The sequence below is a fragment of the Mixophyes fleayi genome, chromosome 5, assembly GCF_038048845.1.
Source record: "Mixophyes fleayi isolate aMixFle1 chromosome 5, aMixFle1.hap1, whole genome shotgun sequence".
NCBI lineage: Eukaryota > Metazoa > Chordata > Amphibia > Anura > Limnodynastidae > Mixophyes > Mixophyes fleayi.
In genome coordinates, this window is record NC_134406.1 from 101,990,769 (window position 1) to 102,134,947 (window position 144,179).

General features: G+C 39.0%; 1 protein-coding gene and 1 long non-coding RNA gene across 12 annotated transcripts; one reads left to right on the forward strand and one right to left on the reverse strand.

The window, feature by feature from the left end:
• Nucleotides 1-23,647: 23,647 nt before the first annotated feature.
• On the reverse strand, nucleotides 23,648-32,611 carry LOC142157717 (uncharacterized). Its single transcript, XR_012692583.1, has 3 exons — nucleotides 32,550-32,611; nucleotides 31,276-31,414; nucleotides 23,648-23,957 (listed from the first exon to the last, which is right to left on the reverse strand). It is a non-coding gene; the product is annotated as an uncharacterized LOC142157717 (long non-coding RNA).
• Nucleotides 32,612-43,724: 11,113 nt separating this feature from the next.
• On the forward strand, nucleotides 43,725-100,880 carry LRRFIP2 (LRR binding FLII interacting protein 2). 11 transcript variants are annotated; one of them, XM_075212615.1, is made up of 30 exons: nucleotides 43,726-43,840; nucleotides 49,085-49,230; nucleotides 60,313-60,399; nucleotides 63,535-63,585; nucleotides 67,908-67,961; nucleotides 68,051-68,095; nucleotides 70,903-70,971; nucleotides 71,708-71,758; nucleotides 74,626-74,667; nucleotides 76,148-76,210; nucleotides 77,351-77,425; nucleotides 78,067-78,114; nucleotides 79,068-79,112; nucleotides 79,856-79,903; nucleotides 80,007-80,063; nucleotides 80,911-80,973; nucleotides 81,327-81,434; nucleotides 82,408-82,452; nucleotides 84,895-85,023; nucleotides 87,120-87,191; nucleotides 89,327-89,497; nucleotides 89,835-89,927; nucleotides 90,176-90,268; nucleotides 92,901-93,002; nucleotides 93,587-93,719; nucleotides 95,607-95,656; nucleotides 95,898-96,018; nucleotides 96,883-96,962; nucleotides 97,876-97,980; nucleotides 99,714-100,880. In XM_075212615.1, exons 2-30 carry the CDS (start codon nucleotides 49,141-49,143, stop codon nucleotides 99,822-99,824), a joined length of 2,301 nt encoding a protein of 766 aa, XP_075068716.1. In that variant the 5' UTR covers nucleotides 43,726-43,840; nucleotides 49,085-49,140; the 3' UTR covers nucleotides 99,825-100,880. The 11 variants fall into 11 exon arrangements, with proteins under 11 accessions (XP_075068717.1, XP_075068716.1, XP_075068718.1 ...); XM_075212616.1 differs by lacking the exon at nucleotides 87,120-87,191 and having other exon boundaries at nucleotides 43,725-43,840; XM_075212617.1 differs by lacking the exon at nucleotides 81,327-81,434.
• Nucleotides 100,881-144,179: the final 43,299 nt, after the last annotated feature.

Below are 144,179 nucleotides of genomic sequence, written 5' to 3' on the forward strand. Positions count from 1 at the left end.
TGTCCGTTTTGTGTAATCCAAGGAGCGCTGATTAGAAGTTGGTGACAAGAAAGAAAAATTGTTTTTTTTTGTTGTCATTGTACGATTGTACGTCATTTTGCTGCAAATCTCCTTCTCTGCTTTTCTATTGTTCTGCAAGTCACTTCAGTATTCTTCTTCTTCTTTTTTGTTTTATTTCCCGTTCTTTACATTTCAAACTGTCAGTATTTCATTATTTTCTTATAAAGAGATACAAAATATAAAGACACTGTCCCAAAAGTGCAATATATTCGAGTTATTATCTCACCCACGGGACATTTTTGAAGGACAGAATTAGGGGTACACACACTACACTGACATAGTCATGAAGTTAGCTAAAGGTTTTGTTTTTATGTTTATAGAAGCTGCTGATTTTAAGTATGAGTTTTGGTGTGGAAATATGATTTGTTTTATAGATTGCATGTGGTATCTGCCCTCCTAAGTACTGCCTAAACTACATATGTCTCCTGAACAAAGTGTACAAAGTGTGCCTTTAGATGCACAAAGGGTGGAAGGAGGTGGACAGTAGACTAGTTGAAGGTGAAATTAGATAGATATACAGATATGCATTTCTGTGTGGAACATTTGATTAAGATTTTTGACAGACGACTTTACATAAGTGAAACCCTTTAAAAAATGTAAAGTTTTCATGTGTTAATATTTTTCAGTTAGATAGACATGTACTGTATATTGTTATAATTGACGAAGGTGCTATAAAAATTGACCCATTTGCCCTTCTTACTTAGCCAGGTAGCTGAACTTGTGGGATCAAAAATGGCATCTGAGTTGGCAGAGGGTAAATCAATTGATATACATTGGTTTTCAGTATTTTTCTAGGATAGGGAGCGACATTGAGGTGACTGAGGAATTTTTTATGACAACAACACTACATGACTGGAACACTCACATTACATAAAGGACTTTTGACAGTAACACAGTTAACAACTGAAGTAGCTGTTATTTAAGTTAAAGCTTACACACATGACTTTAATAACAGGGCGGACATAGCTGTCAAGTGGGCAGCAGGTGTTAACATGACAACCGACAAATCAATGTTTTGTTTTTAAATAGTAAACCCACATGAATTAGTTAATATATGAGATTTGTGTTACCTGAGGAAAAAGCTATCTGGAAGGTGAAGGGATGTGGTCAGGAGTCCTCTGGACCCTGGAGAGATGGACATAATAGGCCTGTGGCTCCAAAGGTGTATCTTCCAGGCCTAGCTGAAGCAGCACATGGTCTGACTCAGCTGGGTAAAGAAGGTATGTGCAAGCTGGTAAGAGCATACTGGTATGCATCAGACGTCTCTTTTCAAGCTAGTAGGAATGTAATGTCCTGCCATACTTGATTGAGAGAAAATGTCAGGAAGACAATACTAATAGAGCCATCCTATACCCCCCTACAGATGGACTTTTCTCCAGGTAAAACAAATCAACTTCATCCAATTGCCACCCTGCAGGATTCTCAAGTATGTACTGGTGTACTGCTTATATACAGTTGGTGTTACATTGAAAACAATAGAGATGATTTGGCATGTTTCCATAGGTTCAGGCTTCAGGACAGTCCAGTATAATGCAGTTCATAGGTTAGTTCAAACGATGCGCTCCAAGGGTGGAGGTCAGCTCTCCAACAACTGCATACTAATCTTCCCGCCGAAAGCTTGTTCAAACTGGTCTATTTACATTACACACACAATACCATTCTGATCATTTATTCCCTATAATCCATATCTTGCATACGCAAGGTGCGATCTCTTAGGCGATTAAACCGGATATCTGAGAATAAATAGGGCATTAGAATGATACCTGATGTTTCCTGTATCCTGAACCTTTGATCTCAATAAAGTGCTTTTAACATTATTATATTTAACTATAAACTCTATTACATTTGATTATAAACGACTGTGTGTTGGAACTATTTTTAAGATGAACTATTTACAAGTGAATGTGTCAGTGTAATTGTATTTGTCCGTTATTTATCGTGCAATTGCGTTATAACACGTGGCGTACTGATCGCAATCGTACGGTAAAACACTATTAATCAATATGGTTCACTTCATCCAATTATTTGACTTCGACACCTTAATAATAAATGAATGTGATTTGAAACTTTATTAAATGTGACCTATTTACAAATGTAGGTGTTTTTGCTATTTAAACCAAAATTTATTTATTTAGAGCGACTTCATCCAATTATTCGACTTCGCCACACCAAAACTGTGTAACATATGGGCAGAGCCACTGCCCAGCTAGCAGTAGCGCAATGGAAAAATCTTCTAACAGTGAGAAACCATCAGGACCCTTGCTGATCCAACCTTTATTTCAAGACTCACTAAAGGTCTTACCTGTCCATTTAGAAGTCTCATACACCATCAGAGCATGCAAGGGTCACTAGATAAATCACACCACTATTCTGGAATGGAGCAGTTGAATTCCTGCCACAGAATTAGAGTTTCTCATAACACCTGATCGCCAATGCCTGAGAGGAATCTGGTGCCTGCTGGACTTGTGCTGTGAACTCTGGATTTTAGCAGTGCAGTCTCTATACACTAGCTACAGCAGAGCCCTATGGGGGCCTAGGCAACATGCTAACTGGGCCCTAGGGAGAAGCCTTGGTTGCCTAATGGATGAACAGCCACGTACCTGACTACTCTAGGTGTGAAAACTGCTGGTAACAGGGCAAAAGAATAGATGGACCTTTTTTGACCAGAATGTCTGTTTCAATTGAAGATGTCGCCTTTTAGGTCCCAGCAACTTTACAAAGATTGATGGACAAAATAATAAGACCATTCAGACACTAGTCTGCCATCTACATAGATTATGTTATTGTTCAAAGTTCAGAATGGCAGTCACATTTACCTAGGGTCAGATTCTATTTCGGAGGCAAGATGGACAACCAAACCTAAAAAGTGCTCTATAATAAGTGTATACTTGTTTTTGCTACCACAGCTGCCCTTTTTCCAGAGTTATTTTGAAATCTGAAGCAGAACAGGCTTTTAAAGTATCTAAAATTAATGATTGATTACCTCCTGAGCTTCAATCACAGAGTTTCTAATGGTCCAATTCCCCACTCCACTCTGTTCTTCCCGCTCAGCCCTCTTGAAACAAAATGATAAAAGGTCAATGCTCCTTCACGGTGCACATGCAATAGAAATTTAACAGAGAGGGACATCAACACCTTCGTGGCTTGATTCAAGCAGGTCAGAAGGGAAGAGGAGAGTAGAGTGTGACATGGATTATTAGGCCCATTGAGAACAGCAGCAAATCTGGCAAACTGAATGCATAAGGTAAACATTCATTTTTCTCATCTCCACACAAAAATACTTTTTCTTAGTTTTGGCTGAAGTTATCCTTTGTGTGTCTTTCTTTTTTTTTGTTTTCTATCATGATTACCCTTCTCTTCTGCTCTCTATGATTTTTACCTTCCACTCAATTTTTACCTTCTAAATAGTCCACTAACTCATTTTGTATACAATCAAAATTTGTATAGTAATATACATTTTAGTTTTGTTTTTTACTTTTGTTGTTTAAAGAGATGACTTTAATATTGTTTGAACCTTACACTAGATGTTACTATTTTACAACATACATAACTGTACTCTTCATAATAGAATGGTGGTTACTGTCCCGCTGTATGTACCTCAAAGTGTCTGTGGGTTTCCTATAGGTTAAAGTTTGTATACTGTTCTCATTTAACATATAATGTCTTGACTTTTGAGATCAGTAGGTCTAGTGTCAATTTTTTAGATGTGACTGTATATGTGTCGAAGTCGTATAATTGGATGAACGAAAGTATATTGATTAATATTGTGGCATACGGCGATCGCAAGGTAAAATACGCACGTACACACTCGCATTACAACATTTAGTTATTCATATAATTCATATTCATATTGGTACCGTTACACAGTAATTTTTGAGCAGATAGTATTTAGTTTATTATTAGTTTATATAATATGATTATATGTACACTTCAGTGTTATTTAAGGTTCAGGTTATAGGAAAGATGTCATGTCTAGTATCATATTAAGCCCCTATTCATCAGCAGCTGTGCGGTTCATTCGGCGAAGAGATAGCACATTGCATACTCAAGTTATTGTTGTTAGGGAATAAACCTTTAATATGATGCTGACTGTAAAATGCTAATGGACTGATTGTAATTGGAGTTTTGGCGGGAAGAACAGAGCTCATCCCCTGGAGAGATGACCCCCACCTTTGGATTCCTTAGATTGAACCAGCCTATGACCTGTTTACCCTGGACCCATCTGAAGTAGTATGTGGTATTTTATGTAGCATATGGTACAGTTTTATAAGTAATATACGGTATTCTAATTAGTATATGGTGCGGTGTTGTTTTAAGTAGTGTGCGGCATTTTGAGTAGCATGCAGTGTTATTGTAAGTAGTATGTGGTATTTTATGTAGCATACGGTGTTGTTATAAGTAATATACGGTATTTTAAGAAGTATATGGTGTGGTTTTATGGTAGTATGTGGTATTTCGAGTAGCATACGGTGTATTGAAGAAGTTGAATAAGTAGTATGTAAGGTATACGGTGAAAACAGATTTTGTCCGCAGTGATATTTCTATGTTAGGAGGTGTGTGGGCGTAGCCTGTGAAACCGTCCACGGATAAAAATCTCTAGTGGGTTCTGTTTGAAAGGAGAACAGGTAAAAAGTCTTTTTGCGTAGCATTGAGAAATAGGTTGTTTTCACAATGGATGTGAAGCAAACGCTAGAGATAGTTTATGTTGTGCTGCCTAATGAATGGGCGGTTAGTTCGGCAAGGTATGTTATGCATAATAAATATGGTGCACACGCAACGGCATATTGCGACAAGTGGGTCAAGATTCAGGATGAGCGGGCTCGGATTTACTAAATCAGAACAGCCCCGAACAGTTCGGATCCGAGCCCGATCCGAGCACTGTTCAGGTATTCCCGCCGATTAGCAAAACTCAAAACGAGGCTATGACTCTTAATCCCGCCGTCAGATCTCGCGATACTCGGATTCTTTAAATTCCCCGCTTGCCGCCGCCATCTTCACTCGGGCATTGATCAGGGAAGCGGGAGGTTGTGTTTTGTTAGTGGTGTCCTCTGTCCTGGTCATTCCTGTGGTTCTGTCCTGGTTAGTGCAGTGGTGCTGTGTCCTGTGCTCTGTCCTGCTGAGTCCAGTGGTGCTTTGTCCTTTGCTCTCTCCTGCTGAGACCAGTGGTGCTTTGTCCTGTGCTCTGTCCAGCTGAGTCCAGTGGTGCTGTGTCCTGTGCTCTGTCCTGCTGAGTCCAGTGGTGCTGTGTCCTGTGCTCTGTCCTGCTGAGTCCAGTGTTGCTGTGTCCTGTGCTCTGTCCTGCTAAGTCCATTGGTACTGCTATATATCAACGTTCACTGTTCCTGCAGTCTAAAAAAATTGGTACTGCAATCTAATACGTTCACTGTTCCTGCAGTATAAAAAAATTTGTACTGCAATATATAACTACGTTCACTGTTCCTGCAGTATAAAGGAATTTGTACTGCAATATATAACTACGTTTACTGTTCCTGCAGTATAGAATTAGTACTGCAATATATAACTACGTTCACTGTTCCTGCAGTATAAAGGAATTTGTACTGCAATATATAACTACGTTCACTGTTCCTGCAGTATAAAATAATTAGTACTGCAATATATAACTACGTTCACTGTTCCTGCAGTATAAAGGAATTTCTACTGCAATATATAACTACGTTCACTGTTCCTGCAGTATAAAATAATTAGAACTACAATATATAACTACGTTCACTGTTCCTGCAGTATAAAGAAATTTCTACTGCAATATATAAGTACATTCACTGTTCCTGCAGTATAAAAAAATTTGTACTGCAATATATAACTATGTTCACTCTTCCTGCAGTATAAAGGAATTTCTATTGCAATATATAACAACGTTCACTGTTGCTGCAGTATAAAAGAAATAGTACTGCAATATATAACTACGTTCACTGTTCCTGCAGTATAAAGGAATTTCTACTGCAATATATAACTACGTTCACTGTTCCTGCAGTATAAAGGAATTTGTACTGCAATATATAACTACGTTCACTGTTCCTGCAGTATAAAGGAATTTGTACTGCAATACATAACTACGTTCACTGTTCCTGCAGTATGAAGGAATTTGTACTGCAATACATAACTACGTTCACTGTTCCTGCAGTATAAAGGAATTTGTACTGCAATACATAACTACGTTCACTGTTCCTGCAGTATAAAGGAATTTGTACTGCAATACATAACTGCGTTCACTGTTCCTGCAGTATAAAGGAATTTATACTGCAATACATAACTACGTTCACTGTTCCTGCAGTATAAAGGAATTTGTACTGCAATACATAACTACGTTCACTGTTCCTGCAGTATAAAGGAATTTGTACTGCAATACATAACTACGTTCACTGTTCCTGCAGTATAAAATAATTAGTACTGCAATATATAACTACGTTCACTGTTCCTGCAGTATAAACTAATTTGTACTGCAATATATAACTACGTTCACTGTTCCTGCAGTATAAAAAAATTGGTACTGCTGTATAACTCCAGTCCAGTGGTACTGTCCTGTGCCGCATATAATTTTTAAAGCCTTTGCCGGGTGTGTGTGGTTTAGGGGTACGCTGTCTTGTGCTGCATATAATGGAGTACAAAAATTTGGAGGATAAAGTAGGGAAAGATCAAGAACCACTTCCTCCTAATGCCTAAGCTGCTGCCACTAGTCATGACATAGACAGTGAAATGCCATCAACGTCGTCTGCCAAGGCCGATGCCCAATCTCCTAGTAGGGGGCATGTAAAATTCAAAAAGCCAAAGTTAACTACAATTAGCAAAAAAAGAAAATTAAAATCATCTGAGGAGAAACGTAAACTTGCCAATATGCCATTTACGACACGGAGTGTCAAGGAACGGCTTAGGCCCTGGCCCGTGTTCATGACTAGTGGTTCAGCTTCACCCAAGGATCTAAGTCCTCCTCCTCCACCCCCTCTAAAAAATTTAAGAGAGTTAAGCTGTCATCAGCAACACAGCAAACAACTATGCCTTCTAAAGAGATGGCATCACAAATCCCCAAGGCGAGTCCAAGGGTGTTGGTGGTTGCGAAGCCTGACCTTCCCATCACCTTACGGGAAGAGGTGGCTCCTTCCACCATTTGCAGCACGCCCTCTGCATATGCTGGAAGGATCACCCACAGTGCAGTTACAGATTTGGCTAATGAAGGTGTCAATGTTGTACACCGTGAGGAGGATATTGATGTAGCTGGCGCTGAGGAGGAACTTGACGAGGAGGATGCTGATGTGGTTATCTTAAATGAGGCACCAGGGGGGGAAACAGTTGTTGTCCATGGGATGAAAAAGCACATCGTCATGCCTGGCCAGAAGACCAAGAAATCCACCTCTTCGGTCTGGAATTATTTCTATCCCAATCCGGACAACAAATGTATTACCATATGTAGCTTATGTAAAGCTCAAATAAGCAGGAGTAAGGATCTTGGCCACCTAGGGACATCCTCCCTTATACGTCACCTGAAGAACCTTCATAATTCAGTGTTTACTTCAGGAACTGTGGATAGGACCGTCAGCAGTCCAGGGACACCTAAATCCCTTGGTCCTGTTGTATCCACACCAGCAACACCCTCCTCGTCAATTTCCTCCTCAATCTCGATTGGAGATAGTCCTGCAGGCCATGTCACCGGAATGACTGAGTCCTCTTCAATCTGGGATTCTTCCGGAGGATCCTGCAGCGCTACGCCTACTACTGCCGCTGCTGCTGTTGCTGCTGGTAGTCGGTCATCTTCCCAGAGGGGAAGTCGTAAGACCGCTACGTCTTTCACTAAGCAATTGACCGTACAACAGTCGTTTGCCATGAGCACGAAGTACGACAGCAGTCATCCTATGGCAAAGCGGATAACTGTGTCCTTAACAGCTATGTTGGTGTTAGACGTGCGTCCAGTGTCCGCCATCAGTGGAGTGGGATTTAGACGGTTGATGGAGGTATTGTGTCCCCGATAACAAATCCCGTCGAGATTCCACTTCACTAGGCAGGCGATACCCGGGATGTACAGAGAAGTACGAAAAAGTGTCCTCAGTGCTCTGAAAAATGTGGTTGTACCCACTGTCCACTTAACCACTGACATGTGGACAAGTGGTTCAGGGCAAACTAAGGACTATATGACTGTGACAGCCCACTGGGTAGATGCATGCCTTCCGCAGCAACAGCAACAGCAGCATCAGTAGCAGCATCTCCAAAACGCCTGCTCGTTCCAAGGCAGGCAACGTTGTGTATCACCGGTTTTAGTAAGAGGCACAACGCTGACAACCTCTTAGAGAAACTGAGGGAAATAATCTCGCAGTGGCTTACCCCACTTACACTCTCTTGGGGATTTGTGGTGTCGGACAACGCCAGTAACATTGTGCGGGCATTACATATGGGCAATTTCCAGCACGTGCCATGTTTTGCCCACACAATAAATTTGGTGGTGCAGCATTACCTGAAAAGTGACAGGGGTGTGCAGGATATGCTTGCGGTGGCCCGCAAAATTGCTGCACACTTTCAGAATTCTGCCACTGCCTACCGCAGACTCGAGCAACATCAGAAAAGCCTGAACCTGCCCTGCCATCACCTCAAACAAGAGGTTGTGATGCGCTGGAACTCCACCCTCTATATGCTGCAGAGGATGGAGGAGCAGCAAAAGGCCATTCAAGCCTACACAGCCACCTACGACATAGGCAAAGGAGTGGGGATGCGCCTGAGTCAAGCGCAGTGGAGACTGATTTCCGTGTTGTGCAAGGTTCTCCAGCCGTTTGAACTTGCCACACGAGAAGTCAGTTCCGACACTGCCAGCTTGAGTCAGGTGATTCCCCTGATCAGGCTGTTGCAGAAGCAGCTGGAGAAAGTGAGTGAAGTGCTGGTAAACCATTGCGATTCCACAAAGCATGTAGCTCTTGTGGATGAAGCCCTTCGTACGCTTTGCCAGGATCCGAGGGTGGTCACTCTTTTAAAGTCAGAGGAATACATTCTGGTCACCGTGCTCGATCCTCGGTTTAAAGCTTATGTTGTGTCTCTGTTTCCGGCGGACACAAGTCTACAGCGGTGCAAAGACCTGCTGGTCAGGAAATTGTCCCCTGAAGAGGACTGTGATATGCCAACAGCTCCTCCTTCATTTTCTTCCACACCTGTGGCTGCGAGGAAACAGCTGAGATTTCATAAACGACCTGCTGGCGGGGATGCAGAGAACATCTGGTCCGGACTGAAGGACCTGCCAACCATTGCTGACATGTCTACTGTCGCTGCATTGGTGTAGGATTACTTTGCTGGCACCATCCAAGTAGACATGTCAGAAAGTCCTTATTTTTACTGGCAGGAAAAAAAGGCAGTTTGGAAGCCCCTGTACAAACTGGCTCTATTTTACCCGAATTGTCCCCCCCTCCAGTGTGTACTCCGAAAGAGTTTTTAGTGCAGTGGGGAACCTGGTCAGTGAGCGGCGAAGGAGGTTGCTTCCGCAAAATGTTGAGAAGATGATGTTCATAAAAATGAATTATCAATTCTTCAATCAAGACCAGCACTGGCCTCCAGAGACTACAGAGGGACCTGTGATTGTGGAGTCCAGCGAGGACGAATTGATAATGTGTGAGGATGAGGAAGTACACACTGAAGGGGGCGAGGAATCAGAGGATGAGGATGAGGACGACATCTTGCCTCAGTAGAGCCAGTTTTTTACTTTGTACAGGGAGAGATGAATTGCTTTTTTTGCGTGGGGGCCCAAACAAACCAATCATTTCAGCCACAGTAGTTTGGTAGGCCCTGTTGCTGAAATGATTGGTTTGTTAAAGTGTGCATGTCCTTTTTCCGCAACATAAGGGTGGGTGGGAGGGCCCAAGGACAATTCCATCTTGCACCTCTTTTTTTTCTTTGCCAGCTCGTTTTGTGGGTGTCCAAACAAACCAATCATTTCAGCCACAGTTTTGTAGGCCCTGTCGCTGAAATGATTGGTTTGTTAAAGTGCGCATGTCCTATTTCACCAACATAAGGGTGGGTGGGAGGGCCCAAGGACAATTCCATCTTGCACCTCTTTTGTTGGCATTATGTGCTCATTGGGGCCTAGTTTTTCAAACTGCCATCCTGTCTGCCACTGCAGTGCCACTCCTAGATGGGCCAGGTGTTTGTGCCGCCCACTTGTGTCGCTTAGCTTAGTCATCCAGCTACCTCGGTGCAACCTTTTGGCCTAAAAACAATATTGTGAGGTGTGAGGTGTTCAGAATAGTATGGAAATGAGTGGAAATGAATGTTATTGTGGTTAATAATAGCGTAGGAGTAAAAAAATCCAAAAATCTGGATTTTAGCACTTTTTATGCTTTTTTAAAAAAAAATCAGAACCCAAAACCCAAAATCCGAATCAAAACCTTGAGTGGGGTGTTTTGGCAAAACCCATTCAAACCCAAAACCTCAAGGTAATCAGAACCCAAAACACGAAAAGTGGCCGGTGCATACCCCTAGTCAAGATGACCAAGGATTGTGAGAGACCTTTCGGAGGTGTTAAATAATTTAAAAGAAAAGGTATGGTTGATTAGATCAACAGAAGTGAGAACTAGACATGATGATTGTTTAAAGTTGTGGCAAATGGAAGGCAACACGTGGCAGAGCAGCGAATGCACAGCGGAAGTAAGTGTGGCGAAAAGCGCGTGCACAGCGGAAATGAGCGTACCGGAAGTGTGCGTTCCGGAAGTGTGCGTTGCAAAGCGTGGAGAACTGAGCGCAAGCACGCCCCCGACAAATTCGGTCGGGGCGGAGAGTACAGCCAATACCAAAAATGTAAAAACTGTAACTAGTAACTTGTATGTTGTTTTAAGTAATGTTAAAAGTAATGTTTCAGGACAAAGAAAAGGAACGATCCCACCAGCAGGGGCAGCGGCTGAAAGTGGTGAGAATAATGTAAAGGTTAACACAGGGGGAGACATCCATTGTACTGCAGCAGCAATTTCAGCAACTAGTTCAGAACATAGTGATTTGGTAGGCTTACATCCTGTTCGCACAACAGCAGTTCCCAATGGGAAGGTGGACAAGGATGGTGAAGTTCCCTTAAAACAAGTAGCAAAACATGATCCATGGACTAGGTCTGAAATGTTTTTAATTATGTCTGATTTCCCTGATTCTAGAAAAGATGTGGCCAAGAGTCAGAAATGTATTAGACATTTAGGTAATGCACATGAGCCTACTAATAAAGATTGGCGAATGGTGCTTAGAGCCTGTCTTCCTCTCGATATTGATATACAAAAGTTCATTAAGGATTGTATGTTGTAGGAGGATAAATCCTTAACCGAGGATGATAATCAGGACAATATTAGACGTATAATCACACATTTGGCTATATATTTTCCAGTGATAGTGGACTGGAGTAAAATTTTTACTATCAATCAAAAGGACAGTGAAAATGCAGCAGACTATTTTTGCAGGGCTCTAATAGTGATGGCCAAGTATACTGGGGTATCAGACATAAAGGATAATGTACACTACAGGGAGGTTGCTGTTACAGTTCTAATGGATGGCCTCAGGAAAAACTTGAAAAGAACGGTGCAAACTTCATTACCAAACTGGAAAGGAATCACTGTAAGTGCTCTCAGGGAGTCAGCTATAGGACATGATAGAAGTATAAATAAACAGAAAGAGACACTAAGTGATAGGGTAATGATTGTAAGTATCCCCGCACTAGAAGGACTGCACACACGACCACCAGCATACAACCTACATAAAAAGAAACATAAAATAATCAAGTGTTTCAACTGTAACGAAGAAGGACATTTCATGAGAGGTTGTAAAAAAAAAAAAGACACAATACACATAGGGGTGGGTCATGTAGATATCATCCAAGGAGGAATTCACATAGACTAGAAGACTCACACCTGCCCGCACATGTTATAGCAGCAAATGCTGCGCGGGAAAGCGATAGTCAACGCTAGGAGTCAGGTCACACCTATAGTCCAACAACCAGGTGTGGTAAATGTTAAACTGTGGTAAGTATTAGTGAGCAAGTTACTGATTTAAAAGGTAATCTTTGTTGATTTTGCTTGTTTGTTTTATGTTGTCACATGCTTGCTTTCCTAATCGCTGGCCGATGGTAAAGAATGAAAATGTTTGTTTCGTTTGTTGTTTAAAGATAACTATCTTGTTTTTTTTCTTCTCACAGATAAGGGTACACAGAAGAAATATAGACTTAGTGTTTAAAGGGGTGGTATAGAGAAATAGCAAGATTACTCTTGAAAGACTAATTAACAATGGATCATTGGAACACTCTTTGTTTTAGGCTGCAGTGACTCATGATAATTTGTTGGGTTGAGAATCATTATCCAAAAATGAAGTATGTACATACTTTGCTCCAAAATATCGTTTTATGTATCTCAGATGAGTCACCAAGAGTTAATTTTTTACATTTCTCTGTCATAAGTCAGAAAGTCCGTTGAAAAGTTATGTAGTTAATGTGATACCGAGTACATAATGAACAAAGGACGGACGACACTGGATTGATTTAAGACCCCCTAGTCAAGTATGGGGAGGGGTCATAATTTAGCAAATAGCTAAGGGTATTAGTGGAATAAATACAGCCATTTTCCCATAGAGTCCAATCCAGCTGTCATGTTTGCTGTAAAATCTCCCTTTCTGCATGTCTATTTGTTTTTCAAACCCTTGTATTCAAAGCTTTGTATTCCTATTATTCATTGCTTTCTTATTTCTCATGCTAGTATCTCTCTATCTTTCTCTCTCTCTCTCTCTCTCTCTGCTCTTGTATAGATACGAAAAGACATAGACACAGTCTCATTAATGGGGCTAAAATTTTTTTTTACATAAGACAAACTCAGGGATATACACACTAGATTGACATGAGTTACAGAAACAGTCAGGGGTTTGGTGTTATGTGTATAGAAGCTGCTACTGTTAAGCAGAAAGTTTTGTGTGAAAAGAAAATGATTCATGTTTTTATTTAGAATGCATATCTGCTTTTTGCCTCCTGTACAAAGTGTGCCTTTATATTTATGCACAAAGGGTGGAGAGATTCCTAGAAGTAAGGCACACAGATATGCATCTCTGTGTAGAACATTGGAGTAGGATTTTTGCCACAAGATGTGAAACCCTAGAAAATGAAGAATTTTCGTGTTTTATATTTTTTACTGTTAAACTGACATGTACTGGATACTGTTATATTTGAAGAAAGTGTTATAGAAATAGACCCGTCTTTCTCACTTAGTCAAGTAGCTGAATGTGAGGTACTGAGAATGGCATGTGAGTTGGCAGAGGGAAAATCGATTGATATACATTGGCCTTCAGCATTTTTCTAGTCTAGGGGGTGATGTTGAGTTGACTGAAAAATCTTTTTTTATAGCAATACCAGCACATGAGTAGGACACTACATAGAGGACTTTACACAGTGACACAGTTACCAACTGAAGTAGCTGCTAGTAAAGTCCACACTTACACACACGACCATACATGGCTGTCACACCAGGGCAAACATAGCTGTCAAATAGACAGCAGGGTTTTATGTGACAGCTAACAAATCTATGTTTTGTTTTGTTATTCGTTGTATTGTTTTAGTTTTAAAATGTGAACACACACACACACACACGTGCACGCATACACATATTGGTTAATATATGAAGATTTGGGTTACCTAAAGAATTTCCCCAAGTAAAACAAATCCACGTCATCCAATTACCACCATGCAGGATCCTCAAGTATACACTGGTGTACCAATGAAATATGTCTGGGTAAAGGTATTGAAATGTGTCTAATGTATTACTGTGTCATACTCAAAGCTTTTGTTATTCAATGTGATAGCCCTAGAGTTATAATAGGTGATAGGGGTATTCATGTTATTGATAATAGATGTATAATGTATGAGTAGTGGTAACAAATCACATACTTTCAATTAGCCACAAACCAGTGTGAACATAAAGTAACGGTACTAGGTAGAACGAATTGAATAGAATGAGAGTTGGAACTTGATTGAAGTGTCTGATAGCTCTGGCCACTAGTCCTTCCCACTATCAAAATTACTCCTAGGCAGCCTCTTAACCTGTCAGTTTTTGGGATGTTCTTGACCCCCCTTGAGATGAGATTGTAACTGAGAGGCTAGCTTAGACCTTGAGAGGAGGTAAATGGCGAGACAGCAACCAAGAACGTCCAAAACACTGTTTCCTGAAAAGTCACACTAACTGTCAGGATGTTGGATTGGGAGAGTAAGTAGTGGAACAGCAAGTTCTTAGGCTCAGGTTATTTGACAGACAGGTACCAAGTGTAAGCTACCAGCACCAAAAGTAGCAGAGACACTGGTACCCATTCCACCCACTGCAGAGGAGCCAACACTCAGAGAAGGGTCCAAGGGCACTCATGAATCTGTTCTGGAAGGCCTCGAATGCAGTTAATAGCACCTGAGCCAAAGGCTAAGACAGTTGTCCAGCAGGAAGTTGTAGTTTTTCCTGTTCTGTGTTTCTCTCATTTCATTCTCTTCTCAGGACGGTCAATTCTTTTAATTATTAGCAGGTGACAGAGGCTGGTTCAGATAATGATATTGAGGAGTTGGGGATGAAGGAGAAGTTAGTAGCATAATCGGTCCAGCAAATCACTCTATTCAATTCATGGGTAAAGGAAAATTTGGAAACCTTGGAGCTTGGAGAAAGTGAGAGGGGCTATTGTCTGAGTAGCATTACGTCCGTAAGTATGTTGACCCCATAGTTAAAAAAAAAAAAGAGGTACACCCAGCGATGCCAGTCCAGTAATATTCGGACTTGAGCAGGCATCCTTGAGAATGATTATCATTCTTGGGTGGGTAAGGTCTTAGACCAAACATAGTGCTGGGCGTGCTTTCATGTGCCTCAGTAATTATATCAAGTAGGATTAGTTCTCTTTCCACTAAATATACTTGAGGTACCCGAATTATGGGTGGGAGGCCACAAGGGGAAAAGTACAACACCTAGGTCCCTTAGTCTGGAGTCTCACAATAGTTTACAAGCTGATCACTGTTTCATGTACAAAGAAACCTGAGTATTGGGAGACTGGGAAGAACGAACAGACAATAGCCCGCCCATAAGTGTTAATGAAAAGAACTGATGACATTATTAGAAGTGTATATAGTAACGCAAGCTGAATGAGATTGTATATGACATTATTGATAGACATAGGATGATGCTATTGATGAACATGAAGTGTTTAAATGTATTCTGAGCTTAAGGACATGCGTTGGACAGATGAACCTGTTAAACTTGAAGAACTGTAGTAGAGTATTCTGTATAGCTGATACATGTTCTATTGTACTCTGTACCTTTCCAAATAATGTATTACTTATTTTATTGCATGAAGGGCATACAAAAGGTTATCTCCAAGCTCCAGATATGTACGGTCTATAGTAAAAGAAGAAGTCGTTTTGAGGATTAAGACTCTCTCTTATGATAACTTGTTTAGATCTACAAACAGCGTGGTCATACCCCAAGGGGGACTTGCATTACATAGCAATGAAACGTGGTACTGAGATCCTGCATATAACATCTTTAAGGTGATAGTTTATTATACTATCAAAGGGTGGAACTGTCGAAGTCGTATAATTGGATGAACGAAAGTATATTGGTTAATATTGTTTTATTGGTTGATTGCACTCAGTATGCCATGCTACACGTGGCATACGTCGATCGCAAGGTAAAATACGCACGTACACACTCGCATTACAACATTTAGTTATTTATATAATTCATATTCATATTGGTTCCGTTACACAGTAATTTATGAGCAGATAGTATTTAGTTTATTATTAGTTTATATAATATGATTATATGTACACTTCAGTGTTATTTAAGGTTCAGGTTATAGGAAAAGTGTCATGTCTAGTATCGTATTAAACCCCTATTCATCAGCAGCTGTCCGGTTTATTCGGCGAAGAGATAGCACATTGCATACTCAAGTTATTGTTGTTAGGGAATAAACCTTTAATATGATGCTGACTGTAAAATGCTAATGGACTGATTGTAATTGGAGTTTTGGCGGGAAGAACAGAGCTCATCCCCTGGAGAGATGACCCCCACCTTTGGATTCCTTAGATTGAATCAGCCTATGACCTGTTTACCCTGGACCCATCTGAAGTCTGGACCTATAGAAGCAAGCCACGTCATCTCTATTGTTCACTCTGTAACACTGAATGTATATATAATCATAGCTGCACCCCCACTAGCCTCAGTCTACTCTGATCACAGTATTCTAAACAGATATACTGTCCACTGGGACCCGTGGAAGCGCAGCGAAGCGCATGCAAAGCGCATGCAAAGCGAGCGCGGTATGTATGTATCTTTTGGTATTGGCTGTACTGTACTGTATCATAATATAATAATGTATTGAACTGTTGACTATTTACATCTGCTAAAATAAATCACTATGTGCGTTAGAAACTCAATACAATCGCTTGGGCAATGCTTATTTGAAAAACGATAAAATTACTTTAATATATGCTAATGACTACTTCTACTTAATTAAACCGGATACCATGGACTATTTAAATCGGGACGTTAGACATAGGATGTTATGCCTTGAGGAAGACCCAGGTAACACAGGGTTGAAACGCGTTGGATGGAGACCCGGAATAACGAGTGCCCAGGTGTAATCGCTGATCCATTCGAGCTGCAGCTGTTCCATCTTAGACAGGCGCCTTGCACTTGGACATTTGGTACGGGTGCTATTGTTATTAACTGCAGTGAATTGTATTCACAAATTGTTTTTATTGTTGTTATTGAGAATTAAATTATGTATGAAAGTAATGCACAAGATTGGTTGCTTTATTGCTTCTTTTCATGATCACATAACGGATCGGAGTTGGAAGGGGAACGTGCCTATCATATGGGAAAGAGAACAGGATTTATCTTTACAAGTGTGTTTTGGAGCTTCCATATGTAAGCATATACCCAAAGGGGCAGAATATAAGGAAGAACCACGGGTGCTTATTTGGAATTGGCTGTTTTCAACATCAGTTACTGAGAATCACTTTATATTATACAGTGGTGGTGGACTCTTTTCTTATCTGATGTCAAACGTTATTATGCCATATGTTTTTTTAATTTGTGTCTTTTATGGATTCATGCATTTCACATATTGATGTGATTGAGAGAGAATATCCCTCCAAGAATTAGGGGTCATCTACATAATCCTCTGACTGGACAAAAACGGGGGCGCAAGTGTATGTACCATTTTGTTTGTTTTAAGATTTATGTAAATGATAATGTTACACGTGTGTATTCAATACTGTGTTATGTCTTGAGTTAGCTGTTTACACAAGGATTCTACAGAGACAATTTATATAGATGTATTGAAAATTATTCCTGTTCAGACAGGTGTTTCTGATCTATGTATTAATAGCTAAAAAAAGAAGTGTAAATAGACAGATGAAAGAGGCATTCATCTTATATATTTGTATTGAATGATTGCCCATCATAAACCGGTTCTAAACCAAAACACAGGTCTTTGTAATGGGTGTTTACTAAAGTGTGTTCTCTCTAGTTAGGTTGTTTTACGGATGATATTGTAGTTAAAAAAAATATTCACCACGATGGGTGCTACAGAATATCAACACAATATCGCCTTGATAAAGACCTAGCGATTCAAACGCGTTGGTGGCTGTGTGCACTTCAACTGACATCTGCCTTTCCTATCTGCAGCATCCTTTGGGCCCTTTAGGATAATGCTAAAAAATGTGTATATCCATAAGTTCTGATAACATAGAAATATAAAATGTGACATCAGATAGAACCGCTTGGCCCATCTAGTCTGCCCAATTTTTAACCTATTGTAACCTCAAACGCTATTTGATCCTTTAATATTTCTAAGGATTTCCTTATGTCTATCCCAGGCATGTTTAAGTTTCTCTACTGTATTAGCCTCAATCACCTCTGATGGCAGGCTATTCCTGTGAAGTAGTTTTTCCTCAAATTCTCTCTAAACCTACTACCAATCAGTGCATGTCCTCGTATTCTAATATTTCTCTTTCTTTGAAGAATGTTTCCTTCCTGTATCTCGTCAAACCCCTTGATATACTTAAAGTTTCTATTATGTCCCTTCATTCCTTTATCTGCTCCAAACTAGACTGTCTACCGGGTATAGTCATAAGCTTGTAGAACAGGTGGGAGAGGTCTTCGCCTTTAGCAGCCGCCTTTCCCGTAGAGCTTGATGTGCTCACAGGTATTCAGATGCCCCCAGGTCTTATGCTTTGCGTAGTACAAGCTTATAGTTTAAACCGTAGCGCGGCAAGGAAATGGCAGCAAGAGGCAAACAAAGTCAGGGACAGGCCAAGGTCAAAGGACACAGGTAGTCAGCGAAGTGGAGTCCAGGCAAAAGGTCAGGTCTGGCAGAAAGACAGGATATCCGAGTCACAGGCACGAGTCAGGGTCACAGCAAGGTCAAGCCAGAGGTAAGCAATACAGGAACACAGAACACTCAGCAGGACAGCAGCCAGGAAACTGAACGCTATAAACGGCAGGGAGGCTAAGCCGTTCCTGCCTTAAATACAGATAATGACCAATTAAGAGCAAGCTCCATAAACTAACAATGAGCCCCAGCTAATAAATGTAAACTATGCATGCACACGAGCAACAGCTTGCCGGGTCGCAGCGCTAATTACATTAATTATTTGCACCCGCGCACAGCTGTGTTTGCCTGCCGGGAAGCAACAGGGGCTGAAGAAGCATCCGACCGTTGTCCTGGCAACGGCCGGGTAAAGGCGGAATTGACATGGGCACTAAAAAGAAGCGAGCCGCTGCTTTACTACGAGCCGCTGCGGCATATACATATTAAGATCTTTTAGTCTTTTCAGGTAAGTTTTGTGATGTAGGCCATGCACCACTTTAGCTGCCCTTCTTTGTACAGTCTCTAATGTATTTATATCCTTCTGGAGATATGGTCTCCAGAATTGAACACAGTATTCTAGTTGAGGCCGTACCAATGACCTATACAGTATTAAAGTAATTTCATCGTTTTCCAATAAGCATTGTCTATGCGATTTGTGTGGTTCCAAAGCACAAGCAATTTATTTAGCAAACGCAAAAGTATAACAGTTCAAACAAATAAGTACAGTACAGCCGATACATGATACATATGCTGCACCTGCTGCTCCCAGCTGGATCCAGCTAGACAGTCTTTCAGTCCTGAAGACTGTGGTCAGAGTGACTGACTAGCTGATTCCAGGGTGCAGTATATATACATTTAGTGTTACAGTAAATACAATACAGTTGACTTGGCAAGTTTGGGTTCAGGCTTCAGGAAGGTCCAGTGTAATCCATAGGTCAGTTCAAACAACCCCCTCCAAGGGTGGGGGTCAGCTCTCCAGATGATGAATACTAATGTTCCCGTCAAGAACTAGTTTAAACTGGTCTATTAGCATTACACAGACAATATCATTCTAATCATTTATTCCCTATCATCCATATTTAGCATACACAAGGAGCAATCCTTTCAGTGAACGAACCGGACGTCTGCGAATAAATAGGGGATTAGACTGATACCAGACATGACATGTTTCCTATGACCTGAACCTTAGATCTCACTAATGTGTATATATAACCTTATAATATTTAACTATAAACCAAATAACATCTGCTCATAAACAACTGTGGATTGTAACGATTATAAAAATTAACTATATACAAGTGAATGTGTAAGTGCGAGGGTATGCATGCGTTATTTATCGTGCGATTGCCTCATAACACGTGGCGTACTGATCGCAATCACACTGTAAAACAAATTGAATCAATATACTTTCTTTCATCCAATTATACGACTTTGACAGCTCCACCCTTTGATACTACACATAACTATCACCTCAAAGATTTTATTGCAGCATCTAAGTAGTACGTTTCATTGTTTTGTAATGTATGTCCCCCTTTGTGTATGACCACTCTGTCTGTAGATCTCAGACAGGTTACCATAAAAGAGACAATACAGGTAACTTGGCAAGTTTCCATAGGTTCAGGCTTCAGGAAGGTACAGTGTAATGCAGTCCATAGGTCAGTTCAAACAACCCCCTCCAAGGGTGGGTGTCAGCTTTCCAAGGGTGGGGGTCAGCTCTCCAGATGATGAATACTAATGTTCCCGTCAAGAACTAGTTTAAACTGGTCTATTAGCATTAAACAGACAATATCATTCTAATCATTTATTCCCTATCATCCATATCTAGCATACGCAAGGAGCAATCCTTTCGGCGAATGAACCGGACGTCTGCAAATAAATAGGGGATTACAATGGTACCAGACATGACATGTTTCCTATGACCTGAACCTTAGATCTTACTAACGTATATATATAACCTTATAATATTTAACTATAAACTAAATAAATAACATCTGCTCATAAACAACTGTGGATTGTAACTATTATAAAAATGAACTATATACAAGTGAATGTGCAAGTGTATGCGTGCGTTATTTATCGTGCGATTGCATCATAACATGTGGCGTACTGATTGCAATCGCACTGTAAAACAATATTAATCAATATACTTTCTTTCATCCAATTATACGACTTTGACAACAGTCAGGGGTGTAGGAACCAAGGGATCAGTTGCCTCCCCCATGATTTCTGTTGGGTGGGTAAAGACTGTGTTTTGCTCCCCCCATGAACTTCTACACAAAAGCCTTCATGCTACTTTCTGAAGACATGATATCTGTTCTAAACTTGTGAAACTTTTTTAAATTATAGATGGTCTTAGTATAACTACCAAATGTTCTTTAATATAGATTGCCTTAGTATAGATTTAATACAGATGTTTTTTTTAAATAAACAAATCAAAGTGTTGCGTTCATAAACATTTAATAAATAACCTGTATTGATGATGCACAACTATTTACTTTTAACCTGAATTTCGTACAGTGCATCTAGTAACAAACATGAGATATAGAAATTCAAATTTATAGTACATACCATAACCAGTGAGGCAGCAACTATAGATTTAAAAATACTCCCAATCAAATGAGATTAGGCTGTCAACAAAATCTGAATAAAAACTAGGTTAATGACTATGAAAAATGTACATTTTTAGGATGAATAATTTAATTTATCTACCTTTCTAACAGCTATTGTAATAACTGATAGTTAATATTAATAAAATATTTATTTAATAATGTATAAGTACATTTTTAGCCAACCCCTGAAACACTGGCAAAAATTAACATAGGATTGGTAGTCTTTGTATATCTACAGTCAGTGTTACAACTGTCGTAAAGCAAGATAAAGCGTCATTTTGATTTACTACACTATATACTTTTTTTTCTCCATTCTTTTTACATGTTCTGAGGTTTCTGCCTGGATCGAAGTCCATAGTAGACATCTAGACTGATTTATGAATACACATTGATATTCCTCCTACTCATGTGTTATTAGTTAAGATTGTGTTGATATTGTGTAGTACCCATTGAAGTGAATAACTTTTTTTTTCCAGTTTTACATGTTGTACTGTGGGGCATAGTGATAGCTCTCTCATTCAAATTGTAGGCTGCCACACAAAGTGGAGCGTTCTTGGTTGTAAAAATATTTTTGTTGTTAAGATATCTTGTGTGATATAACAGTAAGAAAAGTGTTACATAAACCTGCAATGAAGTCATTAAAACATTGAAATATATTCACATTTGTAGTCACCTTTTAATTGTAATCTCCCTAAAGCTGCAGTGAAACAGAGGTCTTTACTTTTCAATTCCATTTTTATAAATAAATGAAAAAACAAAGATTAATTTCTGTCTCAGTTAACTGGAACTTTGACGTTTCTATTTTCTGTATGAATAAACTTTTATAGCAGCTTTTTAAAACCCTTGGGGAAAAATTTATTAAGCTGCAGGTTTGAGAAAGTGGAGATGTTGCCAATAGTAACTAATTTGATTCTGTCCGTCATTTTGTAGAATGTACTAAATAAATGATAACTAGAATCTGATTGGCTGCTATAGGCAACATCTCCATTTTTTTCAAACCAACAGCTTGATACATTTTTTTTGAATCAAACATTTTTATTAGTTTTTTTTAACATAGAAAAATAAAACATAACAAACAGCAAAACAAGCATGGACGCATTGATAAATGATGTAGTTCCACATAAGATTACACATGGAAAATATGTAAACATCAGCTTTTAAATCCACTTCAGAAAAGTTACTTCAACAACATACAATTGAATCTTCACAATATATACCTAACTGAATATACCAGGATGCAATATGTCATGAAACATGTAGTATAGAATATATAATATAATGTGCTGTCTATATCTCCCAACTTAATGGTACATAAGGGTTTTAATAGTGTATATCCTGAACCTTAACAAGAGGGTATGACCATACCAGAAAACTGATAAAACTATATTGTATGCTTGTATTTGTGTTGACTGGACCCCTGCACCTCAGCCAACAGATCCCCATTGGCAGTTTATATTGGGCAAAGTCCTCTACCAGCAAGCCGACCACATAGCTCGATTTCGCTCACCTTGACCATACCTTATAGTATTTGGGCATATTATCACGGGACTGATAAGTAAATCGTTCATCACTCACTGCAGCATTTACTAAAGCCAACCAGGTACCGAAGTCAGGTCCCTCCTGCGCAATTCACCTTTTAGCTATTGCAACTTTAGCTATAGCGAATAAACTAGTGACATATCTAGTCGCTGACCACCCCAGCAGCAGATTAACACGTAAACCAAATATACATGTCTTAGGATATAATAATGGTATTTCTATACCTGTATTTTGGATACAATTCACTACTCACAACTAAAAATCCCCCAACACAGGGCAGCTCCAGAGTAGGTGACAGAAATCAGCGGAGCATTCTCCACATTTTGGGCAGTTGGAGTCAGTTCTAGCACCCATCCGAAGCAACCTGCAGGGGGAGTAGTACACTCTATGTAAAATGTACATCTGGACCTGCCTGTATTTAGTACATGACATAGCCTCGCGAGCACTAGCAATTATCTAAGTCCAGTCCTCATCGCCAGGGGTCCCAAATCCAGCTCCCAATTCTGCCTCAATATCGACAGATTGTCCGGAAGCAAGTAATGAAACTATATTAGTATATAAATGTACTTAAAGTACTGTGTTTCCAAAAACATTTGGAGGGCCACCACTGGAAATATTGCATTTGTTGCAAATATTTGCAATTTTGCATCCACTTGTAATTGCCCTCACTGAACGGGGCAAACAAACTACTTCACACGTACCCAAATTAATTGGGACAGGTTTGTTACTTTATCAACCTTAGATAAATACATGTTTGGAGTTAAACATTAATTACAAGTGTAAATTATGTAGAAATAAAAACTTAAATGATATATCTTTATTTTTAACTCATTCCAACATTTCTGATAATAGATTGTAGTAAATGTGTTTAATGTGTAGCCAGCTTCTTTGTTAATAAGAAGGAACATACTAGTAGGTTAATTGGCTGCTACTAAATTGACTCTAGTCTCTGTGTGTGTGTGTGTGTATGTTATGGCATTTAGACTGTAAACTCCAATGGGGCAGGGACTGATGTGAGTTAGTTCTCTGTACTGTGCTGCAGAAGCAGTGGTGCTATTTAAATAGCTCATGATGATGGCTATCAAGTAGTAGCGATGGTCTGCAGGCACAGGTAGCACAGAGGTCCAGGTAAGCTGGGAAGCTTGTGAGCTGGATACCAGACAAGTGAGATGATCAGTGAGTGAATAAAGATCAGAGCGCAGCAGTTACCCTGAGAAACCAGGCACAGCAAAGATTACTGGAAGAGGCAGTTTGTTAAAGGCCAGAGATAGGTGAGCATGCTCTGGATCAAACGATGAAAGCTTAACTGTTTGTAGGCAGGATCAGTGGAACACAACAGCATCTAGGGATGAGATGCAGAACTGCAGCCAGGAGGCAGATGGTGGCAGTTTTGTGGAAAAAAATTCACTAAAAAATAAAAGAAATAAAGTTGTTTAAAGTTGCATCTGCTTGGTTTATTGAACATAGATTATATTAATGAATTAATCTAATGAAGTGAAATAATTGAAATTAATGAATGTCAGTGAGTGAAATGATTAATGTAAGGTATTAGTCTGCATTCACAGTACACAATACACAGATAAGGATTTAATTGTAAAAAATACTTATTTACTATTGAGGCAGTCGCAGAACATACAAATTGTACAGTGCAGAGACAATAAATATTAACATATCAAGGTGTTACTAGTCTTAAAAAACAAACAAACATTTATTTTCCAAATGGGGTTATGACAGTACACAAGAAATATGCACTGTTAAACATACTTACCTACTTTCTTCAGCTCTCTTCCGGGAGCCAGCCAGTGGAGGTGGGCGTGAGGGGACGGGGCGGCCAAAATCGCGTCATTTTGGCTCAGCCCCTGTGACGTCACGACGCAAACAGCGTCATTTGACAGCGGGGGGCGGGGCCAAACGCTGCGATTCACCGGGAATCGCAGCGTTTGGGATCTAATTCTACCCACTTCACTAGGAAGTGGGGCACTTCCTAGTGAAGTGGGCAGAATTCGGGAGATTGCCACACTCACCCGGGAGTCCGGGAGACTCTCGCAAAATGCGGGAGTCTCCCGGACATTCCGGGAGAGTTGGCAAGTATGCGGTTAAATGTAACATTATTGAATTCATGGAGAGTAAGATGTAAGGGGTCCTTTTTTAGTTGTGAACAGTCTTAATCCAGAAATGTGGCATATACCGCATTCTACTTTCTAAAACTGGCGTACTTTTTAAATTAGTTGTAAGTGTGTCTGATGTACGACTGACATAAACCCTGCACATATGCTAATGTTTGTATCTTGAATTCCTTGCCAATGTGTACGGCGATAACCACAGGCACTGAATTCACACTCACAATACACCCATTTTACCTGTAAACCTGAGTTTGTTACTTTACTAACTTACTAAGCAGTAAGGATCAATTATTTAAAATAAGGGCCTAAATCACACAACTTTATTAAAAAATAAATGTTAAAAAGTGAAGTAATATCTTCCTACTTTATTACAAACAGCTGAAGCCTCTACCACATTTTTAGGACAGCATCCTGATATAAGTTGACATACACCAAAACCAGTGACTACAGTTGTTTGAGCTGTTGTGACATCACTAGCCCTACGTCTGTGAATGGTATATGTATGTATTGCATTCACTAATACATACAAACCCTGTCAATCATTCTTTCTTTGTACAGTTAGAGAAGCACCTCCCCCTAAGATGGCAAATTACTTCAGAGGAATAAAACATGATTAAAACCACAAAACTCTGCCGTGACGGATAGTTGATATGGCAAATTGTCAATACTCAGAAAGCACTGTAGACTCGAGATGTACTGAAAACCATTAACTGGTATTTACGCCACTGAACTAGGAGGTGCAGAGTCTAACATACCCTTGGCGTTCACCAGGGACCCCCGTAAGGAGGTTTGGGTTAGCTGCAACGGGTATGCAGGTCGCAGTCCTCCAAGACAGTTACCAGTGTAGTTATAGAGAACAGTCAGGACGGCCCAGGTCAAACCAATAAGGAGGAGACGGTACCGAAGGGAGATCCACAGAAAAGTCAGAAAGGCCGAAGTCACAATGATAAGGCAGACAGCGAAATCCAGGAGAATGGACGACAAGCCGGGGTCACAACAGAAGGCAATAATGGGCACAATCCAGAAGAGTAGTCAGAGGAAACCGGGTCAAACCAAATCGGAGCAGGAACATACAAACAATGCTGGAGACAGGAGACCTGATACTCTGGCACTCTAATGGTGCCAGAGCAGAGTTTAAATAGAGGCTAGAGGAAGTGGGCGGTCAGACACGTTAACCGCCAAGACCCAAAGCGTCCTAGCAACGGGGTGCACTACCACGCATGCGCCCGACGGCCGGCGACGCTGTGCACCTGCTGCCTAGCAACTGGATGCCCCCGGCCAGAACTGCAAGGTGACCGTTCCTGCTCCACGGAAGAACAGCGGGGACAGCACGTGACACAAATCAAACAAAAAAAATAATAATACAGAGTAATAGAAAAAGACAAATAGACATAAGAGGTTGACAAAGTAGTTACAGTCATGGGACAAAGGATATAAAGGGCCTTGCCCATGAGAACTTGCCCAGAGAGAGTAGTATCAGGAGGGAGTAGAAGAGGCGATAGTGAAGAGTTGCGTTTTAAGAGAGCTCTTGGAAGACTGAAGGTTGGAGGAGAGTAAAGAAACTGTACCACTATCCAGGATTTGAATTAAAAAGTACTCTATAATACAACATCAGAAAAGATTAAATACCCTTACCTAAATTACACATATTAGACAGACAAGAATTTTTCAAAAAGTATAAAAGCAAAATCATATCTCAAGAGAAAAGTTTAAATTCATATAAAAGACAATTGGATCTTGAAAAGTGACAGAATTCTCCATGTCAAGATTCACAGCCACCCAAAAATAGCATCAAGTTTAGGCTTACTGTATTAGAGGCCCTTTGTGTCAGATACCCACATGGCAATTCCAGCAAACTGACTGGCTGACAGAACAAAATAAAGATTTTTATAGACGTCACGCATGTAAAAAAGTAAAAGTAGTAGTAAATGTCACATCTGTTACACCCACAGTGACAGGTCAAACTTAAAAGCACAAATACATAATTTATGTTATCCAATATAACATATAAACATATATAGGCAGCCCAAAGAGGCTGCTTTAAAAAAAAAAAAAAAGAAGAGAGTAGATGAACATATCCATTGTTAGATGAAAGAACTGGTCAGTAATGTATTTCTCAGTAGTTACAAAGGAACTTTCTGGATTCAAACAAACATTAGTAGAGGTGCAAAGTATAACATGGGGTAGGTATTTACCAGGAGACCCAGAAAGAAGGTATGGACTTGCCTGCTATCCCTCTTGCATGTTAGGAAGCTCTGAACAGGTATTGTACATGACTGGCAGGTGGAAGGAATCAAACGTGAGTGATATGAAATACACAAGATAGCAAATAGTCTAAAGTCACTGTCAAGGATGCAATGACCAGAAACACAGAAAGGCTGAGGGATGGATTATCCAGGGAAGGGCTGAAGAGATCAATGAGTCAAACAATCATGGACTTGACTTAATCTTCTGACACCATTTTTCTAAAAATGGTGCCTTAAATACTATGGAGGCAGCATCCAAAGAGTGCTACTGCGCCATCATTGTGACATCGGTGGCACCAGAGGTAGAGATCCACCACCCCTTCAGAAACAGAGGAAGGAACGTGTCGGACCCAGGTATGTGAGATGCAGACCCCAGCATTTGCCAACATTACAGAACCTCAGCAACCAATAAACATTTTGGAATACAAGGCTAAAGCAGACAGGAATGAGGTGGAAAACTGTTCTGACACTTCTTTCACATGCAAGAACTGTGTTCAGACACATCCTTGCCCTCAACCACTGCTACAGAAGCAGCTAGATCTCCTTCACCTTAAGGACCTACTATTGTTACCATGAAATTATCATGTCATGTGACTACTCTGGTAACGTAGTCAAATCCCAAGGAAAAAGAAAAGCAAAAGAAGTATATGTTGAGGCACTCTGGGATGTTATGTTCTGTTGTCATATTAAAAACATTACTTTATTGATAAAGATTAAAAATTATTTATTTTTATAGTTTCATACAAATAGCGAAAATAAAAACAGATTGTGAATATATAGTGATTATTGTGTGAATAAAATTGCAGACCCAGCTGCAATAGTTTTGTTATCTCACAGAACTTTTATTCATAAACACCTTCATTTGTGTATTCACCTTCAAAACAGATGTCACTATGCAGTTTGAAATAATAATTGTCTGTTAATTTCCTAATGATAATTATGTCTAATCACAGGTCACTTATTGCCTATATCATTAGGTAGTTCACTTAGAATAGCTAGAATTTATTCACATTAATTTATTTATGCTAATTTAGCCACAGTATATAAACAATCAAATACTGTCAGCTGTCCAGTGAGTAACTAGTTTTTGATCATAAGATAGTTCCATGTGTATATTGCAACACGTCATTTAGATAGTATTTGCTTCAGAGCAAATGGTATGTTGTTTAGCCATATAATGAGAGGCACTTGTGTATTGCTGACTGCCTATTCAAAGCTATCTGTAGCCATGAATCGCTGTTAGAGGGTGCATTGGTAACAGGGTTATCTAACCAGAGCAAGCAATCATTCTATAAATATATGACAGTTCAGGAGATATACAAAGCGAACGCTATCGCGTTTCGTTTGTATGCTTTCTCATGGCAAAATAAAAAAGCATTCTTTTAATGTAAAATTATTGATAACATTGCCATTCTGTCCGATCTCTTCTTTAACAAACTGTGATGCAATGCAAACAGGAAACGAATAACTGAGCCTTGTGTTGGTAATTATACAGATATAGCACGTTGAAGGCAAGGCCGATCATGTTACAGATATTTTTCACCTTGATAAAAAAAGAGTCTGAGGATCGAAACGCGTTGTTTTTTTACCCTCTATGGTGTTTTGGACTGCTATCCACTTTGAAGGAGGACTATTTTAGCACAAAGGCACCTTTGGACAAGATTTATTTGTAAAGCTGGACATTCTCTACATTCTGGTAGGCAGCCATTTGATAACAGATAGAGGTGTTTTCTTTTATTGTATGTTAATATTGTATGTTTTTTATGTTGTTTTTATCCGATTAAATGCTTTTTGGAGATAATGTTATATGTGCCATCTATATATTTTTTTACCACTGCTACATCGATGTGATTATGTCTAATTGAATGCATGTAAACATCTACTGTTGAGTAAGCATATATACAAAGGGGTGATTCACATCCAGAAGAATTGCTGTGCTCCACATGTGGTGCTTAAAATAGTGTACTTATTGTTGTACACATCATTTCCCTAAGGGGATTATTCTGACATATGGTGGTAGCATAAGTAATAGAATGGTTCTGTCTGAATGTCAAACTTTATTATACTATATGTACCTTTTCCTCTTACTTATTACATATATGGACCTCTCTGTTTGACATCTCTAGTTCACTGATATAAGGGATCATTTGTGAAGCAAAAAAGGATTTGAGACTTTTTGTGGTATTTGAATGAACACTTATTCCATTGTATTTGATGTCCGTGTCTACCAATAGTTGTAAATATATTGATTACATATATGCTGATTGATTCTATAAGACAAGAACCTAGCACCAATATAATCCATCTTTTTTTCTATATGAGACTGCAGTATGCATTATGCTATTTTGTTGGGTACAAGGCTGTAATATTGAGCATGCAGCAATGCTCTTTACATTGCTTTAACGATGAGCACAGAACTGCGTTGGGCTTTAGGATATTATGCCAAGTATGGGGTTTGTATTTGGTGGGCAGGGGTGTGCTATGGACAGTATTACCTTTTTGCAATAATCTGAATGCTTAGCATATACTATTTTTATGCATTGCACAATAAATGTAACCTTCATCAAACAATGCATGTTATATAATATTTCTGACACCATTTTCATTGTACCACACATATCGTCTACTTTTTCAATATACTCTGCTTCCTAGCATGTACGTTTCAAAAAAATATTCTTCTCAGTACCTATAAATGTATTAAGCTTATTTCAGAAATGATTATCTGACTAAATTTACCTGGGCTCAGATAATTATATTATGTAAAATGTTTGTTTAAATATACAATAAAATAATTCAATCCAGGTTATTTCATTTATACAGTCAGTGCTAAATTTAGAAGTGAACCAACATTTCCTGGCTAAAATGGGCACGATGACATACGTGGCCTAAATTATTACCCCCAGTATGGTACTGTGACACACTAGACTGTAAATTCATAGTTAGAGTATTGTGACGAACAAGACTGTCGCCTCAATATATTATTTTACTGCCTCACACAGGACATTATTATAATTATCTTAGATTTGTAAGGCGCCACAGTGTTCCGCAGTGCTATACACTAGGGAAAACAGGACATACATAAAACAGAAACATACATAAAACAAGGACATACAAGACAGATAAAATAAATACAAACATGAAAACATATGGAGGACTCTGCTCATTAGAGAGCTTACATTCTAAATGGAAGAGGGAACAGCTGAAACAAATTACATTACTGTGGCACAATGATCTCTCATTAAGCACATTGTTGTTTGATATTCTATCATCTATGTAGGCCATTATGATACACTGTCACCCTTAACAAATTAATTAAAATATTGGTGAAGATCTCACTCACCAAAACAATGTTTGCACATTGTAGGAAACCCTATAAACACAAAGCACTCCGTAATACACACAATTACATAAACACTAAAAAACAAACATAATTATCACCCTAACATAGGAACAGGTGTACTTTCACACGTAAGCAGGGCCGGCGCGTGACACTGTATAACACATGCACCAACAGATGGTGGTATAACAATAAATGTGACAGAGAGATGCTTTTTTCTTTATTTCTCAGTATCTATGACAGGCTTGTCCCAGAACAACCCACTAGTTACAGACACTACTATTGCTGCAATCCATTGCCTCATATAAACCGTTTAGAGAACAGGCAGCATGTTCTCTGATTAGGTTCCGATTGTGGTGTGTTCCGGCAAAGAGATGCCATACAGTAGACAAGAGTCTGCTGCTAAGTGGTTAGAAAGCTGCCAATATGTTCCTGTGAAGGAGAAGGAGAGAAGACGTGAGTGCCAAGAGAAAAGGCACCAGCTGAATGGGAGAAAGCGAAAGTTTGAGGGGCTCGGATAGAAAAAGCTGAGTTATGAAAAGAGAGCTTGGGGACGCAGGACAGAGTACTGAATGGAGAAGCAAATAAGAGACAGGAAACGAAAGAAAGGAGACAAAATGAACGCACTGAGGAGACAAAAAAAGTGCTGGGGGGCTAAGGAAAGTAAGAACAAGAAGATATAGGAGTGGGGCTTGTACAGTGTTAGAAACAAGATAGACAGTTGAAAACAGAGCTTGGAGTTTGCTGTAGAAAAGAGAAAGCAAAGGAAAGAAAAGTACTTTTGGTGTTTATATTTAAATGAACTGAACTTCCCTAAGCGTTCCATACAGAAGAACAGGGTCCAGCCCGTCAACACTTAAGAGTTCAACTGCACTAAAATTATACAGTTACCACAATGAATAAAGTGTTGAAACTGGTGCATACAATATTGTACTGAGCAAACAAAATATAAATAATATTCTTGCAATGTCCTTATTATGATGTTCTATATGGACTCAGTTCTATTATCCAAGACTCACTTTGAATAAACTATTGTTATTTTCTCAGGCTCCTTAATATGTGTGGTAGAAGACTCCTGTCAGTTGTTTATCCATGTCTGGGAAGCTTCAGTAATCTTATTTGGAAAATTCTCTTGTAGACTTTTCCTTTAAATAGTTCCTCAAAAGAAAAAGAGACACAAATCATGGGCATCAGTAAAATGCTCAAATACACACACACGTTTGTTTGTTTTTTGGTGTTTTCCATAAAATAAAAATATGCACTTCCACATAATACTTATAACATAAATTTATAAAACACCAAACAATCTGTTTTGGTGTTTTCCCACAACAGAGAGAAGAAATTGTAAGTTCTCATTTCTGTGTTTTCCCTTTTATGTTGTTGTTTACATAACATTACTGTATGCCTTCTTTTTCTTCTATTTCTGTGCATTAAGAATTGTATTTTCTCATATTGAAAATTATTTAATAAGTTTCTATTTTCGTGTTCTTATTGAAACTTAAGTATGTAAGCTCTTACAAGCAGGGCACTCTTTCCTTCTGTCTCTATATCATTTTTTTCTCTTCCAACGTCACTGTACTTGCTATGCTTGGAGCTATTGGAGTCTTGGTTTTATTCGTTTTTGTTCTGTACTGTTTTACCCTGTATGGTCTACTGCTTGTATTCTGTACAGCACTGCGCTGCGGTAATCTTGTGGCTCCATATAAATAAAGGATGATAATAATAACTCATGGTCAGACAGACTGACTATTTTGAAATCACTACTTAGCTGTAATACAGGGTATTTTTGGGGTTAATGATTATTCTGGGTGATATAAAGTTTAACTGTAATGGGACATACTTTGTGAGGGTATTCTGAGTGATGGGAGTAACCTAGGACTTCCTCACGGTGTGGTCTGTGACACTAAATCCTGGTAGTGGAAATTTTGTAATTAATAGTAAATGTCGGATAATTTAAGGGGATTTAATCATTACACAGACCAGGTGGATTTGCTGTGATTAACCCTTTGTCACACACTTCAAGCTGGCTCTGGTGAGTCCTGGTTTGTAACAATTTATTAGGTTATATATTATATTATTTAATATAATTTGTAATAGACCACAAAAAATATGCCAAATAAAAGAGGATGGTTGCGGCAATGTTGTATTTTATAGCAGTGGTATCTGTCTTGTGTATACATTATTGTAATGTTTCAATTTCACTGCCCTTTCAATTGGCATCAAACATTCTTCAAATCTCTAATATCCACCCAGTCTTCTAACCCACGTCGCCTCCTTGCCACCTTCAACTCACTTCTCTGACCACCTGTACCTCCTCCCCCTTTCTTCCTCACGGCTCATGATTTTTCCACCTACTTCAAAGAAAAAAGAAAAAGAAAAAAATCAACACTATTCAACAAGATATTTCCTCATGCCAAATTCAACATACTCCATCCACTCTACCCACCTTCACCTTCTCTCCCCAATTCATCCTTAATTAATTCTGTCCAGTAACTGAAGAGTGTCTCTACAGTCACTTCATCATCTCACCCTACAACCTGTCCCTTCAACCCTGTTCCCTCCCAACTTCTCCCCTGCATGCCCACCTCTACCTCTTCAACCTGTCTCTCTCCACTGGCAAATTTCCATCCGCCTCTAAACATGCGCTCATCTCACCAATTCTAAAGAAACCATCTCTTGATCCGGCCTCTCTCTCCAACTATCGCCCTATTTCTCTCCTCCCCTTTGCCTCCAAAGCGATTAGTGTACAAACGCCTGTCTCACTTTCTCTCCTCTCACTCCATTCTCGACTCTCTGCAAGCAGGCATGTCACTGAAACTGCTCTCACAAAAGTGATCGATGATCTACTTACTGCAAAGTCTAAGGTTAATTTCTCCATACTCATTTTCCTAGACCTCTCTGCTGCTTTTGACACTGTTGATCACCCTCTTCTCCTACACACCCTTCACTCCATTGGCCTTTGTGACTCAGTTCTTCCCAGGTTCACTTTATACCTTTTGAACGGCTCCTTTAGTGTTTCTACCTCACACCCTCCCCTCCACTCTCACTATCTGTTGAGGTCCCACAAGGCTTGGACTTTTACTTTTTTTCATTGTACACATCTTCTCTTGGGGCACTAATTCGCTCATTCGGCCTCCAGTACCACTTCTATACTGATGACACCCAAATCTATACTTCTTCCCCTAACGTCTCTCCTTCTGAACTCTCTTGTGTAACCAACTGTCTTTCTCCACATTAATGTCCCAACGCTACATAAAGCTCAACATATCCAAAACAGAGCTTATTATCTTCCCTCCTGCCAAAACCACCACCTCCTCTCAAATCTCCCTCACTCTTGATAACACCACAATTTCTTCAGTCTCCCAAGCCCACTGCCTTGGTGTCACAATTGACTCCGCCTTCTGCTTTATTTCTCACATCCAGTCTCTCTCCCAGTCCTGTCAACTCCACCTTAAAAACATTGCCAGAATATGCCCTTTGCTTACTCAATATGCTACCAAAACTCTTATCCATTCTCTCATCATCTCCCACCTTGACTACTGCAACCTTCTGCTATCTGGCATTTTCCGGCACCCATATATCCACACTTCAATCCATCCTAAATGCTGCTGCAAGACTGATCTTACTCTCTCACTGCTCCACATCTGCAGCACCACTTTGCTAAGCCCTACACGGTCTCCATGTCCTCCAGAATTCAATTCAAATGACTCACCCTTACCTACAAAGCCCTCAACACCATCACCACTTCATACATCTCAAATCAAAATACTCTTCTTACCGCTCCCTTAGATCTACCTCTGACTTACGCCTTGTCTCGTCTCTGGTAACCACCTCTCACTCATGCCTACAAAACCAAGACTTCTCCTGTGCTTCTCCCCACTTATTGAATTCCCTACCGTGCCCAATCAGTCTTCCCCACAGCCTTCAAATCTTTAGACATTCTCTAAAAACCTCTTTTTTAAGGCTTACCATATCCCTTATGATATTATTTACATTAATACACCCTCACAGCTGTCCCAATCTCCAATCTAAGCCACACCAGCTCCCCTTGTTTCAGCTGTGCCCTCTTCCACTTCAGCTGTGCCCTCAATGCCCTTCTGGCATTTGCACTTCTGGCAGAAGGGCCGATGGTCAGATGCACCATGCACTGACAGCCTGTCAGTGACAGGCTTCCTGGTGGCTGGCTCCTCTCCAGGAACCAGCCACCAGATCACATGTGCAGCGCTGCACTGTCAAATCAGGTCAGAGGAGCGGACAACAGAAGAAGAAAGCAGAAAACAGCAAGAAGAGAAAAGAAGATGAAAAGGGAAATACACTAAAACGGGGTGGGGGGGGGAAGAAAAAGGATGCCACATAGAAAATGGGAAAGGGGGGGAAGAGAGTATGCCACAAAGTGGGTGGGGGGGGGGCAGAGAGAGGATGCCACACAGGAGGGGGGGGCAGAGTGATGATGCCACACGGGGAGCAGAGAGAGGATGCCACAAATGGGGGGGGGAGAAAAGAAAGGATGCCACACAGGGGAGGGGGAGAGGAGAGATGATGCCACACATGTGGGGGGGGGCAGAGTGATGATGCCACACAGGGGGGGCAGAGAGAGGATGCCACACAAGAAGGGGGGCAGAGAGAGGATGCCACATAGGAGGGGGGAGAGAAGAGACAGGATGCCACACAGGGGGGGAGAGACAGGATGCCACACAGGGGGGGAGAGAAAGGATGCCACACGGGGGGGATGCTGTGTATTCCATAATTATTCCTACTGGATATTTATATAAACTCACAGTTTACGCAAATATAATTTAGTGTTGTTAATATCATCATCATTTATTTATATAGCGTCACTGATTCTGCAGCGCTGTACAGAGAACTCATTCACATCAGTCCCTGCCCCATTGGAACTTACAGTCTAAATTCCCTAACACACACACTTACAGACAGACAGACAGAGAGATGTTAACTATGTCGCATATGATTTGGGGCACAGCTGTATGGTATATTACTTTGGGGCACTACTGTATGGCATAATATGACTTGGGGCACAACTGTATGGTATAATATGATTTGGGGGCACTATTGTGGCATAATATCAACTGGGGGCAGTATTGTGGTATAATATCATTTGGGGGCACTATTGTGGCATAATATGATTTAGGGGCTATTAATTGAAAGTGGGGCTGTTTTGGAAAAAAATAACATCTGTTTATTAAATGTGAATAGGAATTACTTAATGCCAGTGATGGTTGTGGGAAATAGGTATATTTCTTAAACATAAATGCTATTTAATTTGTTGCTGGGGTTGTTTGGAGGGAGGTAAATAGGTTTATTTATTAAAAGTGAATACTAGTAGGGGCGTGGCCTGGTGGAAAATGGAGTAGGGTGCTTGCATCGGGGCTCCTCAGCCTTAATATCCGGCGTAACTATCCTCCTGTGGTACTGGCTGCTTTAACCTACCTGGTCCTGTGTGGGAACCCCTTCTGTACTCTCCGGTCCAAGTTCAGGCTCTGGTCGCGGTTCAGGGAGGCTGTGCTTGGCGCTCACCCCCTGGAGTTGTACTGTGGCTGGAGTCGCGCGCGCAGGAAGGAGCTGTGAATTCATTCCTCCGGCGGTGCTTGGTCTTCGGATCCGAGGTGATTAAAAATCTGCCAGTCCATTAGGGAGGCTGTTAGGTGGCGAGAGGTTGCCTGTCTGCTGCTGGAGGGGTCTCTGAGTCCTGAAGTTCCCGCCGTGGAACGGGCTGTGGCACCATCTTGTGAAGTAGATGTGAGCAGACAGCAGGCAGGAATACAGTTGCATACCACGCAAGCTGTAACCACTATAATATTATTACCTGGAATTTGTTTGAAATGGAATACATCCTGTGCCATTCAGGTTCTGGCTGGACTGTATGTATTTAAAGGTCCCTTCACTGAAGGGATTATATTTTTTCTTGAGTCCTACAATCTCTGGCTGTGAATATCACTTTAAGCTGCTTGTATATCATCTAGTAGTGCAGCTATCAAAGTCCTTACATAGAGGGTGTCATTATGGGCAAACACTCCGCGGGCACCACTGCGGCTGGCAGATTGGAGAAATATGCCCGTTCTAACCCTGCTGCGGCTTCGGAAGGAACTCCTGCACCTGAACTGCAGGTACCTCAGTCTTCCAAAGATTCAGATCTCCCTGTTGATTCTACTCTTCAGGAGGTCCTGAAGGCTATCGCTGCCTCTGAAAAGAAGGTAATGGATAAAATTGGAGAGGTGCAGGTGGATTTGTCATTGATGCGGCAGGATTTTCAGAAAATTCGTGAGCGGGTGGCGGAGACGGAGGCCTGCATCTCCGTACTAGAGGATACTACAGTTCCTTTACCTGATCCAGACATTCGGAGGAGAGGAGTTCACGGCCCAGTTTGCGGTGGAGAGAGTGCATCGGATTCCGACTCAGAGGCCGCCTGGTGCGCAGCCACACACATTCAGTGTTAAAGTGCTACATTATAAGGATCGAGATGCTATTCTGCGACTGGCTCGGACAAAGGACCCCTTAATGTATCAAAACCAAAGAGTGGCTGTATTTCCTGACTTCTCGGTGGATGTACAAAAGAGCAGAGCTCAATTTATACAGGTGAAACATTGCCTTCGTGAAATGCAATTGCCGTATGCTATGCTTTTCCCAGCTAGATTGCGTGTGGTTGCAGATGGAACTACCCTTTTCTTTGGATCGCCGTCGGAGGCAACTCACTGGTTGGATAGGAGAGCTCCCAGAGGTCCTCGTCCAGATTGAAGATGCTTCTGGTGACGTATTGACTTCTGGACTGAAATGATGCTGTTAAAAATTGTATGCCTCCGACAGTTATAATGTTTGAGAGATAAGCTCCGTAGATGCATATCACTTTGATTTATGTTTATACATACTGAAATGCTTTGATTAATATAGAAGTTACTGAATGTTTACGAAGGTGTCAATTATAAGGTGATATTTCTGTGGAATTTTTTTTTGGGGATCTTATATTTGGTGCTAGTGGATCAGGTGGATGTGGGATACTGGAGGAGTAGTAGGGTAAAGTTATGGGCTGGGGGGCTTCCCTTGCTTAAAGGGTCGCGATCTCCCTCTCCTTTTTTCGGTGCATACTGGTATTTCCATAAGTACGTGGAGATAGTTGTGTGCGCTGTTTAAGGGGATGCGGGATAGTTATAGGGGATCCAGGTATGTCTAAGTTGGGGGTGGATATATGGGGAGGGGGTTTGTTTGAATAGGGTAGGGAGGGGTAGGTTTTTTCAATACAGTGACAGGTGTGGTACTTTATCTCTATGCAAATACTTTCAGATGATGAGATTGACTATTTTGGTATATGCTAATGTGGTTGACTGGTGGCTGGGTGTCTGCTTGGGCTGGAGGGGGTTGATTTCTATGCAGAAATGGCTTATGTGTATTCCCTTGTGTTATGGCGACTGGGAAGATGAATAGGGGGTCTATTAAAATCCTGACTTGGAATGTTCATGGTCTAAATGATAAAATTAAACGGTCTTTGGTCATATCCCAATTAAAAAAGTATGAGGCGGATGTTATATGTCTAACTGAAACCCATTTAGTGGGAGGTAAAGTGTTGGCCCTTAAGAAACCGTGGGTTGGATGGGCATATCATGCTACTCATACGGGTCATTCTAGGGGGGTATCTCTCCTTATACGTAAGAAAGTAAACTTTATTTTGGAAATGGTGGAATCGGACCCATTAGGTAGATATGTTTTTTGTAAGGGGCATTTTTGATTCTAAGCGTATAAACTTACTGTCAGTTTATATTCACCCCCCTTACAGTGGTGAGGTTCTAAAAAAGTGCAGTGATATTATCTCTCTCTCTCTCCTGATACTCCTGTGATTTGCTGTGGGGATTTCAATAACGTGTTGGACTCTAATGTTGATAGGTGGAGGGAGGTGGGGGATACTACACATGTCAAAAAATCGAAATTTGCTGATCTGGTGGAAGATATGGGTTTGGTGGATGTGTGGCGTCTGAGGCATCCGGTAGAGGTCTGTTTCTCCTGTTATTCCACTTCATATAATGCTTTCTCCCGAATTGATTTAGGACTTGTATCAAAGGAGTTACTGCCGGCTGTCTCGTATGCTGCTTATTTACCAAGGGTGATTTCAGATCATTCTCCATTGGTGTTAACAGTTAAACTTAATGTTTCTCGAGGACAAGCATTTTGGAGGCTTAACCCCTTTTGGTTGACATTATTGGAGGATGGAAATACTTTAGAATTCCAGTGGGAAGAGTACTTTGCTACCAATGTGGACACGGGAGCCCCGCCTCTCGTCTGGGATTCATTCAAGGCTTTTTTAAGAGGTTCCTTAATTAGAAGTATTGACTGTTTCAAAAGAGAGTCTAGATTGAGAGGTGATAGATTGGAAAAAGAGGTTGTGCGGTTGGAGGAGGTGTATCTCTCTAGTGTGGCTTCTGACAGGATGGCTTGGTTAGCGGTACAGAGAGAATGGTCGGATTATTTGTTAGATAAATCAAGGCATAAGTTGTTATTTGCTAAGCATACTCAATACTTTGAAGCGGATAAATGTGGTAGGTTTTTAGCGTATTTAGCTAGGTCAGAAAGGGCGGCGGCTGTAGTGGCGGGGATTACTGATACTTCGGGTGTTGTCCATACCTTGACTGAAGAGATCAGTGATGTTTTCTATGTGTATTTCAAAGATGCTTATGCGTCAAGAGCTGAGTACTCAGATTTTGATTTAGACACGTATCTAGCGGCTATTTCCTTGCCTGAATTACGCACAGATAGTAGAGAAAGTTTGGACCTGTCAATCATTGATGAGGAGATTGTAGCTGCGATATCCTCGTTTCCAAATGGTAGGGCTCCGGGCATAGATGGGATACCCATAGAGTTGTATAAGAAGCATTTGGGGTTCTTTGTGCCTCGCTTGCAAGATATGTTTACAAGTTTTAGAGATCAGGGGTGTGTATCTCCGTCTATGTCTGAAGCCCTTATAGTCCTTATCCTTAAAACGCGAAAAAATCCCTTGTTTCCAGAATCATACAGACCTATATCGTTACTGGCAATGGATATTAAGATTTTGGCAAAAATTTTGGCCACACGTTTGAACCGAGTGATTAGTGAGATTGTGCATCCTGACCAAACTGGTTTTATGCCGGGAAAATCTACAGCTATAAATCTACGTAGGCTTTTTTGTCATCTGCAGATGCCCCACCCTGCGGAGAAGGAGGCGGTGGTGGTGTCGTTAGATGCTGCTAGGGCCTTTGACTCTGTAGAGTGGAGGTACTTGTGGGCGGTGCTGTTGAAATTCGGGTTTGGACTGGTTTTTATTCAGTGGGTTCGACTGCTGTACTCCTGCCCTACAGCTAGAGTCTGTGTAAATGGCTTCGTGTCCAGTTTGTTATGGGCAGAGGTAACAGACAGGGGTGCCCTCTGTCCCCCAATCTGTTTGCCCTGGCCATAGAGCCATTGGCATGTGTGGTTAGAATGCAGTCAGATATTACTGGATTGAGGATGGGCTGCAGAACGGACAAGATTGCCCTTTATGCAGATGATATGCTGCTTTTTTTGTCATATCCTAGTAAATCGTTGCCAATCTTACTCCGTGTGGTCTCGGTGTTCAGTAGGTACTCGGGGCTTTTGATCAACTGGGATAAATCCAGTGTAACTCCGATTAAGGGTACTTGCCCTACGGGTCAAGTTTTGCAGACTCCTCTTAAATGGACCCCGGTATTTAAACATCTTGGTATCTGGATTTCTAGTGATATGGGACAAAATTTCCAGCGTAATGTCCAGCCTCAGATTGACTATCTTAAGAGCCGAATCGGGTTATGGAAGCAACTGCCATTAACAGTCACAGGTAGAATTAATCTGGTCAAAATGATAATTCAACCAAAGTTTCTGTATGTTTTGCAGCAGTCACCGATATATATCCCTCATAGTATATTTCGTTACATTGAACGTCTCATGGCTTCTTTGGTGTGGATGGGCAAGAGAGCAAGAGTTAAGCTTACCACTTTATATCGTTCTCGAGGGTCGGGGAGCTTGGCTTTGTCGAATCTGCGGCTTTATTATTTTGCCTCCCAACTGACACATATTGAGGCATGGTTCCGGTCGCGGTTGGGTGTAGATTTGCATGATTTTCTAGTCTCTGAGACAGGTTCTAAACATACACGGGTGCAGTTTCTTTTGGCTGGTAAAAAGGTTGGGGGGAACCCCCCTTTATTAGTACAGGCCATGAAGGTCTGGCGCTTGTCATCCCAGATTGGGGGTGGATTAGGCTTGGATCCGTGCACTCCACTCTGGGATAATTTGGACTTTGGAGAGTTGATTAGGATGGAGGGAGCTGGAGCTTGGCGAATCTACAATATAATACATATTGGACAACTGTATGAGAATGGGATATTATATTCATTTGAGCAACTTCAGGGATTACATGAGCTACCTAGGGGTTACTTTTATAGATATTTGCAGTTAAGACATGCTCTTGCTTCGCAGTTTTGGGGAGCTGCCCCGAGCTTTAATGTAGATTCTTTGAGGGTGCAACTGTCAAGGTTGGGCCAAAGGCGGCAAATTTCATTTTTGTATTCAATATTGGTGGAAGGATCTGGTGTGGGGGGCTTTCCGGAGCTGCCATGCAGGTGGGAGGGTGATCTGGGGCGAATTAGTGACAAGGCATGGGATATGGTGTTGTGTAGCCCGAAAGAGGTCACTGCATCAGTCAAATTTCGCCAGGTCGTTTTTTCTGTTGCACAGAGCGTATCTTACCCCTCTTCTGTGTCCTAAGTGTGGGAGTGAGAAAGGGGACTTTTGGCATATGATCTGGGAGTGTCCATTGGTCTCATGTTTTTGGGGAGAGGTGGAGGACTGTAAAAGATTGGAGGTGAGAGTAGTTGCCTTGACCCCAAAACTTTGTATATTTGGTTTAGGCTTGAACAAAAAAACTTGTAGACTTATTAGACTGCTCATCAATACGTTACTTATGTTGGCAAAAGTGGTCATAGCTAGGAAATGGATGGCACATGAAGGCCCGACTTTGAGTAGCTGGATTGACCTTGTTAATGATAGTCGGCCATGAAAGGTTCATGTACACCAGCAGGAACCTAGTGGATAAATATGAAAGAATATGGTACAGGTGGAGGATATCCCCATATGTCACAGAAGGATTGAGGGAGGTGGAGCTCTCCTAATGTAATGCTCGGGGCAGACATCCAGCCGCCTACTCTGTTATTAAGGTCAACGATTATTCTTTGTATTATTAAAATTGTGTTATTATTTCATTGTACCCTGAAAATTTTGGAAGATGTCCATACCTTGGTTTGAAAATCTGGATGTCAATCCATTTTTTTTTTATCTTATTATGTATGAATACTTGACACTACCTGTATCACTGTGTGGGTTATAGTTGTTGATTTAGCCTATTGTTATGGGCCTATTTTGATGTTAAAAGTGTAAAGAAAAGATAAAAAAAAGAAATAAAATTTCACCTGATTTAAAAAAAAAGAAAAAAAAGTGAATACTAGTATTTTAATGTTTAGGTTGGAGGGAGGCCTAATTATAAAACATGGGTTGCATTGATTAAACACCAGGGCTGGTTGGAGTGTTCTAAATTACATGTACCCATTTTTTTTTCCATTTGAGGATCTAGACAAGCAGCAACTAAAGACACCAGCAGCCACAGGTGGTGAAAGTGACAAGAACAGGTAGGAGAGAGCAGGACTGTCTGCCAACTGTCCTGAATCTGGTGGGGAAGTCCCGAATTTAGGTGACTGTCTCGTTTAGTGAGATGTGGTCCGACTACAAGGACAGTTTGGAGGCAGGGCCCTCTTAACAACATTTTGGGCCCCCGGGCAAAGCAAGGCACCTCCGTCGTGCTCCGCAATGGATGCCGGGCGGGCGTGATGACGTCACGCCTGACATGCACTGCAAGCGCCGCACGGAGAAGGAGACCAGGGAGGGAGCCGGATCGCCAGCTGGCCGCAAGGTAAGCATTTTCTTCTTTTTTTTTTCAGGTTTTTTTTTTTGAGCTGCCTCTGACGGGCCCCCTGGGCTGCAGGGCCCCTGGGCACCTGCCCATTGTGCCCAATGGGAAAGACGGCCCTGTTGGGAGGTATGTCCCACTTCACACTGTACTGCTTGTGAAGGCAGAGCTGCGTGCAACTAACAGTAGTGCACACAGTATTGCCTGTGTATTTTTCTAAAATGATAAACATGTTACATAATAGGGTCCCCCTGTCTTAAATACCCCGTGCTCCCCGAGCGATAATCCAGCTCTGGTTAGCAGGAGGAAGCGGATAGCTGCTCCTAGACCCTGGATAGGACACAGCCTGCAGAGCAAGCCGAGGAGCTCCAAGTCTCACAAGATTTGGTAATCTTGTGAGACTAAGAGCTTCCCTGCTCACTCTACAGAAATTTCCCACCCTGATGGATGTTAGCAGCACCAGAAGCATAGATAAATACAGTGGGCTGGGGGTGTCATAATGTGCCTGGGGGGATGGCTGCGCAGCAGCACACGGGTTCTTTCCTACTAGACGTAAGGTGGACCTGTGTACTTTAAATGCCAGGCCTGATTTTTAGTCCCAGTCCGGCCCTGCCCACAATTATGTGATGGGTTAACCCTTATAAATAACTGTAAGTTCTCTATGTTCAATACAATAAATATATATATATATATATATATATATATATATATATATATATATATGTGATGAATGCAAACATGCCCCATGCATGTTGTGCCCTCTGTTCAGACTAAAACTAACTAGCGCCTCCACTGTAAGCTGAAGTAAAATTCAAAATTCACCTGATCTAGTTATTTTATGTGCTGCAATAACTTGAATTTTGGGGAAATATGCACTGCAAGTTAGACAGTTCTGCTGGAAAAAATGGGACTGTCCCAGGAAAATAGGAACACGTGTATGGTACATGAAAATTAGCACCCACTCTACCACCCCCTTGCATTCACACTGCAAAATCAATTTTCATTTACAACAGGGCATGAAGGTTTCAGGACAGAATACAATTAATTGTAACACTGGACAATGTCTAGCAGAGAACTGACACACGACATGAAAGTGTCAACCAAATAGTCTGAAAACTCCATGGGCTGCTACTACCACAAACTGGACAGTAATCAGTGGTGAACTAAAGGTAAACCATAAGCGTTGGCCACACTAAGAAGAATATATCACTGTAGCAAAAGTTCTCAAATGTCTCTCCAAACCACTTCTAATTCCTGACATCATGCTGCGGAAATAGTGGCGCTATATAAATAGCTGATGATGGTCATTGTACAGACTCACATTATGTTATAGTTAAAGTGACCCATAAATAACTTCACCATTGTCAGTAACACCAACTCATACTCCAGGACTCACGGGACGCTAGGCAGCGAGAGCTACGGCTGCGCTGAGCGATGACCCAGCCTCTTACTCGCTATTGGTCAGCGTGTGACAAGTCTCGCCCGGCCACCCCCATCGCCCTGCTCTGACGTCACGGTACGGCAGGCTGTGGCCGTCGGGATGCGCATGCGTCGGGCACGTCACCGGCCGGACGTTGAACGAGAAACCTCGAGAGAGAAGTGGCACCGGGGTGACACTGAGGGGTACAGAGGTAGGTCTGTCACTTTGTATCTCTTACATGTGCCGGGAGATTATGTTGCTGTTGAAACCAGCACCTCTAGGACATGGAGCCGGATAACATACTTATACGCTGCTCTGTAAATAGCATATTTTGTGGATAGACAAGGAAGCACAATGGAGTGTCTCTGACAGCCTATCGGCAGTGCTTGCTGCTGTACTCCGCTTTATCCATGTCACACAGTATAGGGCAGAATGTGGGCTATTACACAACAAACACATGAGAACTCACTGTCACACTACTAGCATAGTACTGCCATGTCCAAGTATATAGCACTGTGACACTCACCCAGTCTAGTATTGTGAGATACAAGACCATCATCTCTAGTATAGTATTGTATACACTGGACTATGACCCCAAATATAGCAGTGTGAGTCACAAGCCTATCACTTTGTATTGTAATATTTTGACACACTGGGCTGTCATGTCCCAATATAATTCTGTGACCCACTGCACTGTAAATCTCAGTAGTACTGTGACACACTGTGCTATCATTCCCCCAGTGTAGCACAAGGCTATTAAGCATCTTCCCACCCTCTAGTATGCCACTCATACAAAGTCGGGCAACAGAAACCAAAGTCTCAGTTAAAGGTATTTTATATTATTATTGTTATTTCTATTTTTTTGTCCTTAATAAGGAGTTGAAAAAGGTCACACCTAGTTTTATAGTTCCTAAATGTGATTTTCATTTTTCTACATTAGTAGCAGATTATTTGGAAACTGCACAAAGTTGGGATAACTTTGGTGATGCAATTCCAGTGTTAGATACACTGCCATCATCATTACACAGATCCTGCAGCACCATACAGCCAAGGGTACAAGAATGCAGTAAATAAAATATGGATGTAGCTAGGGTAATAATAATAATAAACACAAGGTCATGGATGAGCACAATTAAGCATAATAATAAGTACAAGAATGTGAATACCAATCATAGTTAATACAGGGATAAAATAAAAAATCTGTGTAAATCATAACAGGAACATGAAATAGGTCAACAGAGGACAAGTATAGAGAGCACAATACTTGTGAGCGCTTACAATCTATGGCAATGTAGCATTAAAGTACAGTGCAACAAGTGTGAGATGAAAATGGCAAACTATACAAGCTGAGAAAAATTATCTAAGACTTTTAAATGCAAAGTGATGTTTATTGTTCCCTACATCAGTGCTGTCCAATTACCAGTTCTGAAGTATCTAATCTATACCCAAAAAGTACAAAAATAATGATCCAAGTTTAGAAATACTAGCCGAGCACAGCGTTGACACACGGAAATTAGGAGGAAATGCTCTCCTTCTGTCACACAACAGTTCTACCAACTTCTGTTTGTCAACATGGGTGCTATATCGCTTTTATGAATGCTACTGCTTTCTATTTGGAATAGTGCAGCACACATGAACTACTTTTATTCACAATGCATTTGGTGTTTTACAGACGCACTGAAAACACAATGGCAGTGATAACCACTTTACTGTTCCACAGAACTGTCCTATGTCTGTTACAGTTTTATATGGGTTACTTCTGTATCATATGCAATGCCTTTACCAACCCAAGCAATGGTTTGAGTGACACTTACTGGGGTATGGCTTAGTATAACCAGGGCAGGAGGGTGTTCTGTTGCTTTACCAACACAGTATATTCCACCAAATACTCACACTAGGCTAAAAACTTACAATTCTGCACGTATAAATAATTTATAACAAAGATTCTGTACCTTAGTTTAATTTACACTCATTCAAAATTGTAGACAAGAAAGCAGATTTATATGTGCACATCGTTGTGGACATAGTTGATAACATTTGCATGCAGTCTCTTGGTCATGTGCATCTGACAGGGTAATAGGACACTACAACATTTAAAATAGCATATATAGTCATGAGCATAATAAATTCACTGTGGATGAAATAAAAAAAAAAATAGGTATTGAATTTCATCCGATATAAAAAACAAAATAAGTTGTACTATGCAGTTGTTCTTACATATAGAATAAGAGCACATACTGAGAATTACATTCAGTATGCAGAACAAAATAAATATGGTATTACTATTCAGACATCCATACAGGGTAAGTTTTCATAAATGCCCTCCATTGTGGCTTGTATATACAAAATTGGTTTAGGGTATAGGAGTTTGCAGTCTAGCAACCACTGTAGGACAAGTACTGTTAATGTCCCCAATTTATACATTCTTCAGCATTTGTTTAATTTCAGGATGTTACAATTTGTTGCCCTGGCCTTTTTAAAGCACATATATTTTTCACATATTTGCATGCATCATATTTGTTTTGTACAGTGATAGTGTAGATGTAAGTTGAAATTTGAGAGCATGTATGTGTAATATGTATACACATGCAAATGGAAATTAAAACTTTATGACTAAAATATTATTTACTAACATTAGCCAGTGGTGCACATCTGCATGTCAGTAAGCAGTTGCCTTTTATCGATCTTGTGCAAATTAGATAATGAAAGCAAATATATAGTTACTTTGGTCTTTGTACACATTTGCACCTTTGAGTAGTGTTATCTCACTCACTGCTATGTACTAATCCTGTTATATTTGTGACACTTGTGTAATGTTTCACAAAGTTCATTTGTCTCATAAAGTGATGATCATATATCTAAAACGTTGTGATTTTTTTTTAGTGGTAATATTTATATAGAAATACAGTGTGCTAATCATCAAAGTAATGTGTAAAGATTCCATAGAATCACAGTCCAATAAAAAGGTTCTTATATTGCATGGTTTTGCAGCTATTAATTTTTGCACTCAACTATTCACTGTTGTTATTCACCAAGATGTATATATTCAGTCTTCACTCCAGAAAATGTTGCCAGCCAGGTGACATTAAGAAGTAGCCTGGTGGGGTCACTTGTAAAACTTTGCAATAATATTGAAACATTTTGGAGGTCATTGCCCACACCTGCCAGGACTGGTGGTCAGTGGTCTAATTCACACTGCTGGCTGTAGTGCTCACATAGTGCCTGTGGTAATAGGACTCTGTTGGGCTCCAAGAGCCGGATGGCAAGTAAAAACAGCCAGGTGGTGCATCCAGGAAATAGGTGAGGGGAGAATACTGATATTTTGTCGTTAAACTCCCTTTTAAATAGCCTGAACTCCACAGGAAAGAAAAAATAAAAACAGGGAGAGCTACCATATTGTAGAAAGCTCACATTTTAGTTTATTAAAAAAAAAACTGTCTGCTTACCTTTATTAAGAGGTATTTATCAAAATAAATAAAGTGAAGTTTCTACACCATGGCAGCTCCACCTGTTTTTGTTTTAGACTACAAAGTGTGTCTAAATCTTAAATTGATATTTTAAATTATGTGATCTTATAGCCAGTTATTAATGATATATCACAGACTGAGCTGCTGCCTCTCAACACATTTTTGGCAGATATGGAAGTACAAAAATACTTGTTTCCTTGATTTTGTAAAACAAAATCATTCAATGCATTTCAGTGAATACTCAGTTGGTAAGCTTTCACCAATATACTTTAAAAATGCCCATACTCATATTAACTTCCTTATCCCTCTACCCATTAGTACAGATAACAAAGTATACTGTAAGTTAATAATGCACTTCTCAACTTCTTTTTCTTACAATTCCTCCCTAAAATATTTTAGATTTTATACAATTTCCTAACATCATCACACTACTTGCATAACATTTTGAGGCATTTTCCTGCATTCCCAGTATATCTCTAGTACTGCCTTTCCCTGGTATATTACTGACAAGCTGGCTATATTTGACTTCTGCATAACTTTAAACATGTTAATTTTAGCATTGGAGCTCCTCAATTTAACCTGTTACAAGTGGAAATCCATATTCATGGTCTCTCGATTGTGCTAATGGCAGGGGTGCACACTGTAATTTGGAGCTAGTAAATCTAGGACGCAGCAAGATCTTTTAAGGAGCCAGGACAGATGTGAGTTATTTTGTAAGCTATTCCTTTTTATGTCAAAGTTAGATGCCAGTACTAATTCTTAGGTCTATTTGCCATCTGGCTCCTTGGATTTGTCCAACCCCAGCTAATTGCAATAAGTAGCTAACTTTTTAGTGAAGTTTTGCAAAAAATTGTAAATTCAAAGAAATTTAGAAACACCAGGTTTTTTTTTAAAGAAAATGTATAACCTTTATAAATAATCTAAATTCTCTCTATTATATCTTTACTTAATATTTGTTTGGGTGGAGTTTAAAGATTACATCTGCCTTCCCACTAACATGGGAGTATAAGGGTGATGTAGTACACAGTTGCATAGATCTTAGTAATAGGTTTGTAATCACTTAGGCAAAATAAATGCGCTGTGTAGACTGTATTTAATGACCAATGATGTCATTGCTAGTTTCAGGAGGAATATCTAACATGCTGCCCTTTGCTTTTTGGGCTTATAAATCTATATCAGACTGTTTTTTTTAGTATTTGACTTATTTGCAGGAAGGGAAGGAAATACTGCTTCATACTTGTTTCTTAAGCCTGAATTTGAAAGTCGGGGTAAAAGCACTTTTTTTTTCCCCCCATCATCCATGTGTGCAAATATGATTGATTTGATCTATCAATGGAAAGTAGCCACTCCATACGTGGAGCATTCATTTCTGGGTACATTATTTGCACGACAACTTTTTGAGTCAATGCTTTGCTCACCCCTCTAGAGGTATATTTACTTAAGGAATGTAGTAAGAAAATACCCTAGGGACAAATGTGCACATACCTGTATCATGTTTTGTCTGCCCATTGGGCAAAACATTGACTCAAAGGGCTTTGAAATAGTTTTAGATTCTCAGTGCTCCACAAGTCAAGTGATTATTTGTCCATAGAGCTTTGCCTAAAACTGTTCCTAAATGTATTTGTTTCCATGAGGCTGTGTTTAGTTAGAAAAGGCAATTGGATGGATTAATATCTTTATTGGACAACATCTTGTAAAAACATTTTAAATTAGCTTTATAACCTTCATGTCTGTCACAATTATTTCCTGTAGCAATGAATTATAGAAAATACCCATGAATATTAGGCACACACAGTATTGTTTTGGATGCACTGCTTACACAGCTTTTGGAATTTCATGTTTAAACAGAATGCTATAATTTTAGACAACATATAGTAATATTTGTGCTGCGTTCAGTGCCATAATTCTACATTTAATATAGCTTTATTTATAATACTCTATCATTATGTTATTTGCAAATTTGTAATCTGTTTTTGTTTTTATTGCAGGCTGGCTGCTGTGATTTTGGCAAGAGGGATCAGATAATTTCAATAGGATTTAAAAAATGGGGACTCCTGGATCTGGAAGGAAACGTACACAAATTAAAGACAGATTCTCTGCTGAAGATGAAGCCCTGAGTCATATAGCAAGAGAGGTTGGATTTAATACTGATTTGACTTTTTTTGTTATATACCACAAATAGTATTCTTTTCATTTAGCTTCTTGCCGTTTGAGTATTAAATTATTTTTATGTCCAATACATATATCTGCACATGTCTGTAAAGGAACACTGCATGAAAAAAATATCTTGCCAAAGTGAATTTAAAGATCTTAATATGTATAGTTTGGCGCACAGACGGGAACAGGAGGACATAATAGAAACTTTCAAATATACTAGTGGTTTTAACAAGGTACAGGAGGGAAACAGTATTCAGAGAGGAGAAATATTAGAACACAAGGACATGCACTGAAACAGGGAGTAGTAGATTATGGGGAAATTTGAGGAAAAACTACTTCACAGAAAGGGTAGTGGATAAGTGGAATAGCCTCCCATCAGATGTGATAGTGGCTAATACAGTAGAGCAATTTAAACATGCTTGGGGATAGCTATAAGGATATCTTTACAAAGAACTAAGGTTCAATAGGGTTTGAGGTTACCATAGGTTAAAAATTTGACAGAATAGATGGGCCAAGTGGTTCTTATCTACCGTCAAATTATATGTTTCTAAAGTGAAGCAACTCCAATTTTTAATAAAAGGGGTTATTCTGAAGAGTTCAGTGACTTCAAGCGTGGAACTGTGATAGGATGCCACCTTTGCAACAAGGTGGTTCATAAAATTTCTTCCCTGCTGGATATTCCTCAGTCAACTGTAAGGATATTATTAGAAAGTGGAAGTGTTTAGGAAAAACAGCAACTCTGCCATGAAGCGGAAGACCATGTAAAATCACAGAGCAGGGTCAACGACTGTTAAGGTGCATGGTGCGTAAAAGTCACCAACGCTCTGCTGTTTCCATAGCTGAAGAATTCCGAGCTTCCACTGGCATTAATGTAAGTACAAAAACTGGGTGGCGGGAGCTTAATGGAATGGGTTTCCATGGTAGAGCAACTGTATGCAAGCCTCACATCACCAAGACAAATGCCAAGCACCGGATGGAGTGGTGTAAAGCACACCGGCAGTGGAAACGTGTTCTGTGGGGTGACGAATAAAGCGTCTATGTTTGGCAGTCAGATGGGCAAGTCTGGGTTTGGCAGATGCTGGGAGAACTTTACCTGCCTGACTGCATTATGCCAACTGTCAAGTTTGGTGGAGGAGGGATAATGGTATGGGGCTGTTTTTCAGGGTAGGCCCCTTATCTCCAGTGAAGGGCAATCTTATTGCTTCAGCATACCAAGTTATTTTGGACAGTAATATGCTTCTAACTTTGTGGCAACAGTTTGGGGAAGGCGCAAAGTGCACAAAGCAAGGACTGCAAAGAAATGGTTTAATGTGGAAGAACTTGACTGGCCCGCACAGAGCCCTGACCTCCACTCCATCGAACACCTTTGGGATGAATTAGAACGGAGATTGCAAGCCAGGCCTTCTCGTTTAACATCAGTGTCCGACCTCCTAAATGCTTTACAGAATGCATGGGCACAAATTCCCACAGAAACACTCCCAGCATCATGTGGAAAGCCTTCCAAGAAGAGTGGAAGCTGTTATCGCTGCAAAAGGGGGACCAACTGCATACTAAAGTATATGTATTTGAATACAGTGTCATTACAGGCCCTGTTGGTGTAATAGTCAAGTGTCTGAATACTTTTGTCCATATAGTGTATATATAAATGTCAATAGTGGCAATCCATCATATCTAATTTCAGTTAGAAATTGATTGGTTGTTTGGACATTACAGTATTTTGCATTAACACTAGTTTTCATGTCCCTCAGTGAATTCCAGGCAGACCGTTACCTTCAATTGTGAAATTAATCTCGAAAACATGTATTTCTAAAACCAATGCTTGTTCTTGATGTAGGCATGTAATTCCATTGAGAACTTAACTAACCATGTCCATTATTATTGGCTAGCAACAGTGACCAGGAAATATATTACTATGGTCAAAGCCTGATTTCATTCTGACCCACTTCTGCTTTGTGCATTTTATAATGCACATTATAGGCAATCATTTATTGAAAAACAACTCTGCAGCCTTTAAGTTGACATACATAATTATGGCACACCTGTCTTGTTTGGAGATCTATCTATATGTATTTATATTGATAGAGGAGATATGTTTTATTTTTATATATATATATATATATATATATATATATATATATATATATAAACATATTATAGAATAGGGATAACATATTATAGAATAGAGAGAGAGAGATATAGGGGGGTATTCAATTGTCCGCGGGTTCGAACGCGGAAAAACTATTACCGTTAATATGGTAATTTACTCGCTGGATTTCAGGGATCTGCGAGCTGAAATCCAGCGAGTAAATTACCGTATTAACGTTTTTTCCCGCGCAGGATTACCGTAATAATGGTAATCCTGAGCAGACCGCGGGATTTTCGGCAATCCCGCGGACAATTGAATATGCCCCATAGAATAATTAGGTAGATATCTATATCTTCTCTCCAGAATAAGATCATAAACAGGGTTTAAAGAATATTTTAGATTCAGGATCAGTTGGCAGTTATACTACTTACTCAATTCTACATTTACAACAGGAATAGAAAAACCGCAAGATATTCCACTTTCAGACTGCCTACATAAGGTCAGGTCAATTACAAAGCACAAAACATCAACAGAAATAGACAGCTGCCTTGATCATATAAACTCCTTACTAATAAAAAGCACAGTAGGAAACCAGAAAGGCAAAGCAAATGGCATGTACAAACAAATTAAAGGCAAGTAAAGGTGAGCAACTCTTTTAAACCTCCCTCTGGAACTCATTCCCATATACTAAATAACAGTACTGCAGTGTAACCTGAAGCCCTTGACTACTGGTGGCACCGAGTAGGCTGTGTTCTCTTACCTTCCCCATTAAATTATTATTCGTTAGTCTATCTAAAGACTACATCTTCTATTCTCTTTCAACACTCAATTAACAGGACTACATAAAAAACTAATTCCAGTACTATTCCCGCTAAGAAAACCAGTTTGCACCATAAAAGACTGCTGCTTCTGGTGTCTTCAAGCCCTACTTTCTTTTTTACAGTAAGTAATGTGCAATTTTAAGAATACCTATGGACATAAAGGTGCTTTGTAGTAAGCTCAGTTACAAGACCTGCTCTTTTCCTCATGGGCCTCCCGAGTGCATAGATGGCAGCGTTTGCTGAGTAGCAAATGTGGGGTGGAGTTGGAAGGAGGAAGGTTGTTCCGTGCAAAGTATGGGATAGGCGCACAAGTGTGCTTATTTTTATGAAGCAATTGGAAAAAGATTTATGATCATGCAGTGAGACTATTGAAGATCAGTCTAGTCCTATATGTTGAATGGTACTCATTCTGTGCAGAGAAGAATATTTATGTGTTCACTTTACCCTACTTAAAATAAAGCTTTAAACAATCAAAAGTGCCACATATAATAAAGACCGTCCTGATGTCCCCTCACTCTTATCAAGTAAGCCATAAATTAGGTTAAACAATTGTTATTGATGTCTTTAAAATTTTATGAAGAAAAATGACATAATAAATTAGGTTAAACCAAGCAGTGTCCAGTTAGAAAAATAAACCTTTAGGGAGCAATGAGTGGCTGGTGTGGTTTTAAGGGACTTATAGGGCAAATTCAGTTGTCTGCAATGTTCCTAAGATATTATTATAAAAAGTAATGCAGTTTTTTGCTCTCACCTCTATGGGGTGTGAGCAAAAATCAGTTTTACTTCAGCTCAAGGTGTCTCGCGGCCATTCCAGAGGCACCAAGCGCAGATTTTTTTATTAATTGAATCTGCCCCATACAGAGGATGTTTGGAAGGTGGGTTATAAATCGGGATAGTACATTGAAATTATACTCCATTATTTTTGAAAACAAAATGACCTAAGTTATTTTGCACATGGATCCATACTTATTTGCTTATTTGCATGAATTTATATGAATTAGACCTGCCTGCACGGTGAAGATAAAATGAAATATCCTGCATTGACTCTAATGGTAGTTAACACTCAGCAGCCAGACTATACTTTTAAGTTTTTTTTACATGCACCATTAAATAGACCAGCAAACATGAAAGTATCAAGCGCTTAATTTAGCTCTATAAACATATATTATTTAAATGATACCCCATACATACTGCACCAAAAACCTAGGTTTTTGCCAGGGCAAGATGACCCGGGTCGTGGTGTAGTATGAATGGTCCCAGATCTAATTCCCGGGTCTTTTGGTGGGGTAATTTCCGGGTCTGCCCCGGGAAACCTGCACTATGAATGGTGCGACCCGGGTTTTTCAACCCGGGTCTCACCAGACACAATTTAATGTTAAAAAAAACAAACAAACAAAAAAAATCACAAGAGGAGCCAATCATGGAGACCCCGGGCAGACCCGTGTTCAGTATGAACGCGGTCTACCCAGGATTTTGATTCCGGGGGAGGCTCTGCCCCCCTCTAACTCCCGGCAATATCCCGGGTTCATATACCCGGGATATTGCTTGGGCGACAGTATGAATGCAGTATGAGATATGTTTCAGAATAATGTATCATTAAAGACACTTAAATATCTTTATTGCATTGTGTTTTCTCCTCGATGCAATTATGGAGTAAATCTATTGTTAGATTTCTGGTTGTAGATGTGCACTTGTTCCTTGAAGCACTGTACTTTATCTTCTCAGCACGATTACCATGCCCATATAAAACTGCATAGATATATTGTTTACAATTAAAAGCAGGTTCGCAACACTGTTCCTTTACATACCTTAATGACATTCACTAAGGTTTAACAGCAGTACGGTCCTGAAATGTGTGACAGCAAGAGTGCCCTGCATTTTTCTTTTTCCTCCACCCCCACCTCCCCCTCGTGTTATTTTTTTTTTTCCTAGACAAATCTAAGTCCCTATCCCATCTGATTGTTGATTAGATGCACTCTCTAGCAGTGTACCAATTACTGCGAAGAATCCATCTTCCCCCACTGTCACATAATAGCTTTCTGTACTAGTGATATCAAACTGCTAACATATGATGGCGACGGTGAGGGCTGGACGTAAGCAGAGCACTGCATACGCCAAAGTGCCTGGAGATGGAGACCTTACAATAAGTAGTACCTTCTGCTGGTAGGCGTATCTAACCAATGATGGAACAATGAAACAATGTACAAGTTGTATTAGCATTTTGCCAAATGTGTCCAGCTTTTACAAGGTGTATTCATATTAAATGTACATTGAGGAATCTTTTCTAGAAGAGTCTTCTGTTCACTGCGCTGTGAGAACTCCAGGCAGTAAGAGGGAAACTTTTTTATAACCTGCAGGTAAAGCAAGAAGAAACAGTAAGGGACTGATCTTTGTTTTGTAAATTGTCAGCACTGAGGCAGAGGTTCATTTCCAACCAGGATCTATCTTTGTGGACTTTATATGTTCTCCCCAGGTGCTCTGGTTTCCTCCCACAGTCCAAAAAAACATAGTGGTAGGATCCTAGTATGTGTTTGTGTGGTAGAGAATTTAGAGTGTATGCCACATGGGCAGAGACTAATGAATGATTAAATATTCCTTGTGCACAGTGTCTTATTATGGTGGCACTATATAAATGATGATAATAATAAGACATGTAATTGTGGTTAATTACTAATATGGATGCAAACTTGCACAGAGCAGTAATCTATCACAACCAATCAGTCTAGCACAGAAAGTTTGTTTTCTTCTTTTTGCTAGAAATGTATAACTGTTTCACCAGCCAGACAGGGCTAAACTTAATACATTTTAGGATGAGCAAATGTTTTACTAATTTTCAGGATGATTTGCATTGTCATTAAGTTTGATGGGACTCTATCATTTATCTTGGTTAAGCATATAGTGTAGCTGTATGTTTTTTAAATGTAGAATAACACTGTATGCTTTAATGATTTACTTATGGAAAAGTAGAGATAAAATAAACCCTAACCTTTCTATTGAATGGCATTATGAATTTTTTCTTACAATAACTAATTTGAAGTGTTTGTTGGCAACATTCTGTGAGCCAGAAGGAGGTCAGCTCACTAAATGACCATATGCTTTGATGGATAACACTAATTAAACCTGTTTTTGGCTTATGGAAATGAGAGATTGAAAACCTACCTCCTTCTCCAACACAGAAAAGAATATGCAAAATGATTGGACTTTAATATGTGCCTTTTTCTTCTGCTTAAACATTTGTATCCCAAGAAGGTGGTAGCGCTTAACGCTTGAGCGAGCTTTGTGTAGCTGCATAATTTAAAGCAGGGAAGTTTTTAATTTATTTATTTTATTTCAGTGCTGGAGTATTAGTAAATAGGCACATAAATGTAGGCTGGGTACACACTACATGTTTTTCACCAGATTATTGTGCCAATCACAAGATAAACGACCGTTCGATCTGATATCACATTAGTGATTACCCTCCAGTGATCATGTTTTATCATTCCAAAGCACATTGTATCGTTTGATTTTATTTTATGAACAGACTAAAAACTCTATAAACTCTAGAATGATGTCAGGGAAATTCTAAAGTGTGTATAAACTCACTACCAGCAGTGTAAGCAGATCTCCATAAAGTTTAGAGTCACAATCTTTTCACCCGATGGTTATAACAGATGAAGATCATGATCTGAAGGTAAAAAGTGTATACTGTGTACACATGAATCGGCATGCTGATCAGGACTTTCAGTCATTGGTAAAATCGTTAACGATATCGCATCAGGAGACATTTTCTGTAGTCTGTACCCAGCCTTAGTCTGCATTAACAGATGGCCTTGCTATATGTAGACAGTTGAGGCTATGTCATTGCTAAATTGTGAAACTAGGAAGTTGTTGTTCTATATATAGGATTAAATGCCTTGTCAGCTGTTGTGAAGACCCCTGAGAGCCAGGACATGTCTTTTGACAGGTGTGGTTTTCAGATGTAATGAGGCTACATTTTGTAATAAATGGTGCATCATATGTGAAACAAGTATAAGATTAGAAAAAAAAATATTTATAAAAACAGGCAGTGGTCGAAAAATAGAAACACATGATAAATGGGGGACACCAAACATTTTAAAAGAAAGTGATTCCACACCGGTTTGATAAATGCTCTAATTAAGCAAATAACATCCCAGCATGTTCAGGACAATGTATAAAAATCCTGGATGGCACTGGTTGTCTATAAATTTGGTTAACATGGCTGTAAGGGGATACTTCAGTGGGTTTGAAAGGGGCTAATGCTTAACGAGCAGTGCTGTATTATGTCAGCATGCAATTCCCAAGGCAAAACAATTAGCAAAGTGCAACAGTGGCCAGAAGTGCATACACCAGGATAGCGATACCCAGAGCATATGTGGATGGCCAATGATTTGATCATCATGACACTGATTTTATCCTTACGTCGTAATAAAGTTACCGGATCTGAACCGAATTTATGGGATACTCTGGAACACTTGATTACAGCATTTTCCATCACAATCAACCAGGAGTTAGTTGAGTCACATTGTTATGGAATGATGGTGCTGCAACACGCCTGAGCAATTCCTTACATTAGATTCCATGGCATGAGAAAAATATGTTTTATTTGTCCACTACCTGTCCATTAAATTTTGATCCTCATTAACTAGAATACCATGTATTTGTGTGTGTTTGTATATCCATATACTAACGCAAAATTACCAGAAGTCGCTTCTTACCTAGTTATGGTAACAGATTGTCTATGACAAGGCCTCACCCAAAACCACACACAGTGACATCATACAGTCAACCTACAGACACAACGCCAAACACATGCAATTCAACCTCAGACTACCTATTAATTATTTGGTCTCAAAAATACTCTTTCTCTCGTCCAGTCCCAGCACTCGGTGATCCTTTTTCCTCTCTCCGGTCTTGCTTTCAGCATACTTTTGCCCGCCCTCAACTGCTCTCTTTCCTGCCTTCCTTAGTGTTGGTCACTGCTGCCATTACCTGCCTTGCTCTTCTTTGATCACCACTGTCATTACCTGCCTATCCCTGCTTTAGTCACTGTTGTCATACCTGCTTTTCCCTGCTTTTGTCCGTGCTGTAATTACCTGCCTTCCCCTGTCATTATCAACTCTGTGCCAGCATTGTCTGGAGCAGGGAAATCCAATGGCAATTTGGTCTATATCAGGGAACACATATACAGAGTGGTTGAATTTAAAATTTAGTTGCTGTATAGTAAATGTAACTGAACTGCTGGCGGCCACCTAGCCCCAAGAGCTTTAGGTAATTTGATGAGTTTAAATTAATGTTAAATGCTTTACTATATAATAATGCAAGACTAGCCACTCTGTGTTCCCCACCTCTCCCATGTCTCATACACACGAATAATGGGCCACACACACACACACACACTGCGAACAAAGATCTGCCTCTATCACTTACGTAGTAAGACCTGTAGACCTGTCTGTGTCATTAGATGAAAACTTGTTTAATTGTGTTTTTTTACACACACATGTATTTGTATGAATATATATATATATATGTGTGTGTGTGTGTGTGTGAAAAATATATATAAGATATATTAGTGAGTGTATGAGCAGATTAACTGTATAGAGTTTTTTTTTTGTTTGTTTCTTTACAAAAAATTCCTCTATTTTGGCATTACTTATTTCTGAACAGTCCAGAGCAGAGTATCTTTTTGTGTATCTTTCTCTCTATCTATTGATTGTCAAGAATGGTAAATTGCAGCAGGGAATAAGAACGAGGACTGTAAACAATTGAGCAAAGAGGAGTTTACGTACTGGGAACAGTGTTAATAATTGATGGGAAATATTATAGACATGGTTATATATTTAAGGTGTAGCTATACTTGCTGAAAAAATCTGAACATTAGTATCAAAGTCCATAACGTTTCCTTTAATTACTGAATGTTATGGAGTCTCCCATTTTTCTGGGCATAGCATGGCAAAATGTTTTAAACACACTTCAATCAACCTTCACTAATTGTAATAATTTCTATAAGACTAACTCTATAAGGAAAACCTTTTTTTTAGTCCTTCCTGTGTGGATTTTGATAGCTATGCCAGCAATAATCCTCAGAACAGGAAGTAATTGTAGCCTTTCCATATAGCACTTACCTTTGCGATGGACTAGTGTACAATAAAATGACACAGTGCTGAAACGCTCAGGCTATATATATTACTATCAATGCAAAGCAGATTCCACCAGAAGTCTGTAAATTAAAGAAATGTTTTATTAGGTGACTTTGCACAGAATATTTCACACATGCACCATTTTGGAGCTGAACACAAACCATTCTCTGTTGACAATGATGATTGACTGACATCTTCACAGGATGCAGCTTGATGGAGGAATATGACTATTTGTTTATAGTATGCTGCCTGTGGGATGTAGCAAGACTGTAAATGATACAATTGATGCAGCTAGTTAAAATTTTTTTTTTTTTTTTTTACTAGTTATTGTTTTAACTCTCAGCAGTGCATGCTATGCCATATGAGGCAGGGTAATGAGATCAGAATTTCGAAAGACTTTTCTTCCTATCTCCTCGGTATTGCTGCAGGTAGAAAGCAATCCTTTGCCGCTGTAGCTCTTGATTTTGATGTTGTGCTCTAGCAGAGGTACTGCCTGGAACTTGAAATTATTTCTATAGAAAGCAGAATCCTAGAATGCAGTATAGATCATATTATTCTTTGTGCTGCTTGTATATGCAATAATTTGCTGAAAACCTGGATCAAAGTGTATCTTGTTTTTACCTTTTAAATATGTAAAAACTTCCCCTAGTGATCTTCTTATGCGCTTTAGTCTAGCAAAAGAGAGCGAAGAATCGATGCTGCAGAGCTCCTGTAATGATTTTCTGCAGTGAAATGATAGCAGCTGTATTATTGCACTGCAGGAAGCCTTCAGAGGAGCCCTGCAACACCAATGCTCTGCACCCACTGACAGCCCCCCACCCTGGGAAACACTGCTGAGGGATCACCAAGTTAGTGTGTATGTAGTAGGTGGTAGTGCAGTTTTAGCTTCATACATCTTGGAGTAATTTACTTTGGGCTCTAGGCCCTGATCTTGCTAGGCTGTTGAATGTGTCCTAAATTAGTAATCAGCTGTTAAAAAGTTGTAAGATGACTGAGTGCAATGATTTTCTTATGTATCCAACATGTTTTCAGTTGAATGACTGTGGGACATCTGAAGTAATAATAATAAAAAAAAAAAAAAGCTGCACAATTTTAGATTGCATTCAATAGAATTAGTTAATTGGCATTCTGAAAAATGATAGATTGCTCAAATGCTTGGAATACACACTTGCGTAACTATAATGCAGTTTTTCTATTTTAATCTGTAAAGATGATGCCAGAAAAAATAAGGTTTGTTCCCATGTATTTGTTTTGACTTGTGACGCCATGGTAACTCGGATGATGTTTTCCATTCAGACAGAAATGTTCTCTTCTGTGAATGCTTTTATACGCTGATTGAGTCTGTATAATACCTCTGTTGTATGAAGGATATGGTCCCTTCTGATTTCTGTATGTTCTTATTAAAAACATGTTCCGGTATAAAATGTAAAAACATAGTTTAAATTTGTTGTATTTTCATTTATTGATGTGCTTTTTGACCTATTCCTTCAGTAGATTATAAGTACCTTTTGCTGAATACCAGCTTTATTAAAAATAAATGAGCCTTTAACATCCCATACTCTCCCTCATTCTTGTGGATGATGTATGGAAGAATTTTGTCTTATGCAATGTTTGGAAATGAATACACATGCAGCTTACAAATGTTCCTTTGCATCTGGAAGTTCATGAGCTGAAAGGAGACTGCACTTGGTTAATCTATCTTCAGTTGTTTCGCTTTAAATGAGTACATTTGTTTCCAGCCAATGGATAGACACTATTTTGAGGAAAGATGAACATCAACTTATGGGTATAATAAAATATGCTTTACAAAACTTTTATGTATACCTGGCACATTAAGAGGCAGAGTTGTTTTGCAAGATTTTTATGTTTAGCATGGAACAAAAACTGTCTTTGAAAAATTAAAGTAGTTTATAGAAAAAATGTATTTTGTTATGATCAAAATGTCGTAAAATTCAAGTTGTACACTGAATTTAGTAGACAAGAAATAAATGTAACACTATATCTTCTTTTAGGCAGAGGCAAGGCTGGCTGCCAAGCGAGCGGCCCGCGCAGAGGCAAGAGACATTCGCATGCGAGAGCTGGAACGACAACAAAAGGAGGTAAATCTTGTGCCTTACAAAATTTGACTTTCATTTGTACTCTGCCTATAAATTGATTTGCCTGATAACTGTCTGTCAGCTTTGGTGCAGACACAAAATATGTGTAGCATGACAGCCATTTACTGCAGCAATTAAACAGTTCCTCTCCCTACTGGGGCTCCATAGTTGCAATAAAATCATATACATTTTAATATAGAAGATGAAAATTAAGATGTCAAATTTAGCGTAATGCTTTCTAATAAAATGTAAAGTATAGTGTGTCGTATACAGCACATACTTATTGCAAAAAAGTGAATACCACCCAGTTGGTAACCATATATTGCACAAAGCCTCTTCTGCCATGGCAGGCCATATATTGTAGCAAGCCTCGCCAATTGCGGCTTGCATATTGTACTAAGACCCCCTACTAATTGCAGGACATATATTGCACTTATTAGTTCCTCTCCAAATTTTAAAGCATATATTGCACAGAAATCCTACCAAGAAAATTGTAAACATAGATTGTACAGAGATTCCCCTCCCAATTTGCTGGCCATTTATTTTTCTGGGATCCCCCCACTAACCTGAGTTCCTGCTGCTGCCTTCTTACTCTCTTCTGTTTTCTGGGGGTTATTCACGACTATACATATCATTGAATTCCCCCAAAACCTGAAGACGTGATGGTGCTTAGCGCTCATAATGTTTTTAGTATTGTGAATTGGTCAGTTTGCTTTCAAATCTAATGGGACTTTTATCAACATTATGCTTAACTGATATTTGGGGTTCTACATCTGTTTAAAAAGATAGATGTGAGATATTTTGTGTGAATAAAATGTTGCATAAGTTTTAGGTCTTATGCTTTTATTGTTGGAATAATATGACAACAATGTGGAGCTAAAAGTGTTCTCTCTAGTCTCAGTATCAACCACGTTTCACAATTCAGCAAGCTGCAACATTATCTTTAATTCGTGGTCAGTGATGGCTATTGTCTGCCCTACATAGTTTGAGTAATCTTATCTGAGTGAATGGAACAAGGAAGGTTGCAGGTGAGACCTTGTTGTATGCAAACTACTAGTAGAGACACTGGATATTTTATGTAACATTGAGTAGATTCTTTGTATTCAAAAACCTACCTCATTAAGATTGTGCAAGATAATTCATTATTTAATGATTTTTCATGATGTCCCTTTCAGTGGTAGATAAAAGATTACACTGATTTAGTGTAAGATTTATAGAATTGCAAGTTTAAGCTTTTTTTCCAGCCAAATAACAATTTTGAAACATGAAGGCTCAGTGCAGTGTGTCATAGGTATTAAAGTACACAAGATCTAGATAAGTCTTTATGATCACAGCATCTATACTGTAATTACATTAATACCATATAATATGCTGTGTGGGATAAAACATTAAGTATAAAGAGCAATAGGAGCGAGGCTAGTGTATGGATTGCACATCCGAGACATACCATAAACTAAATGCATACGGCATAAATCGTTTTTAAATGATCACTTAGACATTGTCATCTTGTTTAAAGAAAATTTAGGCAGCAGCCATGTTTTCTGTGTGTAGTTGAAACCTAAATCTCATTAACAGAATGTCAGTGTGTATTCCTGAACACATGCTTCATTTCTGATTATGTTTATAGTAACATTTCATAGGTCAGGACTATAAATGTCACTTCTGGATATGTTATTCGTTGCAACCCACCCAGACTGCTAAACCTTCAGTCTCTTCACTGATATATTTTGATGATTCTTAAATAAGTACCATATTATGTGATATAACTGTCTAGTGACTTTGTTTGGCTGAAATATCATGCTGCTAAGTCTGTTGCCACACACACTAAATACATTATAATATTATACAAATGTTTTTGAAAAAATGCTATAATCTTAATTGAAATTGTAATCCTAAAATGTATGTTCTATATCCAAGCATTGAAGTTTGTTAAAGATATAGTGCATTGTAGGCAGTCGCATCAATAAAATCTGCAGTGAGATGAACAGCTCTACAGAAACAAGAATTTGGATTGGCAGTAGGCGTGTTACTCCTCTTGTACACAAATTATTTAAATAACTCCCCACCTATTTGTATTATCACTAGAGCAATGTCAAGTCACCACTTAGGAATGTGATCTTCAGGGCAATGTACTTCAGCTGCACTAGCATGATCACCTTTTTCTCCAAAACAAGCAAAAACATTAACCAAAGGAAACACATATATGACTTTGGTATTTTAAGTGAACCAGATGCAGAGTGCATTGGCTCCTGTAGCTGTGCGTTCTATTTCATTTGAAGTAATTTCAGTGTTTACTAGAATCGGTAAACATTGTCTTCAAACAAGTCATTCATATCCTACTTTTTTTATTAGATTGACTGTTTTAGTAACTACAAGCCATTTGCCAACATATTAAGACTATCCTCCAGTATAGTATATGGTATTTCAACACAGCCTGTGGGACTTTGAAAAGACCTCAGGAGCTCTGTTGGGACAATGAAACTGCTAATGCAGCAAGCTATGATTGCTTGTGTGCTCATAAAATCTAAAGTAAACTGTTGCTTCCATAGGATTTTACCATTTTGAACCATGAACACATAAAAGGATAGGTTACTTTCCTTACTTGTTTTCATTTCCTACATATTAGGCCCCTCTCAAAAAAACAAGTTAAATGCTCTGTCGGGTTTTATCATGTTTTGTCTATATTGTGGTATTTGTGATTGATTATAAATACATAGGTAGCTATGGCGCTAATGGTAAGTCAGTGATCACATTATTTTATTGTACAGTTTTTGTTGCAACAACAATTAAGAGCGTAATTCAGTTCAACGCAAAGTCTGGTTATCTCCGTGCATTTCCGGGTATTACATTAGGTAAAACATTGCTGATTCTTGCTTGCAGCTCATAGAGCTGATGGTTTAGTGCTCTAACACCCCATGGAGTCTCATTAGCGATGTTAATACCTAGAAATGCACATAGTTTTTGCATATCGCGCAAGACTCCGACAGGACTTGGCAGGTAATTGAATTCCCCACAATGTGTTTGGTTTTTTTTTATTTTTAAATGGGATATTTGTTAATCAGTACATCTTGAAGTAAAATATGTTTCCTTTATCACTGATCTGTTTGATTCTGATTTCCAAGTCTTACGTTTTTCTAGCTCACTCACCGCTATCATGATAGAAAATGGGGACAGATCCAAAAGTGGATGGTAGGCACAGAGTGCCATTTATGCATGTGTGTTCGCTGTGCAACATAACAGGTTGGATTGATGTGGATTACTAACATTGTACAGTATTTATCCTCTGTGTATTTTGCAGCACTCATCATGGATGATAAATAACAATTTGGCTATATAATGATCTTATTTTCTTTAGAATATTATGGTAATTTTATGGCAATATTATTTTCTGTGTTTTGAAGATATGAGTACATTTTTATGTGTATCGTATGCATCATCTGAAAAATGGTCCATAGAGAAATCAAAAGTTAGTTTTACAGACAAATGATCTGTTTTTAAGAACGCTTTAATTGATTATATGATTAAATTCAATATAAAAGGAGTATATGCAACTTTTAGTGGCATATTGACTTAGGCCTGGCGATCGCAATTATGTGCAGCTGTTCGTGTAAAGTGACAATATGGTACCGCAACATATCTCGAATTTCCCTTTGAAGCCCTGTGGAGTACCACTCACTTTTATATCCACCCATCTGTCTTTCTTTGTTTTTTGTTTGCATTTAGGTTCTGTAGTGTGATTTGACAGGAAACCCATGTGAACAGACACTGTGTCACTTAATATGGGTTAATCATCTTTCTGTACCAGCTCCTGGCTATCTCTACTGATGTGAAATATTGTTGGGAAGTGATTTCTATATTTTTCATCCGTTATTGGCTGAGCACACAGTTAAGGACAGATTCAATTCCCAGGGGCATATTCAATTACGATTCCGGTCCGTGGGATCGCGCCGGAACGAGCTGCGAAGTTAATCCACGGTACCGCAATAACGTGGATTTTCGTTCGCAGCCCATAGGGTTGCGTACGAAAATCTGCGTTATTGCGGTACCGTATTACTGGCAATACTGCGCACTTTCCGCGGTAACGCGCGTTACCGCGGACCGGAATCTTAATTAAATGTGCCCCCCTGTGTTGTTCTTTAGAACAATGTGGGATGCGCATCATTACCGTTACTTCGGTAGAAGAGGTGCATTATTACTGTTAGTACGGTAATTTCAACACTGGTTTGTGCTTGCAGCTCTGTGAGCCGAGAGCAAAAATGTGTTAAAATTACCATAATAACGGTAATGATGCATACCCGAGCGTTAAATCTGCCCCTTAGTGTCATAAGGAGAGGGATATAAGTCTTGTTGGGAAGTGATGTGGTTGCTATAGGACTACACAGCTGGCATTACCATCTATTTTTCACTTTTTACATTGGTGTCATAGGTGTCATCTGTGAAAGCTGTTTATTATGTGCTGGAATAAATATATAAACTTACTTTAATTCACAAATTTGGGAATGTAATTGCATTTGGAATAAAGTTCCTCTGCACAGAATTTTATGCAGTAGACATTTGAAAATCTTAAATAGAATGATGAGTGCTAGATCACCATACATCTTGAGCATATGTTTATATTAAATGTTCTATGGTGGGGTGCACCTTGGTGAAATTCTAGCAAAATGGTTTTTTTTTTTTATATGATCAATGAGTTATTTGTTTTATAATGTTATACTTTTTTTTAATGCTGCCACAAAATAAGTACTTTTAGTATTCCTATCAGTAGGAATTGGTATCTGAAAATGAGCGAGAAAGACTTCTATACCTGTGACAGAGCCAATGGGCCTGTTGTGCTGACCTGCAAGTTGCAGAATATTATTATTGCCATCTCTCCAACTTTATTTGGAATCGTTCCAGTGTTTTTTCAGCAGCAGTTATCCCACAATATCTTAGACAGCTTTAATGATTCAGCATAGTGCTTCCTGGAAGTCGTTTTTTTGTTTTTTTGTCATGCATTATTTTAATTTTTACCCAGTCACTTTCAGGTAATGCTTTTGAATGTGCATCTTCAATTTCACTTACAAAGAACCACTGTGGATTAGGATGTAGAGTTTGTAATGTCAAGTCTGTAACCTTTTTATCTGTAAAAGTTTGTTTTCACAGTGAGCACCTTTTAGCCAATCAATTCCTGTACATGGATAAAAGTCAGTTTCAGAATACAGTTAATTTTGTACATGTCCAAGGCTATGTTTAGCAATGTTCAGCCCCAGAAAATTTTGCCAGCCAGGTGACATTAAGAAGCAGCCGGTTGGCATTAAAAATCAGCTGGGTGAGGGCAGTACTAATACTTTGCAATAATAATTTCTAATAGTAGAAACAATGGCTTATTCTATTATAACAGGACTCTGTTGGGCTCCAATAGCTGGTGGCAAGTAAAAACAGCTGGGTGGAGCACCCGGAAAATAGGTGGAGGGGAGAACACTGCTCAGAAATATTCTAAAGGGAAAGTATATATCATTTTAACTAGGGCTCATTTTTACTATTTCTTTATATAAAATAACATAGGTCATTCCATATAAAGAAATGTATTTCCCTGGTTTTTACCTTTGATAATTGGAATTTGAGCTACCACAATCCTTACTTGGCCATTATCTTCATTGTAAAGGAACACGTGCCTTTAGTGGCTAAAATGTTAGTAGTTTTCGTTTTGGTTTATTACTCTTGTTTCCCATGAATAACTTAACAATGGGTAAGGTTCCCCCTGGCATTCCTACTCTTCGCTAATCCCACAAAAAGTAGAACTGTGAAGTCCACCCAGTTTTGGGATTAAATTCCTCTTTAATTCTTTTATTATCTTAAACTTTCATTTTTCCTGCATACAATAATAACAGCCTAATTACTGAAATATATATACAACAAGCTTACTTTTGAAATGTGCTATTCATTTTATTAGAGAATAGTTGTATTATTTTGTCATATACAAGTAAACTTTAATAGTCTGTTTTATGATGTGCTGGTCTCCGGTTACAGTGAGTTAATACTTCTGTAAAAACAGGTGTTATATTAGACCTGTCATCAGGTTTACTGTGTTTTTATAGATTTATAGTATGGTGCTAAACATATTCAAGGAAATAGAAATGCTTATGAGGCAGTGGTGAGCTGTGATTTAGTGGAGGAGACCTGCCCTAGATAGAGAGCACAGCTTAACTTCAAACATACTGGGCACCTTATATTGTACATGCTCTTCTGGGTAAATGATTGCGCAGAGGGGCATAGCTTCTATATATTTTTGTGCGTATAGTGCACTGATCAGAATATTATAAATAAATCACCTACTCTGGTGACAGGTCAACGTTAATAAGCATCCTTACATAGTTACAGTTGCCAAATATAAAAAGCATGCTTGCTTTTACTAATATGTTAATTTATGGGAATGTTCTTTATGGATATGTAAAGATCTTTATACTATGACAAAACTGATGGTGTTTGCTTATTCAAAAACAGTGTTCAAATATTGGGGTTTTTTTTTGCTTAAATTGTTGCATTGAAAGTTCTCCTTACAGTCACCAGAAAGTGTTCAATGTGTAGATTAAGTTTTTGTGAAACATTTACAGAATGTGTACAGGAGAGATATATCATAAATCACTAGATGATAAATGAACTTTAAGCTGTATGTATGACATATTTCGAAAGTTCAAGTGTGGTAAATACAGATTTCATTCATAAGCTGTTTCATTTTGTGAAGTGGTCTGTCTTGAATTTTAAGATGTGGACAATGCTGTTGTGTTACATTCCTCACATTGTGGTCTTGTGTTTGAGCTAATAAGCTGCACTTAACTTGCATGTTAGAGATATATTTTCTATAGCACACTAATATGAATTGTATAAAGTTGTTGCAACTTGTAGTTAAAAAAAAATAATAAAAAAATAAATATATATATATATATATATATATATATTTGTCCTTCAAAGAATGTATTTAACCATTACCAAATAATTTCAAGGACTATTAATTAATTTCAATCTTAATGGGATTGTAACCTTAAACAATTCTTTGCTTAACTGTGCTTGGTACAGGGGAGTGCTCAATGTAGACATTGATTATGCTATCTTTCTGAAGTTATCGGCTACCTTTTTGCCCAATTCCTGTCATATTTGTAACTCTACAATATGTTTAGATATATGCTCTCCATTTTTAGCCAAAATATTATAGTTTCTGTTAATGGTTGTATGCAGTTTTGTAAAAGAATAATATATTGCACGAGTTTTGGGTTTTATGATAAGCACAGGTATTCGTTTCACCATCACTTTACTAACAGGCATGCTCATCAGATGTTTCAGCTGCTTTTATAAATTATTGAATATTTCATTGCTTAATGTTTGTCAAGCTGTTTTATCACTTTGCTAGTTTAGTACGTTAATAAATTACTAGTAAGCATTCTTGATTGTAGTGCGATCTTGTTTTTCTTTTCTGCCTGTCCATATAGAAATGCTAAATGTTTAACATTTCTATGTACTTTCTTTCATCTCAGGAGGATTCCGATCGGGCCAGGTACTCTCACCGGTCCACTCAGCGTCCTTATCTGGTTTGTTCTTTGCCAATAAACTTTTCTTGCTTTTTAGAATGGTCTTCTTCCACCACTAATTACTTTTCTTTGCAATTTCCTCTTCCAAGGAGTCATCAATTTTGACAACTAGTAGATGTCTTGGTACTAATAGGGTTAGTGTTCTTACTACTTTTGTATTCATATATACAATTTTAACCTAATTTTGTTTTACTGAGGGGGAAAACAGAAAATCAGCAACATAGTATTTAAACCAATATTTATATGACATAATTTTCTTTTCCTTTTTTGTGTGGACACATGATCTTTTTTTATTTCTCTCCCTACTGCAAAATTTACTTATGGTACCCACCTTAATTTTTGTCTGAAAAACTTCAATTTTATCAGCATAAAGATGCATTAATATAGAATAACATTTATACAAAGTCATACTACCTCCAATCATAACTATTATAAATTCATAAAAAAAATAATTGCAAATAGCGGATGAATCTTTAGGACACATTCATTTTCAGAAAACTTGCATCACACTTCAAATCCAGCTAATTATAGGGAAGTAGTACATAATCTCCTTATTTCTCCTGCTCAGACACAATTCTCAATCATATAAAGGAGAGTTTAATTTTAAATGACTCTGCCAACATTGCAAATAACTTTGTTATAATTTGTTGTTTGTGTTATTTAAACCTCCCCCTGGAGATCCATAAGATTATTTGATTTTCAAAGCTGATGTGTAAAGATAGTGGAGCCCATATCTTCAAAGCCTTTGCTTAAACCACAATATCTAATCGTACACCTATGTCTGTACTGCCCAAAATGAATGACCAATGCAATTTTTTGTGATGACATACAGCGTGTAATAGAACATAGTCTAGAGACTGTTTTCATTTTCCTAGACTTAGCAACAGCATCTGACACCGTTATGTTCCATATCCTCCTTAATAAAGCCCAGAATAGCTAAATTGCACCGCAAGCCCTCTATCAGTCTGACATATTAATATGTTGTTGGTACACTCCTCTCACTACACCAAATGTTAAATTTTCGGGATAAGCCCCCTACTATTCTCTTTAGCATTAGACTAGACCAGTGTTGGCTAACCTGTGACACTCCAGGTGTTGTGAAACTACAAGTCCCAGCATGCTTTGCCAATATATAGCAGCTTATTGCTGGAAGGGTATGCTGGGACTTGTAGTTTCACAACACCTGGAGTGTCGCAGGTTAGCCAACACTGGACTAGACAATCACGGGCGATTAGTTGCTTGCCAGAGATCGCCTGTTTTGCAGCAAGCTGTTACCAATCGAGTGATCTACACAGGGTTTTATTTTGTTATTGCAGTGTTGCACATGGACCACTTTTGATCATGCAGTGCTGCAAATATTGTTGCATGAAGTTCCAAGTGGTTAATTGTGTTGGTTGCATATAATTCAAAGAGCGATTAATTCCTCATTTATCTGATTCAGGGCAGCAAATGCTACTTTGATCTATGTAATAAGCTTTCAGAGAGCTTAATCTCATACAATTAATTGTGCAAAATAGCATAAAATACCACTTTTTCCCCTGAGATTAGTCTCATCAGATTTAATTGCAGACACTAAAAATCACTTTTCTAGTTTATGCCTTATAAATGAATGTTGGCAAGACTGCTATTTTACAAATACTGTAATTGTAGGTAACACAATAATTTTGGTGCCTTCCAGCTTTAATACATAAAGACTACTAAGTGGTCAAAAAAATTCACTTCAAGCATGTCTGAAATGTATTTGACATTAATGCAATCCTTACAAAGCTATCCAATCCAAAAATAAATATTAAAATAAAATCTAAATTTGAAATATCTCTACATCTCTGAGAGCCTTTGGCTTGACCCTCATCTCGGGGTTTACACATAAATTCGTTGATATCAAATTGGTCCCCCAAATTAGGTGCACTCTATATAAATAAGTCTGGCTTAACCTAACTACTACAGAATCAAATCCATAAATTCTACTACTAAACTTGATTGTGACTTACACGTGAGCTCCAAGAAAAACAGAACATGCTAAATGTTTTCCTTTTATACAAAACGTATGTATGTATAAATGTTTTGTATAAATGAATCTGGTACTTTGTCCTGCAATATAAATTCATAGAAATTCTCTGAAAATGGAAGTACCTATCATTGCAAGGTGTACCTCTTTTGTTGCTTTTTCACACTCCCTAACTGCTTGGTAAAATGCCATCTATAACCTCCTCTAGTTTTCCAACTAGCCGTCCCAAAATACAACAAGGAAGCTGCTTATATCTTGCTCCAGTGTCTTGGTTCGAAATGATCTCACATTTCTAACCATGTTATCACATGAACTAGTTGTAATTTCTCACCTGAAACGTAGTCATTAGAATTAGGTAATTGTAATAGAACTGAAGATAATATCTGAACTGTACAGCTTATATCTGTAAAACAGAACATATTTATTTCACTATACTCTATTACATCTTTGAGTGCCCAGATGGATTCTCTTAAGTTTTATTTTCATTAACGAACTTAGTATTTTTATAACTTTTTTAGCAAATCATTTAAGAGTATACATTTTAAAGATGTGTAGTCTCCTTTCTTCCTGACAAAATGTCATTAAATTGTAAAACATTAAAGTGGGGAATTGAGAGAATGCTATAGAACGTAATATCCACTCTACTTAACACCCTAAACAAGTACAAAACTGCACTAAATGTTTACTTGTCGCCTTTACCCTTTGTCTCTCCTGATCCCTGCACCATAGCTATAAATCTCAGCCCCCAGTCCTATTTCTCATCCAGAATGAGGATTCCAAACACTTTTTCCCCCTACCTCCATGGACATCTTATCAATTAGATAATATATCTGAAAATGTAGCTTATGTAATTTTTGCTTGTACATTCAAATTTGCTTACTTTTTTTTTAACTGTATGTCATTTTGTATTATTACATTTGTTTTACTCTTAAGAGCTCATCTGTGGATTTGGGTGGCTCACACCAAGGCAGAGAAACTACTTCCAGGAGGAGAGATCGGGTGGTGTGTAACCATGGCTTGCCTTGTGTGATCTATGTACTGTTAACCAGCGTGATAGTGTACATAACCAAAACTTTACATATCTGTCTTTTCTCTAACTGCTTAACACACGAGTTACCATTGTGGTGTTTTAGAGTTTGCAAAGATTTTAAATGTTTTATAGAGGTCTCATGAATTGTTTTTTGTGCTTGAAATTATAAAATCAAATAGAAATTGCAGGTGATAGATATTTTCACCATTGGAATGATAAATAAAATACTCTAGAAAATATATTGATTGTTTTACAAAGGCAGATGCTGAGAAATTCCCCTTAATCGATGAGTAAATTACCATGCAAGGTTTCAGCGACTAATAGAAAGGATTTGAAAACAAGGTGGCTTCTCTCACACTCGTGTGTTATGTATATAAATACCAGGCAATCGTTTGAAAGGGTAGCTAAGTGTACAGTACATGACATGGCGAAAAGCCCACTTTGCATGTGCAGTAATAAACCTTGCACTAAAAATGTAGTACTTGCCATTTGTGACATATGAATAAACCTACATCTTCACGATGGTGAATACAACAAATACACCTTTTAGTTTAAATTCTGTTTTTATTTTAATGAAGCTTTGAGCGAATAAATCCATCAATACAACCTGCCCGCCAGGTAGTTTTTCCTGCATGTAATATTGTAGTTTATGTGCACCATATTTCTTTAACTAAACATTTTTTCAATTCTTTCATCTTTCATTTGCAGTCTGACATATTGAAAGACAAACCTTTGATGTCAAGTAGACATGGATCATCTGTATGTACACACAAAATAGTCTGCATGGCATACATTGTACTTCTTTTAACCTTCAAAAGTATTATGGTGTTTACTGCTTGAACTAAACAATGCAGATATTTCTTGCCAATGATTGTGAATATGTAGCATCAGTTCATGTCTCCCTTTGTGACAGTGCTATTGTGACATATATACCCAACAGAGTCAAATACAAAAACTCAAGGTCAAGTTAAATTGATCAACTCTTGCAAAGGAGAACATGGCTAACTATTTTTTATGAAAAAGTGGTCTTTGTGTAAATCTGTTTACACTGTAAAACAGACTTTATTAATTAAATGATTAATTTACAAATATAGTTGAAGCACTTTTTAGGTTGCTGTGCCTCTCACAATCTACTTAAGGCCCCATGCAATATAATATATTATTATAATATTATCAGTGTTTTTATCACTAACACATTGTATAAACACTGGTCTGAATATGGAAACCATTGTTTCCAATGACCCCATATCTTGTCACGATGTGACCTGAACACTGTCTGCTTCAGTTAATGTGTGATGCACTTTGGCCCTTATTTTGGAGTAAATTTGCTTCTTGAAAAATCCATGTTGCACTGCAGGATGAGGACATTTAGAGATGGGATTGGGGGGTGGCATGTCCTAGTTCAACTCTGAATTACAGTGTAAAATAGAACTGCCTAGTATGTGTTCTACATGCAAAAGCAGGTAGACTTTACAAGGCATGCAAAAAAAAAAAAAAAAAATTGTGCACCCTTTGCATTGCAACATGTTTTGTCCAGGGGGAAATTTGCTCCTTACTTTAAATAAGACCCATTCAGTTGGAATGTCATCTAATAACTTCCCAAATGCACGTGAAACAACTGAATGTCAAAGGCATCTGAACTTGCATTTTTATATGCAAACAAGTTCCCATGGGTACCCACCCTTATAGTAGCAATGCAAACCACCGATTCAAGTGGAGAGATGGTCTTTAGATAACCTTCTATTTACACTAAAATAGTTTTGTTTTGTTTTATTTTATAACTTCCCACACATAAGGATAATCACATGTATGAGTGCAAGTTTTAGTAACTACTAGAGCTCTAGACTTGTTTTATATTATATACTGCAGAAAGAAAATACAAAGTTAAAGTTATTAATAATACTCTCAATATATGAGACTCGGCTATCAGTGAAAAAACTTTCTGATTTCCCCATGGGCGGTAAGATGATCAGCTCCTGAACCTTTTAGATATATAGCTGTGAATATTTCTAGCAATCCTTTGTGTAAAGTCACAGGCACGTTAGGGTTACTGGTCCTACAATGCTGCTACAGTCCACTTCTCATAAGTAACAAGTTGGTGATGTTAGAGACTGCTGCTGTAGGAAAAAAATCATAAATTTTTTCAGAACTTCTAAATAGACATAGCTCATGAGAAATCTTAAGGAGGGGGAGGCAATCCACTCAATTAACACTATAATAGGAGCCTTTTGACTGACTCATGAGGTTGATCATGTGCGGCTTCGTGCCAGTGCTTACTCATATCCATTTGCTTCTGGTGGATGACGGATAGCAGGGTGTGTCCTGTTTTGGGTTTCCTGTTCTCTATCGCAATTTTTACCCAGTTGGAGACTTGTGCCAGTTTTATTGTTCAGTAGGCATAAACAGTTGATATAGTTGTGAAAACTAAAAGAAATATATTTAAGCTTTCCATCAATATTAAATGGTTTGAATCACCTCAGCTGTGCTGTTCTGACATGATTCTTATGTGTGCAAATAAATAATTGCAGTTAAGATACACATTTAAATTTAGCTTTCCAAAACAATAGTCTAATTAGACATGGGATGTTAACACACAAAAATGATCTTAATTAACAACTTTATTTTCCTTTGGACTGTGACTTAAGCCTTACATAAATCCAGAGTGTTTCTGTCTTCATTGTGTTGCCCCAATACTAATTGGATAACTACATGTATAATATTATGTCACCCATTTTCTCTTAATGCCTGCATGGAAAAACCTGCATTAGTGTGGATCTTTCACTTTTCTTCCACCATGTTTTGCATCGCTCTGCCTTGTTCTCAACACTTATCTGCAATTATCTCTCTCTCTTTGCTCCTGAGTGTAACCCTTCAAGTCCAGCAGGGGTGTTAAAAGATTGAGCTCAGTAAACTTTAATAGTCCTATTGCAGCAGTCCTTCTGACAATATAGAGTGCTCTCATTCTAGAATGGACCACTGATGGCTCTAATTCACCAATTGTTAAGCCAGTGTTTTCAGCAGTGGTGTGGTATGCAAACTTCAGGAGTGGTGGGGATGATAATTAGAGGTAAGGAAGGATTTCAACTAAATATTTTAATTGGACTATAACACCTACACAGCTTACTATAATGTAAGTGGAAATTAAGTTGCACTACAAAAACACCTAACTGTAGCCTGTTTTTATTGATGTTCTGCAAATTTGGCAGCTTGATTTAATCTTCAAAGAAATATCAAGTGTGTCTCTTTTTATTTTGTGTGGTTGTATGAATGACATAGCAGAGAAAACAAGAATAAAATGTACCCCTGCTTTGTTTTCTGAACACTCTCCTTTGGGTTGGCTGTTACAAACTGTAAGGATCCATAGCTCTAGGTGGTAAATGAGAGAGAAGTTAGTATGGTGATGGAGCAGAGGGAGCACTACCCTGTATTTACACTGCAGAAGACAAAAAAAATACTGTCTCTTAAAATACAGATACTTCTGCCATAGTGTGAACAGTTAACGATAAAACCTGCATGTAGACAGGTTTGTTTCAAACTAAACCTCATGGCATGCCCTCAGTATCCTTTCATCTTTTCTATTTTCTCTCTTTTAATTATTATTTTTTTCTTTCCAATGTGGATGTCAGTACGACTTGACGAAGGACTCATCCAGGAGAAGTGTACTCTCTGTATGTCATGTTAAAGTGCATGGTGTGACAGTAGCTTAACAAAATCATTTTGCAAAGTTGTTCCTTTTTTTTTTTTCTACTGACGTCTGATTCTGCACTCTAATTTCCCACTAATTACTTCATAGCAGATGTAGTTGTCTTTTAGTGCTGCCAATTTTTTTTTTTTTTTAACCCTTTGCTGGTAAATACGTTTTCCCCGGTGGTTGCTATCTTTTTCTATGTTACCATTACATTACCAGCTATAAAGATGCATAGTTTATAAGAGCTAATTCACTGCGATGCATCACTGTAAATTGTTAATTTTGTTTTATGTTCACACCACTACTTTTGGTGTGTTGCATGTGATTTATGAATAATTGCAACCTCTTCTTAAAGTTGATAGGTATGCTTGTTGCCAGTTCAAGCACTATCCGACAAAATGCAGCAAGCTGCAACTTATTTACTGTTGTGAAGGATAACAACGATAAATCACCAGTGTGACTAGCTTGATTCGAGCTCCCTATGTTACAGAAAATGTAATGTCTTGTTAAGGGTTTGTTACAGTGACAATTGCTAGTGTTGCTTAGCTGTAATGATAACACTGCACACAACAGAAAATTCAGTGTTTGGTTGAATTCATTAAGTTAAACCATAATGGTGAATTCTGATTAACTGGGGCCTCCAATCGAGCATGTCCCCCGATGTCTTCAGTGCTCTTATCGCTTCATTTCTGCCATTTGCCTCTTTAATACAAGCAGCAGTGTTGTCATAGCCCCTCTTCCGGACGTTTACAGAGGTGGGTCATTGACAACACGTTGGCTGTTTACAGAATGGACCATCTCTGCAGGAATCTAGAGAGCATCACTGTATCAGGGGAACCAGTGAATTGGGAGGAATGCCAGGCTTCTAGTAAAAGTATATCACAATTATCATGTTTAACTTATTGAGGTTATCCTTTAAATAGTTTTCTAAACTGTAACATTCCAGAATCACAGCTAACCCCTATATCTTCAGCTAACCCCTATATCTTCACCCAATTCCTCACCCCTTAAGAGATATTTAGGAAGAACAGATGATTGTAATGCCCACTTTCTTCTAAACAAAAACAGATCTTACACTGGAATTTTTCCAGTTTTGAATATATAGGATCGGTTTTGTACTTACATTATTTGCTTTTGATGTGTGTGTATATATGTGTGTGTGTGTATATATATATATATATGTATATATATGTGTGTATATATATATATATATATATATATATATGTATGTATTATATATTTTCTGCACCTCTTCTTTCATATACAACAGAAATTTGTCTAGTTTATTTCCAGAGGAAACAGGCCATTTACACTAGAAGTAATGCACCCGTGTCACGGATTGTTTTCTGAGACTAACACTTTGTCTTAGATTCTATCATTTAGCTTTGGTTATAACAAACACTTCATTATATCACTAAAGAATGTTGTGCTAGAAAAATGTTTATTTTATTTTATTTCAGAATCATACCTACAACTCTTATGGAACCAAGTCTAAATCCTGTAGCTCTAATAAAGATTTCCTGGTTGGTACCAAAATATATTAAATTGGTTACATATGCCAGTAGGATTTAAAATTGTGGTAGTCTTTTAAATAAAAACTGAGAGGATTAATCACTACATAGCTCACTGCATTTGTGTGTAAATACAATTGCCTACTTTTCTTGAGTTTAGTGCCAATAATATCTGCTGGGGCCACTTCAGATTGGGGGTGCAAATATTGTGCTGGTCCCTCCTACCTTGTCTTATTAAATAAATTCTTGTGTCACACATGTATTTTAGGATGCCACCATTTATGAGGAATTAAAGTTTAACATTCTGGAGTAGTGAAGGAAAACCTCTTCTCTGCAACATGAAAGTGCTTCAGAGCGCTTAAGCTGCGAGAAGACTGCTTGCAGTAATATCACAACTGAAATGTTGTCTGTTACATGTAACATACAAGAGCTTCATAGCAAATTTTTGTCTGACACTAGACTGATCTGTGGTACATTATTCCACTATAACACTTAGCAGTAGATGGGGGGAGGATATTTATTGTCATAGTGATTTATTCATGTGCATATTTCCAGCACAGTGGCTCACAGTGGATTCTGCATGAATCTTATTTAATATGTGAATGAAACTGAAAAGCAGATATGATGGGTTTTAGTCACCTATGTGATAACATATTGTGCATTCTAATGATCACATTTGAGAACAGATCACACAGTAAAAGTACTGGAATGAGGGATCTCTAAATAAACCTAATTGAGGTTTTTATAGGATATCTATAGTTTATAATTCATAATAAAGGCATTCAACTTTTTCTGTCATGGGATTAATACTATTAAGGACATATGAGCTGCTTGACTTAATTCCAGAAAAGGGAGACTGTTGGGAGAAACGTTTGGGTTAGTTGAACATGTAAGTCCTGCTGGTTTTAATAATAAGTATTTTTTTTGTTGCATCCTTATGAAGGCCACTGTCAATTGCACTACCAAAATTGCTGAGCCAGACAAGCACCTATAATTATGACAAGATTGCTTTTATGTTTTTATAACCAGTGACGTATCTATATTCTGGCACAGACAATAATTATATACTGTAAAGAAAGTACCTGGGTTCTAGTGAACGAGAAACTATTCCCTGTTTTGTTTTTAATGTTGTATTTTTTTTGCCTTTTACAGAGTGGACTTTATAACGATCAGAGAAACTATAGCAGTCTTAAATATAGCAAACCAACCTCCAGCTACCATCCCCGGGTCTGTTGTTCTGTTTTCTAGCACTACTTGGCAATTAAGTCATGCATGTTGTTAGTGTTAATGTGCTGTACAAGTTGGGGTTAACTTTTGAGTGATCGTGCTGGTATGTCAGAGCAAGCTATTAAATGTAAGAATATACACAGCATGCACTGCTGCCATACAAGGCATGCAGATGTTGAAGTAGGATGTAACTCTTGCAGCCAGCTGACTCTAAACAGGAAATACTTATTGCTTCTCCCTGAAATGGGGCTGATTCATATAACTAAACCTTGCTCATTTATTTCTGGGATAGCATGCAAGAGTTAAAAGTAGCACCTAACGAGCCAATTATTCTCTAACTTTTTTTAATGATTGGTTTTATGTTTTATAAGTTTAAAATTAACAGCGCATTTGCTTTGTGATTGTGTCCTCACTGTAATTTTTTTTTTTTTTACGTTCATGTCAATTATATAGGAAAGCAATACACCACTAACCCTTCACTATAATAACTACATGTATCACTATAAATTATTAATTTAATATACTATGAATCCAAACCAATGCATGGTATGGTATTTTAAAGCACATTTTGCTAAACTAAATGTGACCAAAAGTATGTAAACAGGAATTCATATTTAATTACAATATTTTTCCCCCTATAGTCCTCATCTCTCTACAGCGACCCTTTGGCCACCTCCAGGAGTTACAGGGTTAGTACAGATTAGACAGCTGGTAGACTATAAAGCTATTCCAGGATGGAAACATTTTTGATATATGCACACAGTTATGTAATTGCTTAGTACTTGTCATATGTCAGATACTGTGGTCCTTACTTTTATAATCTTTTCTATGGTAATTTTGAAGTCTTTGAAGCCTTCAGTCTAATTTTGCAATTAATACTGTTCGCAGTGGTTGTACTCTAAAGTTAGAGCAATCACTTTCATATGTTTCCTCATGTGTTTGAGAGCTTTCAAAGTCCAACTCTTCATACATCAACTTTTGAATATCTACAAAGGAAAACTTCTATTGGATAGTTTTCATGTATTTTAAACAAAACTGTTTGCAATAGTGGTACCATTTTAAATAAAATACATTTGATGTGTTTTTACAATTCATCTAAAACCTAGTTGTAAGAAATTGTTTACAGGGTTGGCACAATTACATATATATGCAAAGCTGGTATTTGTATAACAAAAATATAGAGACCTATTAGAACAGCCATTTGCCACAAGAGAACTGATGACTAAAAGGGTTGTAAGCTAGTGCCTGATGTACTTGTCAAACAGTAAAGCCTTTACTGTAAAGGGAGCTCATGTTAAATTTGAACTAATTACTATTAATGATGATTGATTTTATATATACAGAGGGGCATTTAAGGAAACACATGGCGCAACAGAGAAAATTGATGCATGGTGTTTTTTCATGCACCTTACATGCAAATGATGAGATTAACATAGGGATCAATGATTCAGCTTACGCTGGAGAGTGAGACCATTTCTCATGTACACAAGTGATTTCAATTATGTGGTTGTGCTTATTTTAATTGCTCCAGGTTTGAGAAATAATAGTATTATGAGTTGCTATGTAGTGAATCCTATATTCTGCTGCAGAACTGGATGCAGAATTAAATTCTGTCCCTTAATACTAAGTATTTTGTTTACAGACTTCTCCAAAATTAAGCACTAATTTGGCTCGAAGTGCCAGTTCGGTTAGTATTTTCAGTCTGCTTGTGCTGCTTTGTGTAAACTGCAAAATAGAGATTAGTTAATTTCTAGAAAAGAAATAGCTTTTGTTTCTCGTAGTCGATTTATTTAGTGCAAATGGATGTATATTTTTGTCTTGCTAATTTGCTTTTAAAATATTTAAATGTTGACATTTTCCATGGCATTTGCACTTATTACTAAGCATTGGGCACTTTTTGTGTTCTTTTTGGCATAGATTAGTAAATGCTTAAAGGCTTGCTTATGATATTAAATGCATGTGTTAGAGTTGCATTTAAATGAGACTTTGAACAGCCTGTACACAGCCTGTTACATTATTTTTCTATGAGAGTGAACAAGTACAGTTGTGAATCCTATTTTTAGGCAAACAGAATAGCTTTTCTAAAGCTAGTATATTATTGTCGTATTCAGGATTGATGTCTGTCTTATTATAAAGTGGTGGTTATGTTGCTTGATTGCACTGACTATAACATAGCTGTGTGACAATTCTGGGTATCCATATTAAATTCTTAGTGTCTAGATTAGTGTTGGCTAACCTGTGACACACCAGGTGTTGTGAAACTACAAGTCCCAGCATACCCTTGCAGCAATAAGCTGCTATATATTGGCAAAGCATACTGGGACTTGTAGTTTCACAACACCTGGAGTGTCACAGGTTAGCCAACACTGATAGAAGTTCCAAAAGGCACACCTGACACGATTTCCCCATCACCTGTTTTTCCTTTATTAGACATCACTCTATGAAGATGGCTTTACTAACTCATACGGTTCCAGAACTGTAAGTGTGTAAGAAAGTTGCTGCTGGTATTTCTTTCCCAAAAATCCAGAAACAAGCCATCTTCACTAACTTCTTTTCTCTTCTGTGCTAATGGTGTCACCAGCCCTCTGAGTACAGCTACAGTTCATCCAGAGCCAGCTCAGCTAGAAGCAGTCCTGTGGTGAGAGCTCTTGCTGCATGTGTCTGTGCTCCTTCATCAAATGGATAACACAAGAGTTAGAATATTTGGCAATACTAATTATTTTGCATTTTTATTACCCGTCTGTCTACTGATTATTATATGGACCTAGAGGCTCATGCTTTAATATAATACTAAAATGCATTGCTGTTTATTATTGATTAAGGTTCTACCCTGGTTGAATAGGCATTATTTGTGAGTGCCACTGTAAGTGAAACATTGTCAGTTGGCTTCCTTGGTAAGCTATGTGTCTCCTACTATTTTGAATTGCTTTATTAATTTATTTTTTGTATTTCACTTTTGTCACATGTAACTCTTTATATAGGTTCTTCTGATGTAAAAGTTAAGTTGTTATATTTGCAGTCTCTGAGTTTTCTTTGCCACCTTAATTTTCTGGGCTTTGTAACACCATCATGCATTCCCAATTTATACAGATCGATCAGAATAAGAGGCTCATATCTTACACATGTACTGTAAAGGCCCATTTACTGAATACAATAATAGTGTTAGGTGTTGTGAAAATAATGTATATCAATTGAATGGTTCACCATTGCAGTCCATGTATTGAAGCTTTGCAGCCTTTCACATTGCTGCACCCTAATACCACAGACTGGATGCTGCTCCAGGTACTACTGCCTGGAGTCTATTTTCAGCAGGACGCTTGTTTAACTTCTGGTAACTGGGTGGGAGAATGATAATAAATAATCTAGAAGTGGGCCTCATTTTTCTAAGTTTGTTTTGCATGTTTGTCTTTCATTAGGACATTACTATTGTCTTAGTGAAAATACATCTGTTGATTTGTTCAATTCATTATGTCCATTTGTTGTAGTGTACAGATGATGAGGGTTCCGTGTCCTCTTGTAGTGTTGGACGAGGACGAAGGGATAGTGTGGTGAGCTCACTTGCATGCATATGTTTTGGCACAGTGTTTTTATTTTTACAAATCCAGATATAAAGTTTTCTCTGTGCTTCAGTGTCTGTAGCAGAAATGGCCACTTTGAGACTGACGCACCACGCAAACATTATGTTTTCTTTATTTTATGTACTGCGAATGATTTGTCATACAGTGACAGACCGTTTTTACACTATGTAGTCCTTTATTGATACAATGGTAATTACCTCTAGAGATTACCCTACAATTTTTGAGCAAGCATACAAACTGTTGTAAATTTGATTTATTTTCTTTTCATATGTTCTTACATTTAGTTGCTGAATGAATATTTGATTTGTTTTTGTTTCATCAAGTCATCAGATTTTTCTGACCAGAGTGAATCTGCAGCTGACTATTTTAGTCGCTCCAATCGTAGGGGAAGTATAGTGTCTGATGATGTCAGTATACCTGATCTCAATAATGTGAGTTGTAGTGCATGTTGCTGTGCTCAGACCGTGACTTCTATGTGCCTTAGTGTGTAAATTCCCACACTAACATGCATGGAGTTTCATAAAAACAAGTATCTTCACTATTCAATGTGCTGGCAACAGTATAAATGTTTTATAGGTGCTATAAATTTATATTAACATGAACTTTTGTTTACTACATTTTATTGAGTACTATATGTTTGCATGTCACATTCAAGAATACTTACATCTGGTGTTTGGAAGTGATAAAGATTATTGTGTTCTGCTCTTGTCCTGACAAATAACAAATAGCATGTTAGTGACTGTTGGTGAACACCCCCCCCCACCCCCTTCATAATAATGACTGTGTGTGGGGCAAAATATGTACTAGACTTTGTGTGCTGTATTATAATTGCCAAGAATTGGCACTTAACAAACACTTGAAAATTAAATGCATTATAACAAAGTGGGACCTCATCTAACCAACTTTACATTACATAATCTTTGTTTCCAATAGCCATTCTGTGCTAGTATCGTACCAGAACATATGCATAAATAGGTGAACAATAACGTGTGTGGGGACCTAGAACCATTAACCACATATTAATGAAGGGTGTGCAATATTTCATCTTGCAGCTTTGTGGGTGCAAATCTTTCTGGCATCATTTCTTTGTACAGTAACGTGAACAAAGGGAAACTTCATGTAGATAGTTTTTTTTTCATTAATAGCTGATTAGAATTGGCAGTTTAATTCCTATATGTGAAAGGAACTGTGAGTTGAGGAAATTGCAACTGCTATTGGGATTTTTCTTTTTACCAGTAAAGCTAACTTTGAAGATCAATTTTATTCTAACAGATGATAAATCCACTATAAAGAATAATTTCAAGGCAATTATAGCAATCAGTATTCCTCTTGTTGTGTGTTTTCTGCAATGGTTCAGGTTTATATAGGTTTGTTGATCAGGACTTTTTCTCTCTTTTTTTCCAGCTGGACGAGAGGGTGGACAAGCAGTACACTGAAAGCTATTCCAGGGTATGTACATTATGCAACATTATCCCTCTGGCTGTTACAGGACCTCCATTTGCCGACCTTATGATAGTTCAATCAAGAATATCTGACTTTTATGCATGGTAACATTTTATTTATTGGTGTTTTTGTTAGGGATCTATATTAATTTTGAATATATACAGCTTATCACATAATTCAAAATGTTCTGTTATGAAACATGACATTAATATACAGTGTTCAGTCTTATACTGATATTCCTTTGCAGCGATGTTAGCAAGTACAGTGCAAACCACATCCCGCAGCCTGTAGACAATGCAGGGCAGGTGGCTCAAATGGCAATCATATCATGTCCTCTATACTTACCATGACATCACTGGCAAAACCCCTGACTAATGATTCTACACTACCACCTGACACCTCACAATTTTAGTGTAACAAAACGGAGATGGTCCACTCTTCTAAAATGCCGGTTCTCAGCAACAGTGACACACTGGTTTGCATTGCTATTTGCATCAAGGTTGTATATTGTCCCCATGTTTGCATGAGTTGACCCTAGGCACCTCAGTAGCCATCCACAGATGAAATACATACTGGTAGATTATTTGGCTTCTTACTAAGCTGACTCTACTTGATTGGTTGAGTGTCGGTATTAGGGAAATTAGGTTGTAAGCTCAGTGGGTCAAACTTATGTACTGGAACTAAATTCTCAGAAATTGTCAGTGCAGTATAATACAAGATAATATTGACAATAAGTAGAGTAATTGGATAGACAACATGCTAAGCAGACTTGGTTAATTCTGAACACATAAGTTTTCTTTCAGGTACATGTATGTGATGTATTGTCTAGAGTGTTTGGGAGTTTGGTTTTTCAGATAAGGTTTTTTTGTTTGCTTTTTCGTGGCATAATTTGGATCAACATATCTAAAATCTACTAAATTACATTTTAAACATTACCCCACTCTCCCATCTATACTCCCCCAAATCCCTGGCATGGTCCTCATTTTTAAACATTGTATCCCTAGTGTAACTGTAGAAGGAGTGAATGACATTATCACCTAGTAGCAGCTCTTTCTACTTCAGTATCTCTTTAAGGGTTTGTGTTCAATGTTTAGAAATAAAAGAAATAACAGGAGAGTATTGAAAGATAAAATCTCATCTTTTGTAAAAAAAAAAAAACTACTGCTGCTACATAACACACATACAGCTGTTAAGGAATTATGCATTATACTGCAAGACAGTCAGGTGACAATATAATATATGTTTATAATGTTCAATTGTTGTAACATGGTAGACTATTCATTGCCAACAAGAAGTTCCATAACCATATAAAAGAACAAGGCTGCAGGGCTTTTATACAGGTCACTGAACTCTTTTAGTTGCTTTCTATTATATTTTATTATTTTAAAGTAGGGGGTATAATAATCCCTTTAGTGCACAAGTTTTAAAAAGGGAGAAAAAAAAGCATGTGTTGCATATGTAAAGTGATCCTCATACCTTGGCGTGTTTTGTCCTTGCTGGCAGGTATACATTCCATCACGGAACACGCACCTCCTAGGGTGCTAACAAAAGTGAGCGTAACCAAGCTCTATTTTGAGGTGCGTTGAATATTCAGGCTATTAGAATTGAATAGCTCTTCCAGAATTAGGCATATATAAATGGCATGCGATTCAGCTTGTGCTGCATTGAATCGGTCCCCTAACAGTTGCGTATTTCTGCGATACACATTGTTTCCCAGTTTTGTAAAACCACAATAGTTAATTTTGATCGTGTTTCTAAAGCTTGTGTTCTTAATAATGAAATAAAGAAAAATAAGTTTGCTTTCAACACTAATGTTTGATGTATGTACTGTTATACATTTTTAATGTATGTATACACAAGTTCAGCTGGGTTGAACTAATACATGGAATATGATGGCACAATAGTTAGCATTGCTGCCTCAAATAGCTGGGGCCATGGGTTTGATTACAACAAGGGCTGTATCAGTGTGGTGTTTGTATGGTTTCCCCATGTTTGCTCTGGGTTCCTTCCTCCTCTCATAGTCTAAAAACATAGTGGTAGGTAAATTGGCTTTAGCCCTAGTGAGTGTGTTTCAAATAGAGTTTAGCCTGTAAGCTCCAGAGGGCTGATCTGTCCCTTGCTGCATTATAGAGTAGCACTATATAAACAAACAATAGAATATAATATATACAAACAATACATTATATGAAATAAAATGTGTATTATTTTTTTTGCCTGTATGACAGAACATGTCACAAATACTTGTAACGAGTAATGTAAATTGAAATATGGTAATTTAAGTGTGGGTCGGCTGCTATATACAGATTGCAAATTTTATGCACTTAAAATAGGTAAGTTATGTTTTGTGAAATTTAAAAATAAAAATATATTATTTTTTTGTGGCGTAAACTAAACTTATACTATGTATATATATTTTTATCTTTATACGTTCATTTGTTTTCTTTAAAGCCATCATCTCGTAATGCAACCTCTGGGCTTCCAGGAACCTTTACACCTCTGAGTGGGTCATCTTCCCGGAGAGGTAGTGGAGATGCAACTAGTGTATTGGATCCAGATGCATCACTGAGTGAATTAAGGGTAAGATAATTCATGCTAATACACCTTGTCAATTATTAATCTCTACAACAGTTACCCAACTATTTTTTGTAAAGGGCTACTTACCTGAATTTGCTGTTAGGTGAATGTCAATACTTATGTTGGCAATCGGCACCAGTGCACCTACACACAGCAGGGGAAGAGGTCCATCACCTGCTGTACTTTCTCTATAAAACATACGCCGTGCAGAGAGCCCAGCAGTGAGAGCTTCACTGAAAACTGAAGAAGCGCAGCTTTGAACACAGTGTTCAAATGGGGCAGTGACATGCTTTCTTGCCCCATCGTTAAACACCTGATTGTCAGTAAGAAAATGGTAGTGCCAAGTAAAGGGGTTAATATTAGTGCTGTTAAATGAAATTAGCCATAGACTAAGATAATATTGTCCTAAGGGGGGTATTCAATTGACGGCGGGATCGTCGCAAAGCCCGCGCTCGAAAAATATTACCGTTAATACGGTAATATTGCGCGTTAATACGGTAATTTACTCGCTGGATTTCAGCTCGCAGCTCAGGGAGCTGCGAGCTGAAATCCAGCGAGATATTATTATATTATTATTTTATTATTTAGAAAGAGTCCTAGAACTATATATTATTTTAGAATAATTAATGTATCCGTATTGTACAGCCTGTTGCTTAAACATGCAATATATACGCCCTTTTTTCCATGATGGTTTTTCTATAATTAGACGTTTGTCTGTGTTCTACGGACACGCATCCAGAAAGACACAGGCAGCTCAGTTCAATATCAAGATCAACAATCGCAACATCTACCTATCTGGTTTTAGAGACAGAGCATGTAACTGGTGCTCTCCAAAGTGCAACCATGACTGTGGATCAGGATTCTAAAGCAGAGCAATTACCGCTCTGCCTGATTGTTCAGATTAAAGCTTTCTCTCCCTTGTGCTACAACCTGAAAATAAATAAAAAAAGGTACAAGGTCCAGACAGTTGAGATGAGGACCATTGCTATATCTTATATGAAAGTATCAGATTTCTAGAATTTAAGAAATGAAAGCTACTTAAAATTTATTTTTTTCTCATTTACTGATGTAAACTATTTATTTATGCACTCATTTCCTGAGTATGATCTCATCAGGAGTCTTTTGTGGCAATGTGCTTTTTTTGGCTATGTTAGAACAGAAAAGTGCAAATCGTTTACAGATTGCTGTATTGTTGAACTTCAAATTCAGTTTTATTGAAACTTTTCTTAGTATCTGCATTCTGCTTCCCTCCTGTCTGATTATGGCTGAGTTTGCTATATGGTGAGCACAGTATTGATGGATGTAACCACTGAGATTCATTGGTCTTTATGGTAAATGCTCTATAAGTACAGGCTGGCACTTATGAAATTGCTGACTGCACCAAAAATAAAAGTGGTTTTATGCGTTTGTCATAGAGATCGATGAATTGTAATGTTATAATATGCAAAGTAGCAATCAAAGTGATTGTTATATCATTCAAGCATTTTGCAATCTTTATTATAAATTGAAAACATAGTCCAATTGTTTCAATGAAGTCTAGAAATGTTACATCATTGTATTCCAGCAGAGTAATCAGGAGGGTAGCTTCCACTCAAATTAATAAATAAGCTTTGTTTGTTTGTTTTTTTTGTTTGTTTATTTTTTAAGATTTACTTTTGTCTAAGTGTTTACTGAACATGTATAGAAAATAAATGAGGCAACATTGTTGTACATGTACATATGTTTTACTTAATTATGTAAATTACGTTTGTTATTTTATCCTCTGGGATGAAAATGTTGCCCCACACATTGACCCTGTAGATTGCAGGTCTCCTACAATATCTTGTCCATCCCTTGCAGTGTGTAACTAGCCCTCTGCCTTTCTGAATTACCTGGATATCTCCTAGATGTTTGGGTTGTGGGATTTAATCAAGATTCAACCTTTTTAACATGTTTAGTATATGATAGCATATTTTACAGATGTGTTTTTTTCACAGTATTGAACGTATTTGTAATATGCCATTTCTTTTCTCCTTTGCTTTCAACAAACATTTTACTTATATATAGCCAAAGCTTGTTGTTACAGCTTGATAGCATGGTTCATTGCCTATCTCCTGCAGGATATCTATGATCTTAAGGACCAGATTCAAGATGTAGAAGGGAGATACATGCAGGGACTAAAAGAACTAAAGGTATCAGGGTCCTAGTCCTTTTGCTGCCCATTCCCAAGCATGCTTTCTGGACTGCCAACATGGAGCACATTATATGTTCTGCTCCCTAACAGACTGCTCAGGGCTTAACTAACGTTTAATACAAGAAAGTGACTTTCAAGCATGCCCCAATGTAGTATTATTTATTACACTTTAATGTCTTTTCTGTTTCTTTTTGTGGTTTTACAAATAAACTGGTAAATAAGAGGGACACAAACGGTACAATGATCACAGTTTGCTAAAAGGAGTTGTAGATTGTATCCTCTTGCTCTACACTTTGTCTCTTTAAAGTTATGCCTGCAGTGTCTCAGGGAAGGTAAATGATCTACTGTACACTGTAAAGTACAAGAGTTTTTTGTCAACTGATGGACAACTTTTATGGCCTTTTATCTTCATTTTTGCTTTGTGGTTCTAAGGAAATAATTTTTCAATTAGGACACATAGACAAAAGGTCATTGGGAACACCAAATGTTTAATTCCTGTTTCAAAGTAATGTAATTTCATTTGGCCATAAATATGCTGTATTTTATATTGAGATGAGTGACATTCTAGTACAGCAGATTTTGTTGTAGAAGTAAATATTAGTCATGTTGAATACCTGGACCTACATGGCTCTAATTAATTTAGATTATTTGCTGTAGGGAACAAGTATATATATTATATAAGTCTATAACAAGCAAACCAAAATTCCTATTTAGTTAAAGCTGGCCACATGCAGCAGTTACCGCAGCTCGCCCAAGTGGTGAGCGACATGATCACTGTCCAGTTTGGCTTACACTGGGCTTGTTAGTTTGGATTTACCATCTTTGCTGATGAAAATCCTGTTGTTTTCATTGTCGCACAGATGTTGTATTGGGGCCATCCCTGTGGTAATAGCAACTGCCTGATATCACTATTGTGGACCCAACATGAGTTTGCTGTACAGAATTAGATATTGTCCTGCTAAAGTGAATTTTTCTAGAACAAATATGGATGAGTTTGCTGCTCAGTATGCCTGCAAAGAATACCACTACCTTCAGCAATCTACTGTGTGTTGGCTAGTGCTCAATAGCTCTAATGCTGACACATTGAAGTGAAGGGGAATCATCCTTCCCTGGCACAAAAGAGAAATTACTCCCCTGCAGCAATCTGACACCACCTACACAGGGAAGCTGTGCCCTTCCCTGTTAAAATTGCACAATCGGGACACACCCCTTTTGTACTCTGACATTATTAGTTTATATACAACCATGGACTGTTTACTGACATCATTGTATAGAATGCACAAACTTCCAAACAGGCCACTGTTTTTTGTTTTGTTTTTTAATTTATTAACCGTACCACTTATGGAAGATGTGTAAAATAATGAGGGGTGGGCAGGTGTGCACTTTACAGCAAAACTGCACCGTAATTGTAGAAAGTTAACTATATTTATCAGCATACATCTAAAAGCTTAGACACAGGTTACTCTATGAAAACAGACCTTTTGTGTGTGTTCAGCTGACATTCCCTTAAGTGATGGGACATTTTTTACTCTTAAGTTTTGTATTGAAAATTAGTTGTTTTATTTTTTTTGTTTAAATCATTTTTCATTGTTTTTTTTTCATTTGTGTTTTTATTTATTGAGACTTAAGTACTTACAATGACTAGAATTTATTTCAAATTAAATTGAGATTTGCGGTGCAAGTAAATAAATAGTTTAGCAGATCTGTGTGCATAGTTTATAGTTTTTAAATCAAGCTCTAAACTGGTAAGATATATTTTTGTATATTTATATATTCTACAGTAGATCATTATTAATTGACATATGATTTAGACTTCTATTAGAGCTATACACTAGAGGAAGATATTTCTATATTAAAAATCTGTTTTTCTATATATTTTTTTTTATTTTTTTTTTACTAAACAATTAACAAATATTTAAATATGTCCTTTTACACAAGTCACTAAAACGCAATTGACATCTCCTCTTACCCTGAATGATCACTGCATGCCTTTGTGCTTACCCCCTATGTATGCCTGCCAGCACTTACTTTGCAGAATCCCAGACCGAAACAGAGCTGAATGGATTACTACATTAGAGTTTACATAATCTGTCAATTTTCCTGGCCTAATGTTTAAAATGCTCAATTGCACAGGACTCCTTAGGAGAAGTGGAGGAAAAATATAAGAAAGCCATGGTATCCAACGCTCAGCTTGATAATGAAAAAAGCAATCTGGTGTATCATGTGGACACATTAAAGGATGTCATTGAGGAAATGGAGGAACAGATGGCAGAGTATCATAGAGAAAACGAAGATAAGTCAAAGGTATTTTGGAATGATGTTACGTTTTTTATCAATATCTTTATAATGGCAGAAATTGTCTGACTGCCCGATAGACTGTCCGACTGACTGCCCGATAGACTGTCCGACTGACTGCCCGATAGACTGTCTGACTGACAGCCCGATAGACTGTCTGACTGACAGATGACTGTAATCAATCTTTGTATTTCTTCAAATAAAATCTTATTGCTTTATATATATGTTCTATGTTTTTTATGGTGTTATGTGAGGAACGCTAAACCTGCTAGTGGACCGGAAAAGTGATACCACTAACCTTTTAAGGATGTATATATAAAATATATATTTTTTTTATCTCCTTTAGGAATTAGAAAGACAGAAACACTCCTGCAGCATCCTACAGCATAAGTTAGATGAACTTAAAGAAGGTATTCGCCAAAGAGATGAATTTATAGAGGTATGGATTACATCTGCAATAGATTGATTTTAGGACAATGCTTGGAAATATTTCCATGTGGGAATTATACAAAAATATTTTCAAATACTTTAGGCATAGATTTTCTTTAAATTTACATTTTGTTTGCGGTATCTTCAAGTATATTCCCTCTACTAATAATTTAATATTTGTATTTAAAAGTTTCCATCTTTGTTTGTGTTTTCTATTTCCTTCTTTTCTCCTTTCTTCTCTTTTTAATTTACCTCTAGGAAAACCAACGTTTGCAGCAGAAACTAGACTCTCTGACCAGAGAAGTGTATGATCTGCAAGAGACAGTTAATTGGAAAGATAAAAAAATTGGGGTAGGAAAAGCACTGTGGTAAATAGGAAAGTAATGCATGACTTGTCAGGAGCAGACCAACACTGATTTGCCAAGATAAGAAGTATCAATAAATTCTACCTGATAAAATGATGTGTTTCATAAAGGGAACTAGAGATGGTAATAATACATAGTACATAATCCTAGCGACTGATAGACTTTCAGTCGCTAGGCCTAAACCTCTAAACCTGTGCTGGTTTAGTTACACAAGTCAACAAATACACATCCACACTAATAGTACATTGGAATAGTAAGTGAGTGAATGTCTAAACTACTATATTGACCTTAGCATGTACTTGCCATATTTTAAAGCGAAGAAGTGTTAAATGGTTAGGATATAATGCTGCTGAGATAAGATTACATTCTTATGACTAATATAGCACATTTCTGTGGGCCATAAAAGACAGCAGGTGAAGCTAGAGAGTAAAGGGTAGTGGCACACTGGTCCTTTCTGCTCCCTGCTTATATCTGCATCGGGAACCAGACCTTTCTCTTCTCTTATTTGTCTACACACAGCAGTGGGTTCCTGTCACACCAGTGTGTCACTACCTTCAGGCGCGGGCTTGCAAATGTCAGCCCAGGGGGCGCACAGGCGGCCGCATCACATGACACGCGATGCGGCTGCATTGCGCGCCCGTGGATGCAATATTGAGGTAATATTGCATCCACGGGGGGGGGGGGGGGCTTCTCTTTTTAATTGTGCTGGTTTGTTCCTTATAAGTTAAATTCTACCAGGCATGCATGCATTTGCATTTTGAGTGGTATATGTGTGTTGTGGTACAGTGTGTACATAAAAAAACACATGTTTTTGCAGGGAGATTTTCATTTGATTAAGGCTAAAGCTGGGTACACACTACAGGTTTTTCACCCAACTATCGTTTCAATCACACGATAAATGACTGTTAGATCCGATATTGCATTATTGTGTACACTCCCACCATCAAGTTTCACCATGCCAAAGCACATCGTATCGTTTGCTCTACTTTTATAAACTGACTAAAAATCACTATCAACCATGGAACAGTGTTGGGCAAATTCTAAAGTGTGTATGCACTCGTGACCAGAAGTGTAGGCAGATCTCTAAAGAGTTTATAGAGTCACGATCTTTTCAGCAGATGGTTATGACAAATGAGGAGCACAGATCTGAAGTTAGATCATGTACGTGTGTACACATAAATCGGCATGTTCATCGGGACTTTCAATCGATAGTAAAATTGTTGGATATCTCATCGGGAGAAATTTACTGTAATGTGTACCCAGCTTAAGGTGCATGAACAATTTGCAAGGTTTAAGGGAATGTTACATAGATTTAGTTGTCATTTTACAGCTGTTAGTCTTTGGTAAATAGAGTGAAATATAACAGCTAGAATACACAGAATAAATTAGAATGGATAGTTTTATAGATAGATTGGATAGGATAGATATTTCAGGAATGGTTTTCAGACCTTTAATATTTAGGACAGTTACCCATTATAACTAGCAATTGTACCTACAGTTGGGGGAAGAGAAAACTTTATTGACCTCCTTGCATTCCTTTGCACTCAATGTGAGTTAATAGATCAGGCAGCTTCCTAAAGTTCTGTGTTCCAAAGGTCAGGCTAAGTGGGTATAGAGTCATTGCATCTAATAGGTCTCTTTACCATACTTGTTTGAATTTTAAAAAACCTAGTAAAAGCATGATTATTAATGCCAATGATAACTTGCCTTAAACTGCTTATGTTACTCTTGCCATGCACAGTTTACATTAATAGCATTGCTTTCAGATTTCAGTAGTTCAACCAAATAACTAGCTAGCTAAGACTTTAAATTTAGTAATGGGGAAATCCATGTGTACATGTAATATTAATCACTTTGGTTAACTGCAAAATAAAGAGTGACACATGGCATTGTTTATTTTTCCTTATAGTTTCAATTGAAGCTGCTATCAATGATATACAGCTTGCAAAGTGTTGTACAATTACCATGGCAACCACAGTCAAATGACATAGGATGTAGCGATGCTTTGGAACTATAGCATAAATCCACTCCCCCGCAATATAGCAAAGAGTATATGTGGCATTACACCTTTAATGAGTACATGTTCTTTTAGTTTATCTATGTAAAATGATATCCTATAGATAAAAATATCAATAAATTCCACTTGATAAAAGAGAATTAGAGGAGGTACACATAACATGTAATGCTAGTGACAATTATCCTTCCACATTTAGGAACTACCTGACGCCTAAACCGGTGCTGGTTTAGTTACACAGGTCCCTTAATGCACATTAAAATTAATTGTAAAGCTGAAATAGAAATAGTGAGTGAATGTGTAAACTACTTACTAAGACTTTAACAATGAACTTGCCATCTGTTAAAATGAAGAAGTGTTTAATCGTTAGGATCTGAAGAATCAGTGTAGCAATTTCAGGGTCTAGTTAGCAGTTTTGTGTTTGTCAACACGTTCTTTAAATGCATTATCACTTGTGTAAGTCTAGTGAAGATTATGTTGCGAGTGTGTGTGTTTGTGCACATTTCCCTATTCTGTCCATGTGTATTTCATTTCCCCTCTTTCTCTTTTCTTCCAACTGCTCTCCCTGTCTTTGCTGTTCTGCTGGTTAATTGCCTGAATGCAGGCATTAGAGAGACAGAAAGAGTACTTTGACTGCATTAAAAATGAACGGGACGAGCTCAGAGATGAGCTGGCTGATGTGAAAGGAAAAATGAAGATAGGAGAGGTACAGTATGTCATCTGCAGCATGTCTCAAGTGACCAGAGATGCACAGTGTGACTGTCTAGGCAACATGTCTCTCTTATTGCCATTTCACTTGACTTCTTTTTGTTGTATTATGTAAATAAATTGCTGTATGAAGATGTTATTTCAAATAATTTCGGTGTATAAGTTAAGATACGTCAATGTTGTGTTTTAAGATTGTATTTGTGATGGACTTTTCTAGCATTTGTGAGTCCTTCCACAATCAAGAACTTGGCATTCATGCTCTCTCCTAGACTTGGAGTTCATTAGAGTCTTTAAGGACCTAAATTGCGCACAATACATACAATGTAAATATCCTTTACATGAAATATGAAAGTGTTTTTATTAAAAAAATATTTTCTTTAGGTAATTTGCACAAAAGGCTGACGTGTCTTTTAATATATTAATTGTAATAAACATCCCATTTATTATTTTTGACCTGGTACTAATAGGTTTTTGACCACAAGTTGTCACCAAGAAGATTAGAGAGAATTATTATTTATTGAATGTGTTTGTGTCTTTACAAAATGGTACACTCATTTATTTTTTCACCATTATTTATTTCAGAAACACGGCTTAGTTATTATTCCCGATGGTACTCCTAATGGTGATATAAACCACGAGCCAATGATCGGAGCAATAACTGTTGTATCCCAAGAAGCCGCACAGGTCTTGGAATCTGCAGGAGAAGGACCACTTGGTATGTGTAAAATAAAACCATGAATTGTGATTTGATATGACATTTATTCCTGTGGCAAACCACAGTTAATTCCATTTATAAGAGTCTTTCTGCTCATAAATATTGTTCACAAGCGAGTAAATATTAAAAATGTTATTAACCATGATGCTAGATCAGATGTATTTCTCAATCATAAGCATCTACACAAACGTCACATTACAGTGTGCATAAAATCCATTTCATGCAGCTGCTTCTGATTACTATATATATATATATATATATATATATATATATATATATATATATATATATATATATATATATATATGCCACAGGATTGTCTCGCTGCTGTACTTTATTTCCAAATGTGTAAGCACTGTTTATAAAGCATATATACGTTGTTATGTATGTGTTTCATATTATTAAAACGACTCTGCAATGGCCTTTTTCTTGTGCCTTAAACCTGCTATTTCCACCCTTCACTGACCGCAAAGGAAGCATGAGAGGGTGCCACATAAGACATTTCCTGGCAACTCTGATTGCAGCACATAATGTTCAAAGTGAACACTATGTACTGCTTCCTTCTCTGAAGAGGAAACCCTGTAACATTACTGCAGTGATTGTACAGCTGTGGGTAGTAGAGGAGTGACCTCTATTAGATCATAGTTTCCTACTCTCCAAGAAGACTTTTTAGACTACATTGACTTCCTTGAGTGCAGGGATGTTTTGCCTACCTGCAAAACCATGTCAAGTCACACCCTCCTCAGTGGAAAATAGGTGGTACTGATGGAATTAGCATCATAATACAGATCAACCAGACCACTTAATGACACCATCAATTCATGCCTACAGCTTCTCATGCCTGCGTTCTGCATCTCCCAGGTTCTATGTACTTTACTAGCTCTAAGCTCTTGTAATAAACACATGGGATATGAATCCTTAGGAACACTGCTAATTCTCATGTACTATATATAGTAAAATTATTGAGAGATGAGAGAGGTGATGTAAAAGGTGGTGACATTTTGTGGATGACTGTATGTTATGACATTGACTTTGAATTGTACTTTATAAGGTCTATGCAGCCTAGAAAGAGAAGCAGAATAGAAGATGCATTGATAAGTATAGCTGAAGCAGTCATATTTTTTAATCAAAAGTTGGCACAGTACTGTATTCCAACACAGGCAATTATATACATTAATAAGGCAGAAGAACTTGTTGTCATCCTCATGATGGTAATGGGTTTTGTGACTAAACAATTGATTTACAATTGTTCCATAGCATATTTACATGTGAAACATGCCAGGATTGTGCATAGTACCTATATTATACACAAGGTATTATAAAACAGCCTTCTGTTTGGCACATTGTTGTATATTGGATTATTAGTTGTATTACACATTTAATGCACCTATCTACAGTATACTCCTACAGAGGCCAAATACTTGATTGTGTTGCTACTTTTGCTTTGTATACGCTTTATAGGTCCAGCTTGCAGGGAATAGCTGAGCGTGACCTGCATTCAAATGTTAGTATGGAACTCCTCCATTTTCATGGTGCATTTTCACTTGGGCTAAACATCTTACTGTACTTTGTATATAACTCCTGCTCATCCTGGATGTCCTCAGTTTCAAAGTGGGTAGGATAGAACAAACATTATCAAGTGAGATCATCAGAATGTTCACAGCAGAAGGAGTTTGGAGAAGGTGTAGATCTTGTAGGAGGGTGTTACCTATCTATTTGTGTAATTGCTAAGGCGGGGTAGGACTGCATATGACATATGAGCAGTGTCTTGATATGAGGAAGGAGGCCGGAAGTAACAGACTGTGAGTTGCAGCACAGAACAGTGATGGAAGGTTCCTGTTAAACTTTGAAAGCAAAACTTTGCCAATAACAATTTGCTTGTTTCAGATGTGAGGCTACGGAAACTGGCTGAAGAGAAGGATGAACTTGTATCTCAGGTAAAACTTTCCTATTTTGATTTCAGTTTTCCAAAGAGAGTACAACACTAAAATCATCATCGTATCCTTTATACACTTTAAGGGTATTTTTAATTGTAACACTCCTTCTTTTACTTGTGCATAGACTGGCATTACACAACATTTTATGGTGTGTGCTTATGTTACATGGTAGAGTAGAAAGTGAAAGTTGAAAATATGTATATCATTAGATTACTTTGATTTTGTTTTAATTCTCTTATAGATCAGAAAGTTAAAGTTACAACTGGATGAAGAGCGCCACAAAAATACCAGAAATGACAGTAGTATATCTGATTCTGCAGGACCAGAGAACGGTTCGGACCTACAATTTATTGAAATGCAGAGTATGTACACATTTTAGCTCTGGTAATGTACCTACAAGTTCAGAGCAATTAACCGTCTTCTAAAGGTCGAAAGGAAAACGCTTGTCTAACCAATATATGTGTTTATCTTTGATATTTTCTATTATGTGATGGTTTGGGGCTATAGAATTCTCATTCGGCATTAATATTTTTCCAACAACAAGCTCATGTTTGGCATAGAAACGGTATATATGAGATGTAGTTCCAAACAAAAAAGACAATATAATTTTATGATAATTTGACCCAGAAGTATTTAAATGTTTACCAGTCCAGAAGTATGTTGCTATTATGTAGAAAATCTGAAGAAAAAGTGAGTCAAATTGTATATCTATATAGTGTATTAATACAAACCGATAAAGTTCTAATATATAAAGGTCTAGTATATCTTTTATAAACACACAATACACACTTTGTCTGGCAGAACACACATGTATAAATGTTATCATATCTTCTATTAGACCTTCTCTTTCTAAACTGACACTCTTGGGTCTTATGTTAAGATAATTTTATAAGCTCATCAGTTGACTCCCAAAAGTAGCAGATTCCTAAAATGACATTAACATGTATTGTAATGCTTTCTGAAGATTTAAACTGTTACAGTAATTTTTGGGGGTTTTATATTTTAAGTCTTCTAAAGTGGTTGCACATGTCTGTAGACTGAAGAAAGAGGGTTTCTTTTTAGAATGAATCTTAATGTGTTTTAGAAGGGCCATTAAATTATTAAAATATATTTTTAGATACAGTTTCAGTGCTAACCAAATAAGACATCTTGAAACAAGCTTAGAAAAGCTGCATTATGAACACCCAGTTATTTGGTTTTTGCTAATCTATTTGTTTTCTCCCTAGGGGATGCCAATAGACAAATTAGTGAATACAAGTTTAAACTTTCAAAAGCAGAGCAAGATATGACTACTCTAGAACAGAATGTAAGTTACTTGTTCAGTCCCTTGACATCTTCCTCCCTGTCATACACCATTTCTGCTTAAAAATATCCCCTGAACGTGTCTACTGCTCGCTATCTATAACTGTTTTGTTTTGTTTTTTTGTAATTTACAAAACAGAAACTCTGGAGAGAAGAAAATACTTTGATTACATATGCTAGTCTTATTTAGTAAAGTAACATTGTAGAATCTTTGTACAATTGATTCTTTTCTCAATACTGCCTCTTTATAGCTGTGTCCTGTACTGCAGATTATAAGGATATTAGAAGTCTCAAAGGAGTTCCATGACTATATCTTTGTTCTGTTCACGTTAGATCAATTCTAATATCGTCAGATATTAGAATTGACGATAGACAATAGAGAATACAATATCTATTAGAATATGAAATGATATGTTTTTTCAGATGAAATGTCAACTAATTTAAATATAATTCTGACTGTAAAATAAGGAGGTGGTTAGAGGTGGAGGGAAAATTTTCTGGTTTTGTAAATGTGTGATATTGCCAAGGAAGACAAGCTCTGTCTGTGAGTGTCTGATTTATTTTTTCTTCTGTAGCCTTATCTTGTCCTATGATTTTCTTACTTTAAATGGAATGGGAGCAACGTTGAATGTAGGGAAGACGATGGCTTGTGTTTTGTCCTTCAATATATACTTTGGACAAATGTCATTGAAGGCAAAACACACCTAGATATAAGGAGCATCTCATCAGCTGTGTATTGATGAAGTATAATAAATGTAGAATTGGTGACTTCTAACACACAACTCGCCAATTGTAGACTTGTTTCATATGAAGATGTATAGGTTTATTATTGTAAAATATGTATTATAACATTTATAAAACTACTATTTTATATGTCTCTATAAATTGCTTTCTGTATTCTGTGCTTTGTGTTGTAGGTACTTAGACTTGATGGACAAGTGATCAGATATAAAACAGCAGCAGAAAATGCAGAAAAGGTAGAAGATGATCTAAAAGCAGAAAAGAGAAGACTTCAAAGAGAGGTATTTACCTGACATATGATAATCAAATGACTAGCAAGTAATATATTATTGATAGCCGAAATACAGGATTTAAATCCAGGTATTCAACACTTTATACTATTTTGTTTTCATTCTATTTAAAGTAGGTTTTGTGTGAATTTTCCTAATTTGCACCACTTTTATTTAATATGCCTTTATTTTAAAAATATATGACTATTCCAAACAAATACACGCACTACTTAATATCATGACCTTTTAACTCCTTGTGTGGTCTGTAGCACTGCATTCATTTCAGCTATTAAGTCAATTACTGCTCTTTTACAAATATAGCTTTGGCTAGTGCTAGCTTTAGGTGCAAAGGATGTGTCTGATTTCTGGACTACACCTCCCAGGATTCATGTCGCTCTCCCCTCCTTATGTACATGCTGCCGGTGTATGTACAATTTTTAAATGTTTTTTGGCCATCAGGAAAGACAATGCGGTCATGTGATATATATATATATATATATACATCATGTCTGGCTTCGTACATTGACAAACGGGACACCATGGACATATCCGATACAATAATGTTAATAAGTAGCAGATATTCAAATCCGCTATTAAAGTATTGACAAAAGGAAGCAGTAGCAGGACTGACTTACATTTAAGTAATTTTCTTTAAGTCTGCTTTCTCTTGGAGTTTACTTAATGAAAACGGGACAGTCTCTTTAAAGGACTCTTCCACTTTTCGGTATTTGCCAGGGCCAATAGATACTACACTGTGACTTTAAAGTGTTGGTACTTGTAGGAAATGAAATGGCTGGTTGTTACAGTAGGGAAAAGGTTCCTGAGTACACCCTGCTGTAACTAGTTTTACTTTGTGAACAACAAAATTCTATGTTAGTTAGGCAATCCCAAGGAATGAACCACCACTAAGTAGGTGTAGGGATGGGGCTGTTGCTTTCAAATGACATTTCCAAAAGTGCCATTGTTCTCTTCTAATTTAAGGAAGAACCCCAGTAAAATTGTATTCCAAACTAGTAAAACTCCCTTCTCACTATACACTCTCATCAACTTTGTGTATTCTCCAGACCTTCAAGTCCAAATATATAAGCTTACACATATGTATGCATGATATGGTGGCAGAATTAATTTTAATTTAATACATTTTAATGGTTGCTTGGAGTATACTTTGTGCCACTTTAAAGAGGGTTCCTTACCAACTTAAATGGTCCTTGTATCTTAATATAAAACTGCGCTAATATATTCAAAATTATATTAACCCATTTCTATAGGGTTTTTCCCCATTTTATAAGTCTTGTGTACATTTTAGGAAATAAACATATAACAATAATTATATAATAATGATATTCATGTTTTCTTGCAGAGTTTACCATTCAGTGAAGTGCCCTATTTTGTTCAGTGGCATACAGAGAAATAACATCTATCTCTGTCACATGTCACCTTCTATACTAGTGCCAATTAAACGCTAGTAGGAAAATGGTTTCTTTGGCACAAGGGGTTCTTAAATATAATTATATCATTTTTAGGTGTAGTGGTCCTTTAGGCATATATAATATTAAGGTATCATGGTGCTTATTCCTAAAAGCAGTGGAGCCTCAATATCACTGGATTAAGAAGCAATGTGCAAATGACAAGTATAGTTCTTTTTAGCCACAAAACATGAACTCCTGATGACAGGCATACATTTAATTATGATTGTTCATTTATATGGAGAGAAAACTAAGCAACATGTTACCTTTACTCAACAGCTCCGAACTGCTTTGGACAAGATGGAAGAGATGGAGATGACAAACAGTCATTTAGTGAAGCGGTTAGAGAAGATGAAGGCCAACAGGACTGCACTTCTGTCTCAGCAGTAAAGAGGAAGCAAGAAATAACCGTAATGCACTGCTCCACAAAACAATGTGCCCTCACTTGGTATTACTATGGACATTCTCATTGGCACTCTTGGTGCTTATGCTGCCTAGGCCAGCCAGGGTCTTGGCAGCAAAATACAATCTTTAATTTATGAGAGGATTGAAAAACTGGTATTAATACTCAAAACCTTGGTGATTTCTCCTTTTCAGCACACTGATTCGGGTAAATTTCTGAGCTGAGGCGCCACACGCTGGATTCCTGATTTTTCATAGGATACCCCCCACACACACATTATTATAATCAACTTTACTCGTACTCTTGTTTTTGCCTGCTGCTTACTGCAATGCTGGTGAAGAGAAACTACTGCATGAAGAGGATATTCTACTACAACCTTATGACATATGCCTATCTAATACTGTACTGAGACTGAACAGACTCAACCTAACCCCTTCTCTGCGTAATAGTCCTGGAATGATGTAGAAGTATTGTTCTTGCCAAACATGGATATTTAAGCAGAAAACTACTATTTAGTTCACATGGAGCACGCTCTACTGAGAAAGACAAGTGCCCAGACCAATTCTGAAGTGTCTTACATTACCACTTACAGAACTGTAGTGCAGCGGGGAAGGGGTTAAAGATCCAAGTGCCTTCCTCACTGTAATTTCACCACAATTACTATTAAGCTGTTTAAAGTTATTAAATTGAATTGTGCTAACATTTATACTTAGGAAAGTTACAATATTGGGGGGGGAATGTGCATTCATTAAACTTTATACATTTTGAACAAAAATACTTTTTGTAAAAATATTTTAATTTGTATAAGAATTTATAACAAAAGACAGTGACTGTATATGTCTTTTATTGCATGGGTGATGGCACAGCTGGTTGATAGTATTTTAATGAGAGTAATTGGTTATCATTAAGAATTGGATCCATACATTATGTCAGATATATTTTACTGCACTTTGTAAATTGTATAATCTGTTGCTTGAGTGTGAGTGGAGTGCTTAGACTAAGCAAATTGCAGGGGACCTATTAAATGGACACTTTAATGGTCATGTCATTGTTAGTTTCTAATTTCATATTTAGTAAGGTTTCTAATTCAAACATTTAATTTTCTTCTTTGCAAAGAGGTGCGTTATTTGTTAAAGCTTTAAGAGAAAGCTAATTTATGCCTACAATTTTATTTTTAAAGGAAAATTATCATAAACTATTTATCCACTTAGAAATATATCGCAAAATGGGTACAGTTAAAGTTAGTTCATTTGTGTGTGCCACTTATCTGAGTTTGTTGTAATGTCCTGGAGCAATGTTTTGTTCAAGCGTCTTACTGTCATTGCATAGTGCCAAAATTACCCCAGCCGGGAAACTTAACACCTAAGATTTTCATAACTCCTAAAAAGATGTGAACTTATTTTTTGTTGCCCAATTTCACAAGAACTTTGTATAAGAAATATCAACCTGGTGTTGTGCTCTTAATAATAAGGAAAAAAAATCACTTGACCGTAGATAGGAACAGTATATAATATATTAAATAATACTAAAATATGCATGTGTATGTATTATTTTGGAGATAAAAATCCTGCAGTAAAGTAGTGTTCATGGGCCATATACTGACTAACCAGAGGTAAGAATAGCACACTTTGTCCTTTGAACAAGAGGACAGACTAATAAAAGCAGATAACTATTTTTCTTTTTAAGTGGCCTAAAGTCTGTCTGTCTCAGCTCAGGGGTGTTAAAAAGCTATCTAAAATTAATTTCACAGTATCAAAATCCCTAAAGTTTCTGGGGGCCTAGGTGACCCCTGGCCTCTTTAGCCATTCACTTACAATTTTGTGTATACATTCATGTAAAGTAGAAAGTATGACCACTTTCAAATCTATGTTTTTACAAATGAATGCATAATTAACAATCCTCAATGTGTGGAAAAATAAGTGCACATCATGTTTCAGTAACTTGTAGAAGCAATTTAGCAGCATGAGTTTATCAGTCTCTTTCATCTTATATGAGGAATTTTGGCCCACTCATCAGTACAACACTGCTTTAGTTTATTAAAGTTTGAGGGGTTTTATTCATGCACAAATCTATTAAGATCCCTCCATAGCATCCCAATGGAGTTATGTTCTGGACTTTGACTTGGCCATTTCAAGGCTTTGATTTTTTTCTTTAGCAGCCATTCACTTGTAGATTTATTAGTGTGATTACAATCAAGGTCCTGGTGTATGATCCAGTTTTAGCCAAGCTTTAGTTGTCAGACAGATGACCTCACATAGTCCTGTATATTATTTTTGTATAAAGAGGAGTTTTTGTGATGTGCCCACGTCGTGAGGCTGCAGTAGAACCCCAAATCATCATCTCATCATCGTGCTTGGCGGTTGGTATAGGATTCTTGTGGTTATATGCTGTTTAGTTTTCGACAAACATGGCATCGTGTATTAAGACCAAACACTTTCACATTGTTTCTGTCCAGGGAACTATTGTCTAGACATCTTTCCTTTCAGTCAGATGCCACTTTGCAATGTTTTTTAGGTACAGAAGGGGCTTTCCCCAGCTACACGTTTATAATATTTAGTACTTGTTGAACTTGTGTTGACAGAGACCTGTAGATCTCTGGATATAGTTTTTGGGTTCTTTGCGATTTCTCGAAGCATCATATGGTTTCAGTTTGCTGGGATGCCCACTCCTGGGCAACTGTCTTCAATATTCTCCTTTTCTCTTTCATCCAGTCTGGGGGACACTGCTTTACCATGGGTTGTGGAGGGGAGCTGGGAATTGGCACATAACTAGTTAACTTTAGTGCTGGTGATAGACCCCTCCCCTCTACAATCCCCCTGCCTCTTCCTGTACAATCCAGTTTTTTTTAGGTGCCCTGGAGTTTGGGCAAGTTTTTTAGTGCTTAGTGTAATTTTAATACATTTTATTTGTTCTTTTATGTTTTCTCTTTTTTTACACAGGTGGCAGCGCTGGAGTGTGTTCGAATATAGAGAACACACTCACAGCTTGGCAGCGCAGGCATTCCCCTGTCAGCTGAGAGCCAGCGGTTCTCACTGACAGGGGCTTAATTACAAAGTGCCTGATTATAGGGAGTGACAAGCGGTCTCATGGACCGCTGCACTCCCATAGCCTCCCCGATAACCGGCGCTGCCATTACAGGCATAGAGCGCTGGTTATCGGGTAATGAAGATGGCGGCGGCCATCTTGGATTCGGACAGGAGAAGGGGCTAAACCAAGATTCCCCCCTCAGAAATAGGAGGGGGGCGTCGGGAAGTACCGCTGCGGAGACCTCTGTCCTGGGAAGAGGATCTAATAGAGGTCTCCACTAATCTGCCACCAAAAGCCGTTTTTTCCCTATGGATTTTCAACAGAGCAACGGCATCAGGGAAGAGGGGGGAGCTAAAACATAGAGTTCCCCCCCTTCTCACAGAGAAAGAGAGAGATGGACCTTCCCAGGGTTCTGGCGCCAAAGCAGAAGCCCGGGAACAGGAACAGAGCTGAGGGAGAGCACAGACTGCTGTTGGACTTCTCCCTGTCTTGGTGGCCCTTGGGCTAAGTACAAGCTTATTTAAACACATATTTGTTGTTTTATTACTGGCTTAGCAGGTTTACATTATAGTCTCCTGCTAGCTTAAAATATTATGGTGTTTAAAATATTCAAGTACAACTTTTTCAAAGACATTAGTTGATTACTTGTTATTTACTCTGTTCTTTTAATATATTTTACTCTCTCTCTCTCTCTCTCTCTCTCTCCCTTTATCTCTATCTGTATATTCAGCTAGATTGATTTTGTGTGATTGGTGTGCCTTCCTTTATATGAAATGACAGATAAGGGAAAGGGCCCTATGGCAAAATATTTCACATGTTCTAAATGTCATGTAAAATTACCGTGTGGGCAGAAGGACCCTTTGGCGCTCTGCGCTGCATGCGAAGCAGGGGCCCCCTCTGTGCAAAGCCAGCAGGTTACAGCCCCTTCGTCTGAGGAACCGGCTTGGGTAACCTCCCTAGCCCAAATGGTTTTTCAATCAAATCAGTTGCTATCAACTGTGGCAACTTCGGTGGCTAGCAATACTAATACGCAGTCAGCCCCCCAGGCTTCCTCAGATGCCAGTGGATCGAGTTTGCCGGGAACTTCCACATCACAGGCTGACCCAGCCCCTGCTAATACAGACCCGGCTTGGTCTACAGCCTTTTTGAAGGGATTAAACAAGCTTAACCAGTTGCTAGATTCCTCTAATACCCCCCCTGCTAAGAGAAGGAGGTTTAGAGCAGTAAATCCCCTTGTGGTCCTTTCAGATTCTGAGGAAGAGTCTGAGGAAGAGGGGGAAATCTATTCAGATGCTGACCATAGTCATTCCTCAGAGCAGGAAGTGTACCCTAAAAACCAATTTGTTAATGATTTGGTTTTAGCGGTTAGACAGGCGCTGGACTTCCCAGAGCCGGAGGAGGTTTCCCCCAGGGACAGAAATCTGTTCAAGAAGGCCAAAACAAAAGCCAACCGTTTCCCTCCTTCTGCAGAACTCAAAGAAATTGCTGAAGGGGCTTGGAAACAACCTGAGAAAAGGTTTTTCATTCCCAAAAGGTTCGCCTCTCTGTATCCTCTTCAGGAGGAAGAGGCGACTCGTTGGGAGAGTATTCCCAAGGTAGACATTCCTATTGCTCGCCTGGCTAAACATACTCTACTCCCAGCCCCGGGTTCAGCGTCTCTCCCAGACACCATTGACCGTAAGGTAGAATCCCAGCTCAAATCAATATTTGCGGCTGCGGGTTCTGGCTTTAGACCCACATTTGCTTCAGCCTGGGTAGCAAAAGCCATGGAAGCATGGGCAGACCAGCTGGCAGAAGCTTTACAGGACTCCGAGCTCCTTCCCCTTGCTTTGCATTTAAAGGAAGCTTCGGGGTATCTCTATGAGGCGGCCCAGAATTCAGCAGCGGTTTCCTCTGCCATTCAGGCGGCCTCCATTTCAGCAAGGAGAACACTATGGCTGAAATCCTGGGAAGGTGATGCAGAGTCAAAGCGCTCCGTTGAAACCATCCCCTTTTCTGCAGCGGGCTTATTCGGCCCGGAATTGGATACCCTCATTTCCCAGGCTACGGGCGGGCAAAAGCACTTCTTTGCCAGTATACGCTAACAGAAGCCGCGCTCAGAGGAATAGCTCCTTCCGACAGCCCTTTCGAGGGACTTCCTTCCAAAGGGGTCAGTCCTTCAGAGGAAGGCAATCTAATTCCCGAGGCTCCTCCTCTAGGGGAAGATCCTCGTTTACTACCAAGCGCCAGGCCGCTAAGACCCAGGAAAAGCCTGCGTCCTGACGACCAACCTGTATTACAGGGGGCGCCAGTGGGAGGACGTCTGTCCCTGTTTCAAAAACAATGGACAGCGTCTTCCCAAGATCCTTGGATTCGGAGAATCATTTCAGAGGGGTACAGAATAGACCTATTGGGCCCGGCTCCACAGCGTTTCTTCCAGACCCCGCTACCTCAGGATCTTTTAAAAAGACGGGCTATACAGGATTGTGTCGCTTCTCTCTTACTCCAGCAGGTCATCTGCAGAGTGCCAGATGGGCTGAAAGGAAGGGGTTTTTATTCAAACCTGTTCCTAGTCAAGAAGCCGGACGGCTCCTTTCGACCCATCCTAAACTTAAAGGGCCTGAACGTTCACTTAAGGATGGACAAATTTCGGATGGAATCTCTGAGGTCAGTAATAAACGGCCTAGAGATAAATCAGTTCACAGCGTCCATAGATATAAAGGACGCTTATCTCCACATTCCCATCTGGATCCACCACCAGTCTCTCCTCAGATTCTCGGTAGGGTCTGCTCACTATCAGTTTCGGGCCCTCCCCTTTGGCCTCTCAACTGCGCCAATGGTCTTCACGAAGATTATGTCAGTTATGGCAGCATGTCTTCACCTACAGGGAGTTCAGGTCGTTCCTTACTTGGACGACCTACTCATCAAGGCTTCCTCAGAAGGTTGCCTGCGTTATCACCTGTCCCTCACCCAGGCAGTTCTCCAGGGCCACGGTTGGCTAATAAATTCACAAAAATCCCAGTTGATCCCGTGTCAGCGCATGGTATTCCTGGGACTCATCATGGACACCAGGAGGCAGAGAGTGTTTCTCCCAGCAGAGAAAATCTCTATTCAGTCGGTAACCTCCCAGGTTTTGTCTTACCCCAGCCCCTCAATGCACTTGTGCATGAGGCTTTTCGGAAAGATGGTGGCCTCTTTCGAGACCATTCCCTTCGGGCGAGCCCATTCTCGATGTTTCCAATGGGATCTGCTATCGAAGTGGTCAGGGTCACACCTACACCTGAAAAGTCAAAGGATCTCTATCTCAGAAAGCGAGAGAATCTCTTCAGTGGTGGATGTGTCTGCACAACATGAGCGTGGGAAAATCCTTCGCACAATGGTCATGGATCATAGCCACGACAGACGCCAGCCTGAAGGATTGGGGGGCGGTAATCCTTCACCTCCGACTCCAGGGAATTTGGTCGCCTCAGGAATCAACTCTACCGATAAATGTTTTGGAATTGAAGGCCATTCTCTTGGCTCTCCGGGGAGCCCAGTCTTTTCTTCAGGGCCAACCGGTCAGAATTCAGTCCGACAATGCCACGGCCGTGGCATATGTCAACAGACAAGGAGGAACCAGGAGTGCAGCAGCTATGGAGATCGCAGCCCAAATATTTGTTTGGGCAGAGCAATATGTCCCAGCAATATCGGCGGTTTTCATTCCAGGAATAGAAAACTGGGAGGCGGACTATTTAAGTCGAAACCAGCTGATGCCGGGGGAGTGGTCTCTACACCCGGATGTCTTCCAGTCTCTGGTTCTCAGGTGGGGTCTTCCGGACATAGACCTCATGGCCTCCAGACACAACCGGAAGGTCCACAAGTTTTGCGCAAGGGCAAGGGATCCCTTAGCGGCGGCAGTGGACGTTTTGACGATGTCATGGGAGTTCAGGTTGGGATACCTGTTTCCCCCAATTCCCATGCTTCCTCGAGTACTCAGACGAGTTCAGCAGGGCCTTCTGCCAGTAATTCTAGTCGCTCCCTCTTGGCCATGCCGAGTGTGGTACGCAGACATCATATCTATGGCGGAAGGGCCGGGGTTCCGCCTTCCGCATCGAATCGACCTGCTTCTGCAAGGTCCATTCCATTTCCAGAATGTACCTCAGCTCAATTTAACGGCATGGCTGTTGAAGCCAGACTCTGGAAGGCTAGAGGTTTTTCGCCCAGTGTAATTCAGACTCTGATGCGAGCCAGGAAACCTGTTTCTTCTCGGATCTATCACCGGATTTGGAGGGCCTACATTAGATGTTGCGAAAATAGGACGTTCCACTCGTCCTCTTTTCGACTTTCCTGTCTATTAGCTTTCCTTCAAAATGGCCTGGAAGCAGGCCTTAGGTTAGGTTCCCTAAAGGTCCAGGTTTCGGCACTTTATGTAATTTTTCATAAGAAATTAGCCGAATTGCCAGACATTAGGACTTTTTTTACAGGGAGTTTTACATATCCAACCTCCCTATGTCCCTCCTACTGCTCCATGTGATCTCAACATGGTCCTAGAGATGCTCAAGGGCCCCCCCTTTGAACCTTTGAGTAAGGCAGACCTAAAGTGGTTGACCTGGAAGGTCCTCTTTCTTTTGGCTATCGCTTTGGCTCGTAGAGTTTCCGAATTAGGAGCTCTGTCCTGTAGGGAACCATATTTGGTTTTCCACGAGGACAGAGCGGTGTTAAGAACTCTCCCTTCTTTCGTACCAAAAGTAGTGTCGGCTTTTCATCTCAACCAGGAAATTGTAGTTCCGGTTTTCTCATCTTCTTCCCATACGGATCAGCAATCGATGGAAAAGTTAGATGTGGTTAGGGCTCTCCGCATTTATGTTAAGAGAACTTCCCAGATTAGACGTACAGACTCTCTATTTGTCTTTTATGACGCTGATAAGAGAGGCTGGCCAGCCTCAAAACAGTCCATTGCAAGATGGATTACGTCTACCATCAGACAAGCTTATATAAAGGCTAGCCGTCCTGTGCCGGAGAGAATCACAGCCCATTCCACCAGATCGGTTGGGGCGTCGTGGGCAGCAAGGAATGGTGTTTCTGCGGACCAGCTTTGCAGGGCAGCCACTTGGTCCTCTGTCCATACGTTTGCTAAATTTTATCAATTTAATGTCTTTGCATCAGCAGATGCAAATTTCGCTCGTAATGCTTTACGAGCGGGATTTTCAGAGTAGTCCCACCCTTTAGGGGCTGCTTTAGAACGTCCCCATGGTAAAGCAGTGTCCCCCAGACTGGATGAAAGAGAAAAGAGGATTTATGTACTTACGTTAAATCCGTTTCTCTGATTCCGTCTGGGGGACACTGCGATCCCTCCCTTCTGTTATTCTTCTGTGTGCTCTTGTTTGACTGCCCTTTTTTCTCCTGGGGCTTTTTAAAACTAACTGGATTGTACAGGAAGAGGCAGGGGGATTGTAGAGGGGAGGGGTCTATCACCAGCACTAAAGTTAACTAGTTAGGTGCCAACTCCCAGCTCCCCTCCACAACCCATGGTAAAGCAGTGTCCCCCAGACGGAATCAGAGAAACGGATTTAACGTAAGTACATAAATCCTCTTTTGTGAATAGTCTTTCTCACTGTGCAAGGATTTACTTGAAAATGATTGGAAATGGTGACTGATGAGCACCTACAATAGCTCCTCTGAGATCATTGCAGAAGTCTTTTCAAAATGATATGGTGTTAACACAAGCCTAAAAGGCTCCAGGTCAAAATGTCAAAGGTTGTGCTTTTATAATAGGGATGATAACACATCCTGATCTAATAATGAAGTGCACTTAAATAGTAGCTACTTACTCAAATTACCTTCTTTATTTATATAGCAGTAGTAAAGTTGTACTATTTTAGATGTTGTTTTTTTTGTTAAATAAATAATAACTATGAAGTCTGTTACACGTTATTTGTCACATGAAATTATGTTTAACGTGTTTAGAACTTGGTGAGGACATGATGATTGTTAATTGTGTCATGTAAAAACGCAGATTGTAAGGATAGTGTAGTTATTTTTTCACAGAACTCTTTGCATGTATAGATGTAGCAAGCGTCAAATTGTCTTAACGATGGATGATTCATCTGCTATCATGTAGCTACTACAGTGCAATTTCGCCACCTAAACTTAAACTTCATACCCATGCCAAACTATACTTGCAGTATAATGGCTAACTGCATGGTTTGCTGGTGCATTATTGTAATATATGAGGTTGCAATGATAAACTTTTATGTCATTTTAAATGCAGGCAACATACCCTGTCCCCAAATCATCAACCAGTGCCAATACTAAACAGTCTGTGCTCCTGCTACAGTGAAAACTAGCCCAGGACTGGTTCCTCTATGGGGAAAGGGAATGGAAAAATAGCATCCTCTACCCGACCAGAGTATACAAGCTCCACACTGTAAAGCATCGGGGCCCATCTTAACCCACTGAGTTGTTTGGGCAAGGTAATTAACAAGATTGTGACTACTCAGTGAAATGGATAATACAAAAAAAACACAATTTTAAAATATACTTTAATTTAATATATGTTTGTGCCTCTTTGCAAGGTATCCCTGAAGATGCACTCTCTCCACCCTATTTATCTAATCCCGATTAATTTCGCTGAACAAAAATAAAGCTCTGTTTTGTACAGTCATGGCCAAAATTATTGGTTTTCACAAAGTTTGCCGCTTCAGTGTTTTTAGACCTTTTTGTCAGATGTTGCAGTTTTCCCATTTCACCGGCCGACTCTGCTCAGTCCTCTGGCCTACTTCCAGCTGCCCTCAATGGACTGTAGTGTGTGACTTACATGCTGCCGCCCTACACAGCCTACAACTTCCCCCTCCAATCCTGCTAAAAAAAACTGGGACGTGAAAATGCAGAGTGTGGCTTGCTCCGCCAGCACCACCGAAACGCTTTGTGCGCATTGCGTGCATAATGCTTACAGTTCCTGTTTGCTACGGGTGCCTAAAGCACTACAAGTGCTGAGTTATACAGTAGACTTATCCCCGATACCTTGGGCGACTTTCCTTGTACATACCTGCATTTTGAGCTCTGAGATTATTTCAATAGTCTGCAGCAGCTGGTAATGGTATTTTGGCCCTATCGGAGTCTTATTACTGCTACATCACTCACTGTTTTGACACTATTGCATAATCAGCCCAGCCATACTTATCTTTGTTTTTTGATTGATTGGATGCGATTTTATACGAAATTCAACTGTCTAGTACCGCCGCCACCGAGACAGGCAAAAAAATTGAGCTTCCTAAATTGGCTGTTACAGTTCAGTTCTTCAAACCACAAACTTCTTCAAAAGCTTCAGGTTCTACTAAGTAAAATCTCCTGGGACGACAGTGTCTGTGTGTCTTTGCCCTCCCCTTCTGCTACCGACCTTATCTCTTACTCCGTTCCGGTTGGTCCTCTCACCATCAAGACTATGCAATTGATGCTCGCCATATTCAAAGCACAACTTGTTTCTTACATGCGGTCCTCAATACTAGAGCCGCTCACATTGAAGAAAGAATGGATGTGCTTTTTGCATCCCATAACTATCTTATTACATCAAACGACTGGATCATCAAGTCCTTTCCTTAACAGATAAGATTGTGAACATGGAGGACCGCTCCAGACAACATTAACATAAGGGGCATTGCTGGAATCTGTATCCTCTTCTGAACTATCTGCTTTTGCAATGGAGCTATTCCGTAAATTACTTCCTGTTGCATCAGACGACGATTTATTTATCGATAGCCTTCATAGACTTCTCAAAACAAGATCCGGTTTTAAAATGACTCCTCGGGACACACTTTTGCCGTCATTTCAAAACAGATGCATTTTCTTAGAGCTACCTTTCAGGAAATTGAAGGTAGCCTAATTATGGGTGATTTTAATATGGTAACGGACCCCAAACTCGATAGATCCTCCACTACGTGTTCTCGACTGAGCTCAGAACTTATTGGACCTTCCACTGATTTTGTCAAACTCCTTGCATAGTTCGGTCTCTGATGTCTGGAGGGTCCACGCACCTTTGGAGAAAAACTTTACGCACTAATCCTCGGTGCGCAATTCATACTCTCGTATTGACTTAATCTTGTCTGATAAATGGGCTCTGCAAAATACTTTTGCAGTCTGGATCTTCCCGATATCATGATCTGATCATGCCCCTGTGGCATGGAGCTTCCCTTGGCCGCATGTACCCCCTGGCTCATGGCGCATTTCCCCACACTAACTTTTTCCAACTGGAGGACACTTCTATCTTTAACTTCTGGTGTACCTTGAAGGCTGCAATAAAGACGGGTACGCGAATTAAGTGTGTGAGCCTTGACGTTTAAATTTAATTGGAAACTAAACTTCTCTCCCTAGAGTCTCTCAATAAGCTCCATCCCTCAGCTAACCTCTAAACTCCAATTGGCCTCTTGAGCAGTCAACTACAGAAGCTGCCGATGACATGTACACTGAACACGCTCAGCACACTGTCAGAAATTTTATTATGCGGCAGGTCTCAGACCCAGCAGGCTTTGGGTCAGGATGTTGAGGGGTTAAATGGCTCAGAGCCGGATTAAACCCATCATAAATGATGGGTGGGATGGTGCTGCTAAATGGTCCAGATTTCAGTGATACTGCCCCTCACACAATAGCATTCAGGTTTAAACTCTTGGGATTTTAGTAGTAAGAAATATAGTTCTTTTGGTGTGAGCTGCTCCGTCAAACAGCACCCTGTTTTTTTTATCCACTAAATAGTTATGATATCTATGATACTGCCCCTCACACTTGCCTCTAGATTGAAACACTTATTTTAAAAGCAAGAAAGAATATTTTAATTGTCCACTCCTAATTAGTTTATGAATATACTATTACTACTAGTAGCAGGGGGTTTCCAGTTATCAGGAACCCATCCCCACTGCGGCCCAAACAGTGTGAAGAACTGATGCCAGGCTGGACCTCCCTCAGGACCAGGCACCTGACTGCAAGTGAGCTTAACTGTTCCATTCCTTCACTCCACTTTTGCTTGCTGACGTCAAAGCACATGTGCATTACTACCCTGACGTATGCGCCACCCCACATGAACAAGCTGCAGTTCAAACTTTTATTTGTATTACTCTTGCTGCATTGGGTAAATGAGCAATGATCATGATTTTTCTGAATCAAGTAATTTTTATTGAATTTTAAACAAATAATAAATGTACAAAACTTAACAAAACTATATAATGCATGTTAAAATCTTAAATCGTAAACATGAAATATTAAAATGATAAGCGAGCAGGTATACCAGAAGTCTAATATAGTATAAAGACAAAAAAAATGATGGTGTTGGAGAGTGACTGGAATTAGAATCAACAGTATAAAATCTATTATGTGAAGAACACCAATGAGACCATATTTTATGGTATTTATGTAATATGTTTCTCCTTGTATCCATATATCATTCATGAATCATTGTGTCATCCACCAATACCTTCCATTTATGAAATTTAGGACCTTCTGTTGCATGCCATGTAAGAGATATAATAACTTTTGTGCGAGTAGTTAAAATGAAAATATATTGGTAGAGAGATTTATTCAAAATAATTTTTTAAGAGAGGAACCAAAAATACTATATTTTAGGATTTAGATGAGATATAATTCACCATATTACTGATATAGGTCCATATCTGATTATCACTTTTGATTAAGGAAACTGGTGAATAATATGACTATGTAATAATATGACTATGTAATATGTATAGATTAATTTGTTGGAAACGAATACATGATGTGGCATCTTTAATATGTTTAAGGATATGGTTCTATTCCTCATCAGATTATGGACCTTTGTCAGTTTCCCATATAGATTTAAGGTTTATTAGACTATCGGGTGCAAAATGGAAATTGAGTTCTGAGTATAGTGTAGAGATAATGTGATGCCTACCCATAGACCATGAATAATTTCTTAATAGTATCAGATATTATTGGAAAAGAACTCCCAAATTGAGAAGTTATAGCATGTCTTAAATGTAAATAATGACAAAATGTAGTGTGAGGAAGGTTAAAATCCTGTCAGAGTTGTTCAAAGGATTTAAACATCCAATTATTGTAAAGTTTTATTTAAAATTTTATTTTAAGGTGGTTTTTTTTTTTTGTTTGTTTGTTTTCCATAAAGATTTATCCACCACTGTACTTGGTAGGAGTTTAGTCTAATATACGAGGTATGTCTATTAAATAACGAGACTGTACTTCCACCTAGTAAACAAAGCAGTCAGAACTGGTTATAACTGCATACGTAGTAACCTTGAACCTGGCTGAACCTGAATGACAAGCTGTAACAGTATGATTGTGAGTCGCCATTTAGTTTGGTTGTGTTTTCTGTAGAGTGCCGAAAAAATGCTAAGTTTAAAAGTTGAACAACGTGTCAATTTAAATTTTTAGTAAAATTGCACAAAACACCAACAGAATGTTTTCAAATGCTTACTATGGCCTATGGGAATGAGGGAATGACTGCCTGTCTCGTGCGCGTGTGTTTGAGTGGCACAAAAGATTTAGCGATGGACGTGAGAATGTCGAAGATGAACGCCCTGGACGACCTTGCACTTCAAGAACCAAAGAAAATGTAGAAAAAATCAGTCAGATTGTTTGAATAGACTGCCGACTCAGTGTAAGAATGATATCTGAATCCGTGAACATTGACAAAGACACCGTATGGAAAATTTTGTATGAGGATCTCAACATAGAGAAAGTTTGTGCAAAGATGGTCCCAAGCGTTCACACCAGAGCAAAAAGAACGTCGCAAGGAATGTTGTGTTGACATTCTGCAGCAACTTGACATAGATCCAAACCTGTTTCATAAAATAATCACTTGTGATGAGACCTGAATCTTCCAGTAGGATCCTGAAACCAGAAGACAGTCAATGCACTGGAAAACACCGTCATCGCCATGAAAAGCTTGTCAAAGCTCAAAGCAATGCTCATTGTTTTTTCGATATCAAGGGTGTAATTTTGGAAGAATGGGTTCCAGAAAGCACAACAGTTAACCAGCATTATTATAAGGAAGTTTTGCAAAAGCTGAGAGAAAGAGTCAGAAAGAAACGGCTGCAATAGTGGAAAAATTATTTCTTTCTTCACCAGGACAATGCGGCTGCTCACACAGCATTTTCTGTGAAGCAGTTTTTGACCGACAAACACATTACTACACTTGAACATCCTCCATATTCGCCCGATTTAGCACCTTGCGATTTTTGTTTTTTCCCAAAAGTTAAATCGGTGCTTAATGGGACACATTTTGAGTCAGTTAATGCTGTAAAGAAGAAAACGGCAGATATGTTAAAACAAGTGACAGAAATTGATTTGCTCCATGCCTTCGACCAGTGGAAAACAAGACTACAGCGATGTATTGGTGTAAATGGGGAGTATATTGAAGGGGACAAACATTAAATTTGTAATACCAATAAATAAAGGTAAGTTATTTAATCAGTCTTGTTATAGATATACCTCGTATATAAATATAATCCAGGTGCTTGGTACTCATAAATAGCATGTGTACATTACCCTTTTGCCCTCCTCGGTACTTCTCTTGTATGGATATTACAATAAATAGATTCCAGGTGAGGCAGCAAAAGAGTGTATTTAATCCATTCCAACATTTCAGTATATTACTTTCCTCAGGGACATCATGTGAGAGTGTCAAGCCAACTCAATACATATAGTGCCCAACATAATTAACATACTTTACAACTGCTGCAATGTGAAACAAGCTGTCTGCGTCTGAAGTGTTAGCACTGCTATCCTAGCATGCATTGCAGGGGAATAGCACTCCAAGACTGCCAATGAATAAGCAATGCAGAACAACATGATCATAAGGGGTGGGGCTAACAAACATCACCATGGCAACCCGAATTGTAAACATGCCAAAAAGACACAAATATTCTAATGCAACAGTATTAAACCAGCATCTGTTTACCCACTAATAACACTAACTGGATAACAATTTGAAAGTACACTAAATAAAGACATTTAAAAAGAAGAGGAAAATGCATATATGTTGATATACAAATGGCAAAGCCACACTAATCGTACAATATATCGGTGTAACTTACCAATATCTGCAAAAATATGTAAGCTATATCTAATGAATGAAGAGAACTCTTACTGTTATTAATACATATACTAACCATGAATACTACCAAAAGTAGTTGCAAAATGTCTTTTTATACTTAATTATACTATTTAAGTACATAATCTATTATTTGCCTGCTCATATCTACATAAAGTAGCTATAGACCACTAACAATACATTGTATATTCTAATGAATGTTCAAGAATGCATGGCCATGGGAAACCACCAAGGCTTGGATAAAAGAGCCTGGGAAGTTTCACAGGGAGCATGCATCCAGGTCTACAGGAAGCAATTTAGAGGGGGATTCTCATTAAGCCCATGTGGAGCCACTGTATTAAAGCGATATATCCAAGTAGATTCCAATTGCATTAATTTATTATATCTATCTCCACCTCTATGCAATGGTGGAACATTGTCAATAATTTTATACCGGAGCATAGCCTTATTATGTCTAGAATTTAAAAGATGTCTAGCAACTGGTTGTTCACTGTTGTGTTTTTCTATGCCCATTCTTAGAGCTGATCTGTGAAGAGCCATCCTTTCCTTGAATTGCCAAGATGTTTTGCCCACGTAAAGGCCACATGGGCACATGATATACATTACGCATGTACTGGTGCAGGATAGCTTAAAATTAATTTTGTATTTTTTGCCTGAGTGAGAATGATTAAAGGTATTTGGCAGTTTTGATCTAGTGGGAGTGCAATTCCCCTGCAATGCATGCTGTGATAGCAGTGCTAACACATTAGACAGCTTGTTTCACATTGCAGCAGATGTAAGGTATGTTTATTATTTTGTGCACTATATGTATTGTGTATATTTGTCAGACTCTCACATGATGTCCCTGAGGAAAGTACTACACTGAAACGTTGGAATGGATTAAATACACCCTTTTGATACAAATTACAATTTGACTTAAATCTTTGAGTGTCGCCTCACCTGGAAAAAAAATCTCTCTCTCTCTCTCCCTCCCTCCACCCCCCCTCCACCCTTCGGTTTACAGTAACTAAGAGGTACCTGTTTACCCTCGAACACTGTTACATCTATCCAGCAAAAATAACTAATGCCAGAACTACATACGCAGTTCTATCACAGCTACATTAACTTTGTAAACACATAATAAGGAAGTACATTTGGAAGCCAGGCAAATACAGGTAATTGCTCCCAGCATCTGGATCTCAAAATGGCTCCTCTCTGCGCAGACGTCCAGTAATGCTTTATGGGCCTGAGTCATTAAGGAGAGCAAAGCATAAAAAAGGAGTAACATTTGCACCTGGGTAAAACCATGTTGTATTGGAGGGGGAGGTAAATTTAAAATGTGGGGACAGATTTATAGTTGGGTTAGGGCATGTCCTAGATCAAATTTAAATTTCAGTGTAATAATAAAGCTATTAAGTATTTGTGTGTTAGATGAAAAAACAGCCAGTATTTAACTTATGTGCAAAATAATAATCTAATTTGCACCCCTTACATTGTAACATGGTTTGTCCCAGAGAACATTTACTCCTTTTTTGCCTTAATGACTCAATGACTTCTCAGCTCTCCTCCAGACCTCTCAGGCTTCCCCAAGGTCTCCGCTGACATACAGGGGGTCTCTCTGTGCCCTTTTTGCTCTCATTCTCCTCTCTACTACCCCTAAGGCCCTGTCCAGCCGACACACACTCGCCGCCTCTTCCCTCTCCCAGGATGTCTGGTCCCCCTCAGAATTCCAACTACAGTTTGTAACTGCTTCTTCACACGCTTCTCCTCCCAACTACATGCTGGCATATGTAGTTCTCTGCCTGCCCAGGAGGCATCCAAAGCGCATGTGCGGCCTGCTAGAGTAGCCAGCGCCACATATATTGATGAGCACATGCAGGGATCTTCCAATAAATGTATGTTATAAAAGAAATCTGTAGATATTTTCTTTTTTTGAATATCGGAACCAATTTGTTTAGTGAGGAAAAATTCATGGTACTTTTGTTTTTTTTGTGAAATTTAGTCCCACATATGTCATAACTGACTAAAACCAAGTATGCTGCAGATAAATATATTCTTTTGTTCAGTTCAACTTTAAGCTGAGGTAGAGATAATTGCCTAATTCTAATTAGTGTTTTATCCCCTTCCTTTATATTGAATTGAAAGTATAAGCTAAATGTTATTTGTCTCACAATAGATAAAATCAAAATAAAAAAACACTTTCATTTGGCCCATGTTTCATATTCAGTTACATAACTTTCAAGGACATAGAGAGCCTGTATACTGAAATATGTATTGTTCACAAGTGATACAACTCTACAGAGATAGTTACTTAGTGTGAGTGTTCTGACTTTGTGATTATATAGCATTCACATAGAAAGTTTGAATGTAGAAAGCTGTTTTATCAACAATCACAAATTATTTTAATCATTACACAATATAGTTATATATAAATATTCATTGACCAGTTCCAGAGATTTTCTAATTTTAATCAGAAGGTGCTTTTCTATTCTGCACTGCGTCCAGTCTCCCATTTAGGTGACTATGCAGTACAATGAATAGGCGCTTAGCACTGCCAAGTGGCATGTCATCAATGCTGTTTTGATCCATTTATGATGAATGTACAGCGAATCTCAATCATAACTTTCCTCTCACTATGTTTGGTGAATGGCTTGCCGCCAGTGCCAACCACTGATCAGAGTGCCAGTGACCACCTACTTCAGCTCACTAAAGAGACAGCACAGAACTGCATGAGCAAAAGTACACTATCGGGGTTCCATTTTAGGTATCTGGAGTCTACATTTTAAATCACAAGAGAAGAGGTGCAATATGTCTGCCTTACAACTCGCTGAACTGCCTTAGCTACAGACTCTACAAGCAGGTATAATTTTATTACAATCTCAGCTGGCTCCGTTTTCTTCCTTCCTTATGGACCCACTCAGGAGACTGTCAGATTTTTTTTCTAACAATTCAAATACTGTTGATTTGCCTCAACCAACCTTCTCTGCTGCTGAACAGTGCATACATCATCTCTTAATAGTGCTACTATAAATATACTGTTTACCAAGAACTATGGTGTAACAAACTTCAAGTTCACAGGTGGTCCACACACCCATCTGACCGAAGAGGAGTGGTGCAGAAGAACTAATAAAATATGTTTCTACTGTGCCAGTAATATTCACTTTTTAAAAGACAGTCCTCTCCGCAGACCACGACAGCCTAAAGAACCATCTTCTTTCTATTCCCCTCCTCATTCTGAATTTGTTTATGCTTCACTTTCAGTTCCCGCCGCCTGTTCTGAGGTACCACTTTCAGCCGCCTGTCTCGAGGTGCCACTTTTAGCCGTCTGTCTCGAGGTGCCAGTTTTTGCTGCCTTTCAAGAGGTGCCAGCTCCTGTTGCCTGTTCTGAGGTGCCAGCCTCTGCTTCCAGTTCTGAGTTGCCATCAAGTTCCGAGGTGCCAGCCTCTGTCTCCCGTTCCCGAGTCTCCAGCCTCTGCCTCTCGTTCCTAAGTCTCCAGCCTCTGGTTCCCGAGTCTGCAACCTCTCCCGGCCGTTCCTGTGTCTCCAGAGAGGGGGGCACTGCCCTTACAGTCTTCTCCAGAGGAGGTGGGAGCACTGCTTTTACAGTCTGCTCCAGAGAGGGGGGGGGGGGGTGTGCTGCCCTTACAGTCTGCTCCAGAGGAGGGGGGGGTGCTGCCCTTACAATCTGCTCCAGAGGGGGGGGGGGTGCTGCCTTTACAGTCTGCTCCAGAGGGGGGGGGGGGCGCTGCCCTTACAGTCTGCTCCAGAGGGGGGGGGGGGGCGCTGCCCTTACAGTCTGCTCCTGAGAGGGTGCTTCCTCTACAGTCTGCTGCAGAGGGGGCCCTGTCCCTCCAGTCTGCTCCAGACACATTGCTGATGATTCAGTTTGAGTTGCCGCTTAATACGGTTCTGCATATGATGTATTGTAAATGACACTAGCTACACCAAAGTCTGTTTTGTATTTGTTTCCAGTTGTCTAATTCAATATATTGGCAAGACAATAGATAGCTAGGACATGGGGAAAGGGCAGGAGGCAACAAATGTGTATTTGAGCACACTTGAAAACAGTTTCATATTTGAACCAGATTTGAAATGAACCATCTCCCAGTGCACAGTATGCATTCTGCCTTACTACTAAATGATCCACAGCACATTCTATATTCCAAACTCCTGCAGGATTTTTGCTAAAACATAACAGAGGATTACAGATTAAATCATATTTAAGATTAAACGATTTACCACTCTCCTGGAATGTTCCGGACATTCCAGGAGTGTGGACTCCTAGGAGTGCAGGCTATTCTCCTGCATCCTGCTTACTTCTAAGTCAAGTGGAAGAGATGGAGGTCTCCAAGACACGATTCATCATGAATCATGAATCATGAATTTTTGCTCCAACCTCCACACCCCATCTGCTGCAAAATGAAGTGATTGTGGTATTGCTGTGTAGGGGGTGGGGCTAAAACTACACAAATGATGATACCGCTCCCCTCTACAGTTGATCTGCGGGAGGGCAAAATAGAAAAGTTGGTAAGTATGTTTAAAGCTTAAAGCTGTATTACCAACTATTATTAATATACCTCTACCCCACACAAGACACAGAGGTTCATGCATGCAGCCATTTCCCCAAGGTTTTGTGGTGCACCACTTTCTGCAGCCATTTTAAAGTTGTGAACAAAGATGTTGACCCCCTTGTGTTGTAATGTAGCTTTAAATCAGGAATATGCTATTGCAACTCCCTATTGCCCCTATCTAATTGACTAGCTGAGATTATAACTATTGTAGCCATTCTGTATCCTGTACACATTCATTACATGTTTGCACAAAACTGTCGGTAATGTTCTGGTGATTTGTACTTTGCCTGTGTAATTATACATGTTTCAACTATTACCACAAATACATTTAGATATCTGAATCCAGATTAACAAAAATATGAAAACTGTGCATGGTGCAGTATTGCATATTAGCAATGGAGCTGTATTGTATACTATGCATAAGGATCTGTAAAACATTGTCATTGGATTGGGAATGTATAATTTACTAGTGGGGTTTTTTAGGTGTGGGGGTCCTCAGATTTTGTACCAGTGCACTTAAATTACACCACAGCAAAGAAGGTACAATTTGGTGAAATATATTCCAACATGATATATGTTTTATTGCTGTATTCCAGAAACATGGGATTGTGCCAGAAGATACTCCCACCTATGTTAAGCTGGGTACACACTACAGAAATTTCGACCAACTTTTTATGCCGAGCGATTTTACATGCGATCGATGGTCCGATCGCTCGGTCCATGGACTGCATACACACTCTTGTTTAGGACGATAAAGGGAAGAGCGAACGTCTCTTTAGCGACTTTTTACAGCCATGTTGTCGTGAACAATGATTTTAATTTCGTACACACTGCAGTGACATTTGCGGGAAATGTAACAAGATACCAAAGGCAGTATAAAGGGGCAGAGCTTTCGCTAAAGTTAACACCCAAAGTTGCATAAAAAGAGAAGACTACACTGTCTCTTGATTCATTTCTATAGAATAGAAGTTTAGTAATATACATGTAATTTAGAAAAAACATTTAACTGCTAAAGTGCAATGCAATGAATATTCCCTAATAATAAAATCCCTTTGTATGTAATGGAATGCTCCATTCTCGGCGGGCATCATTGCTGATTGGTCCACAGCGGAAACAAACGCCCATGTCTGAGTGTGTAAAATGACAGAGGAACCTGTTTGGCGCCGAGGAGCGACAGAAGATGGCGAGTGAGCAAGTGACAATGGGGGTTGTTGGTGAGGAGAAGATGTCAGTGGTGGTTGCGGATGAGGAGAAGGTGTCAGTGGGGGTTGCGGGTGAGGAGAAGGTGTCAGTGGGGGTTGCAGCTATGGGGCCGGAGATAGAGTCAGAGATTATGCTGGAAGGGCCAAGAAATGTTGGAAAAGTTAAGGTGGGGGATGGAGATGCTCAAGAAGAGCAAAGAGCAAATCCAATGAGCCCAAGAGATGAGATGATGGAGATGATGGTCAAAGTACTGGACCAGGATGACAACGACATTGAAAAAGGTCAGTAGCACATGTAATGTACCTGCTGTTTATTTCATTCTAGTGTCACATAAAGCTAAATGCTTTGGGCACATACCTATACCGTTATAATAACCAAAATGGCGCCTGTTTTCCAGAATGCTTGGAGGTTAAGCCCGCTATTGTTGCGATTTCGCCACAGGGACCAAAATATAAACTGATCTCGAGCAGTGTGAAAGGTGAGAAAATGAGAGTATTTATGTTGTTGTACTGTATATAAATTACAGATATAGAAGTTAAATGGTAAACATTTTTTTATTTCCTTGTATCGTAGATAAAGAAATTAAAGGGGATAGAAACCCAAGCCACATCAAGACCTGTTCTACCACAAACCAGTAGCACCTTTAAAAATACTAAATACTAAAAATAATACTCTGCAGTACTCAGCTCTCTGATTGGTATGGGCGCGCTCACTTCTCATGCGGATCTTTCTGACAGCTGTGTGTGTAAAAAATGTTGTACCTTTTTCCTGCAATAAAAATGTTGCTTGAACACTGTGTGGTCTATTCTGGGTTCTTCACAATTATAAGTTAATCAAGGTTAATATAACTTTAATAGGTTATAAAGGTATAAGTGTATAAAGAGTAAATATGAATAACACACGTGCTTTACACAAGTGTAATGGTCTGCAGCCAGACAGGTGCAATATACATTGATACAAAACACTAGTCAGTGATGTGTGGATTCCACACCACGTGGGACTGGGACAGACATAAAAAAAATTAACATGCACACGCCCCCCAGGTCGAGGACGTATCGGAGGATTGTCGTGGATCGGTCAGAAGTTTATACACACTACACAGCGGAAACGAGATTGGAACGAAAATATTAAACGGTATGACCAACCAGATGAGGCGACAATCGTCCATTTGGGCAGACTTTCGACCATCGCGTCACTGCACACACTGACCTGACTTTTGAACGAGCGGTCGTATGTCGGCTGATTTAGCCGATTATTGGATGAAAACTGTGTAATGTGTACCCAGCCTTAGTACACAGAAAATGATGGCTGGGGTGAAACATATGGTATCACAGGAATCTAAAGTTTTCCAGAATGCTTGGAGGTTAAGCCCGCTATTGTTGCGATTTCGCCACAGGGACCAAAATATAAACTGATCTCGAGCAGTGTGAAAGGTGAGAAAATGAGAGTATTTATGTTGTTGTACTGTATATAAATTACAGATATAGAAGTTAAATGGTAAACATTTTTTTATTTCCTTGTATCGTAGATAAAGAAATTAAAGGGGATAGAAAGGCTTTCAACCTGCAGGAGATGGAAAACTGGGTGAAAACTTTTGATGTCAGTTATGTGTTAAATTTCCCATATCGTTAGATGTTCATTATGTCTGGTGTTAATCAATCCTATTGTACATTGTTATGTACTCTGTTATGAAATCAAGTGGTGCTAATATTAGATTTCTTGCTATAACATGCAATATTTGAAATATAAGATACAAATCTAAGGGCTACAGTGAAATACCAAGTAAGTTTGATGAAGGTCACCGTATATATGTGAGCTCTAGAAGATATGTAGAATGGCAGTTCTTGATTTGATCTTTTTCAGCAGCTACTTCTGGTTACTCTGTATGTGCCACAGGAATGTCTCTAAGCTGCCTTGTATTTTCAAATGTGTAATTCAGGTTTTACATCTGCTGTACTGAATGAGAATTATATATAATTTTTCATATATTTAGACTCACTACTTAACCGCTCCATTCTCAAGCTAAATTTGGTATATCCACGTGTTATATTGCTGGGGGCTTTTTAGAAGTCTTATCTTTTAAATCATATTGTACCGCAAATAAAATCTGGCTTAATTTCTTCCATTAAAGAATAGAATTTGTGCCCATGTGCATACTGCCACTTGTAGTGCCATAAGTATGTGCCCATGTGCATACTGCCACTTGTAATGCCATAAGTATGTGCCCATGTGCATACTGCCACTTGTAGGGCCATAAGTATTTGCCCATGTGCATACTGCCACTTGTAGTGCCATAAGTATGTACTTAAATGGTGACCCCATCTGGAAATATTAAGTGTTGCCACATCAGAAAAAAAATATTATTTCCCCACGGGTAATGAAATAGTAGGACACTATAATATATATATATATATACAAAAAAAAACTTACCTTACATAAAATCATTAATGATATGTGGCTCAGTAATTTATTCATAAAATAATTTGGCTCCTGTAAGATAATAATAATGTTTGCCTCTATAAACTAGAAATCACGATTACCGTCATAATGACCCTCATAATTAAAACTTGTATTGTGTCTTCTGTTATGTTAAGAATGGCCAGGTAGCTGGGTGAGTTTCTATTTCTGGTGAATCTCCAGCAAGTTTGATTAAACTGCCGCTGGGATATGTGTTTTAAAATCGACACACACCGGGAGATTGGATTTTGGAATGTCAAAATCGCAGGTTAATACATATAGCAACTTTGCACATAAAATCGCCAGTGATCTAGAGCGAATTGAAATAACTGAAAAAAATTGCAGCTTGATACATTTAGCACCAGGTGTCTTCAAAAAAGGTTCTTCTTGGTGTAATATCCTTAAATATTGCACAATTTGGGAGTAGCCTTCCATAAAGTGGTGACAGTACCCATTGCAAACCAAAAAGGTCATCGAATCTCTTGGTCTTGGCCATTTGGCCACAACTTCATACTTGTTTAGGCCTGTTGACACCCCTTCTCGAAACACTACATGTCCCAAATGTTTCATGTGTTGTCCAATTGTGTGCCTCGGTCCACCCAGAATGTTGGAAAGGTCATTCTCATCCTGCAATTAATACCATTTTGTTGCATTAATTTGTATGTATGGCTACCCTAAGCTAATATACCCGTACCGTAGCACACCAACTAGAAATGCTTACGTTCATATTTAGTGACAAACAAAATACATAGGGCCTAATTAAGGGTTCAGGCCAACCTAGGCTAATATGCTTGTAGCCGCCCCTCTTTTCCACGACAGGCTAAAAGTAAAAAAAACCTCCTCTTTAATTTAAAATCTGGTTTACTTAACCATGACTGCAGTGGGCACAGACTCAGCAAAACTGGACAGTTGAAGCTTGGAAAAATGTTACTTGGCCCAATTTCTGCTTCGACATGCAGATGATAGGGTCAGAAGTTGGTGTAAACAACATGAATCCATGGATCTATCCTGCCTTCTATTAAGGGTGCAGGCTGATTATGGTGGTGTGCTCGTGTGGGAAATGTTTTCTTGGCACACTTCGTACCAAGTGAGCAAACATCACAGTCTACCTGAGTATTGTTGCTGACCATGTGTTTCTTTTATGATTACCCAAAAGATTAACCCTGTGGCATTCAGACTCAAACTGACTTCATCATTAAAAATTTCAAACACATTTCATTGCTCTCTCTTGAAACCTGTTGTCGCTTCCAGTAGGTTCAATTTGCATAGATCACACAGACCAAGGCCAGTCAATGTGAATGGGAATCACAAATTGATTGCAAAAAAGATTCTTAAATCCAAGAAAGTTCAAGGGTAGATTCATTTCCTAGTACACTGGAAAGACTATGGCCCGGAAGAACGATCCTGGGTTCCCTGGAGGCGTCTCCACTCTGACAAACTCCTCAAAGAGTTCTTTAGAAAGTTTCCTGGAAAACCTAGATGTCGGGGTGCCTGATCACTCCTCAAGGAGGAGGGGTACTGTCTCACTTTTGCTGCATCCTGGCCATCTCTACGACGACCGGGACGTCACTTCTGGTTTCGAGATGCTCTGCCTCTGATTGCCGCGTCCCGTGACGAGTGGCCGGGGGCATTCACAACTTGTGTAAATTAATCAACAGCCTAATGAGGCTGATTAATTCTGCTAGGGTCTGTTGGATGCCGATTGGTGGTTCTATGTATTTAAGGCCGGGAGTGCTTAGCCTCCTTGACAATGATAGCATTCTTGTTAGCTGACCTGCTCCTGCCTGTGATTCTGTCTACTGATTTGACTACCATGTATGACTCCTGGCTTGTTCCCTGGATTTGATTATTTGCTTGTGGCCCTGATCCTTGCCTGTGACCCGGACATCCACGTTTGCTGCTAGCCCTGACCATTGCCTGCACCTCACCTTGCTGTCTGCTTCTATCCTTGGACCCCGGCTTGTTCCTGACCATTCTTACCTTCTGTCATCACCTCCTGTTTCATGCTACGTTGTTGCCCATAAACTCACGCTAAGACCTTTGAGCGTAACTAGTCTCTACGGGAAAGGTGGCTGGTAAAGGTGAAGACCTCTCTTCCTAGTTCTGCAAGTTTATGAGAATAGCCATTAGCCGTAACAGTTCTATCAGGCTATCCCCTAGCCTGCAAATCTTCAAAGAAACCCTCATTCCCACCTGTTCAGGAAAGCTTACCCTTCCTCTCCCTAACCCCCTCTGTCTCCTCCTTAACCTGCCTCTTCATAATCCTTCTTCACTAATCATAGTACACCCCATACTACCTACTCTTGTTCATCTCTCCCTTCAGATTTCAATTCCCCTCACCCTGACTTCCTGTTAGTCTGCTCCTTCTTGTCCTCCTACTCCTGTCATCTTTGGTTTCGGCACCCCAGACTCAATTTTGCACCTCGACACTGGGTCCCAGCCCTTGGTCTCTTTTTCTCCCCTGCCTTTGCATCTCCATCAAGGGCTATTATCTTGTTAGTTGCCCCCACACTCCTGTGCACAGGTTCAGCTTCCTTTAGTGCGCTCCACCTCCACCTTCCGTTTTTCTAGTCTCTAAAGTATTCTGGTATTCAATTATACCTCTTTACCCAGTGTACCAGTCCTCAGCTGGGTTGTGAATTTAATTTATTTTAATTGCTTGTATTCCCCGTATGCCCTGTTATGTTTCATCCTATGCATTCTCTGTACAGCACTGCAGACATTTTGTGGCGCCATATAAATAAAACATAATAATGTCTGCAAATGCAGAAATTTTAATTTTTTCTTTGGCCAACCTTAATCCCCTGAGACTCCTGAGAATTTTGTAAAAGGCGTAACAAAGGATCCAGAGCTAAATTAAACAATAAAGGTGAAAGCTGACATCCCTGCATCATCCCCCTAGCACCAATTAATTAACAAAACCGTAGTGGGGTCTAAATATACTTACTGCTCTGTAGGCTAATGCACTGAATAGGTGGGGCCATAAAACAGTGTCAAAAGCTATTTGTGTGTCTAGACTCAATAGGGTGAAACAGTTGCCAGTGGTCCATTAGTTGAAGTGTTTAAGTGACTGTATATGTTTCCAACCCTGACCCTATTGTCTCTGACAGGAGGAGACTTGTCAACCAGGGGGTCATCCACAGTGTTAAAATCACCCCCAAAGAAAAGAATGTAGTTGTCACATTGAGCCAAAGTCTGTAGAAGTGTTTGGTATCTGCATTAGGGGCGTAAACGTTAACTAGAGTATATTTGCACTGCCAAATTTCAACATCTACTATCAGGAAACGGGCCTCGAGGTCAGCAACTATGTTTAATATGGTATATTGACCATCCTTTCCAAAGAATCGCCACACCTCTAGTCTTTCTGTGAAATGGGGATGACATGCAGTCACCCAACCAAGGGGCCTTTAATGTGGAGCGAACCTCATTGTCCTAGTATGTTTCCTGAAGAAACAATCATTAGCATGTAAATTTTTAAGGTGTATTACCACCCTTGTGGGTGTTTAACCCACCTACATTCCAGAAAACCACTCTAATTTGAGTATTTAGTAAATTTGTGGTGCGGGTCAACCTACCTCTACAGCATTAAAATGGAAAGACCAAAAGTTCATGGCCTAAAGGAACTCCGTCCCAGCTTATAGAGTTGCCAGATGCAAAAGGAATCATCCTTCTGCACTCCTCTGCCTCTCACCACATGGGTGAACCAATACAATTAGAAAAATAGATAAAATAAAGAACTGAGCATAAGCAATATAACAATATCAGAAAATGCTTCCTCCTCTGATTTTCTAAATGAACCAACCATACGAACAAATGTGTAAGCTTCATTACTATAGAATGAAGCGCACCAATTACTTACATAAGAATAATTTCCTGAAAAATAGAGTAATGCAATATAATCAACGTTCAATACAGTGATCGGATGACAGCGAAGGTGATTGGGCTCTAAGAAAGTGAATTTCAGCTTCTTTGGGATCTGTGAAAAACAGTGTACGACCATTATCCTCCACTTGCAGTTTTTCCGGATATAAAAGGGCAAATCTTTGGTTCTGTTCTACTAAATGGCGGTATACAGGAGTGAATTCTTTACATTTCTGAGCCACTAAGGCTTAGAAATCTTGGAAAATTAGTAGCTTCCTGACCTCAATTTGTAATTGCACCAATTTATCGATATGGTGCAAGGATCTTTTCCTTTGTCCTAAAATCTAGGAACATGGCTATGACTGGCCTAGGATGGTTAGAACCCCCCTGTGTCTCTGGACACATTCTGTGGGCTCTTTCTATTTGTATATGTTTAGTGGCAGAGACCAAGTCTAAGGGCTAGATTTACTAAGCTGCGGGTTTGAAAAAGTGGGGATGTTGCCTATAGCAACCAATCAGATTCTAGCTGTCATTTTGTAGAAGGTACTAAATAAATGAAAGCTAGAATCTGATTGGTTGCTATAGGCAACATCCCCACTTTTTCAAACCTGCGGCTTAGTAAATCTAGCCCTAAGTCTTTAGCCAACGCAGTAATGAGGTAATTTAATAGGTGGGAGCTTTTGACCGACTCAGGAATCCCCACAAAGTGCAGGTTATTTTTCCTACTTCTATTTTCAAGATCCTCCAATTTTTCAGACATAACCTGGAGGGCACAAGATTGAGAATCTATTAGAGCCTAGGAATGGTTAGTGTCTTCTACATCACTTGTATACTGTTCTAGGCTTGAAATCCTAGAAGAATTCAAGTGTCCAGCACAGTTTGGAGACTCTCACATTTTTTGTCTATTTGGGACATGATTAGTTTGGAAATTGCCCGGCTACCTCTGTAATGGAATTGTGGGCTAGGACCACTACTTGATTTTTTAGCAGCATCCCTAGCTCTGCACATTTTTAACAGGGTAGGATGTGATGAAGATGTAGAAAAAGTAGGTTTATCTAAAAATGTATCCATCACACAATTGAAAATCGGAAGCTGAATAAAAACGGTCACTCAGAAAAAATGAGTACTAGATATTTTACATATAGGCTTTGACTGCATTTCAGTTAGGAGAGGATTACCTAAAAGAGGAAAAAAGGTAATAAATCCTGTATCTCCCAGATCCCTGTCATTTGTATCTAGAGTTTATATGGAAATAACTGAAAGATTGAGAATCCCTAGAGTATACCAACTAGAGCCACAGTCAACTATATTTAAGATCTGTGCTATAAGAAAGTTATCAAGGATGTAATGTAGTACAAACAATATCCTTAGACACCACTAGAGGGCAACAAATGTTCACAAACAGTAATTTACAAAACTTATACTATAAATTGCAATATATAACAATACAAAATAAGTGATTTTAAAGTTTGCATAATGAGAGCCCATCTGGCTCCAATGTCTGCATGATAAACCAAAACAGCAACTCCTGGGCTATTGACCCGTGTTCTGCACTGCCCGAAACCGTTATTCTTTTTACCAACACTGAAGCACGGACAGAGCTTAGGACACAAGACTCCAGGATTCCTCACTGATGATCTTATGCTGCCAATCCAAGATCAATTAGAAGCAAATCCAGTAAGTACACTTTCAGGAACCACAGGTGATAATGGGAGTGTAACTGACTTGCTATAGTTCTGATGATTGTGTGGCAACTTGGGCATCGAGTGTCCAGACAATTTCTGCCACAAGAAGCGGTCGAATCAAAACTTTTGCAAAGCATGATTATCCTGCGGCCCACTGGAGCTAGTGGAGACTGGATCTGTAGATAGTCATTGGAATCTTTGCTGTCCTTGTTTCCCCTTTTTTGGTCTGAAGGGGCGAAAGGACCGTCTTGCCATATTATCCTGATGCCTGGAATATTGTCTCCCTGGTCTATAGGCACGGGCCTCCTTGAACTGTTGTTTTGGAGAATGAGAGAGAAAACGTCTCACCTTTCTGTCCTGTGGTAGCATTGTCACTTGCAAGCCTCTGCATTAGATTATCCAGTTTTTCACCAAACAAGAAACTGCCTTCATATGGAAGTGTTGTCAGAGGGCTTTTAGATTGATGTTCTGCTGCCCACGGACGTAGCCAGAGCGCCCTTCTTGCTACAACCGCCGAGGTCATGTTCCTGGAAGAAAAAACAATCGTATCCAACGAAGCTTCACACAGGAAATCAATGCTTTTCTGCATAAACTGTAAGGATTTAAGAAGATACAATCTATTTATCTTATCCTCAATGTCTGTATGTAGAGTACTTGCCCACAGCCTCAGGGCTCTAGATACTGAAGCAATGGCTATCCCAGACTTTAGAGTTATGACTGACGAGATGTGTAATTTCCTGAAGGAAGTCTCCATTCTCCTATCCATAGCATCTTTTAATGGACCCCATCATCCCACGAGCGTATGGTCTTTGAGGATAAGCCAGCTATGGCTGAATCCACCTTAGGCACAGAACACCATTTCAGCACATCTTCATCCTGAAAAGGGTACATACGATTCAGTCTCCCCATATTAGAATTATTTTTGTCTAAAGCCTGACATTCTTTAGCAATCAAGTCTTTAACCACCTTATGCGTATGGAACACTCTAGACTTTACTTGTTGCTCTGAAAACAATGCATTCTGCGGTTTGATTGGTACTGCTGGCTTTAATACCTAAAGATTTGTTAATATTGTCGAAGTCGTATAATTGGATGAACGAAAGTATATTGGTTGATATTGTCTTATTGGTCGATTGCAATCAGTATGCCACGCTACACGTGGCATATTGCGATCGCTCGGTAAAATACGCACGCACACACTCGCATGACAACATTTAGTTATTTATGTAATTCATATTCATATTGGTTCCGTCACACTGTAATTTATGAGCAGATAGTATTTGGTTTATTATTAGTCTATATATATATATATATATATATATATATATATATATATATATATATATATATATTGATTGTATGTACACTTCAGTGATATTCAAGGTTCAGGTTATAGGAAAGGTATCATGCCTAGTATCATATTAAAACCCTAATCATCAGCAGCTGTCCGGATCCATCGGCGAAGAGATCGCACATTGCATACTTTAGTTATTGATATTAGGGAATAAACCTTTGTATGATGCTGGCTATGAAAGGAGCAGACCCCCTGGAGAGACGACCCCCACCTTTGGATTCCTTAGATTGAATCAGCCTATAACCTGTTTACCCTGGAGCCACCCTTTGTCTGGACCTATAGAAGCAAGCTACGTCATCTCTGTTGTTCTCTGTAACACTGACTGTGTATATATGATCATAGCTGTGCACCCAGCCCTCAGACTTCACTGATCACAGTATTCAAAAGGTGAATCACTGTCCAGGGGTGCCAGTGGTTAGCGCAGCGAGCGCAATGCGATAAGAGCGCGGTATGTATGTAACTTTTGGTATTGGCTGTACTGTACTGTTCTTTATATTATGACAATGTATTGAATTGTTGACTATTTACATCTGCTAAAATAAAATCACTTTGTGCGTTAGAAACACAATACAATCGCCTATGCAATGCTTATTTGAAAACGATAAAATTACTTTAATAATTTGGGGGCTCGAAGGTGAGTTACGTTACCGGCAGGTATGCAACACTTACGGTATTCGGTTCCTCAACAAAGAGTGGATTGGCGGACGCGTCGCATAACAGGAAAGAACGCACTGTGTTTAAGACCTGTGGTTCACTTTGTGTTGCGAAACCAAATGTCCGTTGTTGCATAGACTGAAGAAACGCTAATTTGAATCTAGGGACAAGAAAGAAAAATGTTTCTTTTTATTGTCGTTTTGCGTTTTAAAGGGTATAGCATTGCATAAGGTATGTGTACTTCCTGCATAGAGTATGTGTACTTCTGGTATTGTTGCCACGTGTGTAAACAGTCATAATCATAGTCTGTTATCTATGCATAGTGTAATCACTTGGTAAAATCTCTGAAAGGATAGTGCCATTGTTTAGGAAATTTATTTTCTGTACAGAAAACAAAGGTTATGTGTGTGTATGTGAATGTTATTTATACATAAAGGCAAAAGTATACTGGTAACTATAGGCAACTATAGGTTTTTACACGTGTGCCTAATACTAATCACGATGTTTACTGATAACTAGTTTGAGCGGTGCGATTACACCGCATGGTAAGGCCGTGATTGAGTATTGGGAGGAAAAGCGTGGAACTGTTAAAAATTGATAGCGCTTTGTTTCAGGTGTGTCTGACAACAAAGGTTCTGTTCTAGGGCTGAGCAGGATATAAAGAAACCTTTGTGTGAGTGGTGTTCTGTTCTAATAAGAGCAGGTGATAAATAGACACCACAGAGTATGCATGGCATACTCGAAGCGAAAATAACAGGTTTTCGCGGCATTCCCAAATATTAATCGCAAAGCTTACTGATAGTTAGTATCCGTAAGCGGTGCGATCGGACCGCATGGTTGATTTAGTACAGCTGTGATTGCGACTTGGGAGATGTGGGAGGAAATACGCTGCAACCACTGATATTCTTGATTGATATCGGTTGCTAACAGTGGTAAAGTACTCAAACAAGGAAAGGCATTGATATTTTTAAGGGGACGTAGCTGTTGAAACCGTCCACGAATAAAAAGCTCTAGTAGGTTCTGTTTTGCGTAGCGTTGAGAAATAGGTTGTTTTTACAATGGATACGACGCAAACGCTAGAGATAGTTCATGTTGTGCTGCCTAATGAATGGCCGGTTGGTTCGGCGAAGTATGTTATGTATAATAAATACGGTGCGTATGCAACGGCATACTGCGACAAATGGGTCAAGATGACCCGGGAGTGTGTGAAACCTTTCCCAAACATAGGTAGTCTTGACTCAGAGGTGTTAAATAATGTTAGAGATAAAGTAAGGTTGATCAAAGCAACAAAAACGAGAATTGAACATGATGACTGTTTAAAATTGTGGCAACAAGAAGGGTACACGTGGCAAGGAAGCGCGTGCTCAGCGGAAGTAAGCGTACGGGAAACAAGCATTCCGGAAGTGTGCGTTGCAAAGCGTGGCGAACTGAGTGCAAACACGCCCCCGACAAATTCGGTCGCGGCGGATAGTACAGCCAATACCAAAAATGTAAAAACTGTAACTAGTACGTTGTATGATGTCTTAAGTAATGTTTTAAAGGAAGAAGATGTACCCACAGTCATTTCAGCCATCGCCCATGCCAGTAACATACACGGACAAGGAAAGGGAATGGTTCCATCAGCAGGGGCAGTGGCTGAAATTGGTGAGAATAATGTAAAGGTTATCAAAGGGGGAGACATTCATTGTACTGCAACAGCGATTCCAGCAACTAGTTCAGAACATAGTGAGTTGGTAGGCTTATATCCTGTCCGCACAACAGCAGTTCCCAATAGGAAAGCGGACAGAGATGGTGTAGTTCCCATGAAACAGATAGCAATGTATTTTCCATGGACTAAGACGGAACTATTTACAATTATGTCTGATTTCCCTGATCCTAGAAAAGATTTGGCCAAGTGTCAGAAATTTATTAGACATTTAGGTAATGCACATGAGCCTACTAATAAAGATTGGCGAGTGTTGTTTAAAACTTGTCTTCCTCTCGATACTGATATACAGAAGTTCATTAAGGATTATAGGTTGGAGAAGGATAAACCCTTAACTGAGGATGACAATCAGGATAATATTGGACGCATAATCACAAAGTTAGCCATATATTTTCCAGTGACAAAGGAATGGGACAAAATATTAACCATCAAACAAAAAGGTAATGAGATTACAACTGATTATTTTTCTAGGGCTATAGCGGCCTTGATTAAGTACACAGGGATATCAGATATAAGGGAAGATCCACATCATAGGGAAGTAGCTGTTGCAGTACTAATGAACGGCCTCCGGGAGGATCTAAGGACCTGGATACAAACCTCTTTTCCTAATTGGAGAGGTCTCACGGTAAATGATATTAGAGAGCATGCTATAGAACATGATAAAAATATATGTAAAAAGGAAAAAGCACAGAGTGATAGGTTAATGATGTTGAGTATCCAGGCGTTAGAAAAACTACATCCACAACCTCAGAATTATAAAAACCACTTTAAGGGACAAAAGAAACAGAAATCTTTGAAGTGTTTTAACTGTCTTAAGAAGGGACATTTGAGGAAAGATTGTAAAGAAAATATTAGAGCAAAGGCTAGGAAATTAGGACCAGGCAAGGCAAATAATAAGCTGTGGTAAGTATTAAAGTGTACTTTTAGAAGAAAGAAACTGAGTTTAAAAGGTAATCTTTATTGATTTTGTTTGTTTTAGGTTGTCAAATGCTTGGTTTCCTAATCGCTGGCCGATGGTAAAGAATGGAAATGTTTGTTTTGTTTGCTGTTTTAAGATAACTATCTTGTTTTTCTTCTCACAGATAAAGGGGACACAAAATGAGTATAGACTTAGTGATCAGAGGGGTGGGATAGAGAAATAGAAAAAAAATCACTCTCGAAAGACAAATTAACAATAGACAATTGGAACACTCTTTGTTTTAGGCTGCAGTGACTCATAATAATTTGTTTGGCTGAGAATCATTAGCCAAAAATGAAGTATGTACATACTTTGCTCCTAAATATCGTTTTATGTATTTCAGAGAAAATATGAGTCACTAAGAGTAAATTTTTCATTTCTCTATCATAAGTTAGGAAAGTCCGTTGAAAAGGTATGTAGTTGATGTTATACAGAGTTCTTAATGAACAAATGACGGACGACACTGGATTGCACGGATAGACCCCCTAGTCAAGTAGGGGGAGGGATCATAATTAAAGGAATACAGCCATTTTCCCATAGAGTCCAATCCAGTTGTCATTCTTTGCTATAAAGATCTCCCTTTCTGCATGTATGTTTGTTTTCAAACCTTTGTATTCAAATCTTGGTATTCCTATTATTCATTGCTTTCTTATTCCTCATTCTTTACATCCATGCTAGTCTCTCTCTCTCTCTCTCTCTCTTTCTCTGCTCTGGTAGAGATAAAACAGACAGTCTCATTAACGGGGCTAAGACATATTTTTATTTTTTTACATAAGACAAGTTCAGGGATACACACACTAGATTGACAGGAGTCACAGAAACAGTCAGGGGTTTTGTTTTCATGCGTATAGAAACTGCTGATTTTAAGCAGAAAGGTTCTGTTGTGGAAATACGATTCATGTTTTATAGATTGCATATCTGTTTTGTTTTTTTGCTTTTGAGGTTCGTGCCTCCTGTAAAAAAATGTGCCTTTATATGGATACACAAAGGGTGGGGAGGACAGGAGGACAGAAGAATGCTAGAGGTTAAGCATACAGATATGCATCTCTGTATAGAACATTGGAGTAGGATTTGTGCCACAAGATACGACATAATGTGAAACCCTAGAAAATGTAGACATTTCGTGTTTTATATTTTTTTTACTGTTAGACAGACATGTACTGGATACTGTTATATTTGAAGAAAGTGCTATAGAAGTAGACCCCTTTGCCTTTCCCACTTAGTCAAGTAGCTAAATGTGAGGTACTGAGAATGGCATGTGAGTTGGCAGAGGGAAAATCGATTGATATACATTGGTCTTCAGCATTTTTCTAGTCTAGGGGGCGATGTTGAGTTAACTGGAAAATCGTTTTATAGCAAAACTAGCACATGAGTAGGGCACTACATAGAGGACTTTATACAGTGACACAGTTACCAACTGAAGTAGCTGCTAGTAAAGCCCACACTTACACACACAACCATACATGGCTGTCACACCAGGGCGAACACAGCTGTCAAATAGACAGCAGGGTTTTATGTGACAGCTAACAAATCTATGTTTTGTTTTGTGTTGTATTGTTTTAGTTTTAAAATGTGAACACACACACACGCATACACATATTGGTTAATATAGGAAGATTTGTGTTACCTGAAGGGATAAACTGTCTGGAAGGTGAAGAGATGTGGTGAGGAGTCTGGCGGACCCTGTAGAGATGGACAAGGTAAACCAGTAGCTCCCAGAGTGTATCTCCCAGACCCTGAGGAGGCAGCAAATGGTCTGGCTCAGCTGGGTACAGAAGGTATGTGCAAGCTGGTTAGAGTATATTGAGGTGTACCAGACATTTCGTCTCAAGCTAGAAGGACGGCAACGTCCTATCTTGATTAAGAGAATGTCAGGAAAATGATACCAATAGAGCCATCCCATATCCCTCCTGCAGATGGGTTTTCCTCCAGGTAAAACAAATCCACGTCATCTAATTACCACCATGCAGGATCCTCAAGTATACAGTGGTGTACTAATGAAATATGTCTGGGTAAAGGTGTATTGAAATGTGTCTAATGTATTACTGTATCATACTCAAAGCTTTTATTATTCAATGTGATAGTCCTAGAGTTATAATAGATGATAGGGGTATTCATGTTATTGATAATAGAGGTATATTGTATGAGTAGTGGTAACAAATCACATACTTTCAATTAGCCATAAACCAGTGTGAACATAAAGTAGTGGTACTAGGTAGAACGAATTGAATAGAATAAGAGTTGGAACTTGATTAAAGTGACTGATAGCTTCGGCCATTAGTCCTTAACGCCACTAAAAGATCACTCCTGGGTAGCCTCTTAACCTGACGATTTTGAAATGTTCTTGACCCCTCGTGAGATGAGATTGTAACTGGGAGGCTAGGTTAGACCTTCAGAGAAGGTAAATAGTGAGACAGCAACCGAGAACGTCCAAAACACTGTTCCCTGAAAAGTCACACTAACTGTCAGGATGTTGGATCGGGAGAGTAAGTTGTGGAGCAGTAATTTCTTAGGCTCAGGGTATTTGACAGACAGGTACCAGGTGTAGGCTACCAGCATCACAGCTTCAAGGGTAGCAGACACACTGGTGCCCATTCCACCCACTGCAGAGGGGCCAACACTCAGAGAAGGGTCCAAGGGCACTCATGAGTCTGTTCTGGAAGGCCTCGAATGCAGTTAGTAGCACCTGAGCCAAAGGCTAAGACAGTTGTCCAGCATGAAGTTGTAGTTTTTCTGGTTTTGTGTTCTTTCATTTCATTCTCTTCTCAGGACGGTCAATTCCTTTGATTATTAGCAGGTGACAGAGACTGGTTCAGGTAATGATGTTGAGGAATTGGGGATGAAGGAGAAGTTAGTAGCATAATCCGTCCAGCCAATTTCTCTATTCAATTCAGGGGTAAAGGAAAATTTGGAAATCCTGGAGCTTGGAGAAAGTGCGAGGGGCTATTGTCTGAGTAGCATTACGTCCGTAAGTACGGTGACCCCATAGTTAAAAAAGAGATAAACCCAGCGATGCCAGTCCAGTAATATCCGGACTTGAGCAGGCATCCTAGAGAATGATTATCATTCTTGGGAGGGTAAGGTTTTAGACCAAACAAAGTGCTGGGCGTGTTCTCACATACCTCAGTGATTATATCAAGTAGGACTAGTTCTCTTCCCACTAAATATTCTTGAGGTACCCGAACTATGGGTGGGAGGTCACTAGGGGAAAAGTACGACACCTAGGTCCCTTAGTCTGAGATCTCCCAATGCTTTGCAAGCTGATCACTGTTAAATCTGAGTATTGGGAGACTGAGAAGAACAAACAGACAATAGCCTGTCCACAAGTGTTGATGAAACGAACTGATGACATTATTAGAAGTGTGTATATTAACGCAAGCTGAAGGAGATTGCATATGACATTATTGATAGACATAGGATGATGCTATTGATGAACATGAAGTGTTTAAATGTATTCTGAGCTTAAAGACATGCGTTGGACAGAAGAACCTGTTAAACTTGAAGAACTGTAGTAGAGTATTCTGTATAGCTGATACATGTTCTATTGTACTTTGTACCTTTCCAAATAATGTATTAAGTGTTTTATTGCACCCTTGAAGGGCATACAAAAGGTTATCTCCAAGCTCCAGAAGTGTACGGTTTATAGTAAAAGAAGAAGTAGTTTAGAGGATTAAGACTCTCTCTCTTATGATAACTTGTTTAGATCTACAAACAGCGTGGTCATACACCAAGGGGGACTTGTATTACATAACAATGAAACGTGCTACTGAGATCCTGCATAGAACATCTTTAAGGTGATAGTTTATTGTACTATCAAAGGGTGGAACTGTCGAAGTCGTATAATTGGATGAACGAAAGTATATTGGTTGATATTGTCTTATTGGTCGATTGCACTCAGTATGCCACGCTACACATGGCATATTGCGATTGCTCGGTAAAATATGCACGCACACACTTGCATGACAACATTTAGTTATTTATGTAATTCATATTCATATTGGTTTCGTCACACTGTAATTTATGAGCAGATAGTATTTGGTTTATTATTAGTCTATATATATATATATATATATATATATATATATATATTGATTGTATGTACACTTCAGTGATATTCAAGGTTCAGGTTATAGGAAAGGTATCATGCCTAGTATCATATTAAAACCCTAATCATCAGCAGCTGTCCGGTTCCATCGGCGAAGAGATCGCACATTGCATACTTTAGTTATTGATATTAGGGTATAAACCTTTGTATGATGCTAGCTATGAAAGGAGCAGACCCCCTGGAGAGACGACCCCCACCTTTGGATTCCTTAGATTGAATCAGCCTATGACCTGTTTACCCTGGAGCCACCCTTTATCTGGACCTATAGAAGCAAGCTACGTCATCTCTATTGTTTTCTGTAACACTGACTGTGTATATATGATCATAGCTGTGCACCCAGCCCTCAGACTTCACTGATCACAGTATTCAAAAGGTGAATCACTGTCCAGGGGTGCCCGTGGTTAGCGCAGCGAGCGCAATACGATAAGAGTGCGGTATGTATGTAACTTTTGGTATTGGCTGTACTGTACTGTTCTTTATATTATGACAATGTATTTAATTGTTGACTATTTACATCTGCTAAAATAAAATCACTTTGTGCGTTAGAAACAATACAATCGCCTATGCAATGCTTATTTGAAAACGATAAAATTACTTTAATAATATGCTTAAGTATAACATTCATAGTATCCAAATTAAACATCCTGGGATCCTCTTTCACTTCATCCTCACTATCTGACTCTGAATTCCATTCCTGAGCAGAACTGAATGTTTGAGAGGATGGCCCTGGCCTCATTTCTTCCATATCTTCTGCTATATCTGTCCCATATTGTTCTCTGTTCTGGGACCTGAAACTCTTGCATCATTTTAACCATCCATGAAAAGAACTGCTTAAATTGTTCAGGGGGGGCAGGCTCCTCTACCATTTCCAGGGTGCATGACACACAACGGATCAGTACAATCTTTCAGTAAACTGCCATCACAAGCTGCACATATACGAATCTTCAGTTTATATTTCCTTTTTCCCTGCACAAGCTCCACAGAGGTACTGTAGACAATAGAAAAAAAGGAACAAAGTAACCTATCCCAAGAGTAACCTAAAACCCCTTTTTAAGGGGTTACCTTGGGGTGTCCTTCAGCTTTTTTTGGTTGGGCTCCTGGTTCATAGTGCACTTATCCAGGTAGCTGCTAGGCCCTGTAGCATCAAACACCAATACTGAGCCTCATAAATGGGCTGCAGCTGCTCAACACAGTGCCTGCTTTTGACATCAACAAAGTGAGCCTTTAGCAGATTAACTACCTCACCTGTTTTCATCCTGACAGGTGAGGTAAACGAGGAATAGCCCTGCCGTGCGCGCGCTCGTGTCCTCATATGCACGCACGACTTCCAAGTGTGCACGCCCGCCGGCAGTCTCGCTAAACGTCAAAGAGGCAGACCTGTCCGGCACTTGCCCTGCTGGTGCTGTCCTCCACACAGCCAACTCAGAGGAAAGCCAGAAAAACCTCCAGCTCTCTCGAATAAAATAAAAAATAAAACAACAAACACTCACTATACTACCTGTTCTACACACTGCTGAGACAGAAAGAAAAGACACTGAGGAAGAGGAGGAGCAACCTTATATAGGAGCCAGGTGGGACAAAATTCTTCATGTCTACACTAGCTGATTAGGGATTAACCCATTGTAAGGGTTGCCATGGAGTAGGGAAAGGAAAAAAAAGATAGCTTACCGAGATCAATTACTACAACAGATTAGAGACATAGAAACCACTCATAAATCCACTATGTCCGAATCCACATCAACGCAGCTGACGGAGGCGAGGATGGCGCTTAAAAAACTACTGTATGATAAGGTTAAACTGGACTTTCATAGGTGCCCGTCCCTGCTTTTTCAGTGGGGGAATAGACCCGATGCCATGCTGGCAAAGGCGCTCCGCCAACAGAGGGCCAGGGCCTATACCGCCACGATTAAGGATAGTGGAGGCCGAGATCACAATCTCACCTCAGAGATAGCCGCAACTTTCTATGCCTATTACTCCAAACTATAGAACCTTAATGACCATGACTGCAAAACAGTCCCAGATCTCTTCCTATCTAGAGAGCATAAACTTTCCCCACTCTCTCGAGTTCAAATAGAGACATGCTGGAACAACCCTTTACTGAGGGGGGAATTGGTAGAGGCAATCAAATCCACGCCGTTGGGCAAGAGTCCTGATGGTTTCTAAATCTCGTGTTCTAAAACCTTCAAGGATACCCCTGATGGTCACAGCCTTTAATGCTATCTTTTCAGATTCATTCTTCCCCATACAAACTCTAGAAGCACACATTACAGTGATTCCCAAAGAAGGGAAAGACCTGACCCAGTGCCGATTTATAAGCCTTGCTGAACGTGGACATCAAGTTATACACAAAGCTAATAGCAAATAGACAAAAACTCATGCTCCTGGACCTGGTCCACTCTGACCAAGTGTCATATGTCCCAGGCCAAGAGGCGCTGGACAATACCACAAGGGTAATAGGTAATAGACTCACGTTCAGCAACGCCGTCCATATAATTGTCCACTGACATGGAGAAGGCCTTCAACCGGGTGAGTTGGTCCTTTATGAGACGTCTCCTTGAACATATGGGCCTACTATCCACTATCCCCTCTCATATTTGTTTTATGTATGGAGGCTCTTGCTAGAGCCATCAGGGCTAATCCGGACGTCTATGGAATCCAGATAGGCGACATGGAACACAAACTTGCCTTATTTGCAGATGATCTCTTGGCTGTGACACCCAACCTTAATCTAGTCAGTGAATTTTAACATTTTGGATCCTTATACAACTATAAAATTAACTACAATAATTCAGTAGCTCTTAACCTCACTGCCCTGACCTCTATAGTGGAGGGTCTCCAGCATGCCTTCCCTTTTGTTTGGCACCCCTCCCAATTTAGTTATTTGGGTGTGTTGCTCTTTAAGGATCTTTCCCGCATGTTTGATCTAAACTTTAAACCAATATTGGTCTGTCTCCTGGCTGATTTGAGAGAGCGACAGAAAAAAGTTTCTCCTGGATAGGACAGATCAACATTAAAATGAATGTGATACCTCAACTCCTTTACCTCCTGCAGACATTACCAATCCATGGCCCTGATGTTTGGTTCCATGACTAACAACGCCTGACGCGTGACATTGTCTGGAGTGTGAGACACCCCAGATGTAGGCACCTGGGAGGCCTACAACTCCCTCACTTTCCCTTATTATAATGCTGTGATATTGAGTAGGATCATGGAATGGACTAACTCGTCAGCAGACACACAATGGGTACATATTGAAAAATTCTCTCTTCCCTCCCCGGGCACGACACTCCCTTGGCTCACTAGTTTGCCCACGGTTCTTCATCCCACCATATCAAGGTGGTCTAAACTTAGATCCCTCATCTGTTTCTTCTCCAATCTCATCATTAACTTCCGTTCCATAATCCAGCATTTCTGCCGGGTACCGCAACAGCAGCATTCAAACTCTGGTTGCAGGCAGGGTTTTATCGTGTCAGATACCTGGTGATTGCAGATGAGGTGCTTCCCTTTGTAGATATCCAGTCTAAGTGGGAGCTACCCGATGCGAAGATTTGGAAGTTACTTCAAATTAAACATTTACTGAGATTGGGACTCCCTAAGGAGCACATCACTAGGAAGCTTACAGATTTTGAGACATTATGCTGTATGCCACGCTGTCCGCCCCATATTCTTTCTATCCTCTACAAGTTTCTGGTAGAACACTTGTTCAGCTCCAAGCAAACGTTCACTAGTGAATGGGAAATTGACTTAGGGGCAGAGATTTGAGAATCCGACTGGGCGTCATTTTTTGAAATGACACGCTTGCCCATCCAGTGTCTTGATTGTAGAAACCCATTACAAAGTCCTTATTAGGTGGTACAGATGTCCCGCACACGTGGCTAAAATTTATCGTGGGGTCTCCAGTTCCTGCTGGCATTGTATCCAAGGGCATTGTATCCAAGGGCATTGTATCCAAGGGCATTGTATCCAAGGGCTTGCCCCCCCCCCCCCGCTTCATGTTTGGTAGGACTGCCCTGTATTGCAACCCTTCTAGTCTCAAGTGTTAACTCTCACAGAAACTCTATCATGCTTCAAAAAAATCTTCTTTAATTCCCTTCTGAATTATACCAGTCCAATGGAGATCTAGAAACGTACAACACCATTTGGGGCTCCTGGTTAGCATTCCCAGACTCAGAATTCTCGACCCTGTCTGCTGTACCATCACCCTAGCTGGGTATCTATACATCTCCAAGTCTCTAAAGGTTTTTCTGTTATTCCAGTGGTTCTCTGACAGGCAACTCAATGGGTTTGGAAAGATACTGGTACCTAAATATTCAGCACCCCCCTCTCCTTACCATACCCATTCTATTTCTGTCTATCTGTTGCCCGGTATGAGGTTATAAGATTCAGATACACTTGGCTGCTGTTAAGTTTTCATGTCTCCATACTGGGCTGGTGCCAATATGCTTTTAAATTATGTGCCAAGTAATGTTATTTGAATTGTGCTTCAGTGATGACCAGTCTGTATGTTTTTCAAAACCCAGAAAAATTTGAGAAGATTATATATATATATATATATATATATATATATCTATAATATAAATGTCTAGTGGCGTGTGTTAGTCTGTGTGTGTGAAAAAAATAAAACCAAGCTGCAGCGTCACCTGCTGGGCGGAGTTATACACTGACCTACTAAATTCTTAGTGTGTGTGGGGAAAAAAAATTCAGAAAGGGCTGAAATTTGGTATACTAAGATGTTTTTAATTTGTTAAAAGTGTTTATAAACATTTTAAAAATATATATATATATTTCTTGAAGGAGAAGTGACAGTTGGGAGTGGTTGGTGGTTGCCGGGGTTGACAGTGGGGAGTGGTTGATGGTTAAGGCCTGGGCTATGGCCCAAATGCATGACAAGAACCTTTTTAACACCTCAAGTAGCTTGATTTGACTAGAATGCATGAGTATCATGCACGGGTTAACTTGTCTACTATATATATATATATATATATATATATATATATATATATATACATACATACATACACACACACACGTTAACCCGTGCATGATACTCATGCATTCTAGTCAAATCAAGATACTTGGTCTTAAAAAGGTTCTTGTCATGAATTTGGGCCTAGCCCAGGCCTCCTCAGGGGAAGATCGTTACTTCCCGACGCAAGCGCCCTTTTTAATGTGTGTTCATGAGGTAAAATTACCTCACGAAAATGAGTTTGAGCCCTCAACTCGTAAATTTAGCCTTTACTACCCCTCCCACGGGGGGAAGGGGGGATGATGGAAGTTAACTGACTTGACTATTCTAATTTTTTTGTCAAATAATGTCAGTATACCAAATTTCAGGTCAATTGGATAAGCCCTTTCTGAGAAAATAGTTTTTTCCACACACACACGCCTCTACACATGTGTGTTCATGAGGTAAAATTACCTCACGAAAATGAGTTTGAGCCCTACCAAATTTCAGCCCTTTTTTAAAAAAATTTTTCCACACACACTGAAGAATTTAGTAGGTCAGTGTATAACTCTGCCCAGCAGGTGGCGCTGCAACTTGGTTTTTTTTTTTCACACACACACACACACAGACGCCACTAAGCATTTATTTATATATATATATATATATATATATATATATATATATATATATATATATATATATATATATATATATATATATAATCTAAGAAATGTGCTACTTCACTGAACTGGAAGGTAGAAACTGAATCACATTACAAGCAGCACCAGACCTGTTCTCCACCAACTCTGAGCTGGTGCAATCATTTTGCTCCCACTCGACTCGCGAAAATGTCTATGTGCCCTTCCATAAAGCACCCATACCCATAAAAAAAAAAGGATAATCTCCACTCCTTTGTATTATTTTAATATTCTTGCTCTTAAAAATGAAATCTAATTTTTGCACTGCTCTGCAAGATTAGGTCCACTTACTTCTAAACAAGGAAATCCCTCACTCTGCCCAATTCCTTTCATTGGTCAATGTAAACTTCTGCTGCTTCATAAATCAATGTAGAAGATAGGCATAAAAGATAATCTAGTAGAAGTAAAAAATAAATAAATAAAAAAAAATAAGAAATATTAGAGACGTAAAGGAGTAAGCCATTAGTGTCTATGGTAGTGCTACTGCTTTGTTGGGCAGTGTAGGCTTTTGATTTGAAAAGTCAATTAACATCCTGCCATGTTTTCTTTTATAGATGCCTGAGAATTAAAAGGCTTGAGGGGTAAATGTATTAAGCTGAGAGTTTCCGGTGGGTTTGAAGAGTGGAGATGTTGCCTATAGCAACACAACAGATTCTAGCTGTCATTTTGTAGCGTGTACTAAATTAATAACTAGAATCTGATTGGTTGCTATAGGCAACATATCCACTTTTTAAACCTGCAAAAAACTTTCAGCTTGATACATTTACCCCTTGGGAGTCCCGCTAGGAGAACCTGAGATACTCAAATATGAGTTTATTGATGCAGTCTGAACTTTAGGTTTGCTTTGGGAGCTAGGCAGAAGTGGTTTTAGTCAGAGACTACAACACTGTATACCAAGTGCTAGATACTTTGCTATTCAGAAAAGGTACATAGTAATTTGCAAATGTAATCAACAAGATGAACGCAGAACTGTGATGCTGGCCCATGTCAAGTGCAATGTGTTCCAATTTAGCTGGTGGATCTCCCATGTCCCATCTGAACCCAAACATGCTCAATTGGATTAAGATCTGGTGATAGAGGACACTACAT

Excerpts from the sequence above, each read along its gene's own strand:
- LRRFIP2 (XM_075212615.1), top strand. The coding sequence starts at position 49,141 with ATGGGGACTCCTGGATCTGGAAGGAAACGTACACAAATTAAAGACAGA. Across the intron at positions 80,064-80,910 it reads CAGCTAGAAGCAGTCCTGTG|TGTACAGATGATGAGGGTTC; the intron begins GTGAGAGCTCTT and ends CATTTGTTGTAG. Across the intron at positions 96,963-97,875 it reads TGACTACTCTAGAACAGAAT|GTACTTAGACTTGATGGACA; the intron begins GTAAGTTACTTG and ends TTTGTGTTGTAG.